The 137,935-nt window shown below is 52.0% G+C and overlaps 6 protein-coding genes across 15 annotated transcripts; 3 read left to right on the top strand and 3 right to left on the bottom strand.

Moving 5' to 3' along the window:
* The first annotated feature begins 61,698 nt into the window (after window positions 1-61,698).
* Window positions 61,699-68,314, top strand: SNN (stannin). 2 transcript variants are annotated; one of them, XM_078381466.1, is made up of 2 exons: window positions 61,699-61,850; window positions 64,310-68,314. In XM_078381466.1, exon 2 carries the CDS (start codon window positions 64,453-64,455, stop codon window positions 64,717-64,719), a length of 267 nt encoding a protein of 88 aa, XP_078237592.1. In that variant the 5' UTR covers window positions 61,699-61,850; window positions 64,310-64,452; the 3' UTR covers window positions 64,720-68,314. The 2 variants fall into 2 exon arrangements, with proteins under 2 accessions (XP_078237592.1, XP_078237593.1); XM_078381467.1 differs by lacking the exon at window positions 61,699-61,850 and adding an exon at window positions 62,753-63,093.
* On the bottom strand, window positions 68,082-87,667 carry TXNDC11 (thioredoxin domain containing 11). 2 transcript variants are annotated; one of them, XM_072982664.2, is made up of 12 exons: window positions 87,536-87,667; window positions 84,550-84,766; window positions 83,952-84,049; window positions 82,792-82,921; window positions 81,659-81,752; window positions 77,760-77,872; window positions 76,829-77,029; window positions 74,770-75,544; window positions 74,019-74,167; window positions 73,416-73,525; window positions 70,625-70,705; window positions 68,082-68,987 (listed from the first exon to the last, which is right to left on the bottom strand). In XM_072982664.2, exons 2-12 carry the CDS (start codon window positions 84,745-84,747, stop codon window positions 68,360-68,362), a joined length of 2,577 nt encoding a protein of 858 aa, XP_072838765.2. In that variant the 5' UTR covers window positions 84,748-84,766; window positions 87,536-87,667; the 3' UTR covers window positions 68,082-68,359. The 2 variants fall into 2 exon arrangements, with proteins under 2 accessions (XP_072838765.2, XP_072838764.2); XM_072982663.2 differs by lacking the exon at window positions 87,536-87,667 and adding an exon at window positions 86,039-86,500.
* Window positions 87,668-89,263: 1,596 nt separating this feature from the next.
* On the bottom strand, window positions 89,264-109,430 carry ZC3H7A (zinc finger CCCH-type containing 7A). Of its 4 annotated transcripts, none has more exons than XM_020808389.3 (23): window positions 109,186-109,430; window positions 105,598-105,701; window positions 103,499-103,538; window positions 102,513-102,710; window positions 101,803-101,961; window positions 101,394-101,474; window positions 101,273-101,311; window positions 100,678-100,711; window positions 99,868-100,136; window positions 99,273-99,486; window positions 98,576-98,640; window positions 98,265-98,463; window positions 97,316-97,477; window positions 96,986-97,182; window positions 95,987-96,084; window positions 94,794-94,975; window positions 94,271-94,347; window positions 93,236-93,369; window positions 92,772-92,877; window positions 92,441-92,549; window positions 91,278-91,411; window positions 90,849-91,012; window positions 89,264-90,234 (listed from the first exon to the last, which is right to left on the bottom strand). In XM_020808389.3, the coding sequence occupies exons 2-23, from the start codon at window positions 105,663-105,665 to the stop codon at window positions 90,045-90,047; spliced, it is 2,919 nt and encodes a 972-aa protein (XP_020664048.2). In that variant the 5' UTR covers window positions 105,666-105,701; window positions 109,186-109,430; the 3' UTR covers window positions 89,264-90,044. The 4 variants fall into 4 exon arrangements, with proteins under 4 accessions (XP_020664048.2, XP_020664049.2, XP_020664050.2 ...); XM_020808390.3 differs by having other exon boundaries at window positions 105,598-105,698; XM_020808391.3 differs by having other exon boundaries at window positions 99,273-99,483; window positions 109,186-109,429.
* A 224-nt stretch (window positions 109,431-109,654) lies between these two features.
* On the top strand, window positions 109,655-117,086 carry LOC110087036 (alpha-N-acetylgalactosaminidase). 3 transcript variants are annotated; one of them, XM_078381470.1, is made up of 8 exons: window positions 109,655-109,974; window positions 110,793-110,963; window positions 112,086-112,260; window positions 112,908-113,085; window positions 113,410-113,504; window positions 114,126-114,287; window positions 114,440-114,637; window positions 115,867-117,086. In XM_078381470.1, exons 1-8 carry the CDS (start codon window positions 109,952-109,954, stop codon window positions 116,125-116,127), a joined length of 1,263 nt encoding a protein of 420 aa, XP_078237596.1. In that variant the 5' UTR covers window positions 109,655-109,951; the 3' UTR covers window positions 116,128-117,086. The 3 variants fall into 3 exon arrangements, with proteins under 3 accessions (XP_078237596.1, XP_020664053.3, XP_072839084.2); XM_020808394.3 differs by lacking the exon at window positions 109,655-109,974 and adding an exon at window positions 109,986-110,234; XM_072982983.2 differs by lacking the exon at window positions 109,655-109,974 and having other exon boundaries at window positions 110,284-110,963.
* Window positions 117,087-122,611: 5,525 nt separating this feature from the next.
* On the top strand, window positions 122,612-130,245 carry LOC110087046 (phospholipase A2). Its single transcript, XM_072982402.2, has 5 exons — window positions 122,612-122,793; window positions 124,161-124,241; window positions 126,306-126,471; window positions 128,490-128,596; window positions 128,993-130,245. The coding sequence occupies exons 1-5, from the start codon at window positions 122,730-122,732 to the stop codon at window positions 129,139-129,141; spliced, it is 567 nt and encodes a 188-aa protein (XP_072838503.2). The 5' UTR covers window positions 122,612-122,729; the 3' UTR covers window positions 129,142-130,245.
* LOC110087045 (bifunctional apoptosis regulator) lies at window positions 130,161-136,317 on the bottom strand. 3 transcript variants are annotated; one of them, XM_020808419.3, is made up of 8 exons: window positions 136,196-136,317; window positions 134,561-134,882; window positions 133,703-133,904; window positions 133,253-133,422; window positions 132,708-132,852; window positions 132,305-132,478; window positions 131,593-131,795; window positions 130,161-131,120 (listed from the first exon to the last, which is right to left on the bottom strand). In XM_020808419.3, exons 2-8 carry the CDS (start codon window positions 134,818-134,820, stop codon window positions 130,928-130,930), a joined length of 1,347 nt encoding a protein of 448 aa, XP_020664078.3. In that variant the 5' UTR covers window positions 134,821-134,882; window positions 136,196-136,317; the 3' UTR covers window positions 130,161-130,927. The 3 variants fall into 3 exon arrangements, with proteins under 3 accessions (XP_020664078.3, XP_020664079.3, XP_078237438.1); XM_020808420.3 differs by having other exon boundaries at window positions 136,175-136,256; XM_078381312.1 differs by lacking the exon at window positions 136,196-136,317 and adding an exon at window positions 135,001-135,410.
* Between the last annotated feature and the right edge of the window lie 1,618 nt (window positions 136,318-137,935).

The following is a 137,935-nucleotide window of genomic DNA, read 5'->3' as shown; positions in this document are numbered from 1 at the left end:
TGAGGACAATTTCTATCCCTGCTGTCTGCACCTGTCTGACTTCTGCCTGGATTTGTCTTTTTGCCCACTCTTAGACTCCAGCTTTGTGGAAGTGAAAGGAAAATCCAATGCTGCAAAGAAAAATACTGCATAGGAACCTGGAATGTAAGATCTATGAACACTGGGAAGCTGGAGGTGGTCAAACAGGAGATGGCAAGAATAAACATCGACATCCTGGGCATCAGTGAACTAAAATGGACAGGAATGGGCGAATTCAGCTCAGATGATTATCATATCTACTATTGTGGACAAGAATCCCGTAGAAGGAATGGAGTAGCCGTCATAGTCAACAAAAGAGTGGGAAAAGCTGTAATGGGATACAATCTCAAAAATGATAGAATGATGTCAATACGAATCCAAGGCAGACCATTCAACATCACAATAATCCAAGTTTATGCACCAACCAGCATTGCTGAGGAGACTGAAATTGAACAATTCTATGAAGATCTACAACACCTTCTAGAACTGACACCAAAGAAAGATGTTCTTCTCATTCTAGGGGACTGGAATGCTAAAGTAGGGAGCCAAGAGATAAAAGGAACAACAGGGAAGTTTGGCCTTGGAGTTCAGAACGAAGCAGGACAAAGGCTAATAGAGTTTTGTCAAGAGAATAAGCTGGTCATCACAAACACTCTTTTCCAACAACACAAGAGGCGACTCTATACATGGAAATCACCAGATGGGCAATATCGAAATCAGATTGATTATATTCTCTGCAGCCAAAGATGGAGAAGCTCTATACAGTCAGCAAAAACAAGACCTGGAGCTGACTGCGGTTCTGATCATCAGCTTCTCATAGCAAAATTCAAGCTTAGACTGAAGAGATTAGGAAAAACCACTGGGCCACTCAGGTATAATCTAAACCAAATCCCTTATGAATACACAGTGGAAGTAAAGAACAGATTTAAGGAACTAGATTTGGTGGACAGAGTGCCTGAAGAACTTTGGATAGAGGCTCGTAACATTGTCCAGGAGGCAGCAACGAAAACCATCCCAAAGAAAAGGAAATGCAAGAAAGCAAAGTGGCTGTCCAACGAGGCCTTAGAAATAGCAGAGAGGAGAAGGGAAGCAAAATGCAAGGGAGATAGGGAAAGTTACAGAAACTTGAATGCAGACTTCCAAAGAATAGCAAGGAGAGACAAGAGGGCCTTCTTAAATGAACAATGCAAAGAAATAGAGGAAGATAACAGAAAAGGAAAGACCAGAGATCTGTTCAGGAAAATTGGACATATTAGAGGAACATTTTGCGCAAAGATGAACATGATAAAAGACAAAAATGGGAGGGACCTAACAGAAGCAGAAGACGTCAAGAAGAGGTGGCAAGAATACACGGAGGAATTATATCAGAAAGATGTGGATATCCCGGACAACCCAGACAATGTAGTTGCTGACCTTGAGCCAGACATCCTGGAGAGCGAAGTCAAGTGGGCCTTAGAAAGCCTGGCTAACAACAAGGCCAGTGGAGGTGATGGCATTCCAGTTGAACTATTTAAAATCTTGAAAGATGATGCTGTTAAGGTGCTACATTCAATATGCCAGCAAGTTTGGAAAACTCAACAGTGGCCAGAGGATTGGAAAAGATCAGTCTACATCCCAATCCCAAAGAAAGGCAGTGCCAAAGAATGCTCCAACTACCGTACAATTGCACTCATTTCACACGCTAGCAAGGTTATGCTCAAAATCCTCCAAGGTAGGCTTCAGCAGTATGTGGACCGAGAACTCCCAGAAGTACAAGCTGGATTCCGAAGAGGCAGAGGAACTCGAGACCAAATTGCTAACTTGCGCTGGATTATGGAGAAAGCCAGAGAGTTCCAGAAAAATATCTACTTCTGCTTCATTGACTATGCGAAAGCCTTTGACTGTGTGGACCACAGCAAACTATGGCAAGTTCTTAAAGAAATGGGAGTGCCTGACCACTTTATCTGTCTCCTGAGAAACCTATATGTGGGACAGGAAGCAACAGTTAGAACTGGTCATGGAACAACTGAGTGGTTCAAAATTGGGAAAGGAGTACGGCAAGGCTGTATATTGTCCCCCAGCTTATTTAACTTATATGCAGAATACATCATGCGGAAGGCTGGACTGGAAGAAACCCAAGCCGGAATTAAGATTGCCGGAAGAAATATCAACAACCTCCGATATGCAGATGATACCACTCTGATGGCAGAAAGTGAGGAGGAATTAAAGAACCTTGTAATGAGAGTGAAAGAGGAGAGTGCAAAAAACGGTCTGAAACTCAACATCAAAAAAACTAAGATCATGGCCACTGGTCCCATCACCTCCTGGGAAATAGAAGGGGAAGATATGGAGGCAGTGTCAAATTTTATCTTCCTGGGCTCCATGATCACTGCAGATGGAGACAGCAGCCCTGAAATTAAAAGGCTCCTTCTTCTTGGGAGGAAAGCGATGACAAATCTGGACAGCATCTTGAAAAGCAGAGACATCACCTTGCCAACAAAAGTCCGAATAGTCAAAGCTATGGTTTTTCCTGTCGTGATGTATGGAAGTGAGAGCTGGACCATAAAGAAAGCAGACCGCCGAAGAATTGATGCCTTTGAATTGTGGTGCTGGAGGAGGCTCTTGAGAATCCCCTGGACTGCAAGGAGAACAAACCTATCAGTTCTAAAGGAAATCAACCCTGAGTGCTCACTGGAAGGACAGATCCTGAAGCTGAGGCTCCAGTACTTTGGCCATCTAATGAGAAGAAAAGACTCCCTGGAAAAGACCCTGATGTTGGGAAAGTGTGACGGCAAGAGGAGAAGGGGACGACCGAGGATGAGATGGCTGGACAGTGTCTGCGAAGCAACCAACATGAACCTGACACAACTCCGGGAGGCAGTAGAAGACAGGAGGGCCTGGCGTGCTCTGGTCCATGGGGTCACGAAGAGTCGGACACGACTAAACGACTAAACACACACAGACTCCAGCGATATTTGGCATGGGATTAAAATTTGGCCCATGAATTTTAAGTCAGCATTTTAGGCAATCCCTTATCCCAAACTAGGATCTCCAGATGTTCTTGGACTAAAACCTCCAGAAGCTTTCGCCTCTAGCTGTGCCAACCGGGATTTCTGGCAGTTGCAGTCCAAAAACATCTGGAGATCCAAAGTTGGGAACCTCTGCCCTAGTGTTTCAACCCAACTGAAGAGGAACTGGACAGGCCCAAGAGGTCAGCCCTGGAGGTGTGCACTGGTTTGATCTTGGACTACAACCCCCAGATTCCCCTATGCTGCCTGGAGAATTCTAGGAATGGCAGTTGAAAAACACACATCTGCACAGATTTGGTTCAACACGTCATCTCTCGCCTCCGGTGCAGAGGCCACATCCTTTCCAAACGCAGCTGCAACCACGTTCGCCCTTACGGCCAAGGTGTTCTTCAGCATTCTACCCTTTTTTAAGGCCCCATTTTTATACATTGTTTTCAAGAATAATAAGGATAATGAATTTGTCTTAATAGCATAAATCCTAATGAATTCATTTGGCGTGCCTTCAGTTCGTATTTCCCCAGCTGCTGAAACATTGCGCTCCGGATAAATTGGCCCAGCCTCGGTATTATATAAGGGACCCTTGCAAGAAAGCACAATTTCTGAATGCTTCAGAAGAATCGCCTCGGCTCCGTTGGAACATTTCTGCAAATGGGGGATTCACGAGGGAGGGAAGATCTATTTATATTTGCTGATGCACGCAACAAGAATTTTACATCTGTCCCTCCAGCCTATGTAAAAGGATGATGATCTTCTTTATGACTCCCAATAAAATTGTTGTGCTTTGTATATTAGCAGTGGGGAAAGTATGCCTTTCGCTTGTCAAAGACCTCAATAAAAAAACACAAAGTGTCACAGAGTTACTCAAGACACCTGGTAAATAACACAACCCCATTCTGATTATCCTGAAAGTGGTCCGACATATGTGTTTTCAACCTTCAGGTTGAAAGTGGTCGTTTTAATGGAAGCAGGAAGATGTTTCTATCCTTTACTTTGTGTGAATATTCTCTCTCTCTCTCTCTTTTTAAAATCCTAACACTGTTTTCCCCGATGAGAGAAACTTCCCAACTTGACTGCTCCTGCTGCTGGCCTTTTTCGACCAGCCCCAGAGATGATCCCAGCCGAACAGAAGCCAAGGGAATGCGCCATGTGGCTATTGTACATGATATGACAGCACTTTCCAAATGGTCAACGACAAGGGGTTTGAAGAGACTGGATCTCACCTGCCGGAGTTCTGCCCAGGTTTACGGGAGAGGAGGCTGATCAGACTGGCATTGATGGATCTGCCCTTGCACTTGTGAGACCTTCTGACAGGCTCGCCTCTTCCGTGAACTAGACAGGGTGGGAGGAGATCCTGAGGATATACAGGCACCTCACGGCAAAGGAGGGGACGGTCTTGACCCACCAAATTGTACTGGATCCGAGCGGGAATGGGGTTTTTCAAAAGGTGATATGAGACGCCTCTCAGCAGCATGTCTTTTGAAAGGAACGCTGGTTCTCAACCTCGTGGAGAGGATCGGGGACATGGATTAACGCTGGAGAAGAAGACTTTGAAGATGTCCAAGGGGGAGAAAATGCCTTCAAGGAGAAGCTGGGCAAGCTGCCCCCCCCCGCGCGCATGGACGTGCACCTCACCAGCTTGGCTCTGCCGCCAGCCCTGTAATTGAGCCCTTGTGAGTCCAACACTGGCGGTGTTAAACTGTTGAGAACGTAGATGCAGCACAAGTTAAGTGCCTTTATTACAACCACAAAGCAACCTTGGGGGTTAACAGCGGAAACAGCTCAGGGGGGAACTCATTTTTAAGAGAAAAGGGGGCCGGCGGGCAGAGAGGCTGTCAGACTGAACCAAAGGGGAAATCAAGCCTCCATTTGCTCTGGAAACCTGTTATTTGCTCCTCGGCGTGAGCGACCCAATAAATCATGTCACAGGGAACTCCATATAGAGAAGGACAAAAAGGGGCCGCTGATCCAAGTTTAGCAGAAAGAGGTAAAAAGCTATTAAGCCAACGGTGTGGGCTGGTGTCGTGCTTCAGAACCGGCGGCCTCAGCAAAATACAACATACCCACACGTTCGGGAGAAGGCTCCTCGGCCATTCTGGATTGTCTGGGTCATCGTCATTGTTGCGTTTTCATTAGGCCCCTTTGCAAAACCGAGAGGAAACCGGATTTGTTAGATCCTGGCTTGGGATGAGACTGACTTGCCTTCATGTCCCAGGGCCAAGAATGTGGGAGTCGTTTCGCCGCCACCTTTTACTTGAGAGAGGCTCCTGTGTCTGTTCAGCTAGGAAGGCAGCACAGAGGCCATTGTTCCTTAAAGATGACAAGTCTGTTCAAATATATTCTCCTACCATGTTGGAAGGAAGGAAGGGAGGAAGGGAGGAAGGGAGGAAGGAAGGAAGGAAGGAAGGAAGGAAGGAAGGAAGGAAGGAAGGAAGGAAGGAAGGAAGGAAGGAAGGAAGGAAGGAAGGAAGGAGCTAATGATGGGTGGAAGGAAGGAAGGAAGGAAGGAAGGAAGGAAGGAAGGAAGGAAGGAAGGAAGGAAGGAAGGAAGGAAGGAAGGAAGGAAGGAAGGAAGGAAGGAAGGAAGGAAGGAAGGAAGGAGCTAATGATGGGTGGAAGGAAGGAAGGAAGGAAGGAAGGAAGGAAGGAAGGAAGGAAGGAAGGAAGGAAGGAAGGAAGGAAGGAAGGAAGGAAGGAAGGAGCTAATGATGGGTGGAAGGAAGGAAGGAAGGAAGGAAGGAAGGAAGGAAGGAAGGAAGGAAGGAAGGAAGGAAGGAAGGAAGGAAGGAAGGAAGGAAGGAAGGAAGGAAGGAGCTAATGATGGGTGGAAGGAAGGAAGGAAGGAAGGAAGGAAGGAAGGAAGGAAGGAAGGAAGGAAGGAAGGAAGGAAGGAAGGAAGGAAGGAAGGAAGGAAGGAAGGAAGGAAGGAAGGAAGGAAGAGTCCTTTAAGAAGAGGTGCTTGATGATAGCCTTCTTTAATTGGGCATATTGGACTATGACTCTTTATCATCCTCAGATAGCATGTTGAATGATGGGAGTTGTACTCCCATACATCTGGAGGAGACCAGAGTGGGAGAGAGAAGGCCTTGGTGGCAGAAGAAATGCTTTTAATCAAGACCTAGTTTCTTGCCTTTCCTTTCACGACACAAGCACAGCAGGCTGAGGCTTTAGGATTACATTGGAAAGGCTCCATTTTATCCGCGCATAGGAAGGGCGTGTCTCTGTCCTTCTGTCCCTTGAGGGGCTCTCCAAAGCCTCTCCTGCCTCTCTCCAAGAGGTAAAGGTCCAGGAAACACGCTGAGAGGGAAGTGGATTTTAAAGGCATTTGTTTTCCCTCCAAACGGGGTAGGTGCAGGTTTCAGGGACAGGCAGTGGAGCGAAGGAAATTTCTTTGCGTGCACATGCGCGCACATACACACACACACACACACACACACACACACAAACTCTCTTTGCATTCTGCTTGCAAAAAGCGGGATGTTGTGTGTTAACGTCCATTAGTTTACGTTCAATACATCTTGGAACAGGTTTCTGTGGAACTGACAAGCTGCTGGGCTTCAAGTAAAGGGCATCTACTCTCTCCTTCTAACTAAAATACAGGTCGTTAATTTAATGACCTCCGTCATCCTTGCTACAACTCCATAAGGGTTGATTGCTCTCTGGGCAAAGTCCAGAAATTAAGATAGATGTGGGGGGGGGGAGAGAGAATTATCCTTTCTCTTGCTAGAAGGCACCCCTCATTTCCTGCAGCTGAATGGAGAAGGTTTGGGATAGCAGAGTCAGTGGTGTGTTGCAGCAGCAAATGCAGCAAACACCATTCTGGGCCTCAGTCCAGTCCAGAAATATGTACAGCGTCCAGATCAAGGGAAGAGTAATCCCTCTGTTATGCTTCGGCCAGGCCCTGCCTAAAGTACCGCACCCCTCGGTAAGCGGCAAGAGGGGAGGACAAAGCTGCCCATTTAATTGCAGAACATCGAACAGAGAGCAGCAGAATAAACGGACGCAGTGTCTGGAGAAGAGGTCATTCGGAACAAAGGTGGATTGTGTGTAAGCAAGTGAGGTAATCCTCTCGAGTCAGTGCAGAGAGGGGTACGTAGATTGTGGCAGTTCTCCATCTGTTCAATGAAGCAGCAACAACAAAAAAACCTCTACAAAGACATTTTAAACGACAAGGTATTGTTTTCTTTTACTATGCAAGGCTCCCCAAGTCTTGTAATTTTGACAGCAGCAGATGAGTTGAGGAAGGAATATATCTTCTGAGATCCACTTGAAATATCTCCGTGCCCTTCTCCTCAGACAAAATGTTTGAAGGGGAACAGATTGGAGCTTCCTAGAATTTCTCCTGTAAGCTTGTGCTCTGGGCAAAAATTTTTTAAAAAGAATGTTTAAAATATGCTTTTGTTTCTTTGAAAAACCTCCCTTATCCTTCGCTTGCAGAAAGCGTTCCTTTTTCGAGAGCATTATTCAAGGCCCTCTGCGAGTTGAGGGAAAATTTGGGGGCAGGATCCGACACCCTCAGAATGGTGCTAAGTTTAGCAGGAGACGTGCAGTCTAAAGACCAAAGCATCATCCACACGACAGTACCTGAGAGACAAAGAAGGCCAAGGGGTTAGGTCTCGGGGAGGGCGTGGAGGGAGGCAGCCTCTGCTTCAAAGCGGGATGGGACCCCTGCTTTCCACCCTAAGACTGAGCTCAAAAACCACGGTGTCATCGGTCACCACGGGCCCGATTCTGTGACTATTCCAGGGAATCCAGTCTTGGCGCCATTTCTGTGTTACTACATTGTGCAATTTATCTTGGTTTTCTTTTGGGGGGGGGAGGATAGGTGAACTCAGGCTTTGTTAGCAAACAAAGAGCTCCGGCACAGAGCTTGAAAGGAACTGGGTACCTAGAGGGAAAACATAAGAGCTAGAAAGAGATATTATTATTTCAGTAACATGTGGTGCAACCCCTAGGACCTTGCCGGTAGCTCCTGCGAAACCCCTAACGGAGGGCTGGTGGCCTTCCCCTTGTTGTTGCTGCATTGGGGGAGCAATGCTGATCGGACCGCAGACTCAGTTCTTAGCTGCCCAGATCTCCAGGTAGAGAAGGTTCAGCAAGTCCTTTCATAATGCCAGCTCCCCCTTTAAAAATCTCCCCTGCAGAAGTAAACAGTTGCCATGGAATTGGATGGGCAAAATTAGCATGCTGTACCTGGGAACAACATTTCCCATTCGAACAGCATCACCCTAATGGATTCTGAGTGGAGGGGAGGACGTTTCAGACTACCTTCTCTCTCTCTCTCTCTCTCTCTCTCTCTCTGTGTGTGTGTGTGTGTCGCCCTACAAAGCAAGGTATAAGCCACTGAACCCACCCTCAGTGAAATGACAGGCATCTCTTCCACCAACAATAGAAGGCGAGAGCCATCTGCCCACCTCCTTATGAGAAAACAAAAGGCCCTTTCTTTTAATATGGCAGGAGCTGGTAATGCGTATTTGCAGGCAAATTGTTTACAGCCGGGTTTTAATTTAGTGCTGTCTGCCCCACCAAATGCCTTTTGACACCTCTTATAAACTCTCTCCGATATAGCCTACTGGGATTACAAAGAGAGGCACACAAAGCAACCTTCATTGGTTTACCAAATTGGATTTTATTCCTTTCCTTTCCTCTTTCTTTCTTTCTTTCTTTCTTTCTTTCTTTCTTTCTTTCTTTCTTTCTTTCTTTCTTTCTTTCTTTCTTTCTTTCTTTCTTTCTTTCTTTCTTTCTTTCTTTCTTTCTTTCTTTCTTTCTTTTTCTTTTTAAAGAAAACTGCACCGCAATTCTTTTGCTGCTCTGCCAGGAGGGGTGTTCTGCAAATGCCGTGGTCTCCATTTGGAGAACAGCTTTTACTCGTGGGAGTTAGCCCTGGGAATGGGCAGGAAGACCGAGTGGCGAGATCTCTTATGGCCACGCTAGATGTCATCTCTGTGAGTGGATGCCTCCATCTCTTGGACATTAAATGCCAACATTTAGGACAGGAAGCCTGAACTAGGAGGAGGCATCAGCCAGGGAGCATACCCGGGACATAGATCCACATATCTCTCCCATCCTGACTTTCTAAGTCAGAACTTCTTGATATGTAGATTGCTACTCTTAGGCTCTACTTCTTTCCTGCTTCTTCACCAAGACATCGGCAGATATTTTTCCCCGGTAAACTACCAGAGCAACCGTAACTGGGCAGGAAGGCCAAAGGCTTTAAGGGTGGGCTCTAGAGAGGGCCTGCAAAGTGGTGGGATTGTGCTCCACTTCAACTGCACCATAGCACTTGGGAAGCCAGAGATGTGTCAGGATGGGATCTGGGGTCTCACTTAAGATAGTGTTGTTTTCTTTCACCATAACTCAATTTACTGCTGCAACCAGACCAAGATTAGACCCGGAGGCCCTGGAGAAAAGAGCTGCCCCACACACAGCCCCTGTCAGGGGGAGTCAATTTCCTAGACAAGCCCCCCTGCACGCACGCACACACGCACGCACCGCCCCCCCGCCCCCGGTGACAGCCTCTCGTTGACTATAGGGTAGGGTGTCGCGACGCATCAAGGCAGGCTTTTGAGCTAAATGTTGAGCATCCGTCAGATACCAGCAAGTGATAAATGTCACCCAAGTGGGGTCGCTTGGATAAATATGTTAACACCATACCCAAAGGTTTGCTGAAAGGTCAGCCCAGCGAGTGGCAGGGAAAACACTGGCACGACCTCTGCAGGAAGAGAGGCGAATCATGTCGCCTGCGCTTGGTGGCGAAGCCTCCCTGGCAGCTTCTCGGAATCCACGCCAGGAGGCGAATCGTCCCAGCAAAGGAAGGAGCCTACGGGAAACAGAAAGGCTGCTTCCCAAGGGGTCAGCCCTCGGCCCGTTGGCCAAGGGAAAAACCTCTCCAGGAGATGCAGGACAGACAAAAGGATGCTTTTTGTAGGAATGGGAAGCAGAGATCCCTAAAAATTCAGCGGATGTAAATAAGAGGTTGCTACACAGGGCTGAACAGGACTGCTCAGGGTGCTAGCCAGCTGGCTAGCCATTGGCCCCATTCTCTGATATTCAGCCCATAACCCACCATGATGCAGGATGGCCTCTTCCAGTCCTCACTCAGCTGTTTAGGGTCCTTCTTTTCCCCCATCACCGGTCTGCTTGGTTCTTCAGACCAACATCCTTGTAACAAGCTCGGTCCCTGGTCTCCTTGGGTGTGATCCATCTGGTCTTGCCCAACGAGAGTCGTCACTCTGGTGACCCACCTCCCCTCAGGACAAGATGACACAACAGTCGCCCACAGCTGACATCAACCTTGCCCCCAAAGAAACGGGGTGCAAGAGAGTCGATTCATCCAGTCCACACGTTGGAGGCCTTCCCGGTTCCTCTGGCTTTCGTCCCCAGAAGTCAAGGGCAACTCAAGGTACAAAGAAACGACAGCCGATCTGCCCCACAGAAGATGGTGTCATGGTCAGACTGTCCTGGAAACTCTATCATGGCAAATGGACGGGGTCTGCCTCGGTTGGTGTTGGGTGACCTTGCCACAAGCTGGAGATTTTCTATTTTTATTTTATTTTATGGCTATGCTGACTGAAGAATTCTGGGAAATGCAGCCCAAAAAATCTCATCTCCAAGGAATTTTTTTTTACAGAGAGGGAAGGAGGGAGGGAGCAAGGGAGAAGTGAACATTTATCTCTATGATTTACCTCCTTGCTGTTAAGAGCTACAGAGCAAGAAAAGTTTGGCCACTTGAGCTGTTTCTTGTATGAATTATCTCTTTCTCTGAGGAGAAAACATGTAAATTAAAAAAGAAAGCAAACCTTGACACTCCTAGTTTTCATGGTGCTTCAGAATGATACATCAGCATAAATCCAACCTTAACCTTACCATTGTAGATCCATTGAAGTCAAAGGGACTTGAGCAAGCTGCCTAGCACACATCCTGCTGGTTCCAACAAGTGTTCTCTTATTAGGCTAATGCAGGATTTAACCCCTTTTTACACTGGGTTGAGCCAATCTTTATAATATCTGCAGAATTCCTAACTAAAATGTCAGCAGGCTTCCTGATTTTGCAGCTCAGCTGCTCTGGTGTCATGGTTCCCCGTTTGCTTGATGCAGAATGGAATCTTACCAAGCCACCCAAATTAATGCCAGGACACCTGCAACTGTTGAAATGAATTTGCCCTAGCCGAGGGAGGTTGGAAAATGCTCAAGATTACCCTTATATTGCTCTGATTTCATACCTCTGTAGTCAACATGTCTCTGGACTGGGAGAAGTTTTGGCTTTAATGTAACCTTGCATTTTCCTCACCCTATACTTTCTCCCTCCCCTTTGTTGTTCTTTTTTTTTTTCCAATCCTTCTGCCAGCAGATCTTAGCCAGGAGAACAGTTTTCCCTGAATTGTCCCACATAGCGAGGAAATCCCACGTTTCTTGCAGAATCACTGGGCTTAGTTGAAGGTGCGATGGGAGACTGGGTGGACCAGGAAGTCAAAGACATTTCCTACAAGCAACAGCTCCTGGAAGAGGCCGTTGAGGCTCTTAAAAAGCAAAACAAGGACAGGAGAAAAAAGCTAGTGGCATTCTGGCAGAAATCCCAAGAGATTTCCAACAGCACCAAAGGGGGATATGCTGTGTTATGGGAACGAAACCTGACTCTTTGGAAGAAAACCACGCTCCTCTTTGGGGACATCAAGAAAGTGCTTCAAGCGGAACCGGATCTGTGGGAAGAAGAACTGGCCACGTGGAAAGAAAAGATGGCTCTTTGGAAGGAGGAGCTGGACCGGTGGGAGGAGAGGTTCCCCGAAAGCTATCAGGACACCCGCCGTTCGCTCACAGAGATGGGCAAATCTCTTGGTGAAGACAGGCGACCAACCACCCCCCAGCATGCTGTGTTTTTGCCTAAACTGTCTCCATGGCATATGAAATAAAAGTTTTAAACAAACTTCATGGAGATACATCTTAATTTAATACATTAGAGATACATTTGGTTCTGGATAATTCACATCCTGTCCTCGCGCTCCCTGCTCACCCCCTCTGCCCAGCCTCGGTTCAAGCTGCTGGTTTGCATTTCAACCTCCAGCTTTGGCTCACGTTCGACATCCTTCCAGATGTTCTCTTTGAACTTCCCCAGCTTGAACCCAGGCCGTCCTCCTGCAAAGCCTTCCACGGCAGCTGGGAAGCCGGGAGGCTTCCAAAGGCGCCTGCCAGGGATCGCTACTGGTGCCCAGCCACAGCCTCTCCTTGCTTGCAGAGCCATCATCCCATTGCAGCTGGAATTTTGGGCAGGAAAGTCAACTCACTGGAAATAACAGGACTTCTTCCTTGACCTGTTCTCCCATCTCTTCCCCCTTAGAAATGTATTATCCATCACATTTTCACCTGCTACTCATTATTTATATGCTACTTCCTTACTGGACATATCCAGGGATCCATTCTTCAAGAACTTTAGTTTGGTTTCTTTTAATCAGCTTAGATTCCCCCAGATTCTTGGGATGGACAGGCAAATGTATTATGTAGTGCCTTTCACGTGGATTCAGTCATCAGCCTCTTTTATCTCATTTCCTAATCCATTCTAAGTTTTAAAGAAAAAGCTACGTAATACAAGCTTTTACCATTTATGTTCTTAGGCTGCTTTCCTCAGTGCACGGATCCTGATATCCTGCTTTCTCTAATATATTCACCTTCACCATGCAATTTTTCAATCCAAGACCTGGGTCATAAAATTCAGGAAAAGGCACTCTCCATTTGATTGCTCTGCTGAGACCCAGCCCCATCCAACCAAGATGCATGGATTACTCTGCTTGCTTCAAATGCAGAGCAAAAAAACGAACCTGGTTAAAATGATCCTAGCACGGTGCCAAAACAAACCCAGTTGCATGATTTATGGTTGGTTTTTTTCCAGGAGAAGGGTTTTGCCTCCAGGAAAAAGTTGAAGGTCGTTGGTGTTTGAAGCTCACCCTCAGTGGAAGCTCCTTTCGTGGTCTCTCCCCTACTTGTGCAAGATGCCCTTATGTCTGCCCCCTAAATGCAGCCACCTCACCTTTTGAGGTAGCTTGCTTTGCATCTTAACTTTGTGAAAGTCTTTGTGAAAGCAGAGGTTTACCAGTCGTAGGAATGAGGATCCTGCTGCCTGCCTTCTCCAGGTCCCAAAGGACACCCCCCCAAAAAAAGCAGACAGCAATCTGATGACAGAATCCAGAGATCCACTGAGGTTCTAGGTCTGTTTTCTTGGCATTCACAGGCCGTCATGGTAACAGTGTTCTTCACAAAGGAGTCCTCATCATAGGAGGCAGATGTGTGTGAGTGAGTCCATATCTTTGTATTTTATGGGTCTAGAACACCTGGGGGCTTTCAAAATCCATTTCTCACTGAACATCACCCGAAAGGCATAGGAGGCACCCAACGGCGTGTGGCTAAAGGCTTTCTCTAATCAAGAACTCTTGTCTTCCTATAGTGACATGAGGAAAGGAAGCTCACACGCTGGGTAGCAGGGCAGAAATCTCCTCCCACAGTTGGCGTTGGGTCTTCGGGGGGCCAGGCTGCCTTTCATCCTGGTGCCAACGGGTGGCCAACGTCACTCTTAGCCGGCAATCCCCCTTCTCTGTTCTACCTGCTTTCCATCTCTAGAATCAATCCCCAAAGACAGAAACTGTACTGTGATGGCAGGACAATGTCTTTGCATGCTTAGACCAGGCAGGTCCAGCCCCTGGCATTCCGTTTTTAGAAGGTTGTCGTTCTCTATGACTCTGCCACTTCAAAGTGCTTGCACAGAGGCAGCCCAAGACAATTTGCTGCCTAAGGCAAGAGGCTGCAGCCAGTTCGGAGTGAGGGCAGTTTCCAGGGAGCCATTCTGAAGGCTTACACTCCTCTGGATCTGAGACTCCGGGGTCCCAGCGAGAATGCATTCATCCTAGGGATTCAGCCCCCCTCAGATGATGGTGATGATGGCCCCTTTGAAGCAGGCTCTGAGAAATATGGATGTTCCTCTCACTCCGTTAGCAGATAATATGCCCCCTTCTTCTGGGCCATTCACACATCTCTTTCTCTGCACACAGGATCACCAGAGGAGAAAAACCCGGTTGGCGCTCCCCTTGTTTCCGACGGATGGGAGGGCTGGCACCGCGCGGGGACTCTCTTCCCCTCAGCCTTGCAGAAGGAGATTGTCCACCGCAACCTGGAAGAGGAGAAGACAACCATGCAGAAGGAAATCAAGGATTTCTGGGAGAAAAGTAAAGAACTGAGGATGGAGATCAAGGCCTTCCGAGAGGACAACAAGATCAAGGCCTCGTGGGAGGAGATCCATGCCTTCAAAGAGAAAAAACAGAGTCTTCATGGAGGAGCTCCAGATCTTCCTGGTAGAAAGCAAGCTTTTAATGGCAGAGATCAAAGACTCCCTAGCAAAAACGTCCAATTTCCAGGACAGGATGAAAGCGTTTCAGGAGAAGATCAAAATGACCGAAGACGAACTTGCCTCCCTTGATATAAGGAACACATCTTTCCTACAGACGGTCAGAGTCTTCCAGCAAAGGAACGAGGAGTGCCGAGAGGCCAACAAGGGCCTGCGTGAGAAGAGCAAGTCCGGGCAGGAGAAGCCAGAAAGCCCGGAAGAGAAGAACAGGACCTTCTGGAAGGCATGCAAGGAAGACAAGCCCTTCTGGGAAGAGGACAGGGCCATTGCCAGGGACAAAATAGCCCTCTTGGAAGCGTACATGGCTTTACGGAACAACGACCGAGATCTCCAGGAAGAAAAGGCTGTGATGTGGGACATGGTGGAAGCTTACTATTCCACATGGAAAGAGATCAACATGAGTTCAACACAGAAGTGGTAGAGAAGGATGCCAACGGAGATCACGATGACCTACCTGTTGAAATGAAAGGGAGGCGAGGGATGGCGATAATCTAGTGGACGCGGGAGCTTAATAAAACCTTGGCGGAACTTCAGGGAGACATTGCATCTGAGAGAGGGGACCGGATTCACCAGGGCAGAGTAAAGGTGCCATCCGAGGCATGCGCTGCATCCCACTGGAAAGGGTTGCTTGGCTGGGAGCGCTCTTCCTTAAAGCCAGCCTTCCATCTGCCAGGGAATTGCTCTAGCCCAGAAACCCAAAAAGGGGAAGCTCTACGGCCGGATCACAAAGAACCAAGCTAAGCATAGATTTGGGTCCCCGTTTGGGACTCACTTCCTCCAAAGGCCTGCAACTGCTGGGAAAGCAAGCTCTCCGGATGGCTCATGACGAGTCAGGAGCCACCTAAATCGTCACCTATTTCTCCAACCTGCGGTGCGAATACCAAGGGAGGGGGGGGACAGAAGCTTTTCATAACCCTGGGGAGAAAGTGAAGGTGGACACGGGGCAGGCTCACCTCACCCTTGAGTATCTCACTGAGAATCAGCTATATTAAGTTCAGGACCAACCTCCCAAAAAGTTCCCTCATTAACCGTCCCACGCGCTCAGTTCTTGCCAACTCAAGGCAAAGGACTCTTTTATGGAATCTGTCCATCTCTTCTTCAGGATTCCTCTCTTCATTTTGCCTTCTTTCCAAGCATTATGGTAGGATCCCCTCATCTGTGGGATCATTATCCACCAATTCTGAAAATATTTAAAAGTATTAAAAGAAAAATCCTAGAAATATAATGTCCAAAGGTAGTTACCAGAACTGGCCACTAGAGGAAATCAGAGACCATGCAATATATACAATTAAAACAGTGTTTGCTACAGTATTACAGTATTCATATTTTTCAGCATCCTCGGCTTGTTGGGAACCCCCCCCCCCCGGATACAGGGATCCTTCTGTATTTTCTTTTCTAGAGAGCCTGGTCTTCTCATGACGTCCCCAAACTATGATGGCCTCCTAATCTTTGTGTGTGTGTTCAGTCGTTTAGTCGTGTCCGACTCTTCGTGACCCCATGGACGAGAGCACGCCAGGCCCTCCTATCTTCCACCGCCTCCCGGAGTTGGGTCAAATTCATGTTGGTCACTTCGATGACCCTGTCCAGCCATCTCATCCTCGGTCGTCCCCTTCTCCTCTTGCCTTCACACTTTCCCAGCATCAAAGTCTTTTCCAGGGAGTCTTTTCTTCTCATGAGAGGGCCAAAGTATTGGAGCCTCAGCTTCAGGATCTGTCCTTCCAGTGAGCACTCGGGGTTGATTTCCTTTAGAATTGATAGGTTTGTTCTCCTTGCAGTCCAGGGGATTCTCAAGAGCCTCCTCCAGCACCACAATTCAAAGGCATCCATTCTTCGGCGGTCTGCTTTCTTTATGGTCCAGCTCTCACTTCCATACAACACTACAGGAAAAACCATAGCTTTGACTATTCGGACTATTCGATATTTGGAAATATCGAACACTGATATTTCCAAAAGGAAATTTCCCTAACACAGCAAAGAACTCACTCAGAGGAAGTCGTTCTTTAAAAACAAATGTCTGGTACATAAGGATGAATAGTAGTCAAATACAGAACAAATACATGTATTAGACCCGTGCAGAATAATGTGAAGCCAACGGAGAAATGATGCCATATTTGTTGTGCACCCAGGTTTTAATGCAACCTGCGACTGCTGTTTTGCAACCCCAAGGCTCTGCTTTCCTAACTCTGGCGATCTGAAGCCAGAAAACCCCTGAAGCAGAGACCTGCAGCCAGGCTGGCCGGGAGACACATGTGTAGAGAGGGAGGGAGCATCACTAGAACCACAGAAGGATCCGTGGTGCTGCACACCTGAGACACAGCCCCCCCCCCCCGCGTCTGCCCCTGATCCACACCAAAGCAAGCCACGCCTCGGCTCTGGGCCTGCTTTCCAGGGAGCAGGATCAGTGCAGGTCTTCTTCACCGATGGATGCCAAGGCAGGAAGGTGCCCAACAGGTAAGGACCCTCCCTGCAGGGAAGGGTCCCAAGGGTATCCAAGCAGTTCCTCGGTCGGGCTGCCAGGAAGATAGCTGATCTGCCCAAAATATCGCCCGTTACTCAGATGCAGAGGCAGAGTCTGGTTGGCCCGGTGGTGCACAATTAACGGCAGTGTGTCGTTTATCTTGCGCTAAAATTTAATCCCTAATTAGGCTGTAAATAAAGCACCCTCTTGCATCCTAATGGCAGGGCTGGGGGAGTTCCCTTTATGGCACAGCGTCAGCTAGAGATCATCGGCAAGCGTCCACAAATTCCGGCTCTCCCTGCCCAGCCCTACGGGTCCTCCTGCTGCCACCTCTCCTTTGGGCCAGCCGGGGGTGGGGGGATCATTCTGCACTCTTGCCCTGCCTCGGGCAAGGCAGGCCTTCCATCCCTGAGATTTTTTTTAAAAAGAAAGAAAGAAAGAAAGAAATCCGCCTTCCAAACAAAGTTTTATACGGTCATTGGGAGAGCTGTCTTTTTGCGCAGAGGCTCCCTGACGCAGAAGGAGGGAGGGAGGGAGGGAAGGAGGGAGCCCCACAGAGAGTTGTAGCCACAACGACAGCCTCGTTCTCTAAATGAATTTGCCCAGTCCTGGAAGGTGGAAGATCTGCTTTTACATGATACTGCAGGATGCAATAATAATAAAAAGGAACACACACACACACACACACACACACAGAGAGAGAGAGAGAGAGAGAGAGAGAGAGAGATTGTTTTATTCTTCATTCCAGTGGCTATTTTCGCTCTGCAGCAGAACTGGAGATGGGAAGGGTTGCTGTCCTGGGGAAAGGGAGCTGGGAGGCGCTGGGAGCCAAAGGCTGCTTTTGCGGCGCTGGGAGACCATCCGGAGGAAGCTCAAGGAAAGTCTCAGGCTTCCAGCTCTGAGCTGGTGATGATGGGGGGGGGGGGGGAGGTTGGCCAACCTCTCCATTCAGGGGCTCTTTCCAAAGGCCATTTTGGGTCCATGACACAGGGTCCAAGCTGGAGAACTGAGGGCAGGTCCTGGGGATGCCCCAGAGGTAGGGCCGCGCGGAGGGGGAGACAGGAACACCAAGACCGTTCGTTGTGTGCGGCTATTTCAATCTCTCCCCCCCCCCGCTTCTCTCTCAGCCTAAGTGCCAAAGGCGGCCTTACTCTTTCAGGACTGGCAACTTTGGGAACTTCGGCCCATCTCCAGACGTCACGGCCGGATGGCGAGGATAACAGGCAGCCCATAAACCTGGGATACTTAATGCTTGTGGACACACACGTACACAGACACACAGACACACATTCTGACAAAGGATGGCATAAGGATGTCCTCTCTTCTGCAATGTGAAAAAACAGAATTAAGGAAGCGGGTGATGCCTCTCCTCCTAGGAATCCTGACGGGAAGGGGATGGTATCGTTTTCCCGTCCACTTGTGGGTCCCTTCTCTCCAAGTGACTCTTCCTCCCCTCCATCGTCTGATCAGTATTCAGATATACGTTGTATGCAAATCAGAGCTGCATTGCAGGTGACAGCTTAGGATCAGCGCTCCTGCAGCGTGGAGTGAAAGCCAGGAAGCGGCGCCAGCGTGTCGGGGACACGTAGCCCTGCCTCTGTCCGCCGGCAGCCGCCTGTCCAGTCAATCCCGTCGGCCACAGAGACAACCTGGCCTGGCCAGCGTAAGAGGGAGGCCCCGGAGACACAAGCCCGGCTTTCTTGCCAGTGAGGGGTCAAGTGGCAACGTCCAGTCCCTTCGCTCTCTTCTGCTCTTGGGCGCCACAAGGGGCAGAAGACGGTATTGCAGGAAGAGTGAGCTCATGACACCAGGGCGTGGGACTCTTCCTCGGCCTCCGTTTTGGTGTGTTCTACAAGCTGTCTTCTTTTGTTTTCTTCCCATTCTTCTTCTGTCCAGGGTTGTGAGGCTATGCCTTGTCATCCTGCATGGAAATTTTGTGTTGTATTTTGGCACAGATTTTTCAAACCGAAAGAAAGGAGGGGTAGGGTTCGCCAAAGCTTTGCATTCTGAATTTTGGGAGACCTGCACTTGATGAGAACTAGACAAGGTTATGAACACAAAATGCAAGGAATTTTTGGACAAAAGGTGGAAGTGCTTGTTTTTGTGTGTAAAAAAAATCTGCAAATTTTTCACAGAAAAAAAAATGTGGGAATAGTCTCAAGCCCTTTGTAATGTCACCTTGCAGGGGTGGGATTTTTAAAAAACATTTTTAAAACACTCCTTTAAAAAAGGAGCAAGTGAGTTTGGGGTGACTTTGTGCCTGATATGGGTCTGGACCCAACACGGCCCTCCAGGTGTTGCTCCCTGCGTTCCCTGACATTGGCTGTTCTGGCTGTGGCAGATGGGAGGGGTAGTCAAGGAATATCTGCGGGAGGGCTCACTTTGCCTTGTCCAAAACACAGCGGAAGGCCCCAACGAGCTCTTTTGCTGGGGGGGGGGGTCGATGGAGGGGCCTCCATAAAGGACCAGCTGGGTAACCCTGTGGGGGTAAAACATGTCACAGCATGTCAGAGTTTCTGCTCCGTTCGAGACCTTCGGCTCTTTTCCATGTCACTGGGGTTCCGTGACCTGGTCCTTTGCAGCCCTCAAGACTCACCCAAGGGTGAGCAACAGGAGCTACTCTGAGCAACTCCCAGACCTCTGGTGGGTGGCACCACCAGTGGGCGAGCGGGACCTGGGATCCTGCGGGATGCAGACCAAGCTGGGACGTCTCCTGCCTCTGATCTGGCCCTCCCTGTCGACGTGGATCCTGTTGGTGGATGGGGGGGGGGAGTTCACTCCCACCAGCGGCCTCCTGAAAAAAACTCTGAATTAACTTTTTGAAAGTCAGATGGAGCACGAAGGTCCCTGCAGTAATAAGAGGGATTCTGCCGTTTCTGCATTTTTCCAGACTTACGATGTTTAATTGGCGTTTTCGGAGAAGAATGCAGCAGAGGGATTCGTGGGGGGGGGGGGAGGGAGTCCCGTGGCTTTAATGAATGTCTCCCCCCTCAGTAGACTCCATGTTGACGTCCCAAGTTCATTAACTTTAATTATTCTTTGTTTAATCTCAAGGAGGCAAACTCTTGGGAAGCTGGCGCTCTTCCCAGAGCTCTGAGATTCGTGGGCTGTAGGTCAGCTCGATGCAAGCCTGGAGGATGCCTCGAGTGTTCACCAACTCCGCCTCGAAGGACGTGTGGGCCAGCCTCCCGCAGGGCGGGCCGAAGGCTTCCATAGCACAAGGGTTCCCGCTTAGCAGCGCTTCTGGAGAGAACAGAGCAGGGGGGTGGGTTCAGAGGACAGCCAGGGTCATGGGTTCGAATCCCAGCTTAGCTGAGGAAATTCACAGGGTGGGGTGGCAGCGGTCAACCACTCCTCGGCCACCTCACTGAAAACCCTACTAGGGTTGCCAGAAATCAGAAGCTGGCTGGAGGAATCCTTGGAGAGGCCCTGCGAAAAGAGCCTCACTCTCCCAAACCCTGAAAACGAGAACAAGAAAAAGGAGCAAGTCTCTGAATGGGTGCGGAACGCAACCTTGCTCCTTTCTTTCCAAGCAGCCCTCGTCCACCGCTGGGATCCTTTGCAACCGAGATCAGCATTTCAGATCTGGGGAGGATAGGAGCAAATGAGCCCAGCCTCCTTCTGGACCTTAAAACAATCCCTTCTGGCCCCTAAAAGCGACCCCTTAAGGAGGGAGAGGTCTTCTCTAGTGCTGGCTTCGCTAAACGCCAGTCTCCTTCAGCAGTTGTAAGAGGTTCCCACAAAACACCCTTGTCAAGGTCCAGATTCTTTTTCTTGAAACCTTTCAGCTCTGCCAAAGAGCCTCTGTTCATCTGTTTTTTGCAAAAATGCTCTATATTTGTGAAATAAACATTTCCCGTCCCATGAAAAATATCGTATTTGGGGGGGGGGGGTAACCATTTCCAAGAGGTCGCAATCCTGTTCTGGCAGCAGCCGTTGCTACTTTGCTTTTATTCTGGTCAACCGCTGGGGTTCATACCATGGTCCATCCCAACCAGGCAGGGATCCCGGTATGGAAAAAACTCCGTAGTGTGACCTAACCAAGGAGAATTGCCAGCAGAGGCCTTCTAGTTCCAGAATAGGGCTCTTGCTCTTCATGGAAGAGGCTTTCTTTCCTTTTTTTAGTCTAGACTCTAGAGTAACAAACTCTAAGTGCACGGACCTCGATCCAGACAGACAGTCCAGACTGGGGACAGTTCTAATCACAGGAGAACTAAGCATGTTAAATGGAATCCACCCTACAGCCTTGTTAGCAAATTGAGTTTTGCTTCCCCAAATGTCATATTGTGAAGCAGCATGCAGTTGGGGGCTGCCGGAAAATGCAATAATTATATCTCCAGAACCCAGAATAGACTGCAAATGAAACTCAAACAGTAGGTTGGTGCTGAGAATAAATTACAGCTGTAATTTTCCAATGAAAGCAGAAATGCAGGGGCTCTATTTTACAGATCCAAGGGCTTGCCACATTTCCAGCAGGCCAAGTGTTGGCAGAGTAAATATTTTCCCCATGTCACATTGGTACATCTCTGTTTTGGAAGCATTCGGCGCAACCTGCTCGTTCCTGCTTTCCTGATTGAGAAGCATCTCTGTGCAGAGTTTTCAAAACATGTCTTTGGAATATCAACCGCATCGTCACCAACGTTTTCCGAGGTGCAGGAAGCACCAAAGCCTTTGTTCAGAATGGAGCTGAATTACCTTCCTTTTTGTATTAGCTTGGCACAGAGTTCAGGAAAACTTTTTATTTGATTTGCTGTATATGCGTTTTCTTTTTAGAAACCTAAAAAGAATTTTCCCAGTTTCTTTAAATTGACTCTGGGAAATTCTCGGCAGTGGTTATGGATCCTGGTCAAGTTCAACAGAACTTGATCCACTTGCTCATTTCTTCTGGCTCTTCTCCACCAAGAACTTAACCTTCCCCCCCACCCCCCCACCCCCAAATAAAGCTTCTGAGAAGCTGTAGAATTCCTAACTGTAGAGTTCTTTAAAAGCACCATTGTGGAAATAACAGGGAATAAAATCTGAGGATGAAAAGACTCCATCGAGGAAGGAAACTAGGGCCGCAAGAAGTCTCCACGAAAGGCAACAGCGCAAGAGAAACAGCAGAGAACGCCTCCTTCCTTCACTGCCTCCACTGAGGGAATGGTTTGAAAAAGTGGTCAGTAACGCCCTCCGAAGGTGCAAACGTTTATTGCAAGCCTGTGGCAAAGCTGAGGATTAGTTTGGGAGCTCAAAAGCAGCCACACAAAGTAATATGACCTAGAAAAGGAGTGCACACACTCGCACACAGCTGAATTCCCCGAACAGACTCATGAAAAGAATGCATAATCTGGAAGGATAGAGAATGGATCTATTATCTGTCCCCATTTCCCTTCTTTTAAAAAAGAAACCAGCCGGGCAAATAAATCGCCTTGACCAGATGAGAACGGCCGAGGACTTCTGCCAATGGGTGGCGTTTTGCTCAAGGTGGAGGTGCTGCAAAACTGGGGAAACAGATCGAGGGAGGCTGGGGCCCATCCTGGAAGGTCAGCTGTTTGTCAATTTCACCAAAGGAAGTCAGTGGGTCATTGATGTGCGTTCAGGCAACTGTTCCTTCACCACATTTTGCTTCGCTTTAACTCTAACCCCACCCAAGACAAGAGAGGAACAGCTGGCCCACTTCCACTGGATCTAGAGGGTGGATGATTTCCACCTTCCCCAGACCCTGGGAGCCAAGAGAGAAGCTGAGAGATCCCTCCGGCAGTGGAAACAGACTTCTGACACGTCTCGGTGACCTGGAGGACAAGTTATCTGACGGAGGTGATGGGATTGTGCCAAAATGAACCACCCTCCTCCATCTGGCTGTTTCGCTCCACCGACTGTCAGGCCAGGCCGGCCGCCTCCGGGATTCCTGCTGCAATCCATCATTGCCACCCTCACTTGCCCACTTCAAGGCCTTGGTGTGTTTCCCCCGAAGAAAGGAAGGAAGGAAGGAAGGAAGGGGTGGGCGGAGGGGAAAGGAGAGCAAATGACGCAGCAAAGAGCCACTCCAGCAGCAAACCTGCGTGTCGGAAGCCGTTAGCAGGATGGAGAACGAGGGAGCCAGAGATGCACTGGGGGGGGGGATCCTGCCACACACGCGCACACAGTTGCAATGGTCTCATCCTCTGAGTGCCCTACCGACACCCTCATACGGGGGAGGGGGGAATCCCAAATTCACTTTCTGATTTCCATTAGGCAACATTGGGGGACGACTCGTTGTGGAGTGTCAAAGGCGTGTGCGTTAGCACTGAAACTCCTAAGGAATCGAGCCAAACCAGGCCCGTTGCATCCGAGTTATTTTTTTTGGTTGAGCCTGAAACAAAAGCACAGAGTTACGTTTGTGGGTGCAGGAGGGTGGACCCAGAATGATTTGCAATGCAAGTGACACACACACACGCACACACTCAGTGGATCCTATTATCAGCCAAATTACAGACCCAAACGTCTGGCTTCTTCCAGTGATGAATTCTTGACAGAGGAGTTATGGGATTAAGAATGGCGCCCTCTGCCATGCCTGTTCCCCCCCCTCCCCCTGGAGGGTCATCTAATTAACCTCAGCAAGGGGAAGGAAAGCTGTGCAGAGATGTAAGGAGCAACCACAGGTAAGGTAGCTTGGTGGCCCTTATTCTCAACCCTTTGGAGAGAGGGCAAAAAAGCCCCCCCCCAAGAATGGAAAGGTGCTTCCCCTAGTCCCGACCCTGCTGAGCAAAAGGTTCGGGGCCATGATGCAAAGGAGGGCAAGAATAGGCATCCTATTCTGAATCCATTCCCCTGCAAGCTAGATCTGCAGCTGGAGGCATTCAGAGGGAGTTCACACTCACACACACATACACACACACACAAACACACAAACACACAAACACACACACACACACACACACACACACACCAACGGTCATGAAAAGTTCCCTTATGCACTGCTGTGCTGTACTGCTTTGCAGGCATGTTCAATTTCCGGCTGTGTAAACAGAGCCGGTCACTGCCTCTGTGAAAGACCAGCGGCGACTTTTACATCCCTCAGCTTGGCATTTGGCCCACCCCTGCAGGAAAAAGGCAAGGGGATGCTCAGGAGGCCAAATCCCCAGAGATCCCAACACCTTCCCCCCCCTAAAAAAAATAGTTTTGGAGTCTCTCTCACTCTCATTTTCTTTTTTAAAAAAAGGCGTTGAGTTGAGGCCGACTTTTTGCTCAAAGCAAACGTTGAAGTCAAAGATGGAGCTTTCTGCTTGAGCAAAATGTCCAAGGCTTTTTTGAGAGGCCAAACAAGGTTTGACACAAGGGGAGAAATCGCTCCAGGCGTCTTCAGCGGTCTCCCAGTTACCAGCCGGTTCTGGATAAAGCACCATTTTAGGCTGAGTGTAAAGGTTCAAAACATTGGTGGGATTTCAAGGGAAAGTGTGTGAATCACGACAAGACTGGTCAAATCTCTCTGAGGCGTCTTGGGCTATGAGTTTGATGAATGCTAATCATCTGCTTCATCAAGGCAGAAGTATGTAAAGGTTCTGAGATTCTGATGCTGTCAACTTGACAATGAAATAAAACAAAACCAGACATTAAAACCCGTACGACTGTTCTTGATCCATCATCCTTTCCAAACCTCAGCACCTACTCTTTGGAAAATTCATAGGTTTCTTATCTGTGGAGACTTCCATGGTTGATGGGTGCCATTTTTGTAAAATACACACATACAAACACACACACAAACCCTAGTAACAGGTTAAAGAAAGAGGAGAAGCAAGCGCCTTTCCCCTGAAATTTTAAGGACAGAACACAATCCCTTGTGGCTGTCTGTCTCGAATTTGACAAGCTACCTCTCTCCAGAAACTGCCAGCCTCAAGCAAATCTGCCGAGAGAGAGAGAGAGAGAGAGAGAGAGAGAGAGAGAGAGATGACTGAGTTTCATTTCAAAACAACAGCATTATTTCAGAGTTATTTGCTCCACTGTCCCTTCACCTATTTCTCTGAAACTTGTCAGGCCTAAATGATCAGGAAAACGTTATCCAAAATGATGCACCAGAAGGACTTAATCGTTGTTGTTCTTTTTTTAAAAAAAATGCAGGGCATCAGAATATATTTAATTTAAAGATAGCAGCATCCTACAATTGCACCAATCCACATCAGAGTGATTACAGAAATTGCAAATAACAACATGACATTCAGACATCCTGCCGAAGTGATAATAGAGCCCTGATTGGCCACCGCAGCACCGAACATTTCTCCAGCTCTTCACATAACAATGGCTGCTTTTCACATCCGTGAGAAACTGAGTATCGGGACTGTGTAACTCTGAGGTTTTGCAGGCGGGCTAATCCATCTCTCCCCCTGCCGTTCCCCATCAACATTTCTGTTTGGGCCTTGCGCATATTGCAAAGCGATCGGCGAGATTTACCAGCAATCATGAATCTACAGCGTTACTCATTCCTTGGCTTGTCAGGAACGGATGCTAAATGGCTGAGACAGGATGGATATTTCGAGCATGATCGTGGCGCCTCTGGATGCAGGCCAAGCGCATTCCAACAGTGTGGACATCAAAGAACAAACAAATTAGGGCTCTGTAGGAAAGGGAGAGAGCATCAGTCCTTTGGATGATTTTTCAGAGATTGGAGCAAGGTCCTTGCCTATTCCGGAAGCAAAACCCTCCAAAAAAACCCAACAACCATTGTTTGCTTCAGGTGAGATCCTGATCGTCACGGCCTGAGGTCCCTGGTTGTTTGGGCCCAGCCATGCAACCTGTTCAGAAAGCACCGTCTCACTCTAGATCACTTTTATTTGCTCTAGTGAAAGTGCCTATGTCTTATTGGTGTAAGGATGACACCTCGTGCCTGGGCGATCCAAGAGGGAGAAACGAGTTTCCCTATTAAAACCAAGGAAGTAACAATGGATAAGGAAAATAAATAGCCCTGATGAGGTTTGAAACTGGGGTAAACTTTCATATTAATTAAAGAGAACTTTTCCCTGGAAGCTCTGATTTGCTCCTCCCCTCTCCCAAGAAGACTATTTCCAAAGCAGCCTTTAAAAAATATCCCTCTGTCAGTCGTGGATAACAGACCAGAATGAGAGATTTTTGCCACGCATAAAACGCTAGAACAGAACTGGGAAGAGTTCCTTTCTAGGACTAAAAATCCCATCTTTTTTTCTGGGGGATTTCTCTGTTTCGAAAGGTTGAGACGCCTCCTCTAAGATGTAGAGGCTCACAATAAAGAGCGCCGAGCCAAAATAGCGTGCTTTTTTGGGAGCCCAACCTCTGTGGCTTGGGCCCCGTCTACCACTGCTCCATGACCCCCTGAAAATGTTTCATGAAACAAAACTCAAGAGGTTGTACGCCTGCAATGTAGCAGAGCTCACTCCATCTACCCCAACAACCGAGCCTTTTTTCAACCACAAAAAGCAACAACCCGTGGACTTCACAGCTCCGCAAAAGGCAGCCCCCACCCCCGAGCAAACCCCTGCCAGCTCTCTATGAAACCGGAATGCAAGCCATCGCCTTTGTCGAGGTGGGAAGAAGAGGCTGCCGGCTTTTCCTGGAGGAGGCCCCGGCTCGCAGACACCTCGTGGCGCATGGGCATCCTTGAGCCAGGAGGGAAACGATGTTTGACAGCTCCAGCACATGGCAAGTGGCAGAAGGAACAGCGCCTCAGCTAAACAGGTGGACTCCAGCCTCATCTGCCGGCTGGTGGCCTTGCAAGGCTGCCGAGGGATCTTCCCTGAAGGCAGAGGGGGCAGAAGTGGCCACAAGTCTCACCGTTATCCCTGGTCCCCATGTGAAGATGTGCCATGGTGTCAGATATAACCCTGTGTGTTTGTGAAAGAGAGAAAGAGAGAGAATGCTTGGAAAACCCTGGGAAGGATCGTCGCCACCATTCAGAATGGACGGCACGGGATTATTATTGTCTGACTCCGTTCTGCCTCTGATTGCTTTCTCTTGGCAGTTCCATTAACCAGACGGCATCCACGCCACTTTTTCTAGCATATTTCTCCTTTTGTTTCCTGGTGCTGCTGTGAGATGGAGGGGCGCATGCCTCCCCTTTCGCTAAGGTCTTTGGATGATTTACCGGTGCCAGTGCTGCTTGCTGAGTTTGTGAAAGTAATCTTGATCTCTACAATGCTTGCTTTAATGGGATTTTTAAACCTTTAAATCGTCAGTGCGTTTTTCTGGCAAAAGATAACTCTTGATAACTGATTCCTGTAGCCTTGCAAGTTCCTTTTAAATCTTAGGAGAAAAGAAGAAAGGAAGGGGCCCAATTTGAGGAGAGAGTGGCTAGCCAACAAATGGCTTTTATGCCATAAGACTGGAATCATAAATGTGCTTACCCGAGAGCAAGGTGCACAGAATACAGAGGCGTTTATTCCCGTCTAAAAATACAGAGAACTGTGCCATGCAACCCAGCTAAAGTCACATCTGGAGCTCCTTATATTTAGGTGCTTCCCTTCAAATGTATGGAGAAATGCATGAATTTTGGAATATTCTTATGCAAAAAAGGGCCAAACCATGTTCTCAACTCTTTACACTGGCAGTCACAGCAGGAAAAGTAACCTTGCCAGGAGCCTTCAGGACCATGGACAGCACCTCTCTGGTCTCTTTCCCTTCCATGAAATGAAGCACACGCAGAGCATGCACAAAAGGACAGCTGACTGCTCAGAAAGATGAAACCAACCCATTCCATGCTTTCACTTTTTTAAACCCTATACAAAACAGCAGCTATAAATTTTCTGCTTTTATTCTGCCTTTGTGCAAATCAGCATCTCAAGCTGGCAAAGTGTTTCTGTATTTCTTAAGCCTCACACCCCTACATGGTGTGGTTGAAGGGACAGGTGGAGCAAGGGAAGGACACCCTCAAAGCCTGAGATGGAGGAGGACCTCTACACCCATCCTCAGGCCGGGAAGGTACAGAAGGAGGTTTTGACGCCTCCTGAAGCAGAGTCACCGGCTGGAGCCCAAATTCAGCCCAAATTCAGCAGTAGTCTTCCACCTGCTGTTGTTCTCCCATTCTTGTGAGAGGCTCATAATTGGAGCTTAAAAGCAATATCTGCTTCTCCTAAGAAGGAGGTCTCATTTTCTTCCTCTGCCCGGGCAAACAGACAGGCGCGCATGCTAGTGTGCAGTTGTGCGCAGCACCAAAGAAGCCAGGATCCAGCCAGCCTCGTCCCCCTTGCCTTCTTTTGCACTGGGAACCTTGACTCTCTCTTCACCAAAGGCCCCTTTCCTTGTGAACTGTTGATGTAATGTTGGTCGTCAACAAATCATCGGGACTCCCATGGAGAAGATAACAAGATACCCACGGTCTCCTATAATTACAATTGATTTTCCATCGCAGCTTGCATTAGGAAGATCTTCTGTACGGCTTGTTTCACATTAGCAAAGTTAATGCTGAATAAACGTCAGACGGGTTTGCAACCGTACGTTCCGCAAGCCTCGTCTTACACAACCTTTCCCAGTTCTAATTCTTTAAAAGGTTTGAGGTTGTGTTTTGGACTGGCTGAGGTTTGTTTCTAGAAAGAAAAGAATAATAACCTTGAAGGGACACTTTTAATGTCTCTCTCATCCCTTTCATACCACCCAGGACATCCTTCCCCAGGAGAGGACCTTGATCAAGGTCCTACAGAGGTCACTGCAAACCTGCAAGCAGCTGCAGTGACACAGAGGGGTTCCTATCACCCACCTGGACAGAAGAGAAGCTGCCTCAGCAGGCAGGTGGCCAAACTCTCTACCTCACCCTGCAGCCACATGGTCAGCATGCAGAGCAAATTGATCAGGATACTGGCCTAAAATATGTTACTACTGGATGTCATTGGACATTCAGCAGCCCAAATTCTGCTCAATGTAGGTGACTCGCACTTGGTGTATTTTGGACAAATGCCCACCCAGCCGCTGCTGGAATGCAAAGTGAAGGGATGCTGGCTGCCTCAAGTGGCAGTCTGTTCCACTGTCAAGCAGCTCTTACTATTAGGGAGTTTGGAAACACCGCACCTTGTAGTGATAGTAGTGTTAGAAACAGACTTGGGAGGTGAAGATTGCCCTCGTAGCTCCCCATTCAGCTACGAAACTCAAGGGCCGGCCTTCAGGCCGGTCCCGTTCTCTCAGCCTGGTCTACCTCGCAGGGCTGTTAGACCAGCTTTGGAGCAAAGATATGAAAGCAGGAAACACAGTGCCTGTGATGTTTTGCCCCAAACCACGGCTTCAGAAGCTGAGCAGGGGCTGGCTGACCCTTCCTGACAAAGCACGAGTCCCTTTTTTGACAGGGGGGCTGCAGGTGGCCCTCATATGGCGCAGCCCTGTTTGCCTGACCAGTCCCTTGCCCTCTGCGAGATTCGCATCTCTGGAGAGCCTGCAGAGAGCCAGCCCTCTGTGGCTCCACAATAAACTGTCTGCTGTCGTGCATCCTTAGCTGGTTTTCATTTCCCCTTCACTCTTTTCCACCCATCATCCCTCAAGTGAGTTTCATGCATTGTGCAGGTATCTCCAGAACATGTGTGATGGCGTTCCCTTCTCTGCCCCAGTTATTTCAGTATTAATCAGGTCTTTTATTACATTATTATTCTGCTAGCTTATTCCCCTGCTTGCAGAGCAGCCTTTAATATATACAAAGCAGATATGATCTCCTCTGCTCCCTCTCCTTCTTGAAATGCAGCCCGTATATTTGATCTCTGATGGAGCAGCGCACGATAACCGCGCCGTCTGCAGGGCTTCCAAATACAAGCCTCCCAGTTCTGTAATCTCCACTGGCACATGCCCTGCATCGCCGTGCTCTTATACGCCTTTCGGCTTCTCTTGGTACCTGCCGGGCTCTGCCATTTCAGCCGAGCTACGAACCCTCGGAGGGCTCTTCCACGTAAGCAAAGGAAGGCTCGTCCCATCCCTTCTGTAGGATACTGGAGGCTCCCATTGCCCCGGGGGCCACAGGCGGCTGGACCCCTTTTGGAGATGGCTGCCTTCGTTGTTGAAAGCTTGCCTCCTTGGAGAGGGTCCGTCTGTCCAATTGTGGCACTCGGATCCCACTTCAGCTGCTGCGACTCCATTTTGTGGCCTCCTGAAGTTTTGTAATGTCAGAAGGGGCTCTGGATTCTCTGTTGGCGTTGAGGGTATCCTACAAGATCAATCCAGCAGGAAACTCAAGAACAGAATTTGGAATGTAACCACTCTCAGCCTGATCTACGCAGAGTCATAGAATAACGGAGTTGGAAGGAGCCTGTGAGGCCATCAAGTCCATCCCCCGTACTCAAGGCAAGAATCCAAATCAAGCAGATCAGTCACAGGGTTGCCAAGTTGCCTCCTGGACGCCTCCAGCGTTGAAGCGCTCACAAACTCCCAAGATCATTGGGTCCATTGTCGTACCGCTCTAACAGTAAGGAAGTTTTTTCCCCCTGATATTCAGCCTAAATCTGGCTTCCTGCCACTTGAGCTCACAATTATGTATCTTGCACTATGGGAGGATCAAGAACAGATCCTGACCTCACAGGGTTGTCAGTGAGTAGGAAGGAGGAGGAGAACCTGTGATGGAAAGGAGGGGCAAGAAACTGGCCTCATGAGGATGGGTGGCCTGGAGTGGGAAGGGGGTCAAGCTGGAAAAGATCCAGAAAGGATAGAAATGGGCCAGAGGGGCCCGCCTAGTCAAAACCAGGCTGAGGATCTGTTCTGAAGTAGCCGTTGCTGGAAGTAAAAAGCAACCACCACTTCCCAAAAGACTCTGTGGCCTCAGGAGGTACCCGTGGTCGAGATGGAAAGCCAGGCTCACCTGATGGTAGGGAAGTGAATTGTCCCTTGCATTCTGGACCGCTAACCCTAACATACACCTTTTTTCCCCTTGAAATCTCACAGAAATAGAACATATCATCTCTCTGACCTTCCTGACGCTTCCCCATAGAGGTGACTTGTGTGGAGAACCTAAAAGGCTGCCTCTAAGAGGGCAGAGTCGTGGCCTGCTATTAAAAAGATGCCCTTTGAGCCGTCTTCTTGACTGGCTGCCACGGATGTCATGAGGCTCCATTTGTGTACGTTTCCTCTTTTCCTTTAGCCATCACCCGCTTGCTCGCCCCTCCACCTTACCATTTTCCCTTCCTGTTACTATCTTTGTATCTGGAATAAATTAAATTCCGTTGGCATCGCATTTCGTCCTTGGGGTGACAGCCACGGAGAGCAGATGGGTGCTCTCGATTCTCTGGCTGTATCGATGCTCGCCCTCCCTCCCTCCCCCAGGGACAAAAGATTAGCATGCGCACCTCGAGAGCTTCCTCTTGTGAACTAGGGGACAAAATGTTGTTTTTACAGTGCGAAGCCGCCAGCCTGTTGGAAGTGGCAAAGGCTGACCTTTCCGAGGAGAGAAATGTCAGCTGCTTGTGGCAAGGGGACCGAGAAGGGACTGTTTTTTTCTGGAAAGCTTTCTTCTTGGGCTGTCTGATGCCCACGCAGCTCGTCTTCTTGATGACCAAAGAACCCAATAGCAGGCGGTAATGTACGAGCAAGAGATGGTTCCGTTCCATTACTTGGAACCACCATGATTTTTATAAAGCCATGAAAGGGAAGTTCTACCAGAGTCGAGTAGATTCAAACATCAGTCAGGCAATGAATCCACTCTGGATTTGAGTCTGCACTTTGCAGGATCTGCTCCCAAACCAGGTTCAGGGCCTTGGAAAGCTCCATTAAAAATTCAAACTCAAACTCCAAGAAGATTTGCTAGCGCCCTGATATCAGACTCAATCCGCCCGTGCTGGCAGTGCTCCCTCCCTAGCTTGTATAAGACCAGCTCAGAAATAAATTGAAACCATTTTAATTCAGAATGCATATGCAATTTGCCTTTCTTCGTGTTGAAAAGCCTTGAGTTGGGTTACACATGCAAAGCTTGCAAGAATAAAATGAGTTTTGATCTGTGGTCTAAATTCCATCCATACTGCGAGTTCTTGGGACACTCGGGGGAGGCCTCTCCTCTTTTCATGATGGTTACAAGAGGCAAAGCCCAGCCCCGTTGAGATCCATCGATTCACCCCATTGATGAGCTATTATGCAACAGATTTTTTTTTAAAAGGAAACTTCAGTCTCCCGAAATTTCAGTGGATAATATTTGAATGCTTCTCTTGCTATGTTTTGACAATGGTCTTTTATTGCGGGGCCCTTTCCATGCCTCTTGTTGACTGCTCCTTCTGTTTTAAACTGGTTGCTTTAACTCTTCTGGAAAGTGGTTCAAATAAATAGGATTCATTAATTTAGTTGAAGGGGCTAAGTTTCAATCCAGCTGCAAAGCTAATGGGTGAGAGCTTTGGGGTGGGGGAGGCATACACGTGGCCTGGAGTTTCTGGGAAGAAAAACAGTTCCGTTCAATTCCGTTCCAGAATGAAAATGTCATAAAGAAATAAAATGCATTCTCAGCAAGCCAGTTGTTTTCCAGTCTGTACCACTGGCCAGAATCCTGCAGGAATTTTATTGCAAAGTAAATGATATTATTCAGAGCATCAAACAGCATCTAACTAACAAGGTGCCACCTCTAGGTGCATGACAGAGCATGCAACGCGGTTCATGACTGGTGGACTGATTAATTAGCTGGAATCCACCACATTGACTTGCACGACTTCACTTATTCTGGAGAACAATCTTATTTATTTATTTATTTATTTATTTATTTATTTATTTATTTATTTATTTATTTATTTATTTATTTATTTATTTATTTATTTATTTATTTAACTTATATGCCGCCCACTCTACCCAAAGGTCTCTGGGCGGCTTACAACAATTACAATTCAATTAAAATTCAATAAAAAATAAAATGATTAAAATACAATTAAAATATCTTGCTTATAAAGCACAGAGGTGGAACTACACAGTCTTCACAATTACATGTGTCTTAGGAATAAACATGATCAACAAGTTCTGCATGTCCAACCAAAATTTAATCTCTCAATCATGTACAAAAGACACATTGCTGTAGCATCATGACAATGGATCACCATGAATAAAATCAATCAAAACAATTTCTCCCCACCCCCCATATAATCCCCAACAGGGGCACCAATTCTTGTTACTCTCCCCGTCATTAATCATATGCACTTTCTTTCTGTAACAGGTTTCCTAAGAGTCATCCACTTCAGCTTTCTTTCCTGTTTTCTTTCTGTCTTTCCCCAGATCCGAGGGTACAAAGTGGTCTGAAGTCTGCTGCAGCAAGAAGTATGACGAAATCCAGCAGTATTCAGAATTATATATATATATATATATATATATATAAAGCCTTAATGTTTGTATATATCCTTATGTATATAAAGCCTTAAGCATTTGATTTACATGACTTAACTTATTCTGGAGAACAATATACATATACATATATCCATTAAGATCCAGATCCGCTCATAATCACCCCTCCAAAACTACTTAGCAATACAGACACCATTTCAACATTGCAACACTGCTGCTTTCCTTGGCAATGCAGAAAGGGAGGGAGGGGGGATGCAGAAGCCGAGCTGGTTTCAAAAGGAGCCATAAAGGAAGAGGCAAAGCCACTCGGAGTGATCACCCCTTTGGCCCAGCCTTTGACACAGCTTTCTCAGCAGCTGAAAGGTGCAGGGGAGGCCTCCAGGAACAGAGTTAACTAACTAAATTCTGCAACAGAAGCATCTACTGAATGCAAAATATCCGCGCTCAGTAGCTAAGGATCGATCAGGGATGAGTGAATGCGCTGGGACCAGTTGCCTCTTGCCACACCTCACAGAAATCAGCGATGAGCGAATGGGCAGGGAGAGGTCACCAGGAGCAAATGGCAATGGGGGCCCTCGTGGATAAAATTAGGGTCCCCCTTTTGCCAGCTTGGGAGCAAGAGATGTCGGTCTGTTCCAGTTGCTTCCACTGGGCTTCAAAAAACGGGTGAAAGACAACAAGATGGTCATATTTCGAATGCATGAACCTTCAGGCAAATCAAGGGAAGGATCCTAGCAAGGGTGGGGAGGTGGAGAAATGATAAAACTCATCATGAGCAGAAGCTCCCTCTGAGGAGCATGTGGAAAGGCCTGTCATGTACCTGACAGCCGTTGAGATGAATCTGCTGTCAGATTTCACAGGCATCTGAGGAACTTCGGCTGAGGCAAAACAGGACATTTATGTAAGAGTCGGGAATTTCTCAGAGGACTCCCACTTAGCAGGCAAGCCAGTTTTCCTGGCTTTTTTCATGTTTCTCCTGCCCCAGTGGGAGACAAGATGGAGTTTGCAATTTGCGCTCATCAGAAAGTCTTTTGCAAACAAGGTGGACTCTTAGGCAACGTAAGGGCAACACGGAAACTTCTGTCATGGTCCAAGTTTATCAACTCGTTAGCTAGTTTCAACCTCTCATTGGAAGGAATCTGGTCAACATGGCTTCCCGATTTCCCTGCCCGCTCCGCCCCCTACTTAGTCTGGCAGGAGCTGGGGGGTGTTTAGAAAGGCACGGAGAAATCTCCTCCAGCTTCCTTTCTTTCTCCGGCGATTATCGGTGGCTCTTAAAATACAGAATCGTCCAATCAAGGCACATTTCAACATTACGTTCCTATCCTTTTTACTAACTGTTGTTTTTATAGGCTATGTTGAGCTCATAATGTTTATAAGTGATTCATAATGTTTAGGGTATGTTTATTTTTCTTTACTATTTGACGTTATTTTATTTTGGTTTGTTCATATTATTGTTTTAAATTTGGTTGTGAACTGGCCAGAGTAGCCTTGATAGCCAGATGGGCCATACAGAAATCAAGTACAGTGGTGCCCCGCTTGATGATTACCACGGTAGATGACAAAATCGCTTCACGATGAGGGAAAATCTGCTTCACGACAATCAGTTCCCTGCTTCAGGAACCGATTTTTCACTTCCCGATGATCAAAAACAACTGATCGTCGGGTTTTCAAAATGGCCGCCTGCTGTTTTCCGGACCTATTTCTGGAAGACAGCAATTGAAAATGGCTTCCCCTATGGAGGATCTTTGCTGGATGATGAGATATTTTGCCCATTGGAACACACTGAACTAGTTTTCAATGTATTTCAATGGTTTTTTTTCTTTTGCTTGACAACAATATCGCTTAACAGCGATTTTAATGTAACAGATTAACGTTGTCAAGCAGGGCACCACTGTAAATAAATCCGCCCTTGCCAGGCTGCCGGGGCCAATATCAGCACCTTCCATGCTATCCGGATGTCTCCCTTGGACTCAACAAGCAGTGTTTTTTCATTCCTCATGTTATCATAGAAAATGCTGTTTCAAGAACCTCTGGTGTCATTCCTTCCCTGAAAGGCTTTTCCAATGTGTTTCTCGTGGTTTTATGACATGCTATTCTTTGGAGTATTTTTTTTTATTCTCAGCTGTCTTGGGTCCCATTCATGGAAAACAATGAGATATACATCAAAGGATGCCTCCTTGCAACCCTGCCCTGGGTAACAAGGCCATACCTGCTCCGCCCCTCTCCATCTGAAAGGCACCAAAAGAGATATTCCCAGTGTATTGCAATTTGGCGAATAACCACCTTTCCGTTAACATCTTAATCCTGGAAGCGTGAGTGATATGAAATACCAAGTTCTCTCCAGTGAGTTTTTGGTGCAGTTCTTCACACACACACACACACACACACACACACACACCCCTTTTAAATCTCTTACCTGGAGAGAGCAGAAACACCTCTAGACTCTTGCGCACGTAAATCCATGCACGCTAGCCTTAAGGTATCATGCAATGTGCTACACGCTACTTACTTGCTGTAGGCTCTGAGGCATATTTTGAATTGTTGATAACCGTACTCCAGGGGGTTGGTGTTTTATCGGCCAAGCTTTTGTCCAACAGAAACACACACACCCCAACCTTATAGCCTTTTTGACTAGTAAATCAATGGAAGGTGAGTTGGCACAGAGTGGATAAATACAGCCCCTGGGGGGGGGCTGTCCGTTATCAGTGTGTAATGAGAGCGGAAGCTCACTCCGTGACCTCTGATTTGAAGAATGGTCTTTGATTTCACCAGCAGGAACTGAACATTATCCGTGAAATACTCAATTCATGCCTCTGAAAATTCTGAAAAGGCAAATCCAGCTTTCTTTCTCTCCTTTCCATCATGTACTCCAGCCCCTCAACTCAATAAGGACACAGCCACGCATCCGAGTGTACTGCTCCTCTCAAAGGGGGGGGGGAATTAGCTTACCGTTCTCTGAAAACCAGGCACATAGTAGGCCCCCTTTGCATGTTCCAGTTGCAATGAGTTTCCTTTCCTTTCTGAAATGGGCGCCACTTCTTTCTCCTCTGCTAGCATTTGAGGACAAAGCGCTTGCTGAATAATAGATGCTTGGAGCGTTGCTCTGCTGCTTCCTCCCCCCCCCCGCGCCCGCAAGGAAAACAATGTGGTTTTTCTGTGCCGAGATCAGTTGAAAAATCATGGTGCTCCAAGCCCATCAGAAAGCCAGATCCCTGGCAGAGTGAGGTGGGAACTGTCCCCCCCCCAAAAAAGAGAGGGGGGACACATCATTCAAGTGTGAGTTTCTGCTCTGCCTCACACTGCCAAATAGGTGTTAAAAACCTCAAAGTTTTAAAAGGAACTAAAAGGAACTTTGTCCACATTTGAAAAAAGGGAAAGGCGAGAGTTACTTTGTAAAAACTGATGCTATCTGAGTTACTGTGGAAAGGCAGGCTTGGAATGATGGCAGTCATTACCTGCTTTCCTGAATTTCCAAGACCTGAGGGGGGGGGTCACCCAAGACATGAACCGGTCCCCTTTTCCGGGTCCAGGCAGCCCGTTGCAAAAGGCAGCACCCTTTGCTCCAGCCAGGACCCGAGATGACTGCCAAAAATGGCTTGAGGGGAAAGGAAAAAAAAAAAGGGGGGGGGAAGGTTGTGTTTTGCCACTTCTGGTACGAATTCATCAAGCCGTTTCTGTGAGCTTGGCTTTTGGTGTCCTCCACTGCAGCCTGATTCGGGAAGGCAAATTTTATGATCTGCCAGCAATCAATGGGAGAGGTGATTGAACGTGGAACTGGGGCGTGAGAGCCCATCAGCTCCCTGAATTAGCTGGCCCATCAGGTGAGTTTCACCAGCACTCTGTAGACTGTGTGTTCCAGTGGCACATGCGTGCACACACAAACACACACACACACACACACACACACACACACACACACACACACACACACCCCTTCTCCACAGCTGGGTGGGGAGCCTGTTTCCCTGTCCACACCATCCTCTGGTCTTCTAATCCCAGCTCTGCTGTCCAGAAGGCGAGAAGGAACGGTGTGATCCTCTGAGCGTTGTTTCCTCTTCTTGAGGGAACAGGTGGGCACAAGCAGACAGCAACACGTGGGGTCTCCTGTCGCTTTGGATGCCATGAATAATTCAGATCCCATCCTGAAATATTCCCCTCGTCATCGTCCTCCCCCTTCCCCCGCCCCCCGCCTGTCCAGGGTGCAGCGACTTCAAATAACAACTGAGTAGAAGGGGAGATACACTGACAACATCAAGCCGTCAGCCTTGATTTTTGTTTTTCAAACCAATTTTGTTTTTTAAAGTGTCATTTGCATTTCGGAGGTGACCCGTCTCCAGCTGAACCCTGGGCTGGATTGTCTTTTGCTGCTGCACTTTGGGGTCAAAAGGGAAGAACTCAAACTCCAGAGCCCCAAGGACTGAAATCTTTGTGCTTGGTTGAACACAACGCACACTTAGAAACACACACACACACACACACAAACATGCCCATTTCCAAGATGCCTCTTTGGAAATCTAGGTACAGGAAAACAGAGAATTCTAAGTAGTTTTTGAGAATCGGCAAATAGAATTGTTTCTGTGTTTTTGAAGGCTTTCGTGGCCGGGATCTGATGGCTGTTGTAGGTTTTTCAGGCTGTCTGTGATCACAAAAAACACCCTGATCACCATAATCACCCAATCTCCTGAAAAGGACAAAAAAAAGCTGATCCCACAGCTACAAATATTCAACCATCCCACACACTACACCAGATCACAGACTGAATTCTAACTCCTGTCCTCTGAAGATGCCGGCCACAGAGACGGGCAAAAAGTTAGGAAGAAAATCCTTCAGAACATGGCCAAACAGCCCAAAAAAACCTACAATAATTGTTTGTGCTCCAAAATAGGGGCCTTCTTGCAAAAAGGTAATTGGCCGTGCAGCTAATGGAGGGAATGCCAGGGTCTCTCTTATTCATATGCCTGGTCACAACCGAGATACACCCAGGGGCCTGATCAATTAGCCCAATTAACTGCAGCAGCACATCACACCAACCTTATGCGAGCGCCAACAGGATCCTGGTTGAGGGCTGCTAAATTGTCTGTTTTTATGCCAGCCCATTGAGCACTTTCAGATCCAGTGCAGGAGGGGGTAGGACAGACTCAAAAGCAGGTGGCGTAAGGTGGAAGCTCTCTTAATGGCAGCGGAATATTTCATCAAATCCCCTTTTAGCCTGGGAAGAGAAGAACAAAACCAAGCCTCAGGCTCGTCTTTCGCCTTCAAGTCAAGGGAAAAAACAGCGATATTCCAGAACCCATTACTGAGACCACAAGCAATCCAGGGAGGTTAATAGCGCCTGCTTCTCTCTTAGTCATCTTTCCATTATTTAAGAGTCTAGCTGTCAGTTTGGGCAGCTTGACAAACTCTTTGACCAACGCAGTTTTGCACATATTCCCCTCTGTGTAAAGTTAATTCCAGACAAAAATGCCTTTATAACCTTTTAATAGATACTTCCAGGGACTTGGGAGCAACCACGTCCTTCTTGAGTGAAAAACACGGGGCAGCCAACAGAGTCTTGTTCCGTACCTTCCCTGTCTGTTTACATCACCTTCCTTTCCACCGCCAACATCAGAGGAGGGGTCTTCTAGCCCGTTGGGGGGGGGGTCCATAAGGGGAAATCTCTCCTCCCGGATGCTCTACTGCAGGAGGGAAAGGCAAGTCAGGATTGGACATTCAGAAGGGGACGTTCCCGGCCTTAAGCCCAACATTGGAGAATCCCGGTCTAAAGCAGAAGTTCCAAAACTGTGGTTCATCCATCACTGGACGTCCATGTGCTCCAGCTGTAGGCTCCCTGGAAACACTCTGGGGTTGAGTCAATGGGACTACTCTCTAGTAGAGAGAGACCATCAACAGATACTGGCCTATGTCTTGAATAGCTCTGTTGGAGTGTGTAGGTGAACCTAGGTGCACTCAGGAGGGGGAAGGAGTGGCAGCATATGGAGGGGCTCAACCAACCCCGCCATGTCCTCCATGCCAGTGTACCTTCTGACCTTGACCCTGTCAGCAAAATGGAGTGGGTTGGCTGGGAATGATGGGAGTTGTAGTCCTTTGAGGGTATAACAAAGGTAGGAAAAAGTGATCACAGGAGAAAGGTGGAGACTATTCAGCAGCACACAAGGGCAGAACGTGGTTTAGACTAGAGCTTGGGGGGGGGATTAAAAATCCCAACTCTCTCTCTCTCAGGGGCTTGGTTGTGCTGGGTGGTGGATTCTTGGCCTGAGAGTCCAAAAAGGTAAACTTCGGAAGCATTTGGTTTTTAGCATCCAGGAGAAGTGAGTAACAGCCATGCTGGGGGGAGGGAAGAGTTGCTGAACATTGATTTTAAAAATAGCACGTATATTCACGCAGGGTAATTGTTTCTTTATGGGTGCAAGCCTCCCCACTCAGTCAAAGGAGGTGGTTTTGACTGAAGCCGGAGCCTGGGGAATAGGATTCCTCCGCTTCATTTTCTTGAGCTGAAGGAAAACGTGTGGGCCGTAAGCAGCCGGGTTCGTGGGGCTCCTGATGAGAAACGGCTTCGAAAATCAAAAGTGGCACCAACCTGCGTCTTGCGACCTGCGCTGAATGTCACACGCGTGCTCGCAGAGAGGCGTGCGCCAGGAGCATCGCCCAGAAGAGCCCGTTCTTCCAGACAGGTAGCAGAAGAGGGTATTTGAAACGTGCCGGCCCTTTCTTACACACACACACACACACAGCCCTGGGGTGTTGATTCATAGAAAGGCAGGCTCAAGTAAGCAACGTTGGTCAGGGAGGTCTCTGCACCTCCTTCCCAAACCGGACAGGTAAAGGGAATCTCTCCGATTCAAGCTCAAGCGTCAACCAAGCAAAGCTTCCCGGCGTCTCTAGCATTGGGAACTGACCTCTCCAGCATTCACCCAACAAGCCCGACTCCTGAGGAGGGTGAACTCTGCACCAAACCCACCGGCACCGACAAAGAGGAAAGGGCTTTAGAAACCCACCAGCTCCTCCTCATCCCTCCCCCTGCAGTTACTTGCCCCCCCGGCCACCTCCCCCCAGGAAGGGGGCCTGCAGAGGCCAAAGGCACCAGAGCCGGAAGCCCATCCAGGGAGGAGAAGATGCTTTTGACAAGCAGCCAAGGGGAGCAAAGGCTGGGGGGGATGCTGACTAGTGGCACCCTTGCTCCACAGTGTGGAAGGCCTCCACAGAGGGCTTGGGGGGGGGGAATCCTGCCCATTGTGGCCTTTCAGGCTGGGGATTCTGGGCCCTAACAGAGAATTCCAGGCATGTGAGATGTTCAAGAAGCGGCTTCTGGTTTTAGGGGCAAGTGAGGTCTCGAACCCAGGTCTCCTGAGTCCTAGTAGTTTGACACTCTGTCATGGGATGGGTTTGAGAAATGAAATAGTCCCTCCGGGGACGTGGAGCGGTCCCATGTCCCCTTGACCTCCCCAGAGACCTGTGGGGGAGCCACTGCGGAGGAGCCTCATGTGCGTTCTCTCTCACCCCGGCCGTCGGCTTCCCGGGGGAACACGAGAAACGAAGGGCCCTTGGCCCCGTGTCCTTCAGGTGAGCCGTCGGCCGCTGTGGGTCCCAGTGGACGCTCCTCACCCCGGCACAGATGCACCCGGACCAAGGACTGGTGCTGGGCCGAGGCAGACGACGGGGAATCTGCCCATTCGAATCCGAGAATCCATCAAACGGGAGCGAAAGAGTTTAACGCCAACGCCCCACCCATTTCCAAGTGGCAGGGCATGAGTCACAGGCGTAGGTGGGCCAGGCTGGCAAGTTCCTCTCTTGCAAAAAGAGAGAGCATGTTCAGAGCGGTTATACAAGGAGGATTCCACCTGAAGCCGAGAATGCGCTAACGAAACTGGGAGAGAAGGGTGTCCGAAAAGCAGTGCAGGGAAAATGGGGGAGCAGGACGTGAAGGAGAACAGTCAAGACCTTCAGCTGTGCAGGGAATAGGAAAAGGAGCTTAGAAAGGCCAAAGCACCGTCTTCCACCGAGGAGAAAACTGCCCAGCCTCGTCCAAGTTCCTACCTGGAGTCGGTCTCATGGGTCCAGATCACGCCGTTCAGAGCACGGGGTGTGTGTGTGTGTGTCTCATTCCAACCCTAACCCACCTGAGGAGCCTTCCTGACGGCTCAGAAACGCCCCTGCTGTCTCCTTCCTGTCTTTTACGGCTTCCTTTTTTCTCACAGAAGGCTAGAAGCGGCATCGTTTCCCTCTCTCACATCGGGCACACCTGCTACCACCGTTATGCACGCCAGGAACTGGGGTCCTCGGGACAGGTGACTTTCCCAGGGGCACCCGTATTTGCCAGTGGGGACTGAGGAAAGTCTAAATCGCCCCCGGCTTAGACTTGAACCCAGGATGAAGCCAGCTGGGGAAGCACCAGAAGTACCACACAACACCTGAAGTGATTTGTTTACCCGACAGTGGAAGTCTACCTTCAATGTCCACTTTCTCCTCTAGATGTTTGGTCAGGAGCTGGGCTACCTCTCAGCGGCCGAGAGGGGCTCCAGAAGATTCTCGGTGGGTTTTTCCAGGGCTGGGAAGGGGGGGGCAAACCACGTTGGGATCTGTTCCCATACAACGCAGTGTTATCCATTGGTGCACATTAAAATAATAGGTGCATTTAGGGTTTGGGGGTGCAAGTCCGTGGCTGCTCCTGAAATGTCTGGCCCCCCCGGTACCCTCTGGCGCACGAGGGAGCCTGTTTCTGCTCCCGGCGACGGGGAACGCCTGGCATTCCTTCCTCCTTGTGAACAGGACTCTTGCCACAGGGTGGAGAGGCTCGCTCGCTTCTTCCCCGTCTCGGTTTGCAGGAGCCCTTGGAGGCAAATCTGCAAATTGGCTCGAAGGGAGATGTGAGCAGAAAGGCAGAGTTATGGGATGGGACACAGAAAGGCCCCGGGAAGCGACAAGAAGAGTCCTCCAGGCCTTGCCCGGGGCAAGCTGAGGGCCGCCGGTGGCTTCCACGAGGAAGACCCGACGTTGGATGGGAAACGCCAGGTATCGGGTAAGGGAACATTTTAAAAGAGGTTTGCCTCCAGAAATGGACCCAGAGACAAGGCACCCATCACAAGCGCACCCATGGAAAGAAAGGATAAACACCGGAGGCAGGAGGGGGAAGAGCGAGGCCCGGCGCGTGCACAACGGCTCAGCTCCTCAACATCGCACGGGTGGGAACGTGGGTCCCGGTGAGCGCTGGTGGAAAGGGAGAAGCTGCCTGCAGAAAGGGCACCTCCCAGGGGCCACAGGGGTGCGCGCCTGCCGAAAGGCAGCTTGGCCCGCAAGAGTCAACCTTCCGGGGAAGAGAGAAGCTGCTCCCCGATGCAGGGCCGGCCGGCTGGAGCGCCTCAAGGGAACGCCTCCAGAGAGCTCCTCCTCGGCTTCCCTGTGCGCTTCTGCTCTCGTGTGCCTCTTTGCGCCCTTCGGTAGGGCTCCCTGCAGCTCTGAAGACCCCCCCCCGCAGGGCTTCCAGTCTCCCCATCACCCTTCCTGATTTGCTCTGGAGAGGCTGCCATGCATAAGGAGGCGCCCGGTCTTTTCCCTGTCATGACCCTGGGTGACCCCCCTCCTTCCAAGGGCACCCAGCTGGCCTTCAGATGGCTTTCACACCCTCCCATGTGTTCTCTCCCCCCCCCTTTTGACAGAGGAAAGATGGGGAGGAGGCTGAAGAGCAGATTCCCTCATAGGTCCATCTTTGGTGGACAAGAAAGTTTCCGCCGAAATCTGGAAACATGCCTGCTGCGCAGCAGTTGCCAACATAGCAAGACATGCGCGCGCACACCTACTGATGCTTTTTATTTGCTCAGAATCAAAGCAGATTCTCCCTTGGGCTCCATTAAGTCATGCATTTGGGGGAAAGACATCTATTTTCCATCCCACCCTCAACTCCCAGGTCGCCATGTCTGTATTTAAAATAAAGCGAACCACACACTCACAGTTGCAGAGAAGGCTCTGATCCTGCAGCAAAGCCCAGAGAGCGTCTTTCCTCTGATTCATGGAGGGCCACCTGGACCGAGGAAAGCAGAGCCGCTGAAGCCCAGCTGACCAACAAGGGGGTCAGGCTTTTATGCCCACAAGACCCTGGACCAAATGGACTCTGGCATCTGAGAAAACCAGGGGTGTGTGTGTCTATTTATGTATAGCACATGTTCTAATCTATGTCATGTTTTGCATATTATTCTAACATCCATAATATTTTGCACAGAAAGCAAGAGAAGTTACTTTCGTGGAGCACAAACTCCCAAACTCTCCTGGAGAGATGCTGAACTTTGAGCCAAAAATCTCGTTTTCCGCTTTGTCTGCCTTCCTGAAAGCTCCCAGGCTTTGGCCCTAAGCCGGAGCAGCTTTTAATAGCAAGGACCCCATGCGTGGGGCGGCACGGGGCGGGGGGTTGTGTGCCTCTCCTGTTCCAGGAAGACAAGACTTTGCAAGGATCTGGAGAGGCTCCTGCAGTTACGGGACTGTGTTTGCATGAGAGAGAACCAGGCAGGGTTGTGCAAGACGGTGTCAGAAACAAAACTGGAGGGTGGAGGGGATGGAGAATCATGGTGGAGGAGGACCCTGAACGTGCCATGCTGCAACTTTTCATTGCAGCCTCCCCCACCCCATACAGCCCTCCCAGCTGTCCAGGATCAGTGGGGTCCAGTTTGGTGTGGAAGAGCAAGGGAAGGCCTTGAAGGGAAGCTGAAATGGGGGTGTGGGGCCCACTTCTCTCCTCTTCTCCCCCCTTCCCCAATTAACCCCAGGACTTCTAAGCCACATGGCACAGCTCCCTGACTCCTGAGCAGGAGCAGTCCTCTTAAAAGCCAGGAAGACCGGAACATTTTGATCTCTTTTCAGAGCTTGCAACCCTTGGGATAACACTTTCCCACCCCCACCCCCACCCTGCCCCCCCCCCCCCGCCCACCTTTTGCAGGTGCTCTGAGAAACCAACTCAAAGCTGAAGGAATTGGGGAGGGGGTTTTAATTCTTGATGCTCTCCTGCCCCCTTTAGTCCACTGAGCAGAACTGTGAAGCTAAGAGGCAGCTAAACCCAAAGGAAAGCTTCACATTGTTTTAATATTTTTAACAGAAAAAGATATAAACAAAACCATAAATTTGCAGCACACTACATTAAATCAACTACAACAAAGTGAATCGTAGCCACATTTCTCCAGCCTGTGCCCCTTTCCCCCTTAGGACTAACTTCACCTTCTTTATTCTTGTGTTTAGTGCCGTCATGTTTCTCTCCTGAAACACATTGATTCTACTCTCGGTGTATACTCCTTCCCTTTCCGAAAAACATATACCAGAAATGTGTTCCCTGTTTCTTTAAAATCATTTCTTTTTGATATTCCTCTTCTGAGTTACATTTCCCAGGTCAATTTGTCATTAATTGTCATATTCCACATTTCTCTATACCATCCCTCAATGCTCGTTTAGTTATTGCTTTTCGAACTCTTTGCAAACGTTCACCTTGTCACAGTCACTATTAGAATAATTAATTCCTCTTCTTCTCTCTTCGTTGGGTTATTGTTGACCATGTTCAACAAGGTGATCATTGGAAACGTTTGGATATCCACACAGATTATTTCCCTGATCTCTTTAAAAATCGTCACCTGTTCCTTCTTCCTTATTTCTACTGAGCAGAATGGCCAGGTGAGGATGAGGCTAAACTCAAAGGAAAGATTCAAAATTTTAAAATGCCTCCTTTATGGCACCCCTGAGAAGCTGCCAATAAGGCGAGGCGTCATGTCCTGCGTGATTCTTCATCAGGCAAAGATTGCGTAAAACATAGGAGGCAGGCAAGCAGTTACAGCCTTGGGACGCCTGCTTTAATGTGGAACTGAACATGTTGGCATGGTGGCCACCCCGCTATGTGAGCCCCTTGCTGGAGTTTCAGTTCCACGTTAAAGCCCAGGCAGCAAAGATGGCATTTGGTCCCCTCTCCACCTCTCATCAGTCAAGGGGACAGAGCCTTGGGCAAGCTCGGGAAGAAAAACGCCCTGCAAGTCTCATTTCTTACATCAGCAGAGGAGCAGAATAAAAGCTGGCATCTCACTAAAGCAGATGCAAAGACTGGAGTGCAGGAATCAGCCCAGTTTTCTTCCGAATCCCACCTGAGGGTGACAGACACGGGCGCCTAAAAATGTCCACATGCCAAGCTGGGAGAGGTAGCTAGAAGAAACCTTCCCCGGATGTCCCCGGCATTGGGTTCCAGCATCCTGAGAATCTCTCTCCTCCCAGCACATAACGTTGGGCTTTATTTCATGGCGGTCCTGCCAAAGAAGTAGCCGCGTTTGTCTGTCTCAGAAATGGTAAGAAAAGGAGAGAAGAGAAGCTTTTGACGATCTTCCGCTACTTCTTTGAACACTGGCAGGCATGTACATGGCCGGCACCTTTTTAAACCCTGCAAAGAAGACCAGCTCCCCAGTTTACTGACTAATGTAACATATCTACTTAAAGTTACATGTTTGCATCCTAGGACGTCCTTCTTTTGGTTCTCAAAAAAAAGGATGAAATAGTTTCTGATTCTCACCTTGTGGCAGACCTACCCCTTTCCCCACAGAGAGCCACTTTATATCCTACACACCGTTTCTGAGGTGCAGTGCGCACCGACTTCCACCCGATGGCCCTCTTGTCCGTGTGTGCCGACCCTCCTGCGCCACAATGTCACGTCTCGGTTGCAATAATTTCAGCCTTGCACAAGATGGCAGGATTGCTCCTTCAGAGTTTTACAGGCTTCCCATGCACTTTCTAGGAGACAATACTCTTTTGAGATTTCCCTTGGATGACAGGGTGGTGTGTTATTTTTTTTCTCAGACCATAACCAGCTAGAGATAAGAAGGCCTGGGGGGGTGGATTTGGAGTGGAAAAATGGGGGGGGGGGGGGCGCAAGGTTCTGTTTTTTTTTCCCCCAAAGCTGTTTTAACATTTCTGGAAATTTTGTATCTCTCTAACCAGCCCTTGTGGTGTCATTTCCAGACAACAGGAGGTATGTTTACACATCTTTTTTCGCTAACACAATATTCAAATGCATGACTGAAATCATCTGATAGAACAGCCGTCAGATATAAGACGAGACTCCACATCAACACAGAGATGGCGCGAGATCAGACAACTTTTTCTCTGTGCTGCTCATAACCCAGAAGGGTCTCCATAAACCTAATTTTGATTAATCTGCTAAAGAGGCATAAATCCACTCCATCTGTTCTTTTCTCTACTTTAGACAACCAAGAGGTTTCTGGCATCTTACGGTCTTGCACGTTTTATTTGGTGTAAGGCTTATGAAGTACTTTATGAAGCGTTCATGAAGTACAGCCCCTTTGCATCCAATGCAATTCTAGAAGTGGGTTGAAGATTTTTTTTTAAAGGATGCTGCTGGATCGACCTTGCAAGTCATTAAGATGCCTCCAGACTCAAGATGCCATCCCTCTAAAAACTTATTTTTCCAGTTTTAACCTGCCCCTCCCTGCAAGCTTTAGTAAGCAGGTACGTGACCTGGAGGTGTGGTGTGTTGCACTGGATAATTAAACTTGCACTCACGTTTGACATTCAGGAATATTTACACAGTTACAGTGCAAATTTCAAACTGTGATTCCTAAGAAGGAATGCATTTCCTGAACACGTTTACTTCTAAGGGTTCGAAATGCCCCTGGGGAACAGACACGCTTTGACCCGGTCCGCACTGCCAAACGGGTGGAGAGAATTTCAAAGGTCAGATGGGCTGGTGGGAGTTAAAGTCCACAGAATATCTAGAGGGATCAAGATGGTCAAAAAGAGAGCATCCACACGGAAGGGCAGTCTATCTTGGAAGCACTGATAGCAGGAAGACTGCCCTTCTGTGTGGATGCTCTTTTCTTGACTGTTGTGAATAACAGCCCTTGCAGGATATCTGCTTCTCTCCTGCATGGATTTTTCTCCTCTGTCTTTCAGTGCCACCTTAATAAATCCCTTACTAAAGCAACCACTTAATAAAGCAACCTGGGAAGCCAGGAATTCTTTGCCTTGAAGGGCAGGGAGCAGAGGAGACCCACCCTGCGAAGGTGTTTATTGCCTCCCTGTTGATGCCTTTCTTTCTTTCTTTCTTTCTTTCTTTCTTTCTTTCTTTCTTTCTTTCTTTCTTTCTTTCTTTCTTTCTTTCTTTCTTTCTTTCTTTCTTTCTTCCTTCCTTCCTTCCTTCCTTCCTTCCTTCCTTCCTTCCTTCCTTCCTTCCTTCCTTCCTTCCTTCCATCCATCCATCCATCCATCCATCCATCCATCCATCCATCCATCCATCCATCTTGGCCCTGGTTCCCTGCTTCTCTTTTCAGGCATATTTTGTTTCTTGTTTAAATAAAACATATGTCAAGCAATCAACCGCCATAGCAAACGCAGGATGTTCACCCTGGTTTTCTCAGATTTCTCTGAGACAGAGAACAGAGACAGGCTGTGGGTAACTGATGCACCTTCGGGTTGCAAAAAAGGGGACAATTTGGACCTGCGTCTCTTCTGCTGAAGAGACCGGTCAGCCGGCCGGCCACAAAGGCCAAGTCACCCCACCACGTCTGGGGGCTGCCCAAGGCAGAGCAGGACCAGGGGAAGCTGCAGATGAGAGCACGGGCTGGGCGGGGGAGGCAAAAATCCCTGAGCTTTGAGAACTGTTTGTTTTTTTTCTCAAGCAAATCTCATTTCCCATTCATGCCAAGAGTCAAGGCAAACAGAAGGAAGAAGCTGCAGTAAAATCCCCAGCTTTTAATACGATCATGCATAACATTTTTCAGGAGATGAATTAGTTTCTTATTTTTTTTCCTTTCCTCCTTCCAACACTTGCAGATTCCAAATCGTGGCTGTGAATATAATTACCCTGGTTAATTTAAGTGCTCCATGCCGTTCTGCAGATCTGTGAGGCTGGTGGGAAAGTGCCACCGCCCAGCTGAAGAAGATCGGTTCCTTTCTCTGGCAGCCCTCCTCTCCCGGAGACCCACCCCCTCCTTCTTGCAGGGGCCTCTCTGGGCTCAGGGGATCCAGTCCCATGCAGGTCCCAGGTCTTGTGCCTAAATCATTTTTTTTGGGCGGATTCCATCCCATTCTTGCCCTCCAGCAATCCAAGGGAATGTGCAAAGAATGATGCTTGACTCCAGTTCAGTTTATAAAGATAATAACAATGAGGGTGTCTAGCAATATTCCACGTAACCATCCTTGGCCAAAACCTTTCCCATTAACCTCATGGCTGGTGCCAAAGGCCCTGGGGATTTTTTTTTTATTAATACCTTTCTGATCAATACATTGGCTCTGTTCCCTTTTGCACTGTTTTCGGACGGCGCTAAGGGGACCAGGCGCTCGCCTCCTTCCTCCTTGCTAGGGTGGCTGTGCCCACCGTTCCTGGATGCTGCTTGTCCTCTGCCTTTTTCTACACCCGCTTGTGCTCTGACCGCCTCCTTTCCCGCCTGCAATCTCTCTCTACAGGAGAGCCAGCACCTAATACGGTCCTGCCTCAGCGGCAGGAGATGGTTGCGATCCATGCAACCTTTGCTAAAAGAAAGGGCAGCTCTCCGGGCAGAGGACGGGTCTGGGTGGACGAAGGGACCGGGTTGGCGCCACAGTGCTTCCACTCGGTCCTCTCTCGGCTGCTTTCAGCGCTCCGTTCCCGGCTTGGCTCCATGCCCATCCTCTGCTCTCCTCCCGACAAGCCCGGGCAGCATGAGAGCATTTAAAAACTATTTGCAGCTAAGATATTTCTTGGTGTCCTCAATGGGCTGCTTCCAGCTGCTTCAAGATGACAGCCGGAGCCTCGCAGTGAGAACCAGTTTTGTGGCGTCTTGGCGTGAATCCTCCTCCTTTTTTCCTCTGCTCTTTGGGAAAGCAGGTCGCCTGGCTGACCGAGCGTGAAGTGGCGGGCACTGATGCCAGGAAGCGGCCTCCCCTTGCCAGCCTCGTGTTGTCTTCGGGGGGCCCTGCCACTGGGGGACGGTCTGAGCCTTCAAACCATAGCCTCAAAGAAGAGATTCTCCCTCCCTTCCCTTTTTTTGGGGGGGGGAATCAGGAAAGGACCCCCCCCCTCTCTCTCTCTCCCTCCAGCTGCAGCCGTGAACCCTGGCAGACACTCTGGGCTGCCGCGTCTTCTCCTGGTGTCCATCATCACCTGGTGGGTTGGTCTCCAAAGAGAAGAACAGGGAGCCATTGTCTGCGCAGAGGCCGGGATCCCAAAGAAACCCGGAGGTTGAATGCCAAGTCAACACTTTAGTAAATGCCACTGAGGCAATGAGTCTGCCCTGTTTGGAGCCCATGGCAGGCGAGTAGACGGAACGTTAGACGGTTGGCCAAAAGCCCAGGGCGCATGTGCCCCCTGGCAGACCAGGCTCAAAGGCGAGTTAAGAGGTTGGCATCCGTGCGGGCAGCTCGGCTCTCCTGTTTGAAGTCACTCGCTTAGAAAGGAGGCCAGGCCTTTTGCCATCCGGCTACGAGCAGCAGCTTCCTCCCCCCCCCGCCCCCTTGGGAACCTTCCTGTCTCACCTGGTTGACCTAAGGCTTTTCCCAGCCAGTTCCCTCCAGGTGCTTCCGACTACAGCTCCCATCCTGCTCAGCCAGCATGGCCCATCGTCCAGCACATCAGAAGGCCAGGTTTAAAATTACAGGCCGGGGGGGGGGCTTTCAATGAAGAAAGGACATTTGAATATACCTCAAAAATCAGGAACATTTGAAAGTATCCAGAACCTTTTGCCCAGAACCCCGAGTCATATTTGCATTGCCTTGGGGAGGGGGCGGTTAGTGTACCTGATGCATTCTTTCCAAGCCCTGCAAAAGAGGAAGGCAAATGTTTTCTGCCTGACTGTCTCTCCTGCTTTTGGCCTGCGCCCCCCCCAGGTCTCCCGTCCCTGCTCAGATCCTCAGCCCTCCATCAGGAGCCCTCTCCCCCTCCCTGCCCAGTCAACCACTCCTGCAGCCCTTCTCCCATCACAGGCAGCTGCACCCGGCCAGCCGGAGGTCCTCCTGTCTCGCTTGCTCGTTTCACACCATCTGCATTTGCTGCTGCGTCTCAGGGAGGCTCTTTCCAAAAAAAGGAGCGCCCTTCTAATTAAAGCACAGCGTTTTTTCCCCCAGCTCCCCACCCTCTGCAGGCAGGCTTTTCTGACCCATTTTCGTTCCTTCCCTCTTTGCCTTTTTGCTGCAGCGTCTCAACCCCATTCCCACCGGCACAGGCTTTCAAAACCGAAAGGCCCCGTGGTGGCTTCCCTGCTCCGGGAGGAGGACTTCTGCCTGCTCCGTGTTCAGAGCAGGAGTGGCGGCTGCCGCCTGCCAGTGGAGACCATGCGTGGGTCCGTCCTCTTCAACATTGTCTGATGCCACCATGAACAAACCCTGTTCCTGGAAGCTAAGCAGGATTGGGCCTGGTTAGTCCTTGGGTGGGTGACCCTTGGGGAAAACACAGGAGACGGCAGGGAGGTTCAAGAAAGGATCCAGCCTAAACTCAAAGCGGCCAGTTGGAGTTGGCAACACCAGGCTAGATGGCCGAAGACCTGGACCCAGGAGAAGTCAGCTTCAGGATGCTCGGATGCCCTTAGATCCGGGCTTTTTGACCCTGGCGGGGTCCGTAGGGGCTGGAGATGGCAGAGGCTGAACCTGAGGCCTTCAGAGGGTAAGACAGGCACTGCTGCATCAGTGGTCACTAAGCTGAGCTCAGTCCTGGACCACAGGCTGTTGCGCTCCTCTGCAGAGTCCAGGATCAGCCAATATCATGGAAGGGAGGGCGAGCCAGCCGTGGCTACACCATGGCAGCCGAATGGTGGGAGGCATTCAAGGGAGGCCTGCCTGGTGGCCACAGCAATGCCACTCGGAATTGGGGGTGGGGGTGGGGAGAGCCTGCCAATGAGTCCCACGCGGACCTCCCAATGTCCAGTCACAGAACAACGGAAAACTAATTTGCAACTTGGGAGGCAAGGCGAGTTCGTGCTGGGACAACTGGAGGGCTTTTTTTACCTCTGAAGGGAGCTCCGCTTTGAATAACATGATCGCTGTGCCATCTGGTTTGACTCTGCCCTGCAGCCCTTGACAACAGTGAGTGGTTTCGCCGCTCTGCATCACGCTGTTGATACTGCGCGCACGCACACACAGCCCCCTTCCCCACTCCGCCTCCCACCAGCCTCCTGTAGGATGAGCCAGCGGTGGCCAAAGGCAGGCCCCTGCCAGTGGCACTAAGCCAAGGAAATGAGTAAGCATCTCCAAGTACTCGGTTGGTTAATCACCCCTTTGTCAGGATGACATTGAGGAGCTTTGCAGATGCGCTGGCTGGCCTGGCTGGCGGAGTGGAAGCTGCTTGTGGGCCCAGCCCGGGGAAACAGGTAGGGAAGGGGGAGGGAGGCAGAGTCGCCTCCCTCTAAATAATTCAGACACACACACACACACACACACACACACACACACACACACACACACAGATCCCCTGCTCTCTCCTGCTTGAGCGCCTGGCCCTGGCACAACAGGATTTCTCCTTGCAAAATGGCTCTCCTTGTGTGACATAATTGGATGCAAAGATTTAAATGGTGTGTAGGGGGTGGTGGTAAAATAATATGTCACATGGAGTGTAGACCATTCAAAGGGAGAAGGAAGATGATGCGTGATGAGCAGCTGATCCCTGACAGCCTGCAAGCGACTCAGGGGAGAAGGCAAGGGGCTCAGGTGAAGCGAGGAATTCTTGCACGGCTCAGATCAGGCTGTTCGGAAGCCCACAGTTGTCCCCCCCCCCCCGGTCCCAAAAGCAGGATGGGAGGGAAGGGAGCAGAGTGGGGTAGATGGCTAGAGTACACCTCTTATAGTACACCTGGAGGCAAAGAGCAACCTCACCGGGCCGACCTGTAAAGATCTCAGCGCTGGCTCTCTCTCTCTCTCCCGTCTGGGAAACGGACGCTTCCCACTGGCTCTCCACCTGAATCTTGTGATGCCAACTCTCCCAGCTTGCTGTGGCATCAGGTGGGGGCTCCCTTGTGGACAGACCTACCCAGAAAGGCCTGGAGCATGGTCGAACATCATCCCCCAGCCAGGGGCCCATGGGAGCCCTTATCCAAACAGTGACCTTTCCAAGCTCTGCCCCAGATCTAGGGGGGGAATCGTACTCCAGGGACACCTTTCCTCCCACGGAGGGAGCTGCCCAGGCCGTCCTCTTTGGGAAGTGAGACGCCGGCCCCTTGACAGGTGGCACCTGGACAAGGAGGGGCAGCCCAGGGCGAAGCCGGCCCCTCGCTGACCGCAGGGCACAGGGACCCCGTTTGGAAAGGACCCGCTTGCTCTGTGGGCGACGAGAGCAGCTCCCGTCTTCAGAGAGGTCACCTCAGGTTCCCCGGCTTGGCAGCTTCGGGTGAGTTAGCAGAAAACGGCCTGCAAAAGGGACATCCAGGGAATCCGCAATGAGGGGGAAGCCTGGGCGGGACAAAGCTGCAGGAGGGGAGGGGAGGGGAGGGGAGGGGAGGAAAGGGAGGCAGTGCTTCCGCAGGTCCACGCGTCCACGGTTAAGAAGACAAAAGCTTCTGACACATGGCTTTATGACAAGCTGGTGAGGACTTCTTGGGTGGTGAGGCTGTTTTGGACCAAAGACCAAGAAAATGCAAAATGCTAGCGTCCGTTGGCCACATTACTACTAAAAAGAGAAGCAGGAAGTGCAGGTTGTTACAGCTGATCATTCAAGATGCAGTCAGGGAGGCAGGAAGGAAAAGAACCTCTTGGCCGGAGACCTCTTCCGTTCAGAGGCAAATGGCTGGGCGTTGACGGCAACAGGGTTTTGTGACTGAATGCTCAGCTCGTGCCTGGCAAACACCAATGAATGTCACGAGAGCCGGCGACTGGCCATCTCACCTTTAACTCTGCTGCAAACCCCAGAAGGATAAAGTCAGAAGAGAAGGCCTGTCTTGCTTTAGGGAAGCCCCTTGGAGCTGGATTTCAAGGGCGCAGGTGTGTGCCTGCAGCCTTTATGGGTCTTTCTAGGACGGGAAGGAAAAGGGGAGGAAAAAGAACAAATGGCCTAAATTTTTGTAGAAGAAGCAGGAAGGAAGTTGAGGCTAAGAATAGCTATCTACTGATTGACAAGTTGTTGCTTAGAAAAAGGAACAGAATTTAGGCCTAGGCAGCCATGTCTCCTCCTGCTGCCGAAGGCACTCGTTATAATTTCCGGCCCCACTGATGAGATGCACAGAGGATGGGACCACCCTGACCTTGGACACAGTGGGCCACGGAGCGAGCCACCCCCATAAAAGGGCCACGTGACCAAAGCCATGGGGTTCTCCACGTCTCTTTCCCAATGCTCCTTTTAAACAAGGTGGCCCTGTGGCACCATGGCATCCGTGGCTCTCTTGCAGAAAGCGCTCAGTTCTCCGTGGCCTGGCGATCGCATGTCGGCCGCTGGTCCCTCCACGCCTCTGAGGTGGCCAAATCAATCTTTTTCTGGCAACTCCGAAAAGCCAGGTGCCGGCTGCCAGCCAAAAGCCGTGACGTCCACTGCGGTCCCCTTAGGGTGATGGATTTCTCTCGCCCACCAAACCCTTGCCCACCCGCCCCCCGTGCCAGGCGTAGCCAGTTTTCACACGGGGCCGAGTGTTTTCTTTCCAAAAGGCAAATCACTCGCTCTGAGCAGTGAGGGAGTGCTTAATTTTGGAGGATAACGAGCACCCCGCAATGTCAGCCATGCTGTTGTTCCCTCCCTGGGTGTGGTTTTTTCAGGGGTCTTTGGCTACCAAGGGGAAGCAGAGAGGCTCCGGGCGCCTCGGATTTGAGCTGGAGAGACTGGGGTTTCCAGGAAGTGAAAGGCCGCTGGCCCCAAACAATACGAAACCATCAGCTCAAGAGCACTAGGAGGTTCTTTCCTCCACCACCCTCCAAAAAAAATAAGGAAAACATTTTTTTTTTTCTTGAAGTCAACAAATTAGTTCTAGCAGTTTTTCTCTCCACCACAAGCCGGTCTTTTGTAAAGCCAGTGGCTTCCAGTGGCCCCTTCAAGACCAAGCCACCCATTTCTCAAATACAGTAACATGCATTGTAACACAAATGGCTCATTACCATATGTTGGAAAGAATCTCATTGGGATTGACACCGGTAGAAATTAAACTGTGGCAGATTACTATTCATGAATGAGTTGTCCCTTGTGTGTTTTGTCAAATGCTGAGTGACCAGAAAGCCAGGTGTTCAGATTTACACCATCTCCCAGGCCAGTTTTAGCCATGGGGCCGGAAGAAAGAGGCCTCTTCGCACATAACGTGACAGCTGCTGTGGAAATGAGAGCTCGCACCAGGGGGGAAAAGAGACCCCAGAAGCGTGAAGCTATAACCCGTATCAAATAAAAGTTTTTAAGGGGCCATGTAAGCATGGCCTTAACCTCAGTAGGTCTGCACGGAAGCTGGAGCGAAGCACGCGGACAGGGAGGGGAGCATTCCCTTCCTCTGTCAAACCTTTTCCATATCAGATCAAATTGGGGGGGGGGGAGAAACCTCAACGCCATAAAAGCACAGGGAGCTTGTGAGCACTGAGACGGTCATTACATATTTATGGGCTTTATAAATACTCCGGATCCCCTGCTTTTGCCCACGAAATCTACTCCCGGTGGGCGGATGTCAGACGAGCACGGCTGCACGGAGAGAGAGGCAGCTACCCAGGCCACCCCCAGGCAGGGGGCCATTCGGCAGTTTCCACGATTTTCGGAGTTTCCTTGCTAATTCACCTTTTTTAAACAAAAGAGGCATGCCTTCTGTTCAAGGTATTCCCCGGGCCGAGAATGGCAGGTGGACGCAGGCGGGCTGGCAACGCTGAGTCATTTAAACGTCCAGACCAGACCAGCCAGTCCGTCGGGGTCGAAGGAGGCCACTCGGGGCGAGGCTTGGGCAAAGGAGGGGAACGTGCGCGGAGTCCTGGGGCGGCCAGGCTGGCCGGACACCATCTCTTTCCGACCGCCACAGATTTTTGCCGCCAAGAAGAAAGAACAGCAGAGAGGGGAGGGAGAACCCAGGAAGGTCACCAGGAAACGATGGCAGCCCTGAGACCTTCTGGACACCCATCTGGGAGAAACTGAAGATGACTCCCGTCTAGTTGCATTTATTGTTGTATTTCAGGCCAGGAGGCTGGGCCTTCGGAGCCTTGCCTGCCACTGTCCCGGTTGTCAGACCTGGTGGGAGGCTGCTTGCCACCCGTGGTCCGGCTGCACCTCACCATAAAGAGAAATCTGCTGGCCCTCCTCCTTTGCTGAAGGGCCATCAAACCGCCATGGCTTGGGAGTGACAAGAAAGGCGGTGGCTCCTCGCCTCTGGAATAACCTGCCTCCGGAGATTCGCGCTGCACCCTCGCTGGGTACTTTTAAGAACCAACTAAAAATGTGGATGTATAGGCAGGCCTTCCCTTCCAGTTAATTCCTGTCCTCTTTCCTTTTTTATTCTTTTTCTCTTTATTTCATTTATTTTGTATTTTTCCCATCTTGCAGAATCATTTAATTAATTGTTATAAATTTTCTTGAACTTGTTATCCTTTATGTTGTAAGCCGCCTAGAGTGGTCGAAATGACTAGATAGGCGGGGTATAAATACAATAAATAAATAGATAAATAAAAAAATAGATAGATAGATAGATAGATAGATAGATAGATAGATAGATAGATAGATAGATAGATAGATAGATAGATAGATAGATAGATAGATAGATAGATAGATAGATAGATAGATAGATACCCGTATTTTTCGCTCCATAAGACGCACCTTTCCATAAGACGCACCATTTTTTAGGAGAAGAAAACAGGAAAATATAATCTGTTTTCTTCACTCCATAAAATGCACAGACTTTCCACCCCCCTGTTTTGTGGGAAAAAAGTGTGTCTTATGGTGCGAAAAATACAGTACATAAAGTGAATGAGGAGGTGATAGCAAGGCTAATGAACCCCCACCCCCAACATTAGCTCCTCTGAGCTTTGGGCCCTGTTAAGTTGCAGGTGGACCAGCCTCGGACATTCACGTGGGCAAACATCAGCGCTCATGGGCCAGGAGACCCCTGGATGTCTCCGGTTCCGAAGAAGCCAAGTGGAGCATCATCCAGCTCAGGCCACAAACTGGCACCGGCCCACGGACCGGGGGTTGGGGACCTCTGCCCTAAAGAGAAAAGGGGGGGGGGGAAATGTCCAGACATTCTCGTTTCTCACCTCCATGAGCTCACTCATCTGTAACACCTTGGAGGACACATTAACCTCTGGAGCTGCAGACAGATGGCCACCAGGTAGGGCTCTAATGGACCCTCAATTAGATTTGGAGGAAGGACAGCCTTCCTGTCATAGTTGGACCCAGTGGAGCAAAAGCACACCATTTTACAGGCACCGCTCATCCATTCAACAGCATGATCTGACCTAAGATTTCAGCTTGACCTGTTTGAGCAGAACTTCCCTTGAGCAAAAAGGGGACAAAAGAGAGAAGGGATGAAGGTCAACGGCCTCTGCAATATAATTCAAGCCATGCTGAACCGAAAGCTAAGTAGCTTTTAACTCCATTAAAAAAGAAAACCTGTGGACTGTAATGTCTCCTGTTTGATAAGAAACAAAGGTTGCATCACAGCAAAACAGCTGACTTTGCTCAGGGAAAGCGCCCTGCTCAGGCAGCAAAAGTTTAATATCAAGACATCATTTAGGCTCCAAAGCTAATTAAAAAAAAAAACACCAAAGGAAAATACATCCTCTTGTGTGAGAGTCGATTAGGGCCCCTGCCCTTCCTGGCCTTTGTCCACAAGCAATGTTGTTGTTGTTGCTGTTGTTGTTGTTTAGTGGTTAAGTCATGTCCGACTCTTCGTGACCCCATAGACCAGAGCACCCCAAGCCCTCCTGTCTTCCACGCAATGGTGTTACTGAAGTCTAATTCCTAAACCTGCATCCATTGGATATTCCCAGCTAAAGCAGGCTTACGGGTGTGAGTACCATGGGAACCGGCTGACCGTGAGGTCACAGCGGGGTGGTGAATCCTCTCCCAGATGTAGCCTGAACTTTAACGGGAGCTCTCCGAGGTGCTGAATATTCCATGGGTGGGCGGGATTGAGCGCCATGCACAACTCCTGCTAAGCACTTCTTATTTTCTAAGTGGGAGGAAAGAACGGTATCACAAGACTGGACTCAGACCCTGGAGGATTTTTTTTTTTTTACTGTTGGGTGCCATTTGGCAAGATGCCGTTAGCAACAGCCTCTGAGTAATGGGCACCTGGAGATCCCCAGTCAATTCATTTGCCACCCCAGCCTGAAGAAAAAGAGGAATCAGCAGGCACCGCAGAAGAAAAAAGCAGGAAAAATGTAGGAAACTGACTGCTGATGAGAAAACTCACCCATCACCAGAGAGAGAGAGACAGACAGACAGACAGACAGAGAGACAGACAGACAGACAGAGCCTTCCTTAATTCCTTCCTTGCCTCCCATTATCCACAGATCACGAGACCCATTGGGAGAGGCTCAGCTCCACCCATCTGAGAAGGGGCCAGTTCTTCTCCATTACCTGCTCCTCTGCATCCTTTTTTAAATTATTATTATTTAGCTGCTGTTGCCTACCCAAGCTGGGAATGGGCCCCAGGCAAAGTAGGAAGGCACCCTGTCACCAAATGATAGGCAGCCTTGCTCCAAATCTTAATTAATCCTCCTTTGAATTCATGAAGTGGCTTTTAGGCGCAGAGGTGGGAGGCTTCCCGGCCGTTTTGGTGAGCTGCTGGGCCCACCGAGAAGAGCAACGCAAGAGTCTCCCTGGCACAGCCATTCAAAGAGAGCCCAGGAGCCTGTCCCAACATAAAGTTGGCACACAGGCCTCGAAGCTTTTGAGCCCAATTTAGGGATGGGTCAGAAGCAGACCGGAGAAATTGCATCTCATCCTCGCTGTGGTTGTGGGCCTTTTAAATAAGCCACCAATTTGGGGGGTGGAGATTGGGGGGGGCTATTTCTAAAATTCAAAAAGTGTAGTTGACTGGGAAGAGGAACTTGCCAAAAGGCCACACTCTCTCATCAAGGGACTGGCATAGAGTTTTCTCCAGCAGCTTCTCTCGAAATGGGTTTAAAAGAGATTTATTTTCACCCCTTGTGGATTATGCTGATGAAGCAGGAGTGAGGTTTAAGGTGCATTTAAAAGGGAGCAGATGCACGGCAGCAAGCCTGACAGATATTCCTATGGCTTTGGAAATCTAGGGCAGTTTCAAAAGCCTCTCTTGATCTGACGGAGAGGCCCGCTATGGAAAAGGCTTGATCTTATTACTCTGTGTGTAAGAACGTTCCCAGGTACCTCCCATCTGACCTGGCCGTCCTCTTTTCGGACATTTCCAAGGGAGAAAGGTTTAAAAACAAGAGCAGCGGCTCCTCCAGGAAATGTTGGACAGAGAGAGCGGGGAAGTTACTTTTCCGGATTTCCACTCTTGACACTTGAGAACCCCTAAGGAACAGCGTTTGCAACAAATCAGTAAAATTAAAGGACCGCCAACAACCACCCCGCCAATTCCCCTACCGGGTATGAGGAACCTCAAGCGACGGTGATAGCCTTCTTTTTTTATAAACAAATGCAAGGCAAATTTCTGGTGGGGCTCAGAGGAGAGTAAAGTGAAAACTCGGGACAGAACTCAGGCAATGGAAGGCAGGGCAGATGATTAATCTGGACGGGATGCTGGTGGCTCATGATGGAGCTGCCCTGGGCAGGATCCTGCCGTTTTTAAACTGGTGTCTGTGCCTTGTTTATTTCCTCGCTAAGCTTTACCTCCCAGACTTGTCGTGCAAATTGAGTTAAGCACACCTCTCTACATGCTCATCCATCGCTCCCAGAAGCTTTTCAAGATCACCACAATGCTGTCTTTGCCGATCTTCAGAGAAGGACTTTCCTGGGCCTTCTGTTTCTTCTCCTCCGTTTCTTTCCATTTTCATCCTGCTGCAAGCCCCGCGTAGAGACCTGTCTCTTGCTTTCTGCCAGCCAGCTAATTGTCCTCATTAAGAATAAATTTTCTCCTGACTTGTGATTGCGCGGCCCTTCGTTTTTTCACATGGGCAATCAAGCGAGAGACACAGGCGTTGTCTCAGGAGGAAGGCTTCTCGTAATCAGATCATTGGGAACACAGAAGCTTATTGCCTTTTTCTGTAAAAAAAGGAGGGATGGTGGGTGGCGGGGGGGCGGGAGAGAGAGAGAGATCTTGGGTTTCTTTCTTTCTTTCTTTCTTTCTTTCTTTCTTTCTTTCTTTCTTTCTTTTTCTTTCTTTCTTTTCTTTCTCGTTGATAAAGTAGTCAGTCCTAGGCTGGAATCAGCCCTTCCCATCAAGGGTGCCTGAAGAAGGCTCAACGGCTCTTTACGAAGGGGACCGTCCTTCCTAAAATGGGGGTCCTGGCCCCCTCCCCATCATGGCTCCCTTTGCTTGTTGGACAGCATAGAAGGCTGGCTTCAACATTTCGCTTCAACACGGGCTTCCCCCCCCCCCCCCGGATCCAGAAAAGGCGACTCTTCCCCAGCTCGGGGCCCGTGGGCCCGTGCGCAAGTGCAGCCAGGCCTCATCCTGGCACAGAAGAGCCCTCGCAACACGGCAAGGGAGACGGGGGTGGGGAGGCCCTGCGACCAACCAGAGGCCGACTCTGTCCACCCATCTGCCCTGGACGGAGCCACACGGCAGCTCCCAGCACGCAGGATTCGAGGATGCAAGGCAGAAGCAGGCGCCGGGAGGTCGAGAGGCAACGCGCGCCCCCCCCCCCGGACGCCCCAAAGCAACCTCTTTCCAACACAGCCTCTGCTCTTCTCGGAGCATTTGGGGAGTGGAAGGAGCTCAGAAAGAGGCTGTTTGTTTCCAGGGAAGGGCTGGCAGGGAGGGCCTTCCCGGTGGATCAGTGCCCTTAAATCCCTTGTAGACAGACAGACAGACAGACAGACTGATTGATTGAAGGGATATATCTTTATTTAGTGGATAGTTACTTTTGCCACAGCTGTCCTCTGTGGGAGATATAGTTACTGTGAAGAGACCACAGGCAAGAGCTAAGGGGGAGCCCGGCGCATGGATGGCTGAGGGGGGGCTGAGGTGCCCTTTCATGCTCCTTTGCAGGTCACCCGGAAGCACTGAGCCAGTGGCTCCCGGCTCCTTCCATGGCGGCCGCTCCACATGGCTGCCGAGCCGATGCAACGCCCAGAACCCTCCAAGGGTCTCTATTCCAGCGAAACCAATAGAGAGGATCAAGAGCAAAACAGCAGAAACCGTGCGAGAGCGGAGAGATGTAAGGCGACAGCCGGCCGGCTGACTTTGGCCGGCGTTCTTGGAAGGCACGTCTATGTACCCTTTGCAGCCCATTAACTCTGCGCATCACCCGCGCACTCCGGGAGCATCCCAAAGCTGAAGTCCATGCATCAACCCGCATGTCTTCACGATGCGCCTCAAAGCCTCCCCCCCCCATTCCTAGCGCTACAAGGCAGAAGGGTGTGGGGGGGGAGTGGGTGCAGCAGCCGCCCCGCAGCCCGGCGGTTCTCTGGGCAAGGTCGAGCAGGGTCAAAGGGGCAGCTCCGCGGATGCTCCCCTGCCACATGGGTCCCTGGGCAGCGGACCATGTTGATCTCGTTAGTCAGTGGCGTGTGGGAGCAGCAGAAGGCTAAGCTGAGGTGAGGATGCTCGTCAGGCGGGGCTTGTGCAGCCGCTGGCACCGGCCCCCTGCCACCACCCATTGCAATGGGGCCACCCTAGACACGCACCATGTACACGCGCACACATACTGTGGGATAGACAGCAGCCCACCCTGGGGGGGGGCATGAGGTCTACCCAGCCCAGGGTCTGGATTGGACGCGTCTGTTCACTTCAAGGAGAGGGGCACTGGGTCGGCATGCCTGCTGCTGGCTTCCTCTTGGCCGGGGCCACCGCCCGCCTGCCCGGGTGGTGCTCGGTGTTCCTTGCCTGTTAGGATGATGACACCCAATGCACCTTTGGCTTGGCCTGGGTGGATTCGGCTCCTCCTTCTCCGGGGAGGCCCCCCCAGAGGATGATCTCTCCCTCTGCCCAGTCCCAGCATCATGGCCTTGGGTGGTGGTGGGGGGGGCAAAGGTCAGCAGGCCGTTGGTGTCCAGCCCGTTTCAGGGGGTCTCGGAAAAAGGTCAGAGCCTGGACGCCGCCCCCCCCCCCCGAAAGACCAGAACAGAAAGCCCTGCGGAAAAGAGGAAGAAGCGAGACTCGGCCCTGCGATGATGCGCAACCGGGGGGGGGGGAGATGGGGGGGCAGAAGAAAAGGAAGCGTGACGGTGGGGCGGGGGGGGGAGAGAGAGGCAGAGGAGTCTGTCCCTGTGGAGCGGGGGGGGGGGAAGGAGGTGGAGAGAAGGCTTCGGGCGGGGGTCTGGGCAGGAGCCCCCCCTCCCTCCCACCTCAGCCAGAGAGGGGGGGCGGGCGAGGGTCCCTGCTGGGCTCCGCTCCCACCCCACCCACTCCCCCCCCCCGACCGGGCCCCGCCCCATGGGGAAAGGCCCCGCCTCCAAGGGGGAGGGGGGTCCGGCTTGGCCCCTCCCTCCGCTGTTGCTAAACGGGCCGGCGGAGGCGATAAGGCGGCGGGGGGGGGGGCGCTGCGCGGGGAGGCGGGAGGGAGGGAGAGAGGGGGGAGGGCAGGAGGGGGGAGGAGGAGGGAGGAGGCTGGGCGGAGGGAGGGAGGGAGGGAGGGAGGGGGGCGGAGCCGAAGGGGGGGGCGAGAGGCGAGGGAGGCGGGGCTGCTGCTGCTGCTGCTGGAGAGAGACCGAGAGAGCGAGCGAGGGGGAGCCGAAGGGGAGCCCAAGGAGAGGCGGCGGCGGGGAAAAGGGAGGCCGGGCGCTTTCCCCGCCGGAGCGCCGCCCTGCCCAGCCGGTGAGGGGCGCCGGGGGGGGGGGAAGGAGGGGTAGGGTTGTTAGTGGGGGGGGGGAAATATTCCTGGCCAGGCGGGCGCGCGTGCACGAAGGGGGCGGCGGCGGCGCGCCCCCTCTCCCGTCCCTGTGGGCCTGCCCCCCCACCTTTGACGGGCCCCCCCCTCCGTCTCCTCGGGGTGGGGTGGGGTGGGGGGGCTGGCGGCCCTTCCCCTCCTCCTCCGCCTCGGCTCGCCCCCTCCCTTCCTCCCTCCCCCCCCCTCCTGCGCCGCCGCGAACAAAGGAAAGGCGAGGCCGAGCCCCCCCCCCCTCTTTGGGGCGTGTTGGAAAAGGGGGGCAGGAGGGCGGAACGGCGGCGGGACAGCCTCCCCCCCCCTCGGGGCGCCGCTCGGCTGGGGGGGGGTTGGGCTTGGGGGGGCGGCGGCGGGGCCCTCCTCCTCCTCCTCCTCGTCCTCCTGCCCCTTTTCTGGGGAGGGGGCGCCGAGGGGCTCTTGGCCGGGCTGGACCGCCCAGCTTCCTTTGCCCCCCCTCCATCCTCGGTCCCCCCCCCGCCTGCCTCCCCGGGCCTGCGGGGGGGGGGGAGAGGGAGCTGGCGCAGGGCCGTTGCTGCGGGGAGAGGGGGGGGCTGCTCCCTTGCAAAGCCGCCCCCCCCCCGTCCCGAAATCCCCAGAGTGTTGTGACGCACTCGGCTTGGCAGTGGCCCCCGTCCTTCCCGGAGGATCAGGCCCCTCTTTCCTGGGGACGCCCTAGAGATTGTGTGGCCCCCCAGGAGGAGGAGGGGGGGGTGCACGATGGCTAGCCGCCCCCCTCCCCACACACGCACGCACACACACACAGGCGACGTCCTGGGCGAAGGATGATGGCCGGGGCGTGTGACCCTGCCACGGCTCTGCTGGTGGTGCATCACTCCCCCCCCCCCCGAAAAAAAAGGCCACCCTTGTTGCTGTGGCGTGCGTGCCTGCCCAGCCCTAAGGAGCCCCCTCCTTCCTCATCATCCTTCAGCCAATGGGGTTTGTGCAAGGCAGCCCGGGGAGGGTGATGCTGGGGCTGCTTTGCAGGTGAGCGGCGGGCATCGATGCTCAGGCCCCTTGACGCGGGGCTGCCCCTCCACGCCTTTGGGGGCGGGGGGGGGGGAGAGAGAGCTTGCCTTGGTGCAGACGGGGTTGTGTCATCATCTTGACTGCCAGAGACCAAAATGGAGTGTGTGTGGCGTTGTGAGGCTCGCAGCCAGGACCCCTGGTTGTCCGGTGAGGGGACCCCATGCGGAGCCAGGAATGAACCTGGGGGGTGGGAACCATCCCCGTCGGGGGTGTTTGTTGCCTTGAAGTTAAAACAGGGAAAACCATCAGGAGGGACGGTCGCAGGAGGGCCCAGGACGCACCTTTGCTGCAGGGGAGAAGCTTGCAGTTCTGTGAAGATGCTCCCTAGCCGGGCCATTCGCCGACGCCTAGGAAAACAAAGTGTTTTTGAAAGGAAGAAGCCCCCCCCATTGCTCCCCCCCCCCAGGTCCCTTTTTCCCAGGCAGAGAGGCAGGAAAAAGAGGGTCCTCGTTCTTGAACCACCCGCCAGGTATACAGATGCGTCCCTGCCCCGGCCGTGCAGGTTGCGGGCGCTCCGTCGTCATCTGTGGCTCTGCTGCTTCTCTCGTGGTGCTTCCGAGCTGTGGCGCCCCTTCCGCCTGCCGTGGCTGGCTGGGCGCTGAAGGTGGAGGCGAAGGAGTCGGGAGACTTGCAAATAGATGCATTCTTTGCAAAGGGACAGTTTTCCTGGGTTGCTTGTTGTTGTTGTTGTTGTTGTTGTTAAACATATTAAATACAGGATGCAAACCATAAACTCAAGATTTTGCAACACCCTTTCCTTCAGGAAGGCCTGCAAGTCTCTTAAGCATCCCTTGCAGCTGGGACAGATAATTGGATGTTTAATGCTTCTGGAGGTGCACGCTAGACAAATCTGCCAGTCAGGTTAAACGAGTTAGAAAGGATACCAAGCAGCAACGTAAGCGCATGACAAAGTTGCACTCTTTAGAGACGCCTCAGTCACCGAGTCTGAAGTCATGTCTTATATCTAGGGTGTATTTGTCTTCCCCCCCCCCATCAATACTTCAGAAAACATGTTCTGTTTCACATAAACTAGTCTTGAAGGTCTTGCGTCACTCCTTTTCCCCCTGCAACAGCATGGCATCTCCCCCCCACCCAAAAAAATTTAATTGTTGAGGGTTGTGTGGGCAGAGGCTTCAGAAAGCCACCAGACCAGGCAACAGGATGGGTGGGGGGTTGTTTTGTTCTTTTTTTAAAGCCCCAAATCCAGGAAGGCTGTTGGCCATTGGAGGCTGGGGGATACTGGGACCTGTAGTCCATAGAAAGTCTGATCTTGGAAAAATGATTGCCATGTAAAAGGGTGTTCTGCTCTGAACAGCTCCGTGTCTCGCTTGCTGGACTGAAGGCCTGTCCTTTTCTCTTCCAGGAGTTAAAGAGCCCCCAAAGACGTCTCTTTTCCTCTAACTGATCGATCGGCCACCCGTCCGCCCACCTGCCTGCCGAGGGGCCCACCCACCTTCCCTTTCGTGCTCCCGGTTCCTCCCGAACCGTCGACTCTGGACCTCCGCCATGTCTATCATGGACCACAGCCCGACCACCGGGGTGGTGACGGTCATCGTCATCCTGATCGCCATCGCAGCTCTGGGGGCCCTGATCCTGGGCTGCTGGTGTTACTTGCGCTTGCAGCGGATCAGCCAGTCGGAGGACGAGGAGAGCATTGTGGGCGAAGGGGAGACGAAGGAGCCCTTCCTCCTGGTCCAGTACTCCGCCCGGGGGCCTTGCATGGAGAGGAAGGCCAAGCTGGCTCCCAGCGGCGGCACCGAGGCCCACAGCTAACCGGCCGGCCTCGTCGGGGTCAGGGCTGGCCGGCCGGCTGGAGCCAAGAGGGGACAAGGCAGGGCTGGGCTGCCCTGTCTGGCCAGCCCGGCGTTAAAAGGCGACATGGCTGCTTCTTGAAGATGTGCACAGACTGAGGGTGGCATTCCGCGCATCGCTCCGACACCTGGTTCTCCTTGGGACAGAGTCCATTGCCGGCGATGGATGCACGAGAGACGGGCGCCGGCTGGTTACTTGAATTATTCCTCTGAGCCTTTCTGGAATTGAGCTGCTGACGTAATGTGAACCTGCACAACTGTGAACTCTTGTGTACATAGGGCTCTGTGTGTGTGTGTGTATGTGTGTGTATGCACACTGTTCCCCAGCATACGGGAACAGGGGGAATGTGCCCTGGCGTTAAAGCAATGATGCTCTTGGCTAGGGAGACGCATGACCGCACATGGGAGGTTCTCCAAAGCCAAACCAAGGGAGCGAAGGGCAGGGGAGGGGGCTTCTAGGCTGCTTCTCTGCAAAACGGGGCGGGGGGTTTGTTTGTAAATTTTTTAGTATTAGCCACTGTGGTAAAGGGGAAGGGGAGGGTGTGTTTTGGGTAGGAGGCACCCTCCTGCAGCTGCTCGGAAATCGTAACCTTCCTGCGTTGTGGTTTCTTTTAGGGGTGTGTGTTCAAAGCAGGGAGTGTGTTCAAAGCAGGGAGCATTAGAAGTGGAGGGAAAGAACGGGGGTGTGAGCCAGGATTGTGACACAAGAGCATGTTTTGCTGGCATCGATCAAGGTGGGGAAAATCCTCCCCCCCCCAGGCCCAATTTCTGGCCAAGTCAGAAGGAGTGGCTGGTGATGGCTCTGCTGACGTTTGGGCGCACGGCCGGAAGGCCGCTCGGGATCCTTGGCCGAGGGTGGCAGGGCAGACCCTCTGGGGGGTTTGCAGCCCGCCCGCCCGCCCACCTGCGAGCGGAAGGAAGGAAGGAGCCGCTTCCCCGCCTCCCCCTTCGATGCTGGCGTTTCGTGTCCCCTCGTCCCTCACTTCACACCGATCGGTGCACTGATGTTTACACGCCTTCCTGGCTGTCTGGATCCCTGTAAGCGGGTCCTTGTTTTGCCACTTGATTTTTCTTTGGCTCCGCTGTGTGTAACTTGTGTGTTTTGTAGACGACCGCCGTTGGGGTTTTAATAGGGCTTCTGTAAATAATTAAAAGGGCAGGAGGGGCAGAGATGGTGAAGCCAGTTATGTGTGTCCTGAATTCACGGTTCTTTCTAGGCTCTCTCCCCCCCCCGACTCTTTGCTTGCATCGTAGTCTCACTGCGACTTTTATAAGGTTTTGTAATGGGGGGAAGGACCCTCCTCGTGGCCCCTCTCGCCGTTCACTCAGGCTCCCACGGGGTTTAGCTCCCTTCTCCCCCAAACTTCCCCCATAGTCTGCTGGAGATGGGGTGCCCCCACAAGGACAGGTGCCTGGGAGGGGCTGCCATCCGAAAAAAAGGGGGAGAAGGCAGCCAGGGCGGCTTGTGTGCTCTGCCCCTGCGGCAGCTTGGCCTTCAGCCGGTGGAGCCGGTGCCCTTGGCCAGTGTTCATTCAGGGCAAGGCTGTGCAGGCCCTTCCGCCCCCCCCCTTCCCAAGGATTCGCTTAGGGCGTTAGGGCTGTATCATTAATGCAGAACAGATGGTAACGAGGGCACCATCCTGAGACGGTGTGTGCAAACAGCACGAGAACAGGAATTCTTTTTTTAAAAATAACTTTTCTGGCCATGTAAGATTTTTTTTATTTAGGTTTTCCACTTCTGTTCAGATTTGGGATTGTGCTTTTGAATGCCACCTGTGTGTCTGCCCCCCCTCCAAAGGCCAATAAAACATTAACCGTGGAGTCTCCAAAGGGCCTTGGCTGAGATGAGGGGCTGAGGGGGTCCTTCCCCCCCAAAAAAGGACCTTCAGCTCTCCTACCCTCCCTAGTTCCATCCCAGGAGGGCTGTCCAAGCTGGCACTGTGTGGAAAAAGTGGGAAGGGGCCCCCCAAGCCTGCCTGGGTTGTCCCATGCCCCCCTTCCCTTTTTCTTTCATCCTGCTGTTGGAAAACCCCCCCTCCACTGGTCCAAGATCTTCTCAGAGGGGAAAGTCGGCTGGACAGGGGAGGCCAACAGAGGTGTTTGCCCTTTCTCTCCCCTCCCACTCCTCGCAAACACACAGTATGGGACTCAGGGGCCCTCCCATTGCTTTTCCAGGGAGGGGGCCCCATCCAGGCCTGTTCTCTCTTGTTTCTCCCAAGCTAAAGAGCCATTTTGTCTCCCCCCCCCCCCCCGAGGACCTTTGGGGACCTCAGGCTGAGGCTCTAGCTGTTCCCTTCTTGCAAATTAGTGTTTCGCACTGATGCTGATTTTAATTGCCCTAAGCCTCTTCAGGAGGTTGTTTATACCCAATACAGGGGACAGAAATGTTTTCAGACCGGTGTGTGTGTGTGGGGGGGAGAGGACCTGAAACACTAGGCACCAATGCCCCTGCCAGCACCAGGCAGCAATTGTGGCACCTCCCACAAGCCACCACTGGGCTGCCATTCCCAGCCCCAGCTCTCAGCCTTGTGGCCTGTGGGGAGGGATGGTGGCATGTGCCCCAAGGCTGGGAAGGCCGCCAGTGGCCCCCTTGGCAGCAACACGGATGCATCTCGGGCTCCCACGCGTGTGGAGCCTCTCAGGAACAGACCTCCAGCCTTCTGTGGGGCATTTGGCCCCTAACCTGCGTGGCCGCCTCCAGCCCCAGCTGCCACTTCCTTTGTGGCTCCACCGGATCGCCCATCCTCAGGCTCTCTCCGCCTAAGGGGACCGGCACCTGCTGCCTTCTGTGTGGCTAGCCAGGGACGGGGTGGGCCGGAGCAAGGGTCCTCCTCCCGAGAAGGATCAGCACCTCTTGGTTTGTGGAAGAGAACTCGGGCTGCTGTGGCTGCCACCAGGGAAGCGGGAGCCCACTCTTGGGCAAGCAGAGTCTGGGAGGGGCACAGAGGGGGGGGGTCTGTCACGCTCCTGGCCAGCCCGAAAGGAAAGGGCTGGCAGTGATGATGTGCCAGGCAAGGTCTGAGTTTCTCTCTCCCCACCCCCAGCCCCAAAAATTGATTTGTTGAGTTGATCATGGTCTGTTCGGTAAAGGCAATTTGTAAAGTTTTTTCCCCCTTTAGCTTGGAGAAAATTATAAGACCCATGTGGGGCTATGGTTACTCTTCAATTTTTCACACTTTTCATCTGTTCTTTCTGTGAAGAAACGTACCCCTGGTGATGTCTACAGCTGTTTCTTCCAAAAATGCATTTTTTAAAAATAAAAATAAGGATGAAAAAAGTAAAGGATACGGCGTGGGGAGAGAGGGAATAAGAGCTTCGTGTGGCTACCTTCCAACCCGGTTGTATTTAATTTAGATTAAATCCATACAAAAACTATGAAATTAGTGCAATTGTAAAGTGCAAAGAACCCTGGACTTTTTTTTTGGCCAATGTCACAGAGGCCTCAAGCTCTTCATGGCTCATTATAAAAATATTCTTTGATATTTTTTTTCCTTTTCTAGTCCAGCAGGGGGGAAAAGGCTTTACAATGAAATTTCAATAAAGTTTGCATAAAGATCTTCCTGGGTGAGACGAGACTTGATTCGTGTCCAGACGGGCGGAAGCTACTCCGTCCAGTTGTCTTTGCTGGGTTCGGAGGCGATCCGGGTCTCCATGCGGACGCCGTCCTCCTTTTCAGCTTCGTGGAGACCCTCCACCGTGGCTGCCGCCAAGCCAGCCTCCTTGCTGGGCGGGCCAGACTCTGGCTCGGATCCGGCCCCCAGCTTCCTCTCCACTGAAGCCAGCAGGACTTTGAGGAAGGTGTTCTCGGCCAGCAGCCGCTCGGAGGCCTCGGCCAGTTCTTGGAGCTTCTCGGCCAGGCTCTCCAGCTCTTGGGTCTTCTGCTCGTAGAGGCTCTGCAGGTGCTCCCGCTGGCTCTCCAGGGCGGCGCGCTGCTCCCTCAGGATCCGGGCCTCCTGCTGGAGCCGCTGCTCTTCCTTCCGGGCCTCCGAGAGCCGTCCCTGGAGCTGAGCCTGGGCCCGGCGGGCAGCCTGGCGCTCCCGGCGCAGCTTCTCCACCTCCCTCTCTAGGTGGGAGACGCGCCCTTGCGGGAAGCAGCCGGGGAAGCTGCGGTGGCAGGCCCGTGTTCCGCCGGAGGCCGGCGATGGTGGGCGGGAGTGGCGGAGGGCGAATTTCAAGAGGTTGGGGAGGGTGAGTGGGAAATCGGGAGGAAAGGGCACACTTTGAGCCTTCCTAAAAATAAGAAAAAAAATCAAAAGGGGTGGGTGGGTGAGAGCCACTGTTCATGGGGAGAGTAAGGAGCAGGATCCCAGGGTGCGATCCTGTTCTCCCTACCTGAAAGGCAGGTAGGGAGCGGCTGGGAGGGCGGCCAGCAGCATCTCCCCCACCACCACCACCAAAAAGGAACAGCTTTCTGAGCCTGAGGCTTCCTGTTGGCTCTGCCCTCCCATTCAGAGCTTGCTCTTCGCTGGCCACCTGCTCACCGAGCTTGGCTCAGACACGGCCCCCAATAAAAGGGAGGAGAGGAACCCCCCCCTTCAGCCTTGCCAAAATTCCCGCCGGGACTGCCCTGACCACCTCTTTCCAGAAAGTGGGCTGGGTGGCAAAGAACCAGGCCTGCGATGTTGTGAGGAAATGTCATCGCGATAAAAAGGACGCCGTGTCTCTCCCTTTGCCCCCCTCGCTTCAGCCAAGTGCTCCTGCAACTTTTGGAATGCGGCTGGGGGCACCCGAGGGACCGCGTCCAGAGCCCTCCTCCCAAGGCAAGCTGTAGCTTTCTACCCCAGAGACGGAAGGAGAAGCAGGAGCCAGGAAAGAGTGGGAGCCCCCTCGAGAGCTGTTCTCTGGAGAGGTCCCAAGGGCACCTTGGCTGGAAGGTTTGCCCGTTGCCCCTTGGAGGCGAAGGACCTGTCCCGAAACCAGCCCCAAGGAGGAGACCCAGGCAGTCCAAGTGGAGACTAGCAGAGCCGGGGGCCGGCGGGAGGGAAGGGGTAATGGAGGTCTTTTCTTCCAGCACAGGAAAAGCAGAAATTAGAAATCAAACGGATTGCCTTATAACAAAAATTCTAACCCGCAGTTTGGCCTCAAGCACTCCAGATTACTGGGTGCAAAGGACACGGGAGCAGAGCAACCATTCCCAACTGTGTCAACTGGAGGCTCCCCACCTTGGGTCACCTCTGGTGGGGGAGGCTTTCTGGGAGTGGCAGTCCAGGAAGACCTGGGTGACCGAAGGCTGGGAACCTCCAGGGCATAAAGCAAAGTATCATCTCTTTTGTGCATCAATTCTGTATGAACCAACAGGGTTGGCATGGGGCTCTATTTGACAGGGCAGATCTGGCTTAGAAATCGCTGTGCAAGAATGAATAAAAGCAAAATGTCATGGGGGGGGAGGGGGAAGGCAGGCCCGGGACATCCCCAGTTCAGACTGGCCTGTGCCAGGAGGGGGTGCCCTCGGGGAAGCTTCCCAGTTTTCTCTTACTCATTCAGAACTACCTACCCCCCCCCAATGGTGGAGACAAGAACGCTGACCTACTTTCCACGCTGGGCTCAGGCCTATGAAACGCCGCGAATCGTCCGCAGACCGAGGGGTGTGGGGCCGTGACCTGTTTCTCCTGCCTTGCTAGAACCAAAGCACACACCCCTCCATGGCGCTCACGGCAGTAGCCATCCTGGCAGAGCCCTTGCCGATCTGGCTTTGGGGTTTTGTTATTTTCCCTCGAGAAGACCTACGAAGGAACGGCCCCCAGGAAGCAAGGCGTGCCCCACGTTAGCCGTGGGAGAGGGGGGGCGCCTGCCCTATCCTGACCCCCATAATGGTGTCTGTCGCAGCCAGAGTCACAGAAGCAATAAGGAGACCCAAGGAAAGTTACCTGCCATGAGGGAAAAACAGAACGTTGGGCAAGCGATCGGTCATGAATTCCCAGGGAAGGTCATTCTGAGAAACGTCAACCCTGCAAAAAAAGGCCAAGGCAAGGATTAGAAAGCTCAGTGGCTTCGTGCAACGGCTTTGCACCCAACAAACCCCAGGTTTGACCTCTGGCATCTCCAAGGAATGGGGCCCGGAGCCCCACCTGCCCTGTACAAAGATTTTAATCAGCGATCTCGAGGGATCAACAATCAGACACAGGAGAAAAGCAGGTGCCTTTTTGGAAAATGCCACCTGTCGCTATACAGAGGTAGCCCTGCAGAAACAAGGGTACCATTCAGAGTCCCAGGAAAGGTGGCGGAAAATTGCAAAACGGCACACAGGGCCCCAAAGTCTGGGCCGTCCAGCACAAGAGCCCACGGCAAAACCTGAGAAGGAAAGGAAAAAGGCAATTTTTTTTTTTTTAAAAGGCATTTCTGAAAAAATGACTTGACAGCGATGGGTCTGCAACTGTTTTGGAAGGCAGTCCAGCAAATGCCGTGTGCCCTCAGAGCTTGTTGTCCTTGGTTTGCCCCCTCCTGTTGCGTCAGCTTGTCAGCACAGCTAAAGGCCATTTCCTGTCTGGCTGGAACCAGCAGGAACACAGCAAACACTTTTATGCAACCAGTGGGAAGTTCTCCGCTGGCAGATTAGTAAGAGGGACATTTTGTGCCGGCTGCGAAACATGTCCGGGGATTGTGATTTTAAGGGAAATGCCCCAGTGTACAGCCAGCCGCACATTCAATAACACCCCAGTACTGCAACGGAAGACCCCACAGAGGGGCCCACCCTGCTACAGACAGGCACCAGGTATGGCCAGACAGGACTGGGGGTGCTTTTATGCCCAAACTCCCAAGAGTGGGAGGCCGCTTGGCTGAAAAATCATTTTCACTGCATCATGGTCAATCTGAAGGGGTCAGTCATTCATCCCTCAAGTTTCTTAGATTCTGATGCTGCCAATACCATCTGTGTAAAAGCCTGAATAAGTTTAGTAGGTGGATGTTTCTGCCCTGCCACAAAGACGTTGGACTGTACAGAACGACGACTCAGACATAGACACAACAGATGCCTCCTCCAGAAATGGACTTTCATGACACATGTTACTAACTTTCAGATCCATGCGAGAAGAAAGGGAAATATCAGAAGTGGCAGAACACGAGAACCTGGGCAGTTGGGATGAAGCCACTGGTGGGAAATTCAGATACAGTGGTGCCTCACACAACGATGTTAATTGGTTCCAAAAAAATCAACGTTGTGTGAAACATCGTTCTGTGAAACACCATTTCCCATAGGAATGCATTGAAAACCGGTTAATCCGTTCCAATTGGAACGGATTGCCGTCTTTAAGTGAAAAAACCCATAGGAAACATCGTTGAGTGAAACAATGTTTCCTCCACTGGAATGTATTGAAGCCGACTCAATACATTTCAATGGCTTTGCGAAGTCCTTTTTCGCTCCTGAAAAAGTGCCTTACAGTGTTTGGAACAGGTTTTAAATGCGTGCAATCGTTAGCCCACCTCCTGAACCCTATGCAAACTTAATTTGGTGTTGTTCTGAGTCGTCCTTAATTTTTGGTGATTTTTTGTTTTCCCTATTTAAATGCATTGAACTGTCCATTCCAATTGATTTAAATGGGGAAAATAAAAAAATCACCAAAAATTAATGAAGACTCAGAACAAAACCAAATTAAGTCAGCACATGTTTCACAAGGTGCACTATGGAATCCAAGCATTTAAAACAGGTTTCAAACATTTTAAGACACTTTTAAATGAGCAAAAACGGACATTGTTAAGTGAAATTCCCCCATAGAGAACATTGTTAAACGATGGGGGAAATTCCTCAAAAAAACCCATCGCTGTGTGAATTCATCGTTGTATGAAGCAATCGTTGTGCGAGGCACCACTGTATTTTAAAAAATAATTGCTTAGAAGCCAAGAAAAAGCAAGAGCATACCCCTATGAGAAGCAGTATGACTAGTCTGAGGATTAGCAGGAGAGGATGATGCCCCAGAGGTTGAGGTTAAGAGGGTCAAGGAAGAGTCTTGTTCTTTATCTGGGAAACAAGGCAGGTGAAGAAGTGGAGCTTCAGGGAGGAGAAAGGAGGGGACCTTGCATTTAATTAACGGGGAGGGGGGAGGAGAAGAGCAAAGCCATCACCAGGATTGCAGCCAAAGCCCAAGGCCAAAGCAAGGGGGGGGGGGGGAATCTCCTGCCAACGGAGATCACAGCCGCCTTGCTGATTTTTTAAAATTCAGTTCACATCCCACCTTTCTCCCAAGAACTGGACTGAGGGTACCTTACAGGAGAAATGCACAAAACTAGTTGAGTAAGTTCAAAGGGGGAAAAAGGGTCCTGGGGTGACCTTCTGCCAGTCGGGGCAATGATGCATTTCACTGAGCAAGCTGTCTGGCTGAGAGGGCCGCACCCTGACACCGCTCTCTTTCCCCAGGAACCTTCTGTTCGAGGCCTTGGGGTGGGTGGGGACGCAGAAGGCGACAGCGGCGTTTTGCTTGCTCCAGGCAAACCAGGCCGGCGGAAGAGGAGGAGGACTCCCCGGGCCCAAGGCTCTGGGTCCCTCGCTCTGTGCCGGGTTCCTCAGCGTCTCTTCAGACTCCGACCCAGGGCCAGAGGGAATTCCAGTCAGTCACCCCAAGGCATTCCCAGTCCCAAATGGGACTAGATGGAACAGAGGGAGAGAAACTGGAAGGGCAGGGGCGGGTGGGGGGGTTTAGAGAGAGGAAGAACCATCCCACCTACCTTGCCACCATGAAGCTCTCCGGTGGCAGAACCCGCGCCAGCTGGATGAAGACGTGGTTGAGAGAGGTGCAGAAGCCACACCACGGCGCATAGTACAGCAGCAGGACATCCTGGGAGGCAAGGCAGAAGGGGGAGACAGGTGAGAGAGAGGCTGGAACGGAGCGCTCCGCTTCCAGCTCCAAGGACGGCAGGTCAAAAAGACAAGCACGCTCGGTGGAGAAGCAGCCATGACTGGAGGGGCAGTGAAACCGAGACCTGTGTCGCTTTGCCAACTCGGGAGCCGTCTTCCTGTTCCAACCTGGCTTCCAAAAATCACAGGTCAGGATTCACAGGTTTAAGCGGCTTTCATTCCTCACCTCCCCACTACTCTAGTGATGGCCTCAAGGTCAGCCCGTCTGCATCGTGGCCTTCTTAACCACTACGCCGGCACAGCCGCTCTCTGCCCTTTTAGATTTCTCTCTTCCCCATCACTTCCTCCGGGGCCTCCCTGCGTAGCTACAGCTGCCTGTCTTTTTTAAGACGCAAGAAAAAGGAGGACCAGCCCCAGACCCCACTGGGCTCTCCTCTCTGATGGCAGCAGCTTTTACTACACCTGGAAATCACCTTTTCGCTCCTCAGCACAATCTCGTGAAATGTCCTGGTGGTCACTTCTCTGATTCTATGCCGAGCCTCCGAGCGGCCGGGCCTCGGGTCGCCCAGCAGGTACCTTTTCAAGGGGCTGTACAGAACACTGTAGTTTTGAATGAAGGTTTCTAAAAAAGAAAGCCAACAGGCTGGGGGTTATTTCAGCATCATCTCGGCTTGCTTCTTAGGCTTTACAAGACAGGATTTGGGGAGACAGTGTACCAAAACTTTGTGAAACCCCGATCAAGAGGTCCACAATGGCCACTCCTGGTCCTTTGCTGATGTTATGGAAGCCAGAGCCTCTGCAAGATTCCTCTTGGGTTTCCTCTTGCTTTTCGGTTGGTTGGTTGGTTGGCCACCTCCTTTAAAATGCAGGCTCTTCCCTTTCTAATTCTGTTTGGTAAATTTATTTAAAAATCAGCTCCACAGAACCCAGAAAAATGGTATGCTGGTGGGCTTATGCAATTGTACATCTATGCTTTTTTTAAAAAAAATATTATTATTTTCAAATTGTTCTGGATCAAATTTTGACGCAGATTCCTCCCACACTCAAGTAAATAAACTGGGAGCGACCCAACCTGCTACACCAGGCCTAAAACCGTGCTAAACCACACAATCTGTGACCCTACTCTCTCTCTTGTGGCCTATGCTTCTCATGGCGCCTTCCGTTATCTCCCGTGGGGCTCTTTGACACAGGCTCTGAAGGTAGGTGGAGGTGGCGGGAGCCTACCTAGACTGGATGTCAGCAGGGGGGCCTGGGCCTGATCCAGGACATAGTGTGTCTCTTCCCGGAGGTCCACAATGGCTGCGAACTCCTTCACGGGAGCCGAGGGCGATGCTCCCAGCCTCTCCGCAAACATCCAGAAGAGATTGGAGTCCAGCAGGTAGAGATTCAAGGTCTTGTTGGTCTTACAACTCAGGCCGGTGATGGCAGAGTGGCAGGGGAGCCCTTCGGGGGGGAGGAGGCCCCTCCCGCCCTCAATATGAGGAACAGAACCAGGGGTTTCCCTCTCCCAGAGCTTCCCGGGGGACGCCTGCCGCGTTTCCGGGTGCGGGGCGGAGGCCTCTCGGGAGCTGACGAAGCTCAGCGGGCCCCTGCCCACCGTCCTGCAGCAGGCCGTGTAGTAGCTGAAAGGGCTGTAAAAGCTGAGGAAATTGCGGCACAGGGAGACCGCCCGGGGCGCGACTTGGAGAAAAGTCCGTTCCTTGAGGTAGAAAGAGTCCAAGGCCGCCTCGATCTCAAAGAAGTTGCACGGGAGCCTCCCGAGGTGGCGGGGCCGGACCCCAGCCGTCTGGTTGAGGCACAGCTCGCAGACGTTGTGAGTCCGGGAGAGGGCAGGCCACGGCGGGGGAAGCACCACGGTGTTGCAGCAGGGGGGCTTGGGGGCCGAGAGGCTTTCAGCCAGGGGGAGAGGGGGGCGGGGGCCAGGCGGGTCAGCTTCCCAGCCAGGGTCATCCTCCCGGTCCCTGTTGCAGCGATTGTACTCCAGAGCCAATCGGGAAATCTAAAGAGACAAAAAAACAGCCCAGGGGATAACTTTTCATCCTGAGTCACCAGTCATGGAAGTTCGGGCGGATCAGCCAGTAAGTTTTTGAGCCCTTCGGCAAGGTTGGCGTTTAAAGGGCTGCGCACACCAAGGCTAGGAGGCAGAAGGGGGCCCTTCAAGCGTGGGTCCTGAACCTTGCGAGACTGCACGTGTGTACCCCCCCTCCTCCTCATACGGGAGGTGTTACATAGGGATGGCAGGGGACTGCTCTTGGAGAAACAGAGGTCTCAGGGTGGGATCCTGCCCCCTCTTTCTCGCGATGTCTCCTGGTAGGGACCTGCCACTAAGATAGAGCTGGGTGCCTCCCCCCTACACACACAAACCACGAGGCAAGAGTGGCAAGCGCCACACCGCCCTTGAGCCACGCACTGCTTGTTACGGGACGTTGGGAGAAAAAAAAGTGGAACAATGGGCAACCCCAACATTTTACGTAACCTTCACTGCAAACCTAGCAAAGCATCTGTGGCAGAACAAGGAGGGTCTCTGGCAGCTGGGATTCAAGAAAAGCCAGACCATCAAGGTGTCTGGGAGATAATCTGAAGAGAGAGGGCAGGCAGACGCTGGCAGAGGGAACCTTTCTTCCCCCCCCCCCCACACCACCCCCCAGTGAGGCTGCCTGGGAGACAAAACAGTCCCCAGGCTAGAAGCAAAATAATCATCAGAAAAAAAGCTCCCGGTTCAGGAAGCGCTGCTCCTTTCAGTAAACAAGTTATGTAAGAAGTCCCTCTTGTGAGCGCAGGGAAGCGACAGAGTCCAGATGGGCCCATCTCTGGCCGGGAGAAAGGGTTATTTTTCCTTCTCCAGAGGAGGATTTGAGCAGGGCAGACGCAGGCCCTCTGCCCTCGCCAGCAGAGATCGAAGGCAAACAAAACGGCATGGAAAACTGCCAGGAACCAACAGTCTTGTCCCACAAGCTGATTTGAACCCTGCTGAGCCCTGGAGGATGTGGAAAACCTTTTCTGTCACTGGTCCGGAGTTGAACAAGACCAGTATGCCGTTTCCAATGCTTTAAAGCTTTAAAACTGCCTGTTATGTTTTGAACGATTCCAAGACATTTCAAATGCACGGCTTCTTGTTGCACCCCAGACAAAGTTCTTTGGGAGCAAGAGCCGGCGAAGGAACCTTCCAAGCCCATCGTTCCTTCATTCACTCCGTGCTCCCCCACCCTATGGCAAAGTTGGGAAGCGGCCCCCAGGCACCCCACCACCACCACCCCTCCACCGGGGCCAGAGGGCCACGCACCTCCTCCACCAGGGGATGGCTGTCCGCCAAGGGGTCAAAGGGGAGGAACAAGAAGAGCGCCGGCCCCTTCTTCAGCTCATTGTGCAGCAGCAGGCTCTTCCCGCCGTGGGGCCTCAGCCAGCGGAGGAACGACTCGGAGTTCTCCACGGCCCATTTCCAAAGGTTCTCCGCTGTATAGTTCACGGCTTCATGTGGGTAGAGCTGGAAAGGGGTGGGAGGAAGAGGAGAGGGTCTCAAATATAAAGCAACACAGATATGTGGGTTTGTTTTTACACTTTCAGTTTTAGATGCAAGAGGGAAGGGCCAGATCCATCCTCCCACCACGTCGTTTGCTGTTTGACTGTCGAGGCTTCGTTTGAAAAGACCCACTGGGGAAATGCCTGCAAGATGAGCCGCATAACTTCACAGGGAGCCTCCCTGGGCCAAAGCTTCTCCCTGGCAGACCAAGGAGGACGCATTTCAGAGAACCGGACGTTCTCCAAAGATGTCTTGGAGCCTGTGATGCAGAGACAGAGCAGGAGGAGGAGACCCAAAAGGTGTGAAACCTCCTCAGGAAATTCCACTCAACTTTGGCCACAAAGCTGTTCCTCGGCGGAAAAGGAGGGGGGGATCGGGCACCGGGGGGGCCACCTTCCAAGCGTTCTGCAAGCCTCCTTCTGCTCGACACCCTCCTCCTCCTGCTGCCAGTTTTATGTTTGGCAGCAGGTGACCATAATTTGGCAGTCGGCCTGGCTCTCTCTCAGCATTAGCCTCAGATCTGAAAGGGCAGACATGGGTTTGGGGTGTGTGTGTGTATGTGCACGTGTGCTGGCCATCGCTTGAACATCCCCGTCCTAAAGGTAGCAGGAGAACACGGGGCCAGTTGTGTTGATGGACGGCCCCTTGTTGGGCAAGTCCAGGCCAGGCAAAACACTGAAATGGGGCGACTCACCAGGGACGCATTGACCTGCCGGTGGAGGTAGATGCTGCCTGAGCTGGCCAGAGAGATTTCCTCCGCAATTCGTGGATCCGTGATCACGCCAAAGTGGACGGTTCCAAGATAATCTGAAAAGACATGCCCAAGGCCTCGAGGTGAGGAAGCCACCCGAGGACCTGGGAGGCCAGCCCTGTGCCGTGCGGCTGGAAGTGGGCTCCAGAAACACACACACAGACGCAAAACACCCGTTTGCAGCCACAAGAGGCAGGCAGGAGACGCAAGACCCTCTCCTCTTAGCCTTCCCCTTTGCTGTCCGTGAGCACAACATTTAGTCCTGTCTATAGTTGAACTCAGAAAAATAAAGACAGGACAGGAGACCTTCTCGCTAGCTTTGCACCTGTTTCGGTGACGCTCATCCCCGCCACCAGGTGTGGCTCGGAGGCAACTGGGCCCCGCAAGAAAACGTTGTCTGTAGGCATCCAGACAAAACCGCAAGGGGCCCAGCCCTCGTCTCCCCCAGCAGGGCAGTTTTCAAATGGGTGGCCTGCGTTCTGGAGCATCCCTGAGGTCTTCTGGCCTGCTGGCCTGCCTTTCACAGGCCCTTCTTCTAGATGCCATCTCCAGGTTACTTGAAAACGAGGGCCCTGGCAGCCGACGAGTTGGGCCAGCATGAGGCCAGTAGCGTGCCAGGCAGGCAGACCGTCATTCCCCCCACCCAGGCTCCCCGTCCCAAACATCCCTGCCTCTACAGAGACGCTGACGGCTGGCGCTTCTCCTGCCAAGAGCAAGTGGCTTAACCTGGTACAAGCACACATTACAAAGTGGGTGGGATCAGGTTTCCCTCCATCCCCCCCCGCCATTCCCCCCACCTCCGCCAGAGCCTCTATAATCAATGAAACCATCAGAGAAGAGTTGTGGCAACAATGGAGGGATCGAAGGTGCGCGTCTTGGCTTTCCAGGAGGCTGCCTCGTTGGAAGGAAGAGCAATGCCCTGACAGACCAAAGGAGGAAGCCGGGCCTCCCTCCCAGGGGTCTGCGCCTCCAGAGACCGCCGGCTGAAGGTCCTCTCGGGGAGGCTCACCCAAGGTGCATCTGGGCAGTCTTGGGGGGGGGGGCTCCTGGGGTGACTACGCAAGTGCCAGGGGCTTCTGGATCAGTGGCCTGCTGTCTCTTGTGGTGGCCCTGAATAGATCTGGCTTCAGAAAGAAGGGCTGGAAATGTTTTATTAGCTGTCGCGGCCCTGGCCACTTGGCAGCTCTCTCTGCTTGCCCCTGGCCTGACGGGAGGTACACGTGTTTCCCATTCATGCTCCGGCTTCTGCCTGAGGAACAGGCCAAGCCTCTCCCCATGGCTTTGTAGGACTTGTCTAAGAACGTCCAGAAAGCCCAGCAGGATGAAACCCAGGTCCCCATCCCATGCAGCGTCCTGCATTTTTTGCATGAATGCCTATTTTGTCTTCAGCGGGGCAGGACAAAAGCATCCATTCCGGGCCATACCTCCTTCCTGAGGGGACCGCCTTGTGTCCCCACTGAGCCAAATTGCATCCAAGATCAGCAGCAGAGAAAGCCGCACATTGGCAGGACGCACCAGCAGGGACGACCCGGTGGGCGGCCTGGGTGGCCTCCGGCCCGCCTGCGGAACCCACAGGTCCAAGTTGAGCGGGAAGGACAAGCCACAGGACGAGGCCCTGGGAGGCCCCGAGCCTCACAAAACAGAGGCCTCTTCCAAAACCTGGAGGGGAGAGCAGAGGGCGTCTCCTTTCCTCAAAAGCTGCTCCAGCCTCACAGGAACAATTTGCCTCTCAAGCACCAGCATGAAAAGCAAAGGATCCTTATTTGGCGCTCTGTCTCCGGCCAGGTCGCTCTGGAGGGCAGATCCTGCCTACCACCACTTCTTTCACAGGTACCTTTTGGCAGGTTTGTGCCCAAGAGGAGCAGAATTCGACCGTGGGTATGCCGAACGAGTATCACTGAACGTCTGGCACATAATCAGATGCTGATTAAGCCCTTTCTGTTCCAACCCACTTCAAAGCAATTTCTGGAGCCAGAGACTTGTGTAAGCAAGACATCAACATACAAACAGAGCCTTGACTGGGTGGCAAGACCTGTTGGATTCAGGAAGATAAGTTTTCTCGTCCGCTCACTGCGTAGAAGCCAAATGCAGTCCCTTTAAGGCAGCGAATGCTGAAGCAGGGTTGACCGGGGGGTGGCAGGTGGGCTAAAAGGGTCTTGCAAACAGAGTGGGGGAACTAGAGAACAGGGGCCCTTGCCCTGTGAGCTGACGCATCATGAGCCCAGGACCCCCAAAGCCATTTCACACTTTGCATGGCAGCCAAGCCTGGGGTTTGTGCAAATCCACACCTTGCATGCATGGATTTACATGACCAACGAGGTAGCAAACAGGTATCTGGGGCCCTTCAGGTATTTGAGTTGCTCTTCGCTCATCCTGGGCGTACAACTAATAATGGAAAACGCGTGCAACACCCCCACACATGCCAGTGCGCTGTTTTTCTCTCCCATAACTTCCTAGCCCCTCAACTGTCTGAATTATACAATTATAATTAACTGACAAGATAAGCAGTCCAAGAACAGGAGGGAGTCGGCAGCAAAACGCTCAGCCGGCAGACGGCCTCCGGGCGGTGCCATCCACCTGTCCTTTCCTGCATGGAAAAGTGCTTCTCCCAGACACACGGCACACCTGACAAGCACTCTTCGCCAAACGCCGGGAGCTCGGGAAAACCATCCTCACCACTCCTGTGGGTCGCTTTGCACTCCTGCCCTTTCTCTCCAGAAGATGCCACAGTGGCTGCTTCTGCTGCCATGGAGACCAGAAGAGGACGGACACGGACACGGACACGGACACGGACACGGACACGGACACGGACACACACACACACCTTTCAAATCAACAACCCAGCCGTTCTGTCTGCCTCTGACCCCTGCTGCTCGTATGCTCTTGCTCCCTTTGCGACAGACCTTGGCTGGCTTTGACCGGAGAAGGAAAAGGGAGTGGAAATTTCTTCAGCCTTTTGGCCGAGAGACTCTGGCCGGTGAATTTAGCTCACTGTGCGCAAGAAGTCAAAGTAACCATTTGACACTCTTCTCTGCCACTGGGATTCAACAGGTGATCCATCACTCAGAGGCAAAATCACCCCCGTTAAAAGTCCACCACAGTTTGGCAAACAATGGAAAGCACACACACACACGACTCTTGCTTCCACCCACAAAGGACCCCAGATGACTTATCAGCAAGCCTGGTTTTACTTAGCTATTCATGAACTGAAGAAAAACCGCTGCCTCCAGGACTGACCATCATCAGATTATCAGAAGAGCAACGCTGGATCCGCCCGGTAGCATCCTGTCCCTGCCATGGCCAAGAAGACGCCTCTGGGCAGCCCCACGAGCGAGACAGGCACATACAGCACACACAACTCCCGCTCTGGGCTCCCTAGCAACTGGGAGACTATATATATATACAGTCACTGTGACTAAGTAGCTGGAGAGACATATCCTGCAAATCTGCTGAAATGCCTTTTAAAGCTACCCAGAATGGCAACCGTCAAAACCTCTTTCATCATGAAAATGTTCTCTTTCTGGGGTCTGCCTGGAAACCTCCAGCTATCGCCATCAGCGAAGAGACCTGTTATGCAATTTAAAGGCAGGAGACAGAGGCCCCCCTTCACTGCCTTATTTCTTGCTCCCCTGCTTTCTAAATAGTTCCCAAACGCTGTCCGTGTTTCTCACAGGGAACGGATTCTCCTGGCTGTTTTTCAAAGGGGCTTCCGGGGACCATTTCAAACTTCCGAAGGCAGACTTGAGCTGTTCTATGACCCCAGAATAAAAGTCCACAAAGAAAGAGGCCACGGGAAGGAAAAGACCCTTTAGACCCTTCCAGAGGTGATGTTCTCCCCTTACCTTTATTTATTGAATGTAGCGCTGAAGTAAAGAATGTCCGATAACCAGGGGGCTGGGGGGAAGCGTTGAACTCAAAATACCCCAGGACGCCAGGCTGCAAAAAAGACAAGTTCATGTTAAGGTTACAATAATTACTCAGGGGGTTTTTTTTAAAGGGGGGGGGATAGCAAGGCTTTTGTTTCAGTAATTAACGTGGCTTTTCATCACTCCCATGCACTGGCCTCTTCTGCCCAGGGAAGAGGAGGACCGTTCAGATTTGTGCAGTGTTTAAGCTCCCAGCCAGAAAATGGGGGCACCAAAGAATCTTTGCTTCTGTGTAATTCCTAGGAGCGGAGGGGTGGGATTGAATCCTGAACAACAGCCCCTCTAGGCCCACGAAAGGAAGGAGGAGATGGGAGAGAAGCAGAGGCTACTGAGAAGGTTAACAACAGGAAAATGAACAGTATTGCATTTCAAGGTTTGCCAACGCTTAGGTAAATAAAGAGATCTTTACAGAGGGCCTCCCGGCCATCAGTCTGCCTGGCATTTCGTAAGCACAGCCTGTCCGCCAAAAAGGCTCAGAAGAAAAGAGCACGAATCCACGAGGCTGGTTCCCCCAAAGACAGCAAATAGCAATCTCTTTTCTTGAGCAGCTTCCCAGACACAGCACCAAAGCCAGCGGACCCGTGAGAGCAAGCAGGGGCACAGGTGGCAAATAGAACCAGCCTTTGGATAAATTCGGTTCTGCAGGTTCTCCACAACCACAACCAGAACCAGGGAGGGAGGGAGGGAGGGAGGGAGTTTTAATGAGAAACACGCACGAGAAGAAGCGTCACACCCGATGGTGAAGCGGACTGAACTTCTTTCCAAGAGGGCAGGAGGGCGGTGGTGGAATCCCTCCCATCGCACCCAGCACTCTTGATGCAAGGGTATTTTTTTATTATTATTATTATTTATTGTATTTACTGTATACCCTGAACGATGGCGATGGGCTTCAAGCTGCTCGCAACTTATGGCAACCTTATAGGGCAAAACATTCAAACTGAAAGGTCATCCAAGGTTAATAAAGCAGCCACCCCTTTTTTTCATTACATTTCATGATCTCATTTGAAAGAAACAACCAGCACTGACCTCACAGCCAAGGAGTGACATACCTCGTAACCGGAGAGGAACTCCTGCAGTTTGGATCGAGATGAGATATAAAGCAGGGGAGACATCACTCGGCGGACAAACTTCTCAATGTAAACTGCATGCATTGGGCCTTTGTATTCAATGGGCCCAAAGCTGGTATTAAAGGAAAAAACAAACACACATACGCAAAACACAGTGTGAGATGTTGGGTGGCTACAGCGCAATTCCTAAAAAGCCAAGAGCATGGAACCTGTTATATACGTCACTATCCATAGGAGTTCCGACTGTATTGTCCTTTTGAAAAATCAGGCCGGAGTCTTGCTGAAATACCCACTCGCTCAACAGTGATCGTGCAAACCACCCACACCCTTCAGCAGCGTCTCCACTGCAAAACGGACACACCACCCCAAAGTGCAAACCACTTGCAGGATCACTATTGCCTAGGCAGACATTTCAACAGGCCGAGGCAAAGAGGCAGTTCCCAAAGCAGCAAAATCAGGGAGCTGGACGGGGACAGACCGTATTTGTCTTCACTGTGGAGGGGATGGTCACTCTCGAATTGGCCTTCTCAGCCACACTAGGCGCTGTTCCAAGTCCTCCATACAGAGCACGTTACCATAGCCCCTCGAGACTGAAGGATGCTTACAACAGGCAGACATTTCAACAGGATCTTGACCTTCATTAGAGTACAGGTTTTATTAAAGTCTCCTGTTCACATATTAGACTCTGAAATTCGATCATTGTGACTGCCTCCTGTGCTGTGCAGTGTATTGATGTGTTTTAATTAGCAAGAATGTATGTTAATAAATTACAACACTATTTGTTCTTAACTTAAATACTTCTTTTTCCCTCTCAGACACAAAGAGAGGTGTCTCCTAATTCAGTAGCAAGACGCTCGAGTTCCCCACTTCCAGCAAGCTGACCGAGAGGAACACCCACACACAGCGTTGTGTTTTGAGTGGAGACACCCACCCTGGTAGTCTCCATAGCCACAGTTCAAGAGAGAAAGAAACTGTACAGAGGGTGAGGGGTGCTTAACAGACAAGATGCACAATACATAAGGGGGTTCTCTGCAAGGTTTTCCCTCTCTAAGGACCGCAGGACAGTGACCCTTTGAGACACTCCATTTTCCAAAGAGCACCTCTTCCCCTCAGAAGGCAAAAAGCATCCACCAAAGCCTCACCTTTGATGGTACAAATAGATGACCGGGAAGTAAAAGAAATGCTTCTGCTTCCGGCATTTTCCATGGTTCCACCAGCAGTTGATTGCCACAAACAGCACCTGCAAGGAAAAACAGGCACATGCACGGAATGATCGAGGAATCGCTTTGTCAGGCTGGCCCAGAGACCCCAATCTTACAGGCCAGAGGCTTAATTGCCCAGCAGCAAGAAGGAGAATTTCCTCTTGCCCCCACCCCACCCCATCTTCCAAATGCTGCTTCCGCCACGGGGTGACAGATCCTCCAGAAAGGTGGACTGTTGATAGAACTGGGCTGCTGGAGGCAATGGGGGAAGGGGGGGGGGAAGTCCCAACAGGAGTGGTGACAGGATGGGAGGGAGCGACGTCAAAGGAGGAAGGTTTGTGCAAACCCCAAGAAATGTCCTTTCGTTCAACAGGGCTTAACATTCCCAGCAGACTGTTTCCAAAGGATCGGATGGTTTGGAGTGAAAGGAAACCATCCCTTACAGGTCACTCTCCCAGGCAAACCCCCCCGCCCCCCAGGGAAGAGGACAACTGGATGTGAAGCCAAGGTGGCCCTCTTGACGGCCCCCTCGCGTTACCTGATCAGCCAGCCTGCTTGCCACATCCTCAATCTCATCTCTCACTGAGACGGACTGCCCGCACCACGGAGCGTAAAAAAAAAACAAGGCGATTTCCGAATCTTGCCGGATGTTCTCGGCCCGATCCAGCTGCCCGAGGAAAAAATCGTGGACTGGAGACTTGGAAGAGAAGAAGTTGACCGGCAGCTTGGCTGGCATGGTCACATCTTTGGCTCGGCTGGCAGGAAGAAGGAGGGGAGAAAGAAGATGCGGGTCAGATTATCATGAACTCAGCGACATGAATAAGATCCAGGAATAATTCCTGGCACGACAGTTTCTGCCAAGAGATTCCGAAGGGACGGAAGTTCCTCCTTTTAGCTGCTTCTCCTGCTTAGCCCAGGCGCTGACTAGAATCCACCGGTGGACCTCAGTAGGAAAGTAGCTTAACACAGGCCCTCTGGGATTTTTTTTTTCCTTTCATATTCTTCCTCTAGTCCCACTTGACTCAGTAAGACTACAGAAGAAACACATCAGGAATTCAGGTGTAACCAGGTTTTGAAAAGCTATGAAAAAAAGTGTTCACAGGGCCACATATCTTCTGGAGGCATCCCTAAAAGTCACACCCCCGGAGAGCAGCCACAGATAAACGTCTTCTGACCCCCCCACAGTAACTCCCATCAGCCTTACCAGAGACATGCCACTATCTTTCTCTCCCTGTTTACTGAAGCCTGAAAGTCAGGATCGCATAGCAATAATTAGAAACACACAATCACAATCTTTAACCATTGTAATCCTTAAAAAGTTGTCTCTTCAACAGTGTTTTCTGTATAAGCTGTCCTCTGCTCTTAGCTGCTGAAACCTCAAAGCACTCTGTTGTTTTCTCCTATTTAATAAAGTCTCTCCACACACACATAAACACACAGACATGCGCACACACCACCTGCAAAAGTTCCTCTTACAGTCTTCATGGCTGCAAAGCTGGCGCATGCAGTAGCAGCAGCTGACATGGAGCGGCCACCTCTTCACGCACAATGCCCACCTGCTGTCGCTCCACCCCCGGCCCCCGCCTTTCTTGTGTACTCAAAAACAAAACCAGAGACACGTCAAACATTACGTGGCAATAAAATCATATCTGCCCTACCAGCAGCGTCGTTTTTCCCCTCCAATGCTGGTGTCCTAGTAAATCTCTCCACCTCTTATGTAGGGTTTCAAATAACTCTTGGTTGTATTGCCATTTTTAAATGCTCCTGAATCTTAAATATACAATGTATGGAATGAAATCTGCCAGGTTTCTGGCAGAACACAACTTTCAAAGGTGCACTGCAGGTAAGAGACGCAGTAGCACAGTGCAAGAGAGAATCATCTCTAGTATTACTTGTATGGTGGCTTAGTGGGGCCATATCATTTGGGAAGTACACAAACTTTCAAGCTACACAGCATTCTTCAGCAAGAGTAACAGACATCTCAATGAAAATTCAATTACTCGGGTGGGGGGGGAGGTTCCTCTTACATCTGGGATGGTGGTGGACATCTCTGGCATCCCCAGATCTGTCTGCCCAAGAAAGAGTGAAGAGGCCTCCTGAGTCTGGGTGGGCAGGATTCTGACTCCCGAGGACAGAAATGTCAGAAGCAAAGGCCTGCCTCACTCAGGCACCCGGTTGCCCACAGCCAGGCCTTTCTCCTTGGCTGTCCCACAAAGGGGGGGCCTCATCCTCACGGCGGCTTGCGTGAGCGAATGCTGGAGGAGCCTTGACACCTTCTTTGGGGCTAGACAGGGAAGCAGCAGCAGCTGGCGGATCCTCAAGTGAAGGCACACGCAGAGCCGCAGCATCAATACGCCTGGGACTGGGAGAGGAAAGGAGGGCCGGTCCTTTCAGCCACGCAGACCGAAAGGAGAAGGCAAGGCGGACCCAGACCCGGCCGGACCAGACCAGGCCAGGCGCAAAGGCTAACCCTAACCCGGCTCTGGAAGGAGCCACGGGGGGGGGGGGGCAGAAAGCCACTCGGTGAGGGGTCTGGGCCGTAGAGAAGCTGGACACTGGGGGGGGGGGGCGGCTGGTTTCCAGCTCACCCTCCTGGGCACCCACTTCTGTGGGAGGTGCCCCACTGCCCACATCTTCCTCCTACACCCAGGGGGTCTTGCTGGGGGTTGAGCAGCAGGGGCTCAGAGGAGGAGGAGGGCAAAGCGACCCTCCCCAAATGGATATAACCCCCCCCGCCCACAACACACACACACACACACACACACACACACACACACACAGAGAGAGAGAGAGAGAGAGAGAGAGAAGGGCCCTGCCTGCACTCTCTAAGGTTAACTAATTTGGGGGCACCGCTCCCTCTCTTCCTGCCCCCCCACCCAAAAAGCCACCTTAACTTCAATGGGAGGCAAAGCCTCTCAAGGGCAGGGCTGGGGTTTCGGAGGGAGACCCTGGGGCTTTGGGGGAGGGCAGGGCTGGCCTCTGAGACACCCCCTCCCCCTGTGGCCGCCCTGGGCTGGTCCTTCTGGGGGCCTGGCCCTCCTCCAAGGAGCTTGTGGTTGCTGGAGGGGCAGGGGGGGGAAGGACAACCAAGAGCTGGGAGGGTGCGGGGTGTGTGTGTGTGTGTGTGTGTGTTGCTCCAGCCCCTCGGAAAGAGGGGAGGGGGTCCTGAGAGGAGGGCCACAAGGGGGACCCCCAAGGGTCATCTAGCCCAGCCCCTTTGGCCTGGGAAGCCTCAAGGAAAGGAGGTATGTTTGTGTGTGGGGGGGCTGGATGGCGATGGGGATTGAGGGGGGGCCCTAATCCAGACCAAGCCCCCCGGCCCCTTGTGTGTGTGTGAGGGGGGGCGTTGTCTCCCTATCAGGCCCCCCTCCCCTCCCCTCCCCTCCCCTCCAGGGGTCGCGGCCTCTTCACAGGCAGGCAGGTCGGGGGGGGGTAGAGAGAAGTGACCCCCCCACACACACAAAGAGCCCCCTTCCCCTCTCTCTCTCTCTCTCTCTCCCTCCCTCCCCCCCCCCCACAGGTACCTGCAGGTGACTCTGAGGGCGACCAGGAAGGCGCAGCCCAGCACCGCCGCCGCCACGGCCGCCACGGCCGCCGCCCCCCCCGCACCCCCCCACCTCGGGCCGCCGCCGCCCCCCCCCGCGGGCCATCCGCCACGCCGCCGCCGCCGCCGCCGCCGGACCCCACGGCCGCCCCCGGGAGCCCCGAGAGGGAGGAGAGGGAGCCTCGGGGGGGGGAGAAGGAAGAGGAGGCGGAGGCGGAGGCGGAGGCGAAGGCGAAGGAGGCCTGGCGGGTGCGAGGGCTCGGCAGGCCCACATCCCCGCCCTTCGCCCGCTCGGCCCGCCTCGCCTCGCTCGCCTCGCCTCAGGAAGGGAAACAAGGGAAAGGCCGGCGGACGAACCCCGCGCCGCCACGTCGCCTCTTTCCTTCCTTCCTTCCCTCCTTCCCTCCCTCCTGACAGGCGGCGGCGGCGGCGGCGGCGAGGATCCCGGCGGGGGCCTCGCCTTCTTCTTCTTCTTCCTCCTCCTCAGCGGCGGCGGGGGGGGGGAGGAGGAGGAGGCGGGGCCCTTCCCCTCCCTCGGACTACAACTCCCAGAATCCCCCTCTCCCTCCCGAGGACGAGGAGGGGGGGGTGAAGAGAAAAAAGGAACTTCCCCGCCCGCTCCTTCTGCTCCTGAGGCGCCGGATGGTGGGACTCCGGGGAGGGGATTCTGGGGTTGGTAGTCCTGCTGGGGCCACGCGGCGCCCTCAGGCGGGGGGGGGGAGGGGCGGACTACAACTCCCAGGAGCCTTCGCCCCGCCCCCCCCCCCGCCCCCGCTGTGCTGGATGGGGTTTCTGGGAGTTGTCGTCCAAGAACATCTGACGAGGCTGAGAATGACGGACGGGCGGCTCCCTGGACTACAAGGCCCACAATCCTCCAGCCTTCTGGGAGAGTCTACTCCCCCCCCCCCAAAAAAGAGAGAGCTTTTTCTGAAGCTCTCCGGGTTGCTCGCCTTCCCCTTCGTGGGGAAATGGTTGAAAAGCAGATTTGGAACTGGAGGGGGCCTAGAAGGAACCTCAGCCCCCCCCCACCGCCTGCCAGAGGGGCTTCGCCACAACTCCCATCATCCCCAGCAGGGAGGGGGAGGGGTTCCACAGCTGGGATGCCACCGTGATTTTGATTCCCTGGGATAAAAGGACTGAGCTGGGCTCGGGGCACCCCTGGCCAGGAGCCGATGGCCAAACTCTTTCCCCCTGCGGCCAGGGCAGTCTACCCCCCCCCCAAAAAAAACACATGCCTTCCTTTGGGGCTGGGCACCCCACACCCGCCCAAAGCGAGGAGCCACAGGCCTCGGCCCCCAGGAGCTGCCTGCCCAGCTTCTCAGATCGGAATGGGGAAGGGACGAGCTGATAGGAGAGCAAGAAACCACACACTAGAGGAGGGGCAGCCGAAATCGGGGGCCCTCCCCAGGGTCCAGGAGGGAGCCGCGTCAGCCCCCCAGGAGGTGCACCTCTCTCTCAGCCGGGCACGTCCAGCGCAGTCGGGAGAAGAGTCCACCAGCCTCTTCTCCCCCGAATACACTCCCCCCTCCAGGTGTCTTTACCGTACCTCTTACATCCAGGGCCACAAACAACCCACCCCCAAGCAAGGTGGGAGTTTTGAGTCTCAACCCTGGGGGGGGGGAGAAGAGAGAGGTTTGGAGAAGCTGCTACAGGGAGAAATGGCTGTGACCCTTTCAGGAATCTAAAGGTAGGTTTAGGGGGAAAAATATTTTTTATGTAAAGTTATCTTTATTACAGGCAATATTGGTCCATACGATACACAATACTGACATACAAGTGGAATCTTTCAAAATCATCATTGAAACAGCAAAGACCGAGAAACAGAAATTGTAACTACTTGATTTCCCCAAAAAAAAAAATCAATGCATGTCTCTTTCTTCCAAGATCCTTTTCAGTAAGTTATATTGAAACATACAAATAGAGAAAAATACCCCATTCAACATATATTGTCGTTAAATGGTTATTTTGCTTTAAATCTTCTTTTAATAAGAAAAAAATCTTTTTATTAAGCAACCTACATAGAGATAAATAGCAAAGTTGTTTTAAACAAATCCTCTCCATTAAAACATCTGAAGAAATTTCATCCATCATTTTCTTCCGAGCCCGAGACCTCTGTTTTAAGAAGCTTACCTTTAAAAAGTTTCCAGCTGAAGGACCGAAACGAGGGGGGCCCCTCAGCATGAGAACTCCACCCTCCCGTTATTCTCCAACCAACCTTCTTCTGTCCAACAACAGAAGGCGAATGAGCACATTAAGACTTCAGGCTGTGTTTTTATTATTACGCCACCGTTCTGTTTCATGAGAGCAGAGACAGACCTGCCAACTCCCTGTCCCCCCCACTACACATCTACTACATTTTCTTCTTCAGGAGGAACAATACAGGCCAATAAAAGCAGGAAATCTGCAGCTTCTGTCACATGCTTTTGATTATTTGTCAAATTCTGATTTTATGCTTCCATCTGGCAACACAAATGCATCATTATTTCGTGTTAGTTTAAATCTTTAAACAAAAAACTATATTTTCCAAAGTCATTATCATTTGGAGCAATCAAGTGGTCTTTTCTAGCTTTGCTGAGCTTCATTCTTAGAACGTGCCTCCTCTCCTCCCATTCGCGCAGCTCGGCAGGTCCATGTGCAAATTTACAGTTGTTCCCCTCAACACAAGTACCAGCCATATATCTGTTTGGAGGGGGGAGAAAATGAGGAAGAAAAAAAAAGCTAGTAGCACAGGTAAAACATCCCGCAAACGATTGACAGCCCTAGACACTTGGCTGCCTGAAGCTGAAACACTTTCAAACAGTGACCGGGATTTTTCTCTCTAAACCCTGGCATGTTTGCACCCCACTTCCCTCTCAACTGTATGATAAACGGGCTCCACACAACGACCCCAGCAAAATCTCTCTCTGTGTGTGGTGTTCAATTCCATCAGGCCATGTGTTACTGAACATCTCCGTGCACAGCTGCACATCAAGACTCAGCTCTGATCTCCTGGTAAAGATCTGGGGGATTTGCCGTAAAAATCAGCAGACTGATTCCTGATTCTCAGGCTTCCAGGAAGTGACTGTTTCCCCAGGGTAACATTACTGATGAAAAGGCGGCTGTCCAGGAGAACCATCAGAAGCCCCGTCCTCTCTGCTGGGAAAGGAGTTCAAACAGCATGCCAGAAGTGGCTCGAAATGGTTGGCCTGATGCTGTCCCTCTACGACTTTGAGAAATCTCAAATCTCAACCCAAGGGCGAGCTCTCTGCGACCAGGCAGCTGCATAAATGCCAAGCACATTGAAAAGCACCTACCTATCACAAATGCTGAAATAGCCCGTTGGAAAACGATGTTGCCAGCGGTTCTGGTCATCTTCTGTGTGGAATACTTTCTCTTTATGCTTTTCGGACGCAATGTGGCCCTGCCATTGCTTCTCGCTGTTACAGTTCTTCCCACACATCCAGCAGTGGAAGTCCACCTGGCTCAAACAGGCACACGCTGTGGGTCACTTCCCGTGGTGGTTGTGGTGAGTCTTTGGCGCTCGGGGAGCCCCTACAGGTCTGGATAAGGTACCCCTCCCCTTCCCCCCAAGGGTCAATCACATCCCTCTAGGAAGTGAACTGGCCACTCGCTCTGGGCCAATTTTTTTTTAAACTTTATTTTCCTAAGACACATGCCAGCCTTCACCTCGCGGGCACAGAGGAAGAAGGTCCCACACTCACTGGTGGACCTTCAGGACTTACCGTAACTTCTGCATAGTCGGTCGGCATGTGGATTTGCTTCCCGTTCTCCCTGTTCGCCTGAGCAGTGGAATCCTCCCCCTTTTCGGGCTTCTGGCTCTTCAGCCACATTTCATACAGCTGCTCCATGTCTTGAACTAGGTGAAAACAGAAGCTGAAGTTAAGTTTGTAGAAATTAAGATATGAGCAAGTCAACTGAATGGGTCGGAAGTGACGCCTCTCTCTTGAGGAACGTGGCCCAAGACCCTCGGGCTGATCGCGTCCAGGAAAGGCTTCCCTCTCTCGGACAAGCCTCGGGGGCTCCCAGGTGATCTGCAGACATTCAAAGGGGGAGGAATTGGACAAGGCGCAGCTGCCTCAGAGGAGGAAGAACAAAAAGCTTGTTCTCTCGTCTATGCCCCCTCCTAACTTTCACCCACCCCAGTTCATGTCTGGAGTCCTGTTAACGGAATGAGGGCAACGGACAGGGCTGGTGGCTTGGACGTCAACTGCCACCGAATTAAACCGATCCCATTTGCTGGAAATGTTTTCAGAAGGTCCTGCTCTCTGGGATCCAAACGAGAACAGCTCCTATACAGGGTTTATTCTTTGCTCTATTTCCGTAGCTAAGCAGACACAAACAGGAAATAACTCTTACATGCCACACAAAAGCTCCCGATTTAGACAATGGGGAATAAGCATTTGTGAGATATTACATCCGTTGCTTGCCTTTAAAGATTAATAGAAAAATATTATCCATCCATTTAACTGTGTTTAAGTAAGGCACCTTCTGGAAATCAAAGACACTTTGCAAAGCCAATCCAGGAGAAAGGTTCTGGTGTTTCAGAGCCTTGTAGCTGTGCACAAGTTGAGTGGAGCACATCACTCCAGTACCTGGTCTCATCCATCCTGTTGCCCGGAAAGCCTGCCCGCTCACCCAGGATGGCCCGTTTGAGGCACGCTAGGCTCTGCCCCAGCCAGAATGAGATAAACAGAACATATTAGGCCATCAGATCTGCACAGAATCTACATAACGGGCATAATCTAAACCACAGTGTGCAAATTTAGCACTGGATTGAGGCTTGCTTTTTGGACAGGATGAAGCTGAATGAACTCGCTCTCACACCAGAGGCAGGCGATGGTTATCAGAGTGCCAAGAGGCATACATCTCCACTTCAATTACTTACTGCCATTCTCCTTCATGTAAGTCCACATTTCTCGCTCTTCATAACTGTGAGCGAAAGAGCAGTTCCCCACATACTGACATTTCTTGCCTGAAGCAATATGATTACACAACTAGAGAAGAAAGAGGAAAATGCCAGAGTCACATAAGCTCAATTATACGTGATTTCCCCCGCCCCTTTCTTATTTTAAGTCCTGTGCACCCCTTTAAAGTCTTAATTCCACCAGTGCTGGATAACAAAATATGCCAACAAATCTGAGCCCTGACAACTTAGTTCTAGAACCAAATAAAACGACACAAAAAGCCAAACCCCGGTTTTTTAAAGTCCTGCTCACATCAAACTGCAAAGGCACTTGCTTCTTGGTGGGCAGAGGGCGGATCGTGTTCCACTTCTTGCGCTCGTTGGACATCACCAGCAGCACCCTACGATCTCTGGTCCACCTGGAAAAGGAGAGAGCCTTTCAGAGAAACGGGGGTTGCAATAAGTGACCGTGCGGAGCCGCTACAGGGAAAAAGAAAGCTGTGCAAGGAAAGGTCCGTTCCCAGAGAGCAGGAACTTCACTCAAGGAAACGCCACTGCTCATGACTTACTGGATTACCTATGAAGTTCATTACTTTCTCATGCCAACCCTGTTCCAAAGAGGAAGAGAAAAGCAGGTAGCGGCCTGGATACATCACATACCTGCGGACCAACTTCTAGATCCGCTCCCTGCCCACCTGATGCCTTCCAGACCTGGGCTGTAACTCCCACCACGGAAGGGCCTTCCACCAAGAGGCAGAACCAAGCGATGTGACTTACGGGTGCCTCGCTTTCGCACTGCAGTACTTCTTGTTCTTGTCCGGCTCACTAACTTGGCCGTTTCTCCAACACTGAGCGCAAACAAACTTCATTTTCAGATTCAGAGAGCCGTGCTTTGCTTGGTTGGTGAGAATCTTGAAAGACAGAGCAAAACACAAGGGCGTTTTAGGGCTGCAAAAATAGCAGAGCCAAGACGCAAGGAGACAGGAGGCGGCCGGCTCCTCCTGCAAAGGTGGCTTTTCCCCCGGCTGAGCCCCAGCAGGCAGGAGAGACCCCCCCCCCAAGACTCCCATCATTTCCCTGAACAGGTTTACAACTTTTTTCCCCCTCAAATTTTGTTAGTTTTTATAGCAGTTGGTTCTATTGTGATTAAACTGATTGCACTGATTCTCCTTTTCCGGTCAACATTTTAAAATTAAAAAAAGAGGCAAAACCTGACTAACTGTAGAATCTGGATCCAAATTGTAGTACTGCTCAATTCTAAAGACTCAAATGCATTTCAACTCAGTGTTTCTTGGAGGAGAGTGTCTCCCAATACATCGCTAACTGCTTTCGAAACAAAAGGGAGTTTCAAAATGTGTCAAAGAGATGCACAGTTTGAAAAGTAAGAAATGCCACGGGTAACTTGAATAACTGGAAATGTTAGTTTTAAAATTTTGGTTCAGCTTCCTTCGAAGTCATAGAAAGCACCAAGCGAAGGAGGCTAGATGCAATATTTGATGCTCCTAGAATAAGATTCTTTCCAAAAAGATGTCTCTCGATTCTCTTCCACCTGTTAAGCACGGAGATCCTGTGAGGTGAGAACCGAGGGCTGGGAAGGCCTCATCTTAAGGCCTGCGCAAGGATTCATCCGCAGATGTCTTCACAAGCAACACTGCTGGGTTCCCCCCAGCTGCCTAATGAAGGCCCAGCAGGCACACGGGGAATAGTAAACGAGCAGCATAATAAACAAAGATAAATGGAGGATGGAGATGGGGGGGAAGGGTCTCAAGTCAGCTATGCTGGTTGCTTCACAAGGCAATGGGAGAAAAATACCTGGGCTCCGTGCGCATTTGATTCCATATTCTGCCAATATTTTTTTGACTCTTGAACAATAGCCTCCTGAGTAATACCTGTGAGAAAGGAGAGACACCTCTTAGGCAATTGTGACGGGCCTTGCCCTTGGAGCACAAGCACCAACGAGAGTCCCAAAAGGCTGCCTTACAAGCACTTCAGCATCAGCAACAGACTTTTTCAAAGGTTTTTTAAAAGCTTAGGTGTGCTTCCCCAGAAATACGACCCATTACATCGTAGGCACGTTTAAAGTCTCTTAATGTTTCTTACCGAACGGTATGTCCCAAATGTACATTTCATGGAGGTACCTGCACTGTGGCTATTTTCGCCAACCATAAAAATCTGTCATATTTTAAAGCCCCCGGGAGCTGAGAGGGAGGGTGGCCCCCTACCTCCATTAGCATTAATGAAGGGTGCAGTCGTTGAGCAACAGGGAAAAGGCACTCTGCCCATGCACAGAGGCCTGTGTGGAACCACCTCCCCCTGCTCTTGGCCTCCCCCTTACCTGTCTTATTCTGCATCATCCACACTTGGAGCTCCACAAGACTGTGAGCGTAGAAACACTCATCATCCCGTGAACAGCCGTAGCGAACTTCATGCCTGCACAGGTCTAGTTGACACTGAGGGTGAAAAGGGCGTATCTTGGAATACTTCACTGTCGTTTCTCGCAAAATGTGGACAAGGCACCTAGGGGGGGTTTGTGGTTGTTACAGGTCAGGGGTGAGCAGAGGAAATGTGCTTTTAAAAAGTCTCTTCAGAAGGCCATGCGACAGAGAGAACGAATACATCAGACGCAATCCCCTAGCAAACGTTTCGCGCGCTCCGTTTTAAACAACAGGAAACTGTTGAGTTGGCTGGGAGAGGGAGACCAAGCCCCTCTTACAGCCAAAGCCCCTTAGGCCAGCGCTGCGCCTTTCGCCTCATCACTAAGCTTTCCGTCCTGTTTGTCCTTCATTTAAACCAGAGGCACAAGGGACTGCAGCTGAAGCAGGAGAGACTACAAGAAAATGGGGGAGAGCATACCTGAGCAGGGTCTCTCCACCGGGCTACAATCTTGGCTCCTGCCTCAGGACATGTCTAGTATACATGATAGGTCTGAAAAACTAGACTGAACCCTGCTCTACCCCCCCCCCAAAGAGACCCCTCACCTAAAGAAGTGGGAGGAAAGCCGCGACATTCACGCTGAAGCTCATGGAAGCTCCCATGTCTTCACAAAAAAAAAGGGTCACGAGTATCAAAATCAAGAGAATAGAGTAAAAAAAAAAGAACAATAATCCAATTTGGGACATAAGAACAGTAGCTTTTAAAACCAGCGGCATGTGGAGAAGTACATCTAGACCCACCAGGGCTCCTGAAACAGACGCCGGCCTCTACCTGGCCCCAACATTTGAGTTCTGTATCTCAGTGTTCTCCAACCTTGGGCCTCCAGATGTTCTTGGACTACAACTCCCAGAAGTCTTCACCACCACCTCTGCTGGCCAGGATTTCTGGGAGTTGAAGTCCAAGAACATCTGGAGGCCCAAGGTTGGGGACCACTGCTGTATCTCCTTCACACTCCTTTTCTTACCGGAAGTGAAAATGTCCACCTCTTAATAGCTGCAAATTATCATGCACGAACACACACACACACAAAAACTCTCTTTTAAGTAGGAAGCAATCTCTTGCTACTTTTAAGTCCGAGCAAGATTTTGAACGTACTTGTTCTCTTCGAAGTCATGCATAGCAGGGTGGGAGCAAGTCGAAGAATTCTCCTTATTCCTTTTGCTTATTATCCTGGGCTTATGCTCAAAACATTTCTGAAACAAACACACACAAAAAACCAACACATCTAATTACTCCAGAAAATGCAACCCACCATGTTTTTTTTTTCAGCTTCGTGACTTGATGAGAGGACGGCCCCATTCTGTGGTCTAGAGGTCCCGACTGGGCAGAGCCAAAGGGGCCAGGAGTAAGAGGGGGCTTTGTAGCTTACCCTCCTCTGCCCCCTCCCCCATTGGCAGAGAACAGGGATCTTCTATAAAACAGGGATATTTTAGCCTCCCTGATATTTAGACCCCGTGGAAGGGCAATCGTGAAAGCTGCCACGCCAATCTGATGAGCCGGGCACCTCGATTTTAGCCACAACTCTGGGAGACACGACCTGCTTGGACCACTGAGGCAGTCTGCACAGCTGGCATTCCCATTACACATATATAACCAACAGGATACTAACCATTGTACTTTCATCATTGATTCTTATACTAAAATTGACAATATATATATTTTTAAATTACTTGAGAAGCAAAACCCATTCTGGCCCCCAAAACTTATTACTATAAAAACAGAACGATTTAAATTCGTTACAGATTACTTCATTGCTCCCCATTAATACCCTACCAAGAGTTCAACTAACTTCACAGTAATGGACTGTTTAATTAACAAAGGCTTGCAACTCTGCTAAAATAACAAAAGCTAAAATAACAAGGCTAATTTAAAGAAAGACTGATAAAAAAACCTGGGGAAAGAGGCTTATAATTAAAGGAAATTAAAGGTTTCCCTCTTTTAATCAACACTGCCCTATTGAAGTTTTTTAAAAACCCACTTCAGCCATGCAGGAAACCACTCTGAGGACCACGTCCCCGTGGCCGACCCCCCCACACACACACAGTGCACTGCTTTGTCCTTGGGCCACCTGAATGTTTTAAGGAAACCCCTCACCTCGCAAAGAAACATAAACAGCCCGTGATGTTCTTGGAGAAGGCGAGAGACGGTCAAGCTGATCTCGCCTTTGCCTTCAAAGAGCGCTTCGCGACTGAAAGCCCCTTTGCGCTCCAGGGTCCAAACGTCAATCTCCTCCTGACAATACGCAAAGGTGCAGTGGCCGGCGTATCGACACTCTTCTCCAGCTGCAACATCTGGGAGGGGGTGGCAGGAGAAGAAAGGGAATGACAAAACACCCCTTCTACTAGCGCACATGCACCTTTTCTCAGGGGCGAAAGCGCCTGTCCTGGGACAACAACACAAAGATCTTCCGATCTAAGCCCTTACCTTTACATATATAATATGGTCCCACGTACTGCGTTTTGGTTGGCCTTGGCCTTATTTTTTTCCATGATTTATCTTCCGAACTCTTTATTCTACCTATCAGAATATCCTTCTTGCAGAGGTGCTCCAGATTGGGATGGTAGGTATACTCCAGTAATTTTGGATCTAGAAGAAATGGAGAGAGGCTTACTCGTTTATTAAACACACCACCCAATGCTCTGCTGAAAGAAGCTGTTCTATATTTCTCACCCTGCTACAACCAGAGTAACAAAAACATTTTTTTTTGGGGGGGGGGGAAACACCCATTCAACTTCAGCCAAGCTAACCCTGCTTTGAAGACCTCCTGTTCACTAATGGGGGTTCAAGAAAACAGACATTCCTGGTCTAGTACACCCATTCAATGACCAAATCTTGTGTCCTGCAATACCCGTTTCCTTCAACACATGAAGAAAAGGGAAGATCTGTGTCATGCCACAGATCTATGAAAAGAACAAATGATTTTAAGTGGGAGGGAAAAGGGCGAAATCTTTCACCATCCCAAAAGAGACACCCACTGCATTCTGGTGTTGTCAAACAGGACGATAATCTGAAACAGTAACATCTAAGCTAAACCAGTAAAAGTCCCTTTAGACCAGTGTTCCCCAACCTTGGGCCTCCAGATGTTCTTGGTCTTCAACTCCCAGAAATCCTGGCCAGAAGAGGTGGTGGTGAAGGCTTCTGGGAGTTGTAGTCCAAGAACATCTGGAGGCCCAAGGTTGAGGACCACTGCTTTAGACTTCGAAACCTGGTCTCTGTGCTTGGCAAGTAAGCACGAGAGTCAGTTCGTAGAGTTCTTAGTAAGTCTGACATCATCGAAAGACAAACTGAAGTCTGGAAAATTCACCTTTTTTTGGATAGAAAATGGTACACCCTCCCACATTAAATTGCAACATGTTCCGCTTTTGCGCCTTACCTTTTCTGATAAAGCACACCTGGCAGGCCTGTCTTAACTCATGAGTGCCTTCCAAAGGGTTTCGGGCAACTAAGGATGCCGGCACTGAGACAGGCACATTTCCCGGCGCACTGCCAAACACGCTAGAATAGTCGTTGCGAGAGGGACTCGGGAGGCCCATATAGCTGTCGGAGCCAAACAAGCTTGTAGGCCCGTTCATCTGCCAAAAACCAAAAAACACCAACAAGAAGAGTGAACACCTCCAGCATACCGAAGCAGCAGCATCAGAGCTTCAGAACATCTGGGAAAACAGCACCCGCAGGGGAACTTACAAGTCGGAGAGGGGAACTGCTGTTTAATGCCAAAGAGACATCTCTGGAAAGAGAACCGGGCGTATCTGTCAGGACGGAGAACACCTACAGGTTAGTCTGCACGCAAGCAAAAAGGAAGCTCAACTGAGCGAATGTAACATTGCCTTTACAAAGAACCTCCCCAGGTTCCTGCTGCAGGGATTCCCAAACCAGTGTGCCACAAAGGGGTGAAGCCACCCTCCCAAACAGCACAGCATTGGTGTGTGTGCCACAGAGTGCCCTCCCATTAGTATCCTGCAGCAGCTTCAAGCCTAACAGGCTTTACATGGCATAACATCTGTGAGCCACAGGCCAACACAACAGATGCAGGACATGGGCTGCTGAAGACCGCAAGTGTTGAGCTCAAATAAAACAGGCTTGTCTTTTAAGGTGCCCCCAGTCTCTGGCAGTTTTGAGGCCGCAAGCTAGCATAGCAACTGCTCCCTGACTTGCAGGCAGCCACCGTGAGAAACTCATCTAAGACTGCAAGGGCCGTCTGCCTTATGAGACGCCTCTTAGGGTAAAAGCAGGACTTGAAGATTTCCTTGCTTCCCACCGAGGCTCCCAGAATCCCCCAGTCAGCATCTCTGGGGGGGGGCATTCTCCCAGTGGGATTTCTGGAAGACGGCTTCACTTTACATCCTTCACTGGTTCAGGTGGTCTAGCGCTGCAGGCTTACCTCTTTTAGTAGAATCCCCAATGGAGAAATGACTGAGAGAGGAACAAAAGCTGTCCAGGGCAGAGACCAAGGGCTGAGAGGAATACATGTCTGAATAAGAGACCGCAGGGACAAATCCAGGCCCGACCGGCAACGTCCCAAGCAAAGGAGCAGAAAAGGGGATGCTGGGAGCCATGGTGGCCGCCGGGAGGGCTCCGCGGACAACTGTGCTCTGCTAGGACAGGAAGGAAAAGAATCTAGACTCAAGACCAGCCAGGTGATGCCTCGCAAGCGCTTGCCCTTTCAGGACCTCAGCATTAAGCCACAGGGATCGGCACCTTCCTGGTGCTGCTGCTGCTCACCCCCCCCCGTTTCCTTCAGGATGCAGCTGGGGAGGCCCCCCAGTTCTGCGGCTGAGCATCAGCTCCGCACATGCACAGACAGACCCAGCGGCAATTCCCCAAGTCAACTGGGCAGGAGAAGACATAGAGGAATCTTTTTTCTCTCCCCCCCCCGCCCCACCCCGCCCGGAGGCCTGTGCTCCCCCATCCCCACTCCCTGGTTTCAGGGGAACTCTGCCGGTTTGCACAGCAAGGTCCGAGGCCAGGTGGCTCACCATGACACTCTCCCCAGGGTCGGACACCGAATCCAGCAACTCATCGATTTCATCCCCGAGAACGTCGTCCCCATCCCCACAGTCCAGGCAACCTTCCGGGAGGGGGAAAGAGCCTCCATTTGGCAGAGCGTTTTTCTCCGACGGAAGGGTGAGGAGAGAGGCCATGGGCAACGGAGACAGATCGCTCGACAGCTCAGGAGCAAAACCGGAAGGGGAGGAGGAGGAGGAGGGGGCAGGAGGGAGAACCTTTTCCTTCCAAATGGAAAAATCTGCAACAGACATCAATATGCAGTAAAGAGGGGGAAAAAGAGGGGGGGGGAAACTTACGACATTTTCAAAGGCTATCACAGCCAAAAGCTACAGCAGCTGCTGGGCCCTCCATGCCAACCCTCCCAGCGTGAGTGCCAACATGACCGCAGCCCACTCCTCACCACTTGATCACAGAAGTGAGAAGCATAGCTCCCTCGTGATCTACAGAACTAACATGCCTAAAAGACAGCATTCCCAGGAAGACATGTCCAGAGCAGCTCAAAGGGGGCACCCGGGGAAGGAAGGTTGGCCACCACCTGCCAACCACTCCGGTCCCCATGCTCCTGCCTGCTTAGAGGGAAGCAGGAACCGCCCCCACCATCTGGAAGCAGGCAAATCTATTCCCATGCAGAAGCCATAAAGACCAACCAACTGAGAAACCCATGCAAAAGAAAAGGCGATAGAACGACTCTCAGCTGACCTACATAAAAACAAGCCTACTAGTAGGAAAAAAGAGGGGGGAAACCCCGCTTTGCCACGGCTGCATCCAAGAAGCCTCACCTGATTCAATATCTTCTACAGACGGATTTGAACCCTGCAAACAAGCAAAAAAAATCCATTATCAAGAGGCTTCCACAACCAGGCCTCGGAGGAAACATTTACTCTAAAACTGCATGTCATTAGAAGTTTTAACAAACATCTCCTGCCTTGACATATAGTTATGGAAACCCCACCCTCAAAATAGGGAGCCAGACCATTGCAGAGGGAAAGCAAGCTGAGCTGCTGAAAGCCTCTGGCCACAAAGGTTTCACTCCTCCGAGAAAGGTGCTTTCAAACAAACCTCAAAACAAACATACCAGCTGTCCTACCATGAACCCGCCTGGCACCCACGTGGCCTTCCCCACCATCACCGAGCATGCTGTATGCATATTTACCTTTATGCTCCATTATTAAGAATCCTGGGGAACGATTCTGTAGCAGGAGCACACAGCGATTACTAAAAACCCCAAAGCAATCCATTCTACCTGTTTCTAGCAAACAAAATCTGGCACAGTGCAAAGCCGCACATGAAAGGAATCTAATGTATCTCTTCTGACAGGTTACATTTTCATGTCCAACATACTCCGTTTAAATGCAAAAGACACCAGAATCTTACCTTATTTGATCCTTCTCCAGAAACAGAGTTTGGGGAAGGCTGTAAAGAAGGATATGACCATAAATAACCAAACCCTAAAGAAAACGTTTTAAATCAGTAGCGGAAAACAGCTTCCACCTACCTTTGCCCTTACGTAAGCTTTTCTTATTTTTAATCCAAGCTTCTGAGCAAGTTCTTGTGTTAATTTTATTACATTTTCATCCTGAAAAGAAGAAAAAAAGAACATGATGGACATTCCCAAGATTTCCAGACAACCTGTAACCCTTCCATTCTTACGATTTTCTCAAGATTTTGCCCGTGGACTTGATCTGTGTCGGGACGCCACGGCAGTGGAGCGGATCACTTGCACAATGCACAGGCCGCCGCATGTGGTTCTGGGGCGGCTGGCTGAGTCGCCAGACCAGAACATACCACAAAAGCTGGCCCCATTTCTTCCTTGACAGCATAACCATCGACAACTAACTTCTGTGTTATTCCCACCATATGGAAAGGTAAAGGCCAAGAAAATGACCCCCAAACCCTCCACTTACTTGTGGCACAGCCAGGGAGCACTTGGCAACTGCGTCGTAAGCCTCCTTGATCCTCCCCAGTTCTTTTAAGGCCTTGGCCTTCCGGTAGAGAGCTCTGAAATTGTTCTCGTTCAGTTTTAAAACCACCACGCAGTCTTCCAGAACTCTGCTGTGCTGGCCCTGCGCCAAACGAAGAAAAGAAAGGTTTCCGACATCTCGTTAGGATGCTCGACACCCCAAAGGAAGGCCCTCGTAGCAGAGAACCTAAGGAAATGCATCAGGTCATCTAGATCTCTCCCTCCCTGGGGTGGGGGTTTAAAATGAAGAGGTTGTAGTAAGGCTTTTGGAGAAGGCTGCTGTGACTGGTTTTCGTGCAAAACAGCACAGTAAGTTCCGAGATCATGATCCTCCTCTTGGGAGGAAAACAGCTCAGGGCACCTCCTTTTCCCTGAGTGAAAAGAGCTAGGGTGTGTGTGTCAAGGGATTGCACTGGGCAACAGCCAGCCTCTCAAGACCTCCCACAGGGACCCCCCCCCCAACTGCCAGCCCACAGGCAAAAGAAGAAGACGACGCTGCCACAGGTGGCCCCTCGGCTGGCAAGAGGCCTCTTGGTGAGTTTTCAGCTAGTGACCCTTCCTCTCTCCCACACGGCCCCCCACCCGAGGAGATCCAGCTCTCCATCAAGCAGCGAGCCCGTGTCGCTCAGCCAACCTTCCCAGGCAGGGACGCACCTTCCTGGAATAACAAGCAATGCGATTCACATGCAGCTTCTCTAATATGTCATCAGGAATATGGACCCCTTCAGAACTGGCATAATCAGCTATATTTAAAGCTTCGGAATAGTGGTTCAGCGATCCTTCCCAGTCACCTTCTCGGTAAGCATCGTTCCCCTCATTGAACAGGTTTCGAACCAGCTCTCGTATGAATATCTGGAACAAAAACAAAAACCCCAGAAAATGGGTCAAACCCTCACGGGCAGGCTCGCGCATTGGAGGTACATCGGTCACGACTTCTCCTTTCTTTCTTTAAGTCCCGCCAGCCGAAGGGCCAGCTGCCACCCAGCTCTCTCTGAGATGCAATCTTTACAGAGGCCCTTAGCAACCGCTTCAGAGCCCCAGACAGTGGGCAAGGGCAGCATGCAAAAAGAAGACAAAAACAGCAGAGCACACTCTCGGACTCCTTCCCTTGGCTACTCTGGGAGAAAAGACAAGCCACGCGAAAGGGAAGTATTCAGCCTTTACAGCCAACTACATCTCCCCGGCCCCTTCGGGAGCCCTCGACCGTTCTCACCCACGGCATTCACAGGGAATCAGACAAGCACAACGCAAGAGCAGAAACCGCGGAAGCCGACTTCTTCCGTGCCTGGTTCTCCGTCCAGACATTAGCCTCATTACATCAATGCTGATCAGCTATAGCTCTCTACAGCCGAAACAAATTCTTTCCTGGCCCAGCGCCGAGATGCCAAGGAGAAAATCCATGGCCTCCGGCATCAAACTGGACCACTGACCCTTCCAGCGAAGTACAGCCTGATATTCCTCAAGGGTAAGGCGTTACCAAGGTAAGTCTCACGGAAACCATAATATCAGTGCTTATACTGAATTGTTTAAGGAAAAACTGAACCACGTTTTAAGCACCATAGCCTCCAAAATAAAGATTCCCCACTGTGGTGAGCATGCAATAAATCTATAGGAAGGATGGTTGGATACAAAAGTGTTACCTCATACTGTTCTTGAGTCCCCGGGTAGGGTAAAGTAGACCTAGAAAAGGGGGGAAAAACAGAGGTCAGACCTTACTCAGATCTTGCCCACAAAAAGCTATACTGACCTGCAAGAAGCACAGCACCTCCCAAAGGTAATTCTCATTAACTGTTTTCCTCTAGGAGGGCCTCGGTCATTGGCGTCCTCTCCAAGCTGAGTTGCCTGCCTGCTGCCAGAGCCGCTCCAGCCCATTAAGGCTTCTGCTTAAGTAGACTGGTCGGTCATGGACAAGGCAGAACAGAAGACTCTTTTGTGATGCAACAGACAAGTCACTTTGACTCACTAGAATTCCCTTGTCACCTCACCTCCTACAGGCGTCAGTCAACCTCTGCCTCAGGATGGGTCCCCAAGAGTAGCAGCAGTTTTGATCGGAAAACAACATGATGCACCGCGGATACTTGCGCCTGGCAGGCTCTGTATGATTCAGAAGGGCTCTGGAAATGATGCTGACTGGCGCATGTGCGGTGATTTAAGGCCAGGATCTTTATTTTCAACAGGTCCTGTGCCTTCCGCCAGAATCGGCAAACTCTTCCCTGCTTCATGTCCTCCCACCCCTCTAGAGCACCCTTAAAACTGACTGTAAAGGACTGGAAAGGGAGAAGGAAATCCAAATTGAGCTAGCATCGAATACAAAAGTATGGGACAGGGAAGACTGGCTGACAGTCTCCCTCCCGCCACACACTTCTTCACTGGCCTTAAGGTGCCATCTCTTTGCCAAAAGTCCTCTATATAATGACAGCAACCTTGTCAAGCTGCTGGGACTGATATGAAATTCTAAATATTAAAAATTTTGTTGTTTGAAACATGCTAGTTATGTGCTAAGCGGCATGTGCCCAATCATCCAATTGTTTTAAAATGTGCTTTTCTGAGAGAGAGCGCTGCGTTGTCAACCCTCAGTTGTGGACTGTGACCACATTTCTAGATTTGCCTTGCCAACCACGTACACCCACCTTCTCCAACCCTGCGCTCTCCAGGTATTTTGGAACCACAATTCTGATCACCACTGGCCACGCTGGAGCTGCTAGAGCTGATGGGAGTTGTAGCCAAAACATCTGGAGCATACAGAGTTGGAAGAGGCTTTTGTAGACTTAAAGTTCCTTGCTGGTAATTTGCATTATTCTGAGAACAACATTTAAGCCGCATGAACGCTGCAAACCTGCACATGGCAATTCAGAAATCAGCCCCACAGTGTGCATTATAGATCTTCCCCGATGAAAAGTCTTCCAGTTTAACTACTTCTCACTAATAGAAAATCATTCCAGATATATACTATACTATACATACATGCAAAAACTGACATAAGATACAGTACTTCTCGACTTTTTTTCTCTAAATGGGCCAAGATCTCAACCGATTTAAGAGGAGCACAATTCCACCCGCCCTCCCACCCAGTGCTGGATTCCTGAGGATCCAGCTTCTTCACTGCCCACAAGTGACTGGCTGGAACAGTTGGAAAGGGACTAAACAACCACTTCTCTCAAGCCCAGAAGCTAATGGTTTACTTATTTCTCTTACATCCTGCCTTCCTCCCAGGACTGGGACTGAAAGCACAGCAAGAATAAAAAACAAACATAACAAAACGAAAAACAAAGTGCCTGGGATAGTTAATCGTCATAGTAGTAAGATGACTTTAAAAGCAATGCCAAAACACAGTTTTAAAAAATTTCGATGTCCTTAAAATTACTTCCTATTTTGCCTTCCACAGAAAGAGTCTTCAGGTTTCCTCACATGGATCGGTCCCAACAAGTACTATTCAGCTTGGACAACTCTATGTATTACTGAGAAGGACGTACCGCTGCTTTCAGCAGGGGCCGCCTCCCCCCCCCCCAAAACTGCAGTCTTAAGAGCTTTAGCCTGGAAAGCATGTGAGGTACAGTCCATGCACAGCACTTGAGTGCCTGCCCACAAGTTTACTATGAAAGGCCAGGCCTGGCTGATCTTCCAATCTGACACAGAGCTGTCAAAACTAATAACAATTAATACATTAATTAAAAATGCTATCATGTTTTCATTCAGCCCGTCTGCCAATGACAGAGGTCCAGTTGCCTGGAGCCCTTACTGTATAAACTGCAGCCCCTTCTTAATCTCCTGCAGTCTGAGGCTTCTATCCACGGAAACATTGGACATGTTATCCTAAACATTCACTTCTTCAGTGGGCAGCTTCTGAAACAAAAAAAGACAGTGAACAGCTGCCTCGTAAAACAAGCAGTGAGAAATAAATTATGGAAAACGAACAACAGGGGCAGCGGAGACCAGATTTAAGCTGGTTTGGATGCAACATTAAACCACAGTTTTGCTGCAGGAGAATGAGCCAGCCTCACGGGATGGTGATGGATCCCTCATGGGGTCATGCAGCCCCTGGGATCCCCCTTCCAGTTCTACAGCTCTGTCGTTCCTCCACCTCATCCCAACTTGGGCACTTGCCCACACCCACTGGCATAGCCAAGAGGAGACATTTCGATGCTTTCATTTTTTTAAAAACTAAACCATTTCATTTTGTCACCAGACAAACTGTGATTAAGCTGAACTTCAGTTAGTGGACACAGGCCAACTTTAAACCACACTTTAATGAAGCTGGTTTGTTTGGGATGAGCCCAAATAAAATTAAACACAGTTTACCATTCCATCATAGCAATAAAAATGCAATTAATGCAGAAGTACCAACTACTTCATTTCTTCTTCTCAGCCACTCCAGAGGAGACATAGGGAAGATCTAAATTAACTCTTGCCAGGCTGCATCATCGTTTCTTACTAAATCCTGATGCAATCCATGCCTTCGCATTCCATATAACAAAAGAGGAACAAGCAAGAAAAACATTCTGGTTTTCTTTGCTGAAGACTGCTTTTAAAATAATTACACATGCACTACCAAAGCCATGCACGAAAATACCAGATGCCCAGTCAACAGAGTGTTCTTTTAATGAAGCTATTAAATTTCTTTGTGAAGGAACACTTTTGCCTATAAAAATGTATTACTGGTCTCTTTCCAAGGCACATAAACACAACAGCAGTCAATCCCAAAAGCCACTAGAACTGGGCAAAACATCTGCTACGTCTTAAACAGACTCACTGCATGTCCTACAGAGTGAGCACCTGACTGCATTAACAAGGCCTGGACATTCAGAAACCTTACGCTTTCTCCTCAAAGAAAAAGAAAAACCCAGGAAAAGGCTTGGTGTTATACTCCAGTTCCTGTAAGTACTTCAGGAAAGGAGACAAGGCAGGGAAGAACTGAAGAACAGCTTGGTTCTCACAAAAAAGGCTTGTGTGGAATTCCAAAGCGTCCAGAGCATCCTGCAATTATGAGAGGCATACATGAGCCAGGAATCCCAAAACAGAAGGGGTGTAAGAGGTATCAAAATCCACAAGAATGCAAAAAAAGAACCAGAATATTGAAAAGAGCCACTCTTTCCCAATAACCAATTTTTTTCCTTTGCCTTCCTCATCTCCTCTTCCTTTGGTGTCACATCTTTTTAAGTCGGAAGGCAGAGAATGAGGGCTATGGCGCCTTATTCCAAGTGGTACATAAGCTGCTCCGAGAGCCTTTCCACTCGTTGAGCAGAGGAAGAAACAGACGAAATACACAGGAGGGCACTGACATCAGTTACGGAAACCGCCACTTGCAACCACATCACAGAGTGGGCCCTGGTGGCCCAAAGCCTGGGAAAAGCTCCTTTCTGGATGACAGCTCCTGCAGAATCCTGCAGCCACCGCAACCACTGCTGGGAATAGCAAAAGATGTAACTCTTCCAAGCTCCGTGTCTGGCCCACAGAACATTCCAGGTGAATGTACTGAGCTGAAATAACCGTTTCAATGCTTGCCAGGGTGCTACCTTGAGGGATTCAGGGAGCTGTTGTAAGCCACCTGGCTCCGGATCAGGAAAACTGCCTAACACTCTGATCGCTTCCCTGCCCCTTCAGGCATCCAAAGCAGAACAGCAGCACCAAAAGCTGCTACTTGAAATATATATATATATATTGGGGGGGGGGGGGAGCCACCAGACTGATGAGCAAAGCAGTGCCTGCCTGATGTACCAGCCTCATTTTAAAGGCCAGCTACTACTAAACGCGCTTTACTTCCAGTATCACTTCCTGTAATTCAACTTGTGTTTGCTGTCAACTGTACACAATGCAGGGAATGTGAAGTACGCCGATCTAATTTTATCTTCTCTCCATATTTACAAGTCGCTTTTCTACCGAAGGGGCCCCAAGAGCAGACTACCACTTAAAACAGAAACATGTGTTTCAATTATATGCCATTCTTTCCAGATAAGCCTCTTGTAAAACAGCCTATGAATTTAAAAACAAAAAAGGGAATGCAAAAGCAATAAACATCAGGACAAGATATCTGCAATAAAAGCAGAAATGAATGGAATGGCAGAGAGCAGGGCGGCAATGAAATCCATCAAAAAGCTTGGAAGACACAAGAAACCTTTAGGGCGTAACCTGACAGGTGTGTCACCTGCGCCCCCCCCCCCCCCCGGAAGCTCTTCACTCCTGTCAGAATCAGAAACTGATTCAGGGGAAACAAGGCACTTTTTTTAAATCATTGTGGTTGCACTTCAAACCAAGGGAGTCCCAGATATGGGTTCCCCCATTCAAAAATCCTTACCATGTGTACTTTAAAATGCAGTTCTCTCTAACCTTAAAGGAGGAATCTCACCTGCATAAGTGGGGACACACACATCACTATCCTTCTTATTCTGCTGATAAATAAGAAAGTCCACTGCGCAATACACACACACACACACACACACATCCACCTTGCACCTTTATTTTTCCCTTCAGGAAAGTGGGGGGGGGGGGGTCTCACACCTTCTGTAGAAAGCAAGACCACCTTATTTAACACAGAGGCTTCCAGCGGGGCCAGAAAATCCACACAGGGGCAAAAGCTGAAGGCAACTCTGCCCGTCTCCTCCCTGGTGCTGCCAGAAATCTTTTGGGGCGCATGGGAGAGCACCCCAAAAGGGGGAAGGGAAGGGAGCTCCTCCCAGCTGGCAGCTTCCTCCTCCTCCTCCTCCTCCCTGACCAGCTCCATCCCCCTCAAGACCCATGGATTGGGAGGGCCACCCGTCGCCTCCCAGACCCAGACGCGGCTGGCCTCGCACGTCTCCCCCTGGCTACTGGGGATGATGGGGGCTGTAGTCTGACCTCACCTAGAGGGTCGTAAGTCCCCCCCCCAAAGGTAACCCAGCTGGCCAGGGCGGGGAGTGGGGAAGATGGGAGTTGTAGTGCAGGGTCACCGCTTGGAGCCAGATAGGGGCTTCCCCATCCCTGGGCCAGATGCCTGGAAACCCTCCCACGGGAGGAGGATCAAGCCGCACACTTTGCTTGGCTCGGGATATTCGGGGGGGGGGGGGGGAGAGGGTGGGGGGGTAGGGGATGGAAACCAAAATCGGGTCTGGACCAAACAAAGCAAGCTTTCCCCTCTCCCAAGATCAAAAGTTACAAGGAGTAACTTTTGGGGCTCCAATACGGCAACCCACCCCGACCCGCCCGCGGGAAAGCTACACGCATCTCCTTCTTCCCACGAGCAGGCCTCCCGGAGTCCCACGACCCGCCCACCGGAGGAGGAGGAGGAAGGGGGCCCCCCCTCCCTCTCCATCCCTCCCTCCCCCCCTCCGCCTCTCGGGGGGGCGGGGCTCACCTGCTCCCTCAGGACGGAGGAGGCCGCGCCGCTCGTGCGGAGGCGAAAGAGGCGGAGGAGAAGGCAGGGCGGTGGAGGCGCTTCGCGACCAGCCAGGCCCCTCTCTCTCTCTCTCTCTCTCTCTCTCTCTCTCTCTCTCGTTCTCTCGCCCGCTCCGCTTCCTTCCGGCCCGCCGGAGCGACGTTCCGGTCTAGGCCTCGGACGCCCTTCGCCGCAGCGCCCCCTGCCGCTCGGAGGTCGCCGCGACTCCTATGGGACGCGCTCGCAGCTCTCCCGCTTTTCCCGCCGAGAAATCGCTCCGGCTCGCCATTGGCTGCCGCGAGTCGCTCCTGAGGGAGGTTGGAACGCGCTCACCGGCCCCGCCTCCGCCTCCCTCTGCATTGGCCGCACTGGAAGAGGCGGGTCTCCCATTGGCTGCGCGTCATAGCATCGGCCCTCCGGATAGGACGGACGTCTACTGCCATCTGAAGGCCCCGCCTCCATAAACAGGAACTAGAGCGGTCCCGAGTCCCTGAAGTAAAAGTCGAGTCGAGGGAAGAAAAGATTGACAACCATCCACGGGGGCCGGTAGAAAGAAGCAAGCGTCCCTCGCCCCTCGCCCGCCCCTGGGGTGTCGCGGAGTCTCTCAGCGGGAACGAGCGGTGACCTCAGGAGAGAGGGGGAAAGGAGGAAGCCGGCAGAACGGCTGGAGTGTAGTGCGCATGCGCGCTAGCCCGGTCGGCCTCACGTGACTCGTCTTATTTCAACCGATGGCTAGCATGAAGAGATGCGCCTGCGCAAGTCCTCAAGGTGCGAAGGGGCGGGGCTAACTCGCTCGCACGGCGGAGATTCTCCAACGGGGCGGGGCTCGGCGCCTCCGCGGCCAATGAGAGGGCTGGTTCCTCTTCGTTACGTCATAGCCAAGCGCTTATGACGTCACCCTCACCAAAGAGGATTTAAACTCTGGGGAAGGGATCAAAACAAAGTCTGATAATTTTTAACACCCTTTAAACCTTTTTTTAAATTTTTCTGGCTGGCTTCCTTCCTCCCCTTGTAGGGAGGTAGCGAGGGTAGGGCGAAGCTCTTCCTTTGTGGAGGGAGGGGGGGGTTGGTCCTGGCTGGGGGATTCTGGGAAATGTATTTTTTTAAAAAAAAACACAGTAACGTCCCAGAACTCTGCCAAGCCAGGTGGCCCCGATTCATGAGAAAGCAGCTGAAAAATAAACTTGGATGGCGCTTGCACCCTCTGGCGCTTGGGGTGGGCGACGCGGAAAGCACGTTTGGGCTCCTGCAAAAGTTTGGGAAGGCCCCCACCCATAAAAAGAGGCGCAGCTGGTGCCAAGTTGACCCCCCACGTGCAGAAATGAGGGGCATGCAAACCTTGAAGAGACGCGCCACTCAGTAAAACAAGCAATGAGGAAAAAACCCAACCAACGCCGTTGCAATGTTTCGCTTGAGCCTGCTTCTTTTCTGTTTTGGAACCCCCTGATAAATTCTATTTTAGTAACTGCTGGAGAAATTGTAGAGGTTCCTCTGTTAGAAATGATTTTAAACCACTGGAAAGGGGCGGGGAAGGAACTGAGAGGCAGGACTGATGTATATTTTTCTGTGTTGTGTTTTGTTTGCAGGGTTGCTGCCTCCATCATGTCCCTTTTCACCTTGGGGGTCTTTCTCGGGGTGGCCACTTGCGCTTCCTCGCTGAACAACGGTCTGCTGAGGACGCCGCCCATGGGCTGGGTCCCCTGGGAGCGCTTTAGGTGTAACACAGACTGTAAAAACGACCCTGACAACTGTATCAGGTGGGGGAGTAGATGCGACCCTTTTGTCCCGCACTCTTTGACTGGACAGAAACTTTCCTGAGGACACCTATTTGGAAATGGTGGAAATTGTCACAAAACGAGATGTTTATTTCTTGAGTTGTCTTTCTGAAATTCTGAACAATCCTAACAAGCTTAATTGCCCAAAGTTCCTACTGTAAGCCAGTGAAAGTTGAAATCACGTACAGTGGTGCCTCGCTTGACAACGTTAATTCGTTCCAGCAGAATCGCTGTAGAGCAAAAACGTCAAGCGAAATAAAAAAGCCCATTGAAATGCATTGAAAACTGTTCAATGCGTTCCAATGGGCTGAATACCTGCTCGTCCAGCAAAGGTCCTCCATAGGGGCTGCCATTTTCGGTGCCTGTAGTGCGAAAAATGCCTCCTAAAAACAGCGGGGAGCCATTTTGAGCAGCCCCCGGCGATTTTGAAAACCTGACAATCAGCTGTTTTGATCGTCGTAATGCGAAGAATCTGTTCCCGAAGCAGGGAACCGATCGTCACAAAGCGAAAAAAAACCATTAAAACATCATTTTGCGATCGCAATTGCGATTGCAAAAACATCGTCATGAAGCGGTTCATTGTTATATGGGGTAATCAAGCAGGGCACGACTGTAAAATGGGTTTATGATCTTGTCTGGCTTGCAATGTAAGCCTCTCGGATTCTTCATTCCCATGAGGAAAATCACCCTATGGTGGAAAAATGTTGGTGTCTTGCCATAAGCTGATGCTTCCTTAGGAGGGCTCATGAGCTAAAGTGAGCTTCTGGCTGTTTTTCTTTGTTTGAAACAGAACCTGAAAGCTTCTGCCATGACCAAGTGTGAATATTGTAGGTTTTGAGCATGCTGGTATAATGTGCCGCTTAATTTAATTTGTCCTTGCTTCTGATTATCATCTTCAATGGAGCAGCTGCAAAAAAAGTGGCCAGGAGACATCCTTTCTGCATTTTCTAGCTCTCCCCTGACCATGGAGGCGCCAGAGGACAACTTATGGCTGCAGAAGTTGGTCTTCTGTGGCCATTTGGCTAGGAGCTGTTTAGAGATACTGTAATTAGATACGGTATTTTCCATGCAGGCTGAGACGATCTAACACTTGTCCCTCAATAGCGAACGCTTGATCAAGTCTATGGCAGACAGGCTGGCCGGCGACGGATGGAAAAGACTGGGCTATGAATATGTCAACCTGGACGACTGCTGGGAAGCCCCAAAGCGAGATGCTCAAGGCAGACTCCAGCCAGACCCCGAAAGGTTTCCCAGTGGCATTAAAGCCCTTGCTGACTATGTAAGTCCAGCGATGTGTCAGGTTGAAATGCTCCGAAGGCCAGCTTCTTTTGCACCTCTTCAGGTTGATATAAGCGCTCCTCCAATATGTTGCAGCAACAATGATAAAAAGTCAGGAGGTACTGTAGCTTAAAGACTTGCAGGTAATAATTGGCAGAAGTTTTCGTGGACTGCAGATCACTCCCTTCTTCTCCCGTGGCAAGCAGGCAATGGTGTGTGAAAGCTTACGTCAGACACGATTGGTTAGCCTGTGTGATGCTACCAAGACTGCCATGGATGGCCGTTGCATCTGACGAAAGGGGCTGCAGTCCATGAATGCTCATACCAATTTTTTTAGTTGCCTAGGCACAAATACAGGATGAAATCCCCTTCACACAGCTATGCCGTGAAAGGCTGATGGAGAATTTTTTTGGAAACAAAGCCTTATCGATTCTCCTGCCCACATCCCTGAGTCTCCCGTGGAATTCTTTTTTTGCTTTGAGGAAACCTTTGGATGCCATGAGTTGGCAGGGGAGCCTTAATGGCTGATAATCAGGGAATTCCAGGGGGCTGGTTGCATGAGTTTGCACCCGAGGAAGGTCCGCACACAAAAGGGATGCTCTGTCCTAAGCCTTCCCCTTCAGTTTCTTTCCTCTCCCACCAACCCAGGTTCATTCCAAAGGCCTGAAATTTGGCATTTACAGTGACCTGGGAAGTGCCACCTGTGAACACTACCCGGGGACGCCCCTGGAGGCTCTCGACACCGACGCCAGGACTTTTGCCGAATGGGGAGTTGACCTGCTGAAACTGGACGGCTGTTTTTCCAACTCCTCCACCAAGGCCATCGGTTTGTGCCGTGCCAGCCACAGAGGGCAAAGTTTGGGGGGTGGGGTGGGGATTTTTGGGTCAAGGCTCCCCGCCCCTGCCTTATTCCAGTGGGGAATGAAAATCAGCACAGGCAGCAGCCACAGGAAGGGCTGCTGTTGGTCCTTTGTTTTTCATTGCTTGCCAGTAATCTGATGGGTCCAGTTTTAAGTTAAAATGGCCATTGTGTGGGGTTGGATGGTCTTAAGTCCCAGGAGGCACCCTTGATGTTTTTGGGTGCTGTGGTTTTTTTTTCAAGCCGAGGAGAGGCGGCTGCTAACTCTGTTTCGGTTCCTTTCTCCTGCAGGCTATCCAAAGATGAGCTTGTTGCTGAACAAAACCGGGCGCCCGATTGCTTTCTCATGCAGCTGGCCCGCTTACGAAGGGGGCCTTCCTCCAAAGGTGATTCCTGAGCCCATTTTCCACCTCCCTTCCCTTGCAACCTTCCGGACTTTCCTTGGCTCTAAAGCCACCGTTTATTTTCCTCTAACCCTTCCAGAGTTGCATTGAGTTTTGTTTCAAGGCCTGGATTCTTCCCTGTGCCCAGAGAGCAGGGGTGGGCAAAGCCCTGTCCTCCAGAAAAGGTTGTGGGACTTTGACTCCCTTCCGCCCTTGGACGATGAGAGTTGTAGTCCAGACTGCCACAATTTGCCCCTCCCTCCAGCCGTACAGAAGAGAGAGAGAGGTTTCGGTTTACAGGAATTGTTTTGGCCAGGCATCAGTCTGGTCAGCAGCTGGTTTTGCCAGCCGAGGGTAAAGGTGTTCCATTAGGACGCCAAGGCCCACTTAGGACGCCAAGAGCCTCCTCCCACTTTGTGGCTACAGCGGGTGCTGCCATTTTAACCCATTTTTCACCTTCAAGTTGTCCCTGAGAGTGAAAGGGCAGGATGCAGCCCAACAGCTGTCCCTCGTAATAGTCCCAGCTGCTCACAAACGTTCTGGCAGAGCATGTCCAAAGAAGGACCACATCCCCGGCCACATCCGTTCTAGGCGAGGCACATAATACCACTTCTTTTTATCAAGGTGAATTATACTTTACTTGGCAAAACGTGTAACCTGTGGAGGAACTACCTGGATATTCAAGACTCTTGGGCCCGGCTGTTCCGCATCATCGAGTGGTACGGAGACCATCAGGACGTGCTGCAGCCGGCGGCTGGGCCAGGAGGGTGGAACGACCCGGACACGGTAACAACGCCCCTTCCTCTCCTCCCGGGAGGCGCTTCAACCCACTCTCTGTTTCGGTTCCAGAAGAAGCGCTGAGGGCAACACCGGGGCAAGGGACGCGCGGTTTGTGGGAAAGGTTACGAAAGCGGCCTCTCGTCTCGTCTTCTGTCCAGCTGATCATTGGTGACTTTGGCCTGAGTCACGAGCAGTCCAAGGTGCAGGTGGCCCTGTGGGCAATCCTGGCGGCCCCTTTCTTCATGTCCTGCAACTTGCGGACCATTTCGGAGGAGGCCAAGGACCTGCTGCAGAATCCGCTTCTGATCTACATCAACCAGGATTCCCTGGGGATTCAAGGCCGGCGCATCACAAAGGTGTGTTCTCAGCCCTCTTGAATCGGGGACTGTTTGTGCCCCTGTTCTCTTGGTCCTTAATTCCTGTGCCAGTTCCACCCATCCAGGCCAGATCTCCCTCCGCTCCATTTGCACTTCCTCCCTGGGCCTGATGACAGATGGGTGGGAGCCGCACCCCGTTTGGTAGGGAGCTCCGCCATGTGCCATCCTTACACCTGCGCAGGGAGCTTGGCAATGGCTGACAGTCCGTCAACCCCTGTGGGCTTTGGAGCTTAGGATGAACAGCTGTAGCTGGAGGGGGGGCAGTAGGATGAGGACAGGTCTCTGCGCCTCCCCCTCCCAGACAGAAGTGGGGTAGGAGGCGTGGGTGCTCGGCGGCAACCTGAGCTGGGTGGAGGCCAGGGCCAGGGTGGAAACGTTGCTCTTTCCGGGGCATGAATAACTAATAAATAATGGAAATAGCACGAGGCGTTTATAGATTGGAATGAGTAATGATGCTGTATATGTATTGAGGGCCGGAAGAACAATTAGATGCTGTTCAAAAGTCAGCTGCATGGGAGGTGGTGAGCCTTCAGGCAGGAAGAGAGGAAGGCAAGGATCACGAGGAGGGTTCAAGAAGAGGACAGGCGCTGAAGGGGAACAGACCCCAGGGCCTTCCCCCCCCCCCACCGGCACCCCTAGTCCAGGGGCGTTGAACTACAGCTCCCGTCATCCCCAGACACCACACGGGGAGTTGTTGTCCAGCCCATCCAGACGGTGCCCAGTTGGGGGAGGCTGACTCAGGACCTTGGAATGACCTTCCTGCATTGAAAGCAAAGCCCCACATCCTGTTTTCAACCAGGGCCAACCGGGTCCTTCCTGGAAGCCCTCGAGCAAGGTCTGCCGCTGCTCCTCTGGCTGTTTGCCCCAACGTGTTCTAGAGTAGCCACCGCAAAAGGTTCCTCTGCAGGGAGTAACCGGCGGGGTTTCAGGCGACGGCAAGGGGAAACAGTAGCTGTGAGGGAGGGGAAATGAAGCCAGATGGGGCCTGTGGGAACCCCGGGGATTTCTTGTAAGGCTGGGAAGGGACCCCACCTCAAAACCCTCGAGAGCAGCCGGGTCTGAGCTGGGCTAGGCCAGAAGGGTCGGGGGGGGCAGGCTCAGCACAAGGCAGCTTCTTGATCACGACCAAGCGACACACCCATGCCACTGAAAGGTCGGAGCCAGTAACTTCCCTACTCCACATCTCTGTCTGTCTGTCTGTCTGGCAGAGCCACTACTTTGAAGTATGGAAGAGGCCCCTCGTCGACGGCCAGTACGCGGTCGCCATCATGAACAACGGCACAGACGGGATGCCGAGGCCTTTTGCCACCACGGCGGGACTGCTGGGCATCTCGGACTGCCCGGCGGGCTACAAAATCTACAACGTGCTGGACAAGCTGTTCATGGGAGACTATCGGCCGAACGACACCATCACATCCAAGGTTGCTCCAACGGGGGTCATCCTGATGTTTCTCAGACCTCGGTGCTGACCCTCCCTCCCTCCCACCCACTTGGAGACAGTCAGGAGGGGAAGCAGAGAGGCCCGGGGCTCTTTGGCCGAGGTCACAGATGTCCTTCAGGGCTGCTGTGGCTTCTCCCTTGAGACTCAACGCGGGCTATAAATCGCACTTGGAAAGAGCTGCCTTCCCTTCTGGGTACTTCTTAAAACTTCTTACCCAAAGGTCTTTCTCTAGGGGCACCACAGAGAGGACCCTCCAAGAAGAAGCCCCCCCCCCGTGGGAATGAATGGAAGGCTGACTTGCAGAGTTTTTTTGGGGGGGGGGTTTGAGGCTGTTCACACAGCAAGACGAGGGGCTTGGCCCCACCCAAGCATTCCTGGGCCCATGCTGCAGGATGGCTGCTGGTGTGTGTCTTGTCTGTTTTTGTGTTGCACCTGGCAACGTTGTCACCTTTTCCCACACAATCCAGTAACTGGCACACAGGAAGCAGCCCTCAAAAAAATATCTGAACCTGGGAGCGGGTTGAGCAGAAAGCAGGTGGAAATTCACCCCCCCACCCCCCCGTTCTAGCATGCTCAGGTTGTCCTCTGACTCCAGACTCCCGGGCACGGCTGCGTCCTCTGACCAGCTGGCTCTCTTGCCCCTCTTTCCTTCAAGGGGAAAAAAAGGCTGGGTCTTCCTCTTCCCTTTGCCAGAGGCCTCTGTCCAAATGCCATCCCATAAAAGAGAAAAGCGGAAGCAAGAAACGCCACTGGAGCTTGTTTTCTATTTTCCTGTTAGGGGGCGGGGGGGGCAAGATTTCACCAGAGTAGAAAAGGGGGAAGAAACTTCCTGGTCTTTGAACGTTTTCTGCCTTATTTTACCATCAGCCCGTCATCCTCTCTCCTCTCTGCTTTGGCGGGCGTGAGAATTCTGTGCCCGTGTGGCCAAAGCAGTCCGTTTGCACACCAACAAACCGCTATGAATAAACATTTCAATTTCTTTTTCTATTTTATTTGTGTGTCTGCCTTGAAAACCAATGCAGAAAAAAGCCTGGATCTCCTAACAGTCAATGTGGCGGCGCTCCAAGCATGTTGCCTCACTGGCCCATGTTGGTTCCTGTGTGGAAAGGATCTAGTAGATCCAACAGTGGACACAAGCCAGCTGTACGATCGTGCTGCTAACAAGGCAAAGCAGCCTGAGCAGAAGCGAGATGGCCCAGATCACAGAAGCTTCTGCTCTCTTCTGAGCTATTTACTCTTGTAGATCGTTTTGGCTGCTTAAGAGCAATGCCAACAGGCAGGCGGGCGCGTGCAGAGAGCAGTGTAACCCAGATAGGTGCAGATAATCAGTTAAAACGCATCCAGTAATAGTGTGCTAATATTTCTTTGGTTCGTGGTCAATGTTGCTTAGTCATCTGATGGACATCACTGGTGTTGGACAAATGATGCACACTCTTGTTAGGGTTGCACACAAGCCTGTAAAAGTTATGGGTACGCAGAATTTCCCTACTGATGTATTTTGCAGATTTAATAACACTGATCTTTCGAGCTCCCTGGGCGTGATCTCCATTCTCATCATAGGAAACCAGATGAGTGGTTATATTTAAAATGTGCAAGAGCCCGGGAAACTTTTATGTTTTGGAATCCAGACCCCATAATCCCTAAGCCTAGGTGGCCTTGATGATACTGACAGGGGAGATTCTGGGCATTGTTGCGTGAATTGAGCTCCTCCCAGGGTTTAAAACTGTGGCATGAATACTAGGGGTGGGTGGGGGGACCGTTCTGCTAAGGACGTCTTCCTTCTTGTCCGCAGTTTGGCTAAAACTAAAACTGACCATTTTTTAATGTTTGTCATCTTTTAACCAGTCTTTCTACGTGCCCTGTAACAAACAAACTATGGTGGAAGGGTCGCCCTGGCTTTTACGAAGGCTTTTGTGGCAGATTTTTAAGATAAGAGCAGGGGAAACGGCATTCCTGAAACCACATCTAGTCTTCAGCGAATCCTCTCTGGTGTTCGCAGACTGGTGCCCTTGGAAATTTGTGTTAAGACTGAAGACGCTCTCCCTATTATGTTTTTTGAACCACAACTCTTCTAAATCTGAACAATGGCTAGACTGGCTAATGCGGAAACATCTGGAGGTCTGCAGGAGGCTACGAACAAGCGGTGTGACAGCCGCGGGACCTAAAAATGCCCACAAGAACGTGGACCCTGATTTAAGTACTTCAAAGCCAACTGACAAAGACGACAAGTCAGCGTGTAGGCTAGTCGCCATCCCTCTTACGCAAACGAACACACCGAGCGAGTCCCATAATCTTTGCAACCCAAAGCGCAGCTCCTCTGTGCCAAAAGCTTTAATTATCCAAAAAGTTCACAGAACCCCACACCTCAGGGAGATACGGGGAAGTATGTTTGTGGAGGAAGGTCTAGAGAAAGTTTTGATCTCCTTGTTGAGGCCGGCGTAGCCCAGTGGGTGGACGACGTGAGGCAGGCCTGGGTTCCGTCTCCTTCCCGCTCATCCCTTGGCAAGGCTGAGCAGCCTGAGCGCCCCACGTCCTCCTCCATGAATGAAATCAAGTGACAATGGGCAATGCTGGAGGGCTGCATCTCGGCAGGAAACAATCCTGCAAGTGTCAACGTGAAGGGGAATGGGCGAGCATTGCCCAGAGAGGGAGGGCACATGCATGAAGAACCTTGTGGGACCTTAAAGGCAAACGTATTTTATTGGCCAGACATTTTGGAAGGATTTTTTGCTTACTCCACAAGAGTGTTCGTTAGACTGGGGGGGGGGGTGTCCCATCAAGCCAGTTTGCACAAAGCAGTTGGATAAAGAGAGATCTGGAGAGGGAGGAGAATAAAGTACAAAGGAAAATACAGGACTGAATGCTCATAGAAGAAATTTAAAGCACCCAAGTTTTCAGCTGTAGTAAAAACCACAGAAGACCCTTGTGGCACTCTGGAGAGGGGAGGGGGGTGTCCTTGCTTGGTGGAAGTCAAAAATGTTTCGTGGCTGGGCAAGCAGAGCATAGTGTGTGTGTGTGTGTGTGTGTCTCCTGGCCATCATTCCAGCGCTCTTAAGCAAGAACACCCCTGATACCAGGGAGAGAAGATTATACACTTTCTGCTACAATTTCGGACACTGAAGAAGCAATGTTTTAGATCTGACACAATGTCTGAGAAATACCGGGCCTCACAGGTCTTGAAATACCAAACCCAGAACCTCTTCACATCTCACACAGATGGCATTTATGGCCCATCTAGAATAACAAAGCAACTCCTTCCCCCACCTTGGAATGCCAGCCTTTAGGTGACCAATGGCCCAGATGGCCCACCATCGGAATGTAAGGAGGAGGAGGAAGAACAGCCACCAGTATTTTCACACTTGTCAGTAAATTACAATTCTTGAAGGCCATACATCCAGAGCCCAGGAAGAAACACACATAAACATATCAATAGAGAAGGAAGTCCAGGCTCTCCCCCTCCAGACATCCAGGCCCATCCTGAACCACAGGTCAAGGAGACATGGGGCCATAATATGGATATTGGCTTGTAACCAATGACTGTATGTAGTGGGTTCTTTTACCCAATGGGGCACTGGATCCAAACTTGGGATTCAGGTGACCAATAGAAATGCTGTACTTTATGGCTCTTTGTTTGTAATCTTTATAAAATATCTGTCCCCAAGATTCCGGGGGGGGGGCTTCTCTCTGCCTTTAGGAGGGAGGCCCCCCTGACCTTTTTCTTGCTTTTGCATTCAAATAAAATCAGACCTTTGGTTCAGCTGCTGCATCTCAGCTTGCGTTCCTTGCCGGAAAATACTAGATCTAGAGATTGCCCAGTAACGCTCCCCCCCCATGCAGGGTCCCATTGGTGGGGGTGGGTTGGAGGTCTCCCACTTCGGTCCTTTCCCAAACAGATGTCCAGCAGGACTCGGAGGGCAGTTGGCCTTTGCCCCTGCCCCACCCCACACCCCCTTGCACCAACTAAACCCCGAGCCCAGTCCTCTCCAAAAATAGGCTGGGCCGTCATGCCCACCCTCCCCTCCCACCATGTGCATTGACCTGGTGGAAGAAGACACCTGTAGCCATTAGTGGAATCAGGGAACTCCCTTTCCTGACCTGCGGGTGGTGGGGAGGGGGCCACACACATCATCATCATCATCACCCTAGCAAGCCAAGGAAAGAGGGAAAACTAGAGGGGGGAGGACTGAGCTGGAAAGAAGCCAGCCATCACCCTCTTCTGAAGGCACACATTTCTATTCCCCTTTTACACAATGATGATGACAGGTAGGGTAGTACAGCGCTTACAGGAAAATCCAGCAAGGGGACTCTGTGGCTGGAATCCACGGCTGCGTGTCCTCTGGACCCCGTATCTTCCACCAGAGTTGCCCTCGTTCCTCCCCGGGGCTCATTTCTACACACTCGTCCCCTAAAGCCCTGCTCTCCTCGAGGGCGGAGGAGCCAAACCGGAACAGACGTTGAGCCCCAGAGGGAAAGGAGGAAGGCAGTGCCAGGGATCCCCATGCCCTGGGGGGGGTCGTGACCTTTAGGCATTGCTTAGGGATGCAGGTGTGCACGCCGCTTATAGATGGAAAAGCTGCCAAGATTATTACAGGATATGGCAATTATATTTTCAGTAAGGAAGTGCTGGCCTGTGAGGGGAAAAGCAACCCCACAGGTGGAAGAAGCAGTTCCACAGGATGGTCTGTGGCGGAGAGGGAGGCGGAAGAGGAATCCTTTCCTCAGGTGTCACGCGGAAGGGGTGGGTTGCCCAGGGGGAGGGCCATGATTTCGCCCTTCTTGCTCTAAGCCGCCCTGGGCGCTCTGCTGAACCCCTTCCAGAAGCTGCACAGCTGGTCTTTTTAGACAAAGAATAAAACCAGCTCACACACCCCCAACTTTAGTCCACGAAACAATCCCAGAAGCCAGAATGTGGCCCAAGACCCTTTTGGCCCAACTGAGTCCCCACCACCCCCACCCCAAAACGAGCAGCCTAGCAAAGAGGCTTGCTCCGTGCCGGTTGCAGCCCTTCTTATTCTGGGGAGGGGGCTGCGCTGGGCTCCCTGCTCTGTACCAGGACAGGGAACCCTGCACTTGAACCCAGAACCCTGGTGGGGAAAGGCAGGAGCCTCTGAAAGGGAGGGGCCTCCCAGGAGGCGAAGAAGCCTTTGGTGGGGGAGGATTCCCTGAAGCCAATGAAGGAAGGAACCTTCACACACACACAAGCAGGGCAGGAGAGAGTCCTTGGGCCTGGGGGGTGGCAGGTTAGAGCGGCCCCTCTGATCTTCCAAGGGTCGGAAGGCGGGAAAAGCCCCCAAACTGGTTCTCCCTCCTGGGGGGGGAGGTCCACTGGGCCAGGAGGATGTCCAGCCTTGGGCGGGAGGGGAGAGGAGGGGTCCCATCCCTTCCAGCTTCAAAAGAGGCAGGGAGCCTCGGCTGGGGTCTTGAGGGCGGGAGCCAGAGGGAGGGTTCCCATCCTACCAGCCCAACTGGTATCCCGGTGGGTGGTGGCCGAAAAGGCCCCCTCCCTCCGTCTTCCGTAGAGGCCAAGGAGAGCGGCTGCGGAGACAGGCACCCCTTCCTTCACCAGCCTGCCTCTGGAGCAGAGAGTGGGGGCTGGCTGGGAGAGACAGGGCCCTTTGGACTACAATGCCCAGAATCCCCCAAAGGGGGGGGTCCCAGCAGCTCTCAGTCCCTTCCCCAGCTGGACCTCGGGGTGGCCTTTCGGGGTGGGGCAGCCCAGCTGGACCCCATCTGGGCTGGGGGGGCTTGGTTCTGGAGCTTTTAGACCAGCCAGCCCCAAGGGGGGACTCGTGGCTTTTCTTTCCCCAGGGAAAATGTTTGGCCCCGGTGCCACCCTGCACCCCCTTCCCCCACCCCATCTCCCACGGATGCCCCCCCCTCCCTCCCTCCCTCTTACACACCCACCCCCCTTCCTGCCCACCACATCTTTTGTGCTTCGTGCACCCCCCCCGCCAGGAGAGTTGGGAAGCCTGCGCTCATCGCGGGGGGGGGGGAGTCCCTGTTCTGTTTTCCTTACAAAACCCAGAGAAGGGATTTCCTCCCCCCAGAAAACAGATGCGCCTCAGGCAGCAGAAGGTCTTGGGCCGCCCACGCAGCCTCCCCCTGTCCAGGGTTGTTGTTGCACCCTGGTGGGGCGCCTTTTCCAGAAGATCGGGGCGGGAGGGGGGGGATGGAAGGTCCGGTGGCGGTGGGGGGGGGAAGGCAGTCAGCTCTCTCGAGAAAGATGGGGGGGCAGGGTCCAAAACTACCCTGGGGGGCGGCGCGCTTGGGGGACCCCATCTGCAAGGGGGCAGTTCAGGCAGCACCGGCTGGCTTCTGCTGTCCCGCTCCCTCTGTTCCCCCTCCCGCGTGCACGCACGCCCCCCAAATCCCGGCCCCAGACGCAAACCCCCCCCCGTCCGTGCCAGCCTGGTGCGCGCCCTGGCGCCTGGCACTCCCCGTCGGGCGCGCGCAAGGAGGGCAGACGGGCGGGGAGGATGAAGGGACGGCCCGAGGGAGGGAGGGAGGGAGGAAGAGCGCTGCTCGCCCCCCCCCCGTGCCCGGAGCAGCCCAGTCGGCCAGCGGCACCTGGACGGGACGGACACGGACGGAGGGAAGGAGGGAAGGACGGGCGCACTGCCGCCAGCTCTGATGGGCCCGAGGGGGCGACCGGCCGCGCTGCTGCTCCTGCTGGCGCTGGCGGCGCTCAGGACCGGTGAGTGCAGCTGGAGGGAGGGGGGCGTCGGCGCCGGCAGCCCAATTCGGAGGGCATCATCCTCAGGCAGGAGCCGGAGACCTCCCGGGGGTCGCTGGGTCCCATGTCGGTGGCGCTGGCGGGGCTTCCCGGCGCTCACCCTCCGCACAATGGGCGCAGGAGAGGAGACGTCGGGGCGATCGGCCGCCTTACCTGTGGGGAGGCACCACGCAGAGCTTCGGACCGGGCAGCCCCGGCAGGGTGAACCTGGGACGGGACGCCCCCCTCCATACACACATCCCTGCGCGTGCCCTGCCTTTCCCTCTGGGCTCCGAAGGAGGGAAGCCGGAGGGTTTCTGGGTCTGCCCTCCGAGGAGGCTGGTTTTTGCACCCAGGGGGCTTTCCTGCCTGCCCGGGGCTTCTTATCCCTCGGGGTGCGAGAGGTGAGGGGCCTCCCTGGTCAGAGGGGGACCAGCCCTGGCCTCCCTCCCCGAATCCCTCCACCATTTCAGCCAGAGTGGCAAAATGTGTTATTTGAGTGGTCAGCCTCCACCAGCCTTAAATGTTGGAGGAACATGACCCCCACACACACACACACACACTGCCGGCATCAGTTCATTGCCTTTTCTTTAGGGGGTTGGTTGTGGTTATTTTTGCTAATTTGCCTGATTTGCTCTTAACGGAAAACGAATTGCAAGGCCTCTTCATGTCCACTGCCTGGAAGCACCGGCTCTCCCGTGCCAGCCCTCCTGTTGCCCCGGGGAGTGGGCTGGCATGCGATTTTTTTTACCCCATGGTTTGAGCCAGGGGTGCCCGTTCCCCCCCTTCAGCCCCTCCCAGATGTTTTTGCCCTCAGTTCTGTCCACTGGTCAAAGATTCAGGGAGCCAATGTCCATCTGGCAGGTTGAAAAGAGATTGCAATGGCTGAGGCAAGACTTGGGGGTGCAGAGTTTGACCCAAGGGGGGGGAGGTTTCCTAACTCAGCAGCTGGGACCAAAATCTTTGTCGTGAAGCAAACCTCAAAGCCACCCACCCCGGCAAAGTCGGACGACAGCCGGACCAAGTCGCTTGCGGTTTGTGGGTCTGGAGTCTCGAAAGGGAGTCGGTCTCATTCCCGGATTTACCCTTGACTCCACTGAGTTTATAAGGCAGTGGCTTGTCTTTTTTTCTCATTATTTACCCAGCATTCTATGGCAAACAGACGTAGATGTTTCAGCAGCAGGGAGGGGCCGCAAAGCAATCAGCAGAGCAGGTTTTATGCCTTTTCTCAGGGCCTTTCCAAAACACGTTTGGACAGGGTGCCCTCCGAACCCTGAACTGGACAGACCTCAGGCCAAATCCAGCTTCAGGGCCCTTCTCAACTCCTTATGCTTGATGTCCTTGCTCAGACCCCAGGTCAGAAGCAGAAGGCACATGCAGACCACAATACATCCCACGGCTGGAGTCAAATCACACATTTAAGCAAACAGGTGTGTCTTCCTCTTATAATGTTGTCCCTCCGGGCACGCGGGTCTTTCCATGCTTACGACACCAGCCAGGCAAACAAACCGGAGCTGTCTCCTGGAAGCGGCTTTGCCAAACAGAGACTGGACCAAGAATCTCTCTGGATCACCAACCAGACTTTTCCCCTTCGGGAGGCTCTGTTTCTCTTCTAGCGAGGCCCTGGGGCTCCCTCTTCAACCAAAGTCCTGCCCACGGTTGGGGCCAGATTCTCTCCGCCCTGGCTTCAGCGTGACTGAGCCCTCTTCTTAGCCGGGGTCTGAACTACCGGGGCGTCTGGCGGGGAGACTCTGCAAGCCGTCCTCCCGAAAAGGGACTTTTCTAAGCTGTGCGCTCAAAGGGAAGCAGCGTGGCCCATCTCTGCTTCCTAACTGGTCTCCAGTACGGAGTCAGACAGCTTCCAGTGGTGGGTTTTGGAGGCAAAAGGGTGCTTCTCTGAGACATTCATTCAACTTGTCTTAAAGGTAACTGTGTAAAATCCTCCTGACCTGTCGGAAGCCGTGGGAGGTGCAAAGTGGCCTACAGTGGGCCACAGGAAACCACCCCCCCACACACACACAAGGCTTTTGTGTTGCAAAATACACCCAGAATGAGACCTACAAAATCAGTGCTCCAGAGCATCACACACAGAGACAGACACAGACACAACCCCCCCAAAAAGAGAGGCCTTCCTTGATTTTGGGCAAGGCACTGTGCCAGGTGGCCTATTCTGGTTGCACGTAGGCTGTCTCCATTTGGGAAGGGATTCTCGGTGGGTCCAAAGGAATCTAAGCTTTCCCAGCCCAACTCCATCTCCAACCCTGCGGGCCCCTTTTCGGTCTCCCTGGGGAAAGGGTCAGAAGGTGCCACAAGAAGAGAGGGGGACCTCTTCCCCCCCCTCCCCAGCCCTGCAATGCCCCGTCTAACCAAGGTGGCCACAGAGCGGATGCTGGCTTCCACTTGCCAAGTAGTAGGAGGGGTCTAATTTTTTAAAAAGGGAGGAAAAACCCCTTTCTCTTGGGAAGATGTCCCGAGACGCTCCGTGCTGTTTTCCACAAGAGATGGACCGGGTGACCCTCCTCCTCCTCCTCCTCCTCCTCCCATCAACACCATCCCGAAAGGTAGGAGGCCATCGCGATGGAGGGCGCCCCAGTTTCTGCTCCTCCAGCTCTGCTTTCGTCCCTGTGTTGTTTTCCAGCTGAACCCCGATTCCGCTGGCCTCCCACTTGAACTGGAGGGGGGGCAGTCTCGAGAGGCGGAGCTGACCCTGAAGCTGCCCTGGCACAGAAGGTGACCTCCCGCCCCCCCCCACCCCATCCCCAGGGGCAGGCAACCTCTGTCCATGGTGCTGGATCAGCCGAGGCCCCTTCACACCGGCCGGCCGGCAAAGAGGAGCCAGGGCTGCCAAGCAAAGTTGAAAAGGCCTTGAGTGGAAAGGGAGGGGGACCCCACACGCCCCTGTCTCTTCAACGTTGTCTTTTGCCCGGCCTGAGCTTCCCCATAAAGCTGGCCAAGCCTTGGTCCGACCCAAGCCCCGGAGGGTTGTATCTCCCTCAATGCATTTTGGGGGGGGGGGCTGTCGCTCCTAAACCTCTTTCAACCAGAAGAAGCCAAGCTCCTGGGCTCATCAGAGAGACAACGCCAGCAGCTTTGGTCCAAGCACCACAAAAGACAGTGATTTCTGGGGCACAAAGAAACACACCCACACACCCCCAAAAAAGAATCCATGGCATCTGGACCAGGTTCAGGTGGCTCTGTGGCCTTGGCTGATGGATGCCCTCTTTCTTTCTGGATTCATGTGGAATAAATCCAAAAAGGTCTTCTGTTTGCCAGAGGCTGAGCCCTTGGAGACCAGCAACCATCAGGATTGATGCCCTCCCCTCCCCAGTGCTGTGCCGTTGTGCCTCTTTCCTGCAGCCTGAGACTTTAGTGACTAAAAGGTGTTTTTTTTAAGAAGTTTTTTTTGGGGGGGTCCTCCTTAGAAACCTTCTGCTTGTCCTGATCCTTGACACTTTGTTTCTCCCACCCTCATCCCCCTTCCTCTCCCACCCCAGGAGCAGAAAGGAGTTTGGGAAAAGCGCCATCGCGGAACCGCCGAGGGGTCATCCAGCTGGCGGGGGCCGTCCAGTGCACCACGGGGCGCACCCCGTTGGCCTACCTGCACTACGGCTGCTACTGCGGCTTGGGAGGGAGCGGCTGGCCCAACGACAGAGTGGACTGGTAAGAGAGCCTCTCCTTGGCCCCGGGAGGTCTGGGACTACAGCTCCCAGAACCCACCCACCCCCAGACTGTATGGGCTACATAGTCGCTCCAAGTCAGTCTCAGAAATGCTGAGGATGATAGATAATGCAAAGCACCCAGTGACCCAGCTGAGGGGATACCATTCCCACCCACCCCTTTACATCTGGTTGTATTTAAGTGAGTTGAAACGCCGTGAAAAACTACCGAAAACATGTAGAATGAACTTGCCAATTTCTCTGTGGCTGGAGCAATCACAGAACTGTAGAAGCCGGGTGCTCACAACAAATTGATCAGGGCTTCCACCCTAAACGGCTCTCCTTCGGCTGAAGGCAAGAGGGGCAGAAAAGGGTTTTGTTTTGATCTAGCAAAATCTTTAGGAGCTGGAAGGCCTGCCCAGGAATACATACTAGAAACCACACGGCCTTCATGGGCCAATGGCCCTCCGCGTACTGCTTTTTCTCTGTAGATGGACGTCTTTGTGGACCACGGAGATTTGGGGGAATTGGAAGAAAAAGGCCCTCCCAGAGATGCTGGCTCACTCCTGCATCCCAACATATAGTTGGGAAGCCGGCAGGCAGGCGGCCAGGCCGGCCAGACATGCCCTTGGCCCATGGAAGGAGTCCACAGCCTTATACCGCTTTCCAGAAGGAAAGCCCAAAAGACAGGCTTCGGTCGGACTCCTTGTTATGACCATCCAGTGACTGTTATTTTAAGCCTTTGGGGAAACCAAGTCTCTGTGGCTTCCATAGTTTTGCAGAACTCAGTGGTGGCTTTAATAGCTGACCTTGGAGCGCGGCAGGAAGGCCTGCCTTTCTCCTTCTGGCCACTTTTGTGCCACATCACCAAGAACCTTTCCCAGGTCCTGTTTTTGCCTCCACTTTGGACCCATGATTGCAAAGCCATCCTACCTGTGTTTGTTTGTTTGTTTGTTTGTTTGAAACCAGGGCGTTGGCTGATTGGGAAAGCAGCTCTTCCTCCCTGGAAGGCCCTTCCTGGCGGCTCTTCTGGACGGGAGCGTAACCATCTTTGCTCACGTCGAGGTTCTGCTCCCGCCTTGAGGCCAGCCAGGGAGCACTCCATCCCCTTCCCCTCTGATGTGCTCCCTCTCTCTTCCTGGCAGAGGCGTTGAAACAAGGAGCTAAAAGACTTGGTCGTGCTTAAAATACAATGAACGGGCATGTTCTCGGACACGGCACGTAAGCCCCGCACACAGACCCAAGGGCCAAAACAGACCTTTGGACCACTTCGCTGGTTCTACCGGGGAACAAAGTGGGTTGAGCCTTCAGGCCCACTATCTTGCAAAATATTGCTGCCATGTCCCGCCACGTTGCCTCTGACTTAAGGCGACCCTATGGATGAGCGGTCTCCAACTTTGCCTTGCAAAGCTCCTGCAAACTCGAGCCTGTGGCTTCCTTGAGGGAGGGAGTCCATCTCGTATGGGGTCTTCTTCTTTTCCTGCTGCCTCCCGCCTTTCCCAGCAGGACGGTCTTTTCCCGAGAATCCTGCCTTCTCCCAAAGTGGGACAGGCTCAGTTTTGTGATTTTTGCCCCCGGAGCGTCTTCAGGCTTCCCGTGCGAGAGAGGGCTCGGCAGCATTACTCCCTTTTTCCACACACAGCAGCTCAGCCCAGGAGTCCTTTGATCTAAGCAGGCACGGATCCTGAACCCAATGGTCAGCTTGGCTTTCCAAAGCGAAAGCATGCATGAAAAACATACTGGCTCAGATCATGCCCTACGGAGGGCCCCCCACCCCCAACGATTCCTTCCTTTCCTTATCACTGGTCAGGCTGATTGGGGCTCATGGGCTGTGTAGTCCAAAATACCTGGGCAACCTCTCTCCTGTCGCCACTGCAAGGGGTTGGAGCCCCAGAGCAGGACAACAAAGGCTTTTCAGTCAGCAGTCCTGTGGCCTGCAGAGACCGTTCCCAAGTCCCTGGATCTGGGACTTCCTCGATTCGGTGCCCCAGTCCGTGAGACCTTCTCTTCTGATGCTCCCAGGTGCTGCTTTAAGCATGACTGCTGCTACTCAAAGGCCGAGAAGGAAGGCTGTGGCCCCAAGACGGAGCCCTATAACTGGACGTGCGAGGACAATGAGCCCCAGTGCGGTGAGTCCCTCTTCGTTCTTTGCTGGGGGTGGCCGGCTCTGTCTTGGGTGCCTGCTTTGCTCTCGGCCCACTTTAGGTCCCTTGAGAGACTCGGCAAGAACGGGCAAAGGGGAGTCTCCTAAACATGACGTTTCCGCCCATGCACTAGGAAGATTCACGGGGGGGGTTTCCTCTCCTTTCTGCTGGAGGGCAGAGAAACCCACGGCCCAGCTAGTGCACGGCCTGGCCTTGAACCGGGGTGGGCAACATGCCCGATCCACACTCCTAGATCACACACGCACGCACGCAGAGCAAGCAGGGAGCTAAGCGTGGGCTGCGTGCAGGCTGTAGAATTTTCACGCAATTCGGATGAGTCCTTGATTTCCTTGCCTCTCGGCCTCCCGTTTTCTTCTGCAGATGATCTGGAGGACAAGTGCCAAAAGCTGTCGTGTGAATGTGACCGGGAAGCAGCCACATGCCTGGCGAAAGCCCCCTACCACCTCAGGTACATCTTCTGGCCAGAGTCCATGTGCGGAGCCCACAGTCCCAAGTGTAAGGATGATTGAGACAGACTCTCACGTCGGCTCAGCATCACGCAGGCACGGGACGTTTCCCAACCGAGAGTTGGAAACATTTCACCAATCAAAACCAAGCGCCTCTTGATTTCTTCCGGACTGGGCGAGGCCCAGATGCCTCTGCCGCTCACAACTCTCCTGGCAAAACCACCATTCTGAAGGCCAGGACTGTAAGGGATCCCCAGGGGTTGTCTGGACAGCCAAAAGGTTGACCCCACAAGGAGGAGGAGGAGGAGGAGGACGCTTCAAAACCGGCAAGTCTGGTCAAGATGCATGAAGCTCAATCCCAACTCCTGGCACCCCTCGTCTCAACTGAGTGAGCGACAGTCCATGGTTTATTGTAAAGCCCGGGTGAGTTCCAGATCAAGGGGTCACCCAGAGTCTGCTTGTATCTGAAAATGCCCAGGTGAAAAACAGACACGGCTTGCTTTCTGCAGCGGTGAAACACAAACCTCTGAAAAGGTGAGCCGAACAAATGCCCACGGCAGGTGCTAAGAGATGCTCCAGAAAATCCAAATGACATCAGTGCAGCAGGGAAAACTGCAAGACGTGGGTCTAAACTAGAGGGGTGTAGATTTGCTGCTTTAAGGATGGCAACTCTTAAGAATTCAACTGCCTGGGGAATTCCAGAAACTGCAAATCTGAAAACACAAAGCTAAACGCCTCTAGCTTAGCCCAGTGGCTGATCACAGCAAAAGCGGAAATGAGGAACCAAATGCCAACCGGTTAATCAAAATTTTGGGGTTTAATCTAGTTGGGGGGTAGCAACGGGGCTTTGGCCCAGGTCTACCTAAAAAACCCGGAGGACTCAGCTTATATCAATGTGGTGATCTCTCCTGAAAGTTTACAAACTGTACGGTGCAGTGAGGCAACAAGGCTTCTGTTCAAATCTCCCCCTGAAATACAGTACATTGCTCATCCAGGCCTACCCCGCAGAGGTGTTGTGAGGAAAAGAAAAGGCAAGCCAGGAAAGGAACCAGAGATGATTTTAAAAAATTGGTACTAATAAATACTAGGAAAAAATCTCTTTTTTTAATTCTCAAAAATATCTGTATGCAAATTTGAAGATTAATACAAATGCAGAGTCAAGTTTCATTTACAGGAACATTGCATTTGAAACAAAGCTAATCTTGGTTTTGGGAGATATTTAACAGCAGCGGCTTTTTTATCTATATATACATTCAGAACCGACCACTTCACAGTATTTCCATGCAGGTTAAATCCCTCTCCACCCCCCACCCCTGAAAAAGGGACTGCAGTTGACAAGCAGGCTTGGAAAATTAATGCAGCAACAGAAACATCCTAAAATCCACTTGAATATTGAGGGTGGGGGTGGAGAGGGTGGACAGAGTCCGGGGGTGGAGGAGCAAGAGCTTCACCACTCATGTCATGAAAGGGAAGGGAAAGGAAGACACACACACACACACACTCCGGCCAGCTTTCTTGGCCCCGTTGTCAGTTTTCCAGTCTTTCCCACTTTGCCAAAGACGGGATATGGAATACGGCTCCAGCACAAACAGAGACAGTGGGCAGATTACTGTTCCTCCTCTCGGCAGGAAACCTGGGGACCCTTTCCACCTGCTACCGCCCTTTGCAGCTTAACAAAAGGAGAAGAGCCACAAAGCAGGCATGCAATTAAATTAACCCTCCCAAAAAATCAACTTGAGTTTATTACTGGAGAAAGAAATGGCAACCGAGCTGCTCCTCCATCAGCTTCCTGTGGCCGGTGGGTTCAGGGTATCGCAGGGCGTGGGGCGGACCCCAGAGCATCCGGTCCTCACAGGACTTGCGTCTCCAGGCGACGGAGCTCCTTGACCACCAGGTCAATGTTTATGATTGGGTTAAAGTACAAAGCCCAGTAGAAGAGGCAGTTGCAGAGAAAGTGCGGAATAACGGGCCAGAAAATGGCCATGAGGAATCCCTGGGTGGACACCTTCCAGAAGTGGCTCCACATGTGGTGAGGAATCATCCTGAAGGGGGCGAGAAAGGAGGAGCAGGTGAGATTTCTCAGGTGGAAGCCGGAGGTTAGATTCAGGCCTCTCGCAGCATCACAGACAACAGAGGGCAACTGGGCACACAGACCCCAAACCCCAAGCCAGCAGTCTGAATGAGAAAATAAAGTCTGTTTCCAATGACTCTCGCACACAACCCACAAAAATCTTCCCTGTGCAAGAAGAGGCTGGGAGGGTCTGAAACAGGGAGTTAGAAGAAAAAGGACACAGGGGCCGTTATGTTCGGAGTAAGCCCTCTGGATCCAGCACAAAGATGGAGAAACCAGATCCAGAGGGTGGCTGCACCCACCTGGAACAGCAGCGTTATTGCACATTTAAGACAAAACAAAACCCCACCACAGCTTAGCAGGTAACGTTGGCCACCAAAGGAGGCCGACAACACCAGAGAGACTCTCCTGAAAGGGCTGCCGAGGGTCCGAACAGCACTCACTTCAGCTCCCTTCTCGACCACAGCCTCCAGAAAGAGAAGAGGTCCAGCACGGAGAGCAACATGGCGTTGACGATGATAAAGCGCGACGTCCAGTAATGGACCTCCAGCCAGTCCCAGGCAAACTCGGCTATCAGCTGATACGGCAGGAAAAGGAACTTGACGAAGAACTCCCGCCACTGTTTCCACGCCGGCTCTTTCAGGTCCTGCAAAGAGACCAGGGCTGGCTAGGCAAGGATACAGGCCGGAAGATGACGGAACCTCTTCCTGCCTTCAGACGCCTCCCTTGGAACCCTTGGGTTGCTACCCACAGACGCCCGAAACCTATGGAACGCTTCACCTCTGCACACAGAATTCCGAGCCTTCCATGGTGATTACACCCCCTTCCTATATATTCAAAAGCACGTGTTTCTGCCCAAAGCTGAGTCCTTTCAGACGTTAAAGTGGAAAATGCACCCGGGGAGCGGCCGACATGGAATGCAGGGGCTCCAGAGTTTCTCTCCTGCCGACTCCGGTGGCTGAGATGTGGTTTTGGGCCACAACTCACTTGGACTCAGCACCTCTCTAAGACTCACTTGAGAGAGAAAAGGAAGCCTGAGCTGGTGCTGCCCCCCCGCTCCCTGGCAAGCCCCCCCCTCCTCCAGGGGCTCCTCCACTGTGCTTCCCCCTCCCCTTTAAACAAGAGCGTTCCTCAGCATGGGTTCTGAAAACTGACCAAAAGCTTGGCCATGATTTCCTCAAAATCTTCTTCGTCCTGCACGGGACAGATGGTATGGAGGAAGGGGAGGAAGGCCTCCGTGTAATCGAAGAGGTACAAGTAGAGCATGGTGAGGCGGGGGGAACTCTTCAAGGCGTAGAGCAGGAACAGAGATTTCCCTGGGTGCACCGCCTGGAAAGGAACCAGAACACGACACGTAGGTAAAGCCAGCCAAAGCCCCCAGAGCGAGATCCCTCTTCTCCCAACTTCTGGAGAGAAAAGGAATGCCATTTACGTATGAATCACGCAGAACTGAGGGGGGGGGCAGGTTCCACCTTGGGACAGCAGGAAGGAGCAGAGAAACGTGAAGGCCACCCTGAGCGGCAGAACCCGAAAGAGGTTTCTGCACCCCACGACTCACTTTGTATTCCCAAAGGTTCTGTGGCGGCTTCATCCCCAGCATCTTCACTCGCTCCAGTTCCGTCATGATGGCTTTCCTGTGGCTACTGTTCTCCACGCGGTAGGGCGCCTTGGACAAGTCCTCCTCTGTGAGCATTAAAAGCAGCCTGCCAGGGAGGAGAGCGCCTGCCTGTTACAGGAGGAACCTTTCCCTGTTCCAAACGGCGGGGGGGCCACCAGGCCAAGAAGGCACCCCCGCAGCCGGACCAGTAAAGAGTCACACTGGAGGAGCTGCCTACGCTCCCCTCAAAGCCACAACGCACGAATCAAGCCTATTCTAGAGTTCAGACAAGGGTCTAGCAGGAAGGCTAGCAGGCGCCTACGGCCAACAGTCGGACAAGGAACCAAAACTTACTTTGGAGTCAAACCCTTTTTTGGCCCCCAAATGTTTTCATCACCTGAGGGACACAAAACCTCTGATAAAGCACGGTCCTGCGTTCACAGGGGTTGCCCGCCCCGGCCTGCCTGCCCCCCTCCACCACCACGTCACCCCGCGGGCCTTCCTACCTTCCATTCACTCTCTCAAGCAAAAACCTGTCTTTGTAGAGGGACGTCCAAGGGCCGAGCTGCTCCAGCCAGTGAGTCACCTCCTCGGCCGTCCATTTGGCCACAGGCTTGTGGACGAGGAGGTCGTCCTCCGAGTCCCGGCTGCTCCAGTGGTAGCCGAGCAAAACCACCTAGAAAACGGTCAGGAGAGTCACTGAAGGAGGGGAGATGAAGGGGGAGGACATGCCTTTCCCCACTTCCCGAGCCACAGACTGAGCCACTGACCCAGAGCCTGAACACCTGGCTCAAATCCCTCCCAGCCACGGCTTCAACGGGTGGCCTCGGAAAAGTGACTGCACCGCAACAGGCGTGGCGGCATGCCACGAAACAGACATACGACAAACGCAGAGGCAAAGAGGGACCGGATGCTCAGGCTCGGGGACGCCTCCCAGCGGACAGGCAAAGACGTACCGCCACACAAGTCAACGCTGTCAGGACACCAGAGAAGAAGCCCCCTCCCCGAGGATTCATCCTCCCCACACTGGGAGTGGCCAACGTCTGATCCGTCCCATACTTCTGGAAGGCAGCGAGGCTGTGGGAAACGTCGGGGTTCTGCTGGATGTCCGCCTTCCTCTGCTTGATCGCATCCGGGAAGAGCTTTTCAATGGCGTCCCTATTGAAAAAGAGAGAGAGAGCAGGGGGGGATTCTTTTCATCACACAGGGTGGGAAGGCCTGTCTTTGGACACCCCCCACCCCGTTATGAAGCTCCCACGGGGACCCCAGGCCAACTGCTCTCTCCACCAGCCTTCTGGGTCTGCTGTGCAGACCAAGAGAGGAATTCCTGGGGACCAAGACCCCTTTGACCGAGGGCTGGCCAAGACATTCTTGGGGGCTGCATTTCTGGGGTGGGCGGAGCCATGGGCAAAAGGGGAGGGGCCCAAAAGACAAGCCCATTTCACCTTAAAGTACCACGGATTGCCAGTAAATATACCCTAAGAAAAGCATTTGTGTCCCTTGGAGGAAAAATCCTGCCAACAGGCCAGGCAGATGCACCAAATGATGGCATTCCAGGGCAGGACGGTGTGTGGCTGACCAGGACCCCCCCAAAGGGTCAGCTTCAGGTGCTGGCTTGAGGCTGCCCACTCCGTCTCCCAGAAGACCAACAGGCAAACGTGCAATGCCAGAAACGTCCTCCTTTTATAACCCCAGCTGTTTACTTCCCTCAAAGGCAACGGAGGCAGCTGGGGAAGAGAGCCGAGCACTGCTCCTCCAAGCACCACCCGAGCGCCCGCCGTGCAAGAGCCCTGCCGAGGCTGAGCTCCACTCACCGGAGGAGGATGTTGACCTTGGGGAATCCCTCCCACTTTTCTCGGCACTCCGGGCACTCCTGCTTCTTGGAGGCCGCCCACCAGAGCGCGAGGCAATGCCTGCAGAAACTGTGCCCGCAGTTCAGGGTGGTGGGGTCGACAAGGATGTCGTAGCAACAGTGGCAGGAAAATTCGCTGATGGAGATCCGCCGGCTGGATCCGGGAGAGGCGGCCGACACAACATCCAGACTCTCTGCGCGCCACTTCACACCGGCTTCCATGTTCTCTCGGGAGGGAGAGCCGATCCGCCCACTTTCTTAAAACCTGCAGCGCATTGCAAAGCCTGAAAAAGAGGGAGAAAGAGGAGAGGGTCTCTCAGAACCCATGTTGTTCTCTGTTCTTTCTGCACATGTTGGAAATGCATGCAAGAGCCATGCTTTGAATGTGCTCCTTAGCTTGACCTTTGGCAACGGAAAGGCTCCACCAAGGCAGTCTGATTTAAATGCTCGTTTTGGATTTTAATCTCTGCCGGGGTTAAACAGCCAACACTCTTTCCTCCAGCTGAGAGGGAAGGACCCCCTTCACGTAGCTGCGGTCAAGTCTGTATCTCACACATCTCTTGTCCTACAAAAGAAAGTTTCCCTGGTTCTAAAAGGAAACAGAAGGGCAGCTGGTGGTGGCACAAACGCAAAAAGTGAAAGCACAACGGGAACAGCCCCCAGCCTGCAAACAGTGGTCGTTGGGGGTGTGTGTGGTTTTTTTAAATATCAGGACATCAAACAAAGTCATCCAGGAGAAACAAAGTCAGTAAAACAAGGCAAAGGGTGAATGAAAAGGGGCCCAAGCAAGGTTTGCCCTGGGCCTGGATCCTCTGCCGGCCACCTCCCTCGGAGGAAGGGCAAGCCAAGCCCAAGCCCCAGAACAGGGCCACGGAGGAGGGGGGGGGTGGCCTTCCGTGGACCAGGAAACCTCGGGAGGGAAGCGGCCTTTTCCCTCCCTGGGCTGGAGAAACACAGCAGGCGACAAAAGGGGAGCCGGGGAAGAGAGGCCGGTGGGCGGGGGCGGGGGTGGGGGCTAAAGGGCCTTTTCTCTTTTTCCAGACCCCCCCATGCACACACACACAGACACACACACTCAGGGAGGGTCCCCTGACCCCCCCACCCCCACCCCTCCTTCCTTCCTTCTTGCGGGGGCCACCGGGCAAAAAGGCTCCTCTGCCCTCCGGCCGGCTACAGCGGAGCCTTTGGGGGAGGGGGCAATTCCAGCCCCCCCCCGCACACACACACACACACACACACACACACACACACACACACACACACACACACACACACACACACACACACACACACACACACACACACACACACACACACACAGAGAGGACTCCGCAGAGGGAGGGGGCGCACCGCCGTCGAGCCCCACCGGGGAAACCCGACTCCTGACGGGCTCCGTTCGTGGCCCCCCCCCGGCACGACAACCCTGCGAGGTAGGAGCACCGGGCCCGGGGCCGAGCGGGAATGGGAAGCCAGCGGGCCCTCCGCGACCCCCTCCCCGACCGGTCACCCCCTCAGTGCCTATGACCACGAAGGACGGTGCCCCCCCCCACCTCACCCCCACCCCCAATTCCCTCACCGGGGCGACGGCGGGACCCACCTCCTCCCTTCCGCCAGGCCCAGCCGGCCTCGACTTCCGGCCCGCGCATGCGTCCTGCCCACTGAGGGACTCCCACCCCCCTCCCTTTTGGCGTTGCGTGGGTGGGGCACCGCTGAGAGCGACTGGGCATGCGCTTGCTCGCGGCAGGCGAAAGGGGAGGGGCTTTTTAGCCGGCTGGAGTACGAAGGCGGGCGGTCTAAAGGGGTGGGGATTCGAAGCGCCAGAAGGCACAGAGGACACTTCCGGCTCCCAACCCGAAGCCCTCCAGGGAGTGGCTTCCCTCCTGATGCCGATCTTGGAGGGAGGCCGGCCGGTGCTTTGGTCTCCCCGTAAGGATTGGACTCCAGTCAGAGGTAGACTGCCTTTGTGGCTGGAGGCTCCATTCCGTAGAGGGATGAATGCAGGGCAGAGCTTCCAACAGCCCCATTAAAGAAATAGAGCCTCCAGCCACAAAGGCAGTCTACCTCTTCCTCCAAAATCCAGTAAGAAGCACCTCCTTGGAAACACAAGGCATTTAGGACCGACCAGACAGGGTGGCTTGGCTCACGTCCAGACAACTGAGCGAAAGAGTGCGTGTGCCATTGTTATGGTGATGGATGGAGAAGGGCGCATCCCTTCATGGCAAAACAACACAGCGGGATGAGAGCAGAGGCCTTTTTCTGCACTGTATGATGTTCAGATGGCCACCGGACCCAGGTCCTCGTCCAAACACGACAAGGTCACCAGCACGTCCACCTCAGCTGCTGGCTGGTCGAGCGAACAACTTGTGACTCAAATCCTAACAGCAACACAAGACGTCGCCTCTTGTGCAGGGTCCCCAAAAGACCCATTTTTCTGGGGCAGGGAAAAGGAGCCCCTGGCCCAGCAGCCACTCCTGCGAAAGGGCGCACCCCTGTGCCACGGCACGTTCCTTGGGCCAGGAGAACAGCAGCAGCAGCAGCAGATGGGAGCCCCTCCGGGGGGGGGGAGGAGGATGTGGGAACGTCAAAACCACATAATAGTCAAATAAAAGGATGGGCCGGGAGCACATCCTCCTAAAGCAGGGCTTCGGGGCAGTTTCCGCCGGAGTTTGGCTGCTCTCCTCCTTCTAAAAAAGAAGCCAAAGCAGGCAGGTGTCGCCTGGCCCCCTCCCTGCTCCGGACGACCTGCCCAGTTGTCCGGGCCTCCTTTGGCACCCGGTATCGAGCCTCACCACGATGGCCCCACAAATCCAGGCAGGGACCAGTTCACGGCAAGGAGTTTATCCGAACGGATGGCCGACCTTGGCGGGCCAAACTAACAGACCCTGGCTGAAGAGAGAGATGCTGGTGAACAGACCTGTCTGTCCCCTCCTGCGAAAACACACACACACACACACACACACAGAGAGAGAGAGAGAGAGAGAGAGACCACCCTTTGGGACAGAGTGAGAGAGCATTTACAGGCTGAGTCACATAATGGGAGGCATTTTTAAAGCACCAGGCTCTATGGGAACAATTAATAAGGCAACTATCATGCGGATGATAAGCCAGATAATCGTGGATTGGTGACAGCTACGATGGGTGAAATCCTGTTGCATTGCTAGGTAAAATATGCAAACTTGTGGAGGCAAAGGGCCTCAAGTGAAGGAGCCTCCCTAGACTGAATGCCATTGCTGCTCCCCCATGGAGAGGGGAAGCCCTCAGGGTCGCCCCTGCTTCCCAGCCAGCCCAGGAAGTTGATTCGGGTGGGAGTGAGTGGGTGTTAAGTCTCCTTGGTCCT

This window comes from Pogona vitticeps, chromosome 13 (genome assembly GCF_051106095.1).
Source record: "Pogona vitticeps strain Pit_001003342236 chromosome 13, PviZW2.1, whole genome shotgun sequence".
Taxonomy (NCBI): domain Eukaryota; kingdom Metazoa; phylum Chordata; class Lepidosauria; order Squamata; family Agamidae; genus Pogona; species Pogona vitticeps.
Note: the sequence above shows the minus strand (reverse complement) of the source record. Positions and strands in the feature narration are given on the sequence as shown.

What these genes read in the sequence shown, in the direction of transcription:
- TXNDC11 (XM_072982664.2), bottom strand. Translation starts at nt 84,747, where the DNA reads ATGCCAGCCAAGCTGCCGGTCAACTTCTTCTCTTCCAAGTCTCCAGTC. An exon ending in AGTTCCTCTCCGGTTACGAG is followed by an intron (nt 81,753 to 82,791) that starts GTATGTCACTCC and finishes TCTTTTTTGCAG; the next exon opens with CCTGGCGTCCTGGGGTATTT. An exon ending in CTGTTTTTCCCTCATGGCAG is followed by an intron (nt 68,988 to 70,624) that starts GTAACTTTCCTT and finishes TCTTATTTTTAG; the next exon opens with GAAGGCTCAAAGTGTGCCCT.
- LOC110087046 (XM_072982402.2), top strand. Translation starts at nt 122,730, where the DNA reads ATGGGCCCGAGGGGGCGACCGGCCGCGCTGCTGCTCCTGCTGGCGCTG. An exon ending in TCACACATTTAAGCAAACAG is followed by an intron (nt 124,242 to 126,305) that starts GTGTGTCTTCCT and finishes CTCCCACCCCAG; the next exon opens with GAGCAGAAAGGAGTTTGGGA. An exon ending in CCCAACGACAGAGTGGACTG is followed by an intron (nt 126,472 to 128,489) that starts GTAAGAGAGCCT and finishes TGATGCTCCCAG; the next exon opens with GTGCTGCTTTAAGCATGACT.
- LOC110087036 (XM_072982983.2), top strand. Translation starts at nt 110,578, where the DNA reads ATGAGGAAAAAACCCAACCAACGCCGTTGCAATGTTTCGCTTGAGCCT. An exon ending in CTCCTCCACCAAGGCCATCG is followed by an intron (nt 113,086 to 113,409) that starts GTTTGTGCCGTG and finishes TTTCTCCTGCAG; the next exon opens with GCTATCCAAAGATGAGCTTG. An exon ending in AAGGCCGGCGCATCACAAAG is followed by an intron (nt 114,638 to 115,866) that starts GTGTGTTCTCAG and finishes TCTGTCTGGCAG; the next exon opens with AGCCACTACTTTGAAGTATG.
- ZC3H7A (XM_020808389.3), bottom strand. Translation starts at nt 105,665, where the DNA reads ATGTCCAATGTTTCCGTGGATAGAAGCCTCAGACTGCAGGAGATTAAG. An exon ending in CAAATGCGCACGGAGCCCAG is followed by an intron (nt 93,370 to 94,270) that starts GTATTTTTCTCC and finishes CTGTCTTTCAAG; the next exon opens with ATTCTCACCAACCAAGCAAA. An exon ending in AGTGCGAAAGCGAGGCACCC is followed by an intron (nt 92,878 to 93,235) that starts GTAAGTCACATC and finishes CTCCTTTTCCAG; the next exon opens with GTGGACCAGAGATCGTAGGG.
- SNN (XM_078381466.1), top strand. Translation starts at nt 64,453, where the DNA reads ATGTCTATCATGGACCACAGCCCGACCACCGGGGTGGTGACGGTCATC.
- LOC110087045 (XM_020808419.3), bottom strand. Translation starts at nt 134,820, where the DNA reads ATGGAAGCCGGTGTGAAGTGGCGCGCAGAGAGTCTGGATGTTGTGTCG. An exon ending in CAGCGTTGACTTGTGTGGCG is followed by an intron (nt 133,423 to 133,702) that starts GTACGTCTTTGC and finishes ACCGTTTTCTAG; the next exon opens with GTGGTTTTGCTCGGCTACCA. An exon ending in AAATCATGGCCAAGCTTTTG is followed by an intron (nt 131,796 to 132,304) that starts GTCAGTTTTCAG and finishes GTCTCTTTGCAG; the next exon opens with GACCTGAAAGAGCCGGCGTG.